Raw genomic sequence first — 118683 nt, forward strand, 5'->3', positions numbered from 1 at the left:
GCAGAACATTCAAGGTTGCCATGTCTAAAAACTGCCAAACACGCTCCAAATGATCAGAAGGACACCGACAATGCTATTTTTTGCAGCAGGTTATATACGGCATCTGGAAGAAAAAGACAAAAGACACTTAAACCTAAAAAAATTAGGTAATGGTCGTGATTAAAGCAACTACTGGTTAGGTCTGGAGAGAGGTGACAGGTGAGCAAGCGCCCAGTAAAGACAAAATCTTTTTCCCCATTTAACACCTATAATGTCATAATGGAATTAATGTTTATATTCATTTTTTATTGATTGAGTAAAATGTTACACAGTATGGCTCTAATCCCCTGTATCAGAGAAAACACACTACCAAAAGTAAAAATTAAGCATTGGCTCAAAATGACTGTATCTTGAGCTTGTTTTCACTCATTTAGAGTTTTTTCCTGATCAGACCAAGTTTACTTTGCTATTTTGAGGACATTTCCGACTAGTTCTAAAGGTGATCTAGCTTGAAATAAGAAAGTAATACTGGCAACGGGACATGAGCAATTTTCTTAACCCCGGCGTTGGCAAGGAAATTTCCTTGAAATAAAGACAAAAAGTGAAATAATCTAGGTCAAATGCTCAACTAAATCTTTACTCGTCAAAACAACTCAAATTTGGATTATTATGCTCAAACTGAGACATTCAAACTTATCTAGTTGATTACTTTTTGCAGTGCGTTTAGGAAGTCTTCCAATTGGGAAACAAATTTTGTAAATAATTATGGTTTATCAATTTCAATATTTGACTCCATACAGCCACTTGAAGTCCGCACATATTAGGAATACCACTAAACCGTTTTTAACACTAGCTTTATATTATATTTTTTGAGTACATTACCTGTGAAAGAGAACATGTTGCATTACTTTTAGGTGCGTTTGTAGTTTTCTATCTCTCTCTGTACACCGTGCCCTAACTTAACTGTTCTTACACACTGACACTTTACTTGGGACCACAGCGTGCAGTTGTTTAACTAAACCAGTGTTTTTCGAGCTGCTATTGTTTATGTTGTAACAGACACAATGAGCAAATCTGTGCATTCGTAATTATGATGCATGCTTTATTTTCGTGGGTCATTTTTAACGCTTTAGTTGTGAGATACTAATCCTGTTGTTTAACACGAGATGTAACATGGAGCTAGAGCTGTGTACATTATCTCTCAGATGTTATTAATAAATATTTCTTTACATAGCGAGAGTGGCGTCATGTTTGTGGGGAAGGTTTTGGCACCTCTGGGACCTCTCGGAGTGAAAGCCACAGGAAGAATTTTGACAACCTGAAGTCAAGCTGTCACTCATGTACTTTGACAACATAGAGACTGACAGGAAAGGGGAACATAACATACATTTATGGATGACATGTGTGCCTGCCATATTCGCCACAATCTGAGGAGAAGAAAACAAAAGCACAGTGTCAGCAATTTCAAACGGTAAAGTAATTACAAATGACCTCCGAAAATGGGGGGAAACTATTTCATGATAAGTATCGGCAAAAGGTTTTTAAGCTGCAAGTGTTGTAAGCTCTATTAATTTAGAGCTGCTAATGACAAAACATACAGTAATTAGTTTCTTTCTAAGTTCATGATTAACTTCCGATGTGAATTCTTTGTAAATACGACTTATTGTAAAGGGGTTCCAAAGGTTTTATTTAAGATAGCAGAATTGGCAATGGATCATGCCCACCAAAAAACGGGGGTCACGACAAATTTGGGGGGTCGCCAGATCATTTAGATAAAATAGCCATATTTTCATTAACATATAATCTAATATTTTATTGTAGCATGTGGTATTTTACCAGAGTGCCATTATTTGTTCGTAGTTTGATGAATTTCATTTTAGCCATTTGTTTTTTTCTTTGTTTTTTAAGAATTATGTAGGCTAATGTTTCTATTGTGACAGTGTGACCCGAGCGGGGGTCACGAACCCCTTTACCTGTTATAAAGGGGTCGCGGCTCCAAAAGGTTGAGAACCACTGAACTAGAGGTTTTGTTAGTAAAGAATTTTCATTTTCACTTATATACAACGGACTATTTCTACAAGAATTACAGAAATTTACTGGCTCACAAGAACAAATAATAATAATTTGCCGGTGCAGTTGGATGAGATGAGATGAGAAAAAAGAAAAGAAAAAAAAGGCATAAGCGAACAAAAATGTTTGAAGTGCTGTGATAGTCTGTGTGGCCCTAATGAGTCCAGTGTCCCGCCGAGCACTGAGCCTGGCCTTCTCCTCATTCTTATCAGCTCGCTGTGCAAAAGGACACAGACCTCCACAGTGTGGGAGTACTGTACATGTCAATTACTGCATATAACATGCCATCAGCCTTTTGAGGGAGAACTAAGAAAGAAACCTTGCTTTGTGGTCATATTGTCAAGAAGATGTTTGTATGTGTATAATCTATTTTAAAAACCAGTCCACAAGTTCAAAGATAAAGTTATAAACCAGTGCTTTGTGGCTGGAGAAACCATGTTTGGTCAGTTCTTGATTCTCCAAAAGGGCTGCTATTGTAAAAGACTATAGGTGGGTTTTGGGTTCCTCTACAGTCATCAATCATTTAGACGAGTATTCCTGTCTTGTGATCCCATACGGAATGTAAACAATGACACAGTCAAAGAATCTGACAATGTAAGAGAAGTTTCTGCACTGTTAGCAGAGGGCAACAGTGGGAACAGAAGTGGCAGCTGACAGTGGATTTTGTTTATTTGGATTCACGGGTCAAAGAAAAGTTCCTGCCTTTTCCTGAGGTGTGTCAGAGGTTGAAATATGTCTAAAAAAAAAGTACTGTGACTCAAAAACACTGATAGTAGCCCCATCTTTGCTACCACTTTTTTCTGTGCTGCAATACTTAAAAATAAGTTCCTCAATCTTCAATTTCCCCCCCTAAATATTTTCACATGAATTGAGAGCCAGACTGAGCTCAAGTTTGAAAATGCAAGGGCTGAGAACATTTAGGGTGTGTGGGCCAGTTTGTCCACCTAATTTATCACTGTGGGGATCTCAGAGCAATTTGCACAAGCATGGGCGAAGCACAATAATGTTCCATTATTGTGGGCAGCTAAAGGCAACAAACTTATGAAACATTAGGTTCTCGCTGGCTGGGGAGACATAACACAGCTCTGCCACAGGCAGCAGTTTCATCTTCATGTCCAAGAAACAAATATTACAAACTCCACAATAGAACAAGCTTTAACGTGGGGCTTTGTCTCTACATATGCACTTTTAAATGTTGCTTTGTATTTATACTTTAAAGTTCAGAGGTCACCTTGTTGTGAGTGCCCTGCCGGCAGCGTTCATAAAAACATTTCATCACAAGTGTTGCTGGTTAACATTGTGCTTGATACTCGTTATGCAGACATGTAGGTGTTTGGATACGACTTCATTTAAATACACGCCCACACAGAGCTGCCGTTGGCTGCCTATCCTCCGATTACGGTTATAACACATCACTATGCATCAACAGACAGGCCAAGATGTTTCAGCCCGACGTTTAACAAGGGCTTAACACTGGCGCGCTACCTCTATGAACCCAAACGTCTTCAGATGATGGGAATGGTTTCCCTTGAAGCTCAACATCCACCTCCAGATAATAACTCTATTCACCGGTTATGCAATATCCACTTTGCAAGCTCACTGAAAACCTATAGGGCCTACTTTTCTGTCATTCATTTACAAACTCTTCTTTGCTCGTGTATCCCTTTGAACAATTCTATTTGATTCAATAATAGATATTCATGTTTTCACACTGCGCTAAAGAGGTTGTGATTGTGTTTCTGCAAGATTTGGAATCCTGGATTGTGGACCTTCTTGTAATGTGTTGATTCGATGGTGAATCCGTTTTAATGTACTGTTACTGTAAACCAAGTACTGTTAAAGCACTTGTATTGAATGGTACCAAATGAAGGTATATTTATTTTCAGGTCACTTATGCATTTACCAGAATTACTGTTTTTTTTGTTGATGATTGCCATGACCTAAACGTAAGATGGTGCCAGCACCTAAACGTGCCAGCACCTAAACGTAAGATTCCAGCTCAAGCTTTGGGAGCCTATAAGGTCACACTGAAAATGGTTAACAAATGATACCCAGTCTTTGATGTTGTGGTTTGTGCGAAGAATTTAAGTGAAAGATGTTTCTCTTCGCTGTGGCCATGCCCTGGATTCTGTGCAACGCAGGACAGAAGACGATGAGTAGCGCTGGGGCGGGGTGGTGCTGAGATCATCCCACCAGTGAGAGGCACTTAGACCAAAGCAAACAAGGTCACTTAGCCCGAGCAGCCGCACTCTCACACACTCATGTTCAGTAATTGCTCGGGTTCATGCTAATGGTTGCACTGCTGATGGATGAGAGTATTCTGTTCTTCCTGCCGGGCCAAAAGTAAAGGACTTGTTTATGATCTTGCATTGAAGAACATGCGGTAATGAGGCAGTAATGAACACACCGACAGTCAACATAATTCAGGTGGGACAGTAGGATTTATGTGAAGACAGAAGTCAATCGGCTTAAGTGATGTTCAGTATTATTCAATGACTAACGTTTATCCTTCAACTTTGCTCTTCATTGACAGAATTGCTGGTGGGTAACTAAAGATTGTGTAGCATCATTAGTGCTACAAATGGTGCAAATCTCTGTTTTGTGATGACAGAAATACTTTTCCGATACTACAATCTCAACTACTACAACCCACTTTGCCTCCACACAACAATCCTTGGTTCAAGAATAAGGATAAATACATGTAAATATGACTGAATTAGGTATGTCTCCTGGTTCCATGAAATTACCTTAAACCATGTTAACCAAGTTCCATATTTCTCAAATGATATTTAATTACAAGAGCACAGTTTGAATGCACAGCAGTGGAGCCTTTGCAGGGCGAACTTCACCCACTAGCTACATGAATAAAGTATCTGTTGTATGAAATGAACTCTCACATTGGCCTCTAGGGGCCACGCTGTATTTTTAGAAATCAAACATGGACAGACTTATGTAGATGAGATCATGAATAATAAATCTCTCAGCAAATCACAGCGAGTGAATCTACATAGACTGGCCTCTTTCAAGCACCCACCACTTTTGGCAGACTGAACCAGTAAAATCTAAGCCCAGGGGGACAGGATGACAGACAGGGTGCATGCTGGGAAGTAACCTGGCCATAAAAGAGGGACATGAAGAAGTCTTCCTCAGGGAGTTCTAGCTTTACTTTCAGAATCTTCATGTATTCAGTGCCAGTGGTGAAGGCCTCTGAACCTGTTCAGGAGGGAGAAAAGAGCAAAGGATTTTGGACTACACAAAGCACTTAAGCAGAAGTTTATAATTGTGTGCGGTGGAAACAGTCTAGCCAGACATGGATTTGTTGTTAGCAATTTACCTAAACATCATCAGGAATACTATAAGCTCCACAGACAAAATTATTATAATAGAAGCTCAGATTTCAGATTTGTTGGTCAACAGTACTTTGAAGAATCCAACAGTGAATAGCAATGATCCACACACAGTATATGTGATGGCTAAGTCATCAAAGGAAATGATGAGAAACAATGAAGATTGACACTGTGCCATGCTATAGATTTTATTATCGTCACCAAAAAAAAAGTCTTTCTTGGGGTTTGCACTTAGCAATAGGCTACTAGTTTCTGTTGCATTATGCACATTTGCATGGCATCATAGCACAAAAGCACACTCTCACATAAACAAAGGAGTCAAAGTAAATGAAGTGTCATGCTCAAGGGCACAATGACAGCATGGCCAGGGGGGAGGGAGGGAGCAGTGATTGCACCAGAGGTGAATGCTCGACCACAGAGCCAGCAGCAGAGGGAGAGCATTTACCCTCCAGTAAATATTTGACATCTGAACCACTGTTGTAGTTCTTGGTGAATCAATTCAATTGAAATGTCACAAACTTGTAACAAACAGAATATGTTAAATTCATGTGTATATCCTGTGAACTTTCCTAATCATGTGATTATATCAATTACCTTTTTGTAATTCCCAACAATCGTCGAATGGACGGTGTGACACTTGTAAGTTATCGAAGACACATGTGAAAAGTGGACATTGGGTGCATACTGATGATGCCCTCGTCCACTTGGAGGGACAGCTCACTGGGTTCTGTCCTTCACACAGTCTCCTCCACTGCAATAATGTACAGCAGCTTATCGTGCAGCAAGCGCATTAACCCCGGCTCTACAGGGGTCTAAGGGAAAGGGCAGAGTGAGCACTTCACACAAGAGGGACAGTCAGATACTGTGCACTTAGCATGTTTTATACTGCTACAGGGGTCTCCAACCTTTTTTATTTGGTGAGCTCAGGACTGAAAGTAAAATAATCTTAAAATGAGCATTGAATCTTACGTAACATGAACAGTCCAAGTGCAGCTGGTATGTTTTTTTTTATGTTGTTTAAGGAATCTTGTCCCAGGCTCTCTCAAAAGAGCAGAAATAGACTCCTGGGTTACAGTAGTGAGGCACCAACAGGCTGTCCTTCATGGTTTAAAGAAGACACATCGATCTCCACCACCAGACTGCTTCTGATCATTGCTGTGCTCAAATTTCCTTCACCAGGCACATTTGAACTGCTTTATATTCCCCAGCAGGGGGTGCAGTATCTCTATAAGCGCACAGGCAGGGTGGGACACAACCTGATGGAATAATTTAGAGAGGAGTAAATGAGAAATGGCCTCATACAACTGTACCAAAAAACAACATTCAATATATGATGAGTTCAAAACAATTACATTTTCAGCTGCACTCATCATCAGTCATAAAGTCTGAATAAATCAGTAAAATGACACAGAATAGGCCTATTACTAATGAAAACAGTAGCTCTAACACATCACAGTAAATACTGCATCACTCTGTGTCCATCTAGTGGGAGGTTATTGTCGGTGCAGTAGTTTCTATCTCGCTATGGAATCGACATAATCTAAACTCTAGTCTCACGTGTACCAATTGGCCCCTCAGCATAAAAAACGACCAGGTAAAATGATTATTTCCTTATCCGGCATTCCTTTTAGATTTATCTTTTAAAGATTTTGTGTCAGATAGTGATCCTCATGACAGAGCTGAATTTTCCTGTTTTAGCTTTCCATTACTGGGATGAGCTCATCTTACCAAATCTCCTGCAGTTATGTAACACAAGTCGACTCATTCACAAGTATCACCCTGACTTTTGAAACAATGACTTCATAGTGAAGGTTCAATCAAGTAAACAGAGGCGGTACCTTTCACATTACATTTTATTGTAAAGTGGTTTCTTACAAAATTGTCACATGATACAAAGAAATCTGCTATACCAGAATGAAGTAATGAACTGATCTGCATAAAACTTTGGTGCTTGAAACATACAAATGTGCTCTAACAGTCTATGAACTGAATGTAGGTCTGGAACAACCCAGGAACATGAATCTGCTCAAGCCGGCACAACCAGATTTGAATCTCCAACAAAGTCAATGTTTCTTTCACGTTATAAATAAAGTTATCAAAACAGCATTCTTTTCAAATCCTTCGTCTATGCCAGCTACTATACTACCCAACATCCATTTTGCTTTTCCACCTTAATACACAACTGGTTGAGTTTTGCTCAGATGTTTTTTTTAGAATCACGTTTGCCACCAAAGCTAATGCCCGAACCATTATGGACACATGCTTGAAGATCAGATCAGATCAGGTGAGGGTTAATGCTACATTAGCTGAAAAGACAGGAACAACAGTACATCATAGAAAGACTAACCCCGACAGTATAAAACATCTCAACGTGCCAATGTTTAATGTACATAGCAGCGTCTTTTCTAAGAGTGGTTAGTGAGAGTACATACACAGTACAGCCTTTAGGGACCTTTTTAGAATTAACCTGGAAATCTTTGTTTAGGCTTTTCCCCCTCGTTATAATGGTTATTATAGTTTTGTTTCTATTACGAGAGCCAATTGCACACAAAGAGCTTCCTCTGTGCGTCATGTTTAAATACAGTATTGTGGTGTTGGCTAATTTGTTTGGTCTAACTCAGTCAGTTGAAGTCAAATGATCAAAATACCTTCATGATGATCTTAAAGTATAGTCAGCCCTGTTATTCAAAATAAACATCTACAATGGCTTCACTTAAACACTTAACATTTCCATTTATTTAACTACCATCGTTCCCGTCCCCTCTCACAAAACCCCCGTGTAGCTTGGGTGTTGCTCAGTAGTGCCCCCTAGCAGGGATGAACGTTACATGCACGGATCTCTTTGCGATCCTTGCAGTTTGCTGGTTGTGCCACCCTGGGCCGTTTCTTGGCTGTATTGAAGCGCTCCTGGATTCCACCGCCACATGGTTTGGAACAGTCTGACCAGCTGCTCCACCCCTGCATCCTGCAACCTGGAGGAGAAAAAAAACAAACAAAAACGTACAATTAGTATCTCAACATCTGTGCCTTTTCAAAACAAGTGCTGGTTGCAAGAGATGGGCCGGGCTTTGACGGTAATAATATAAAAATGTTTAGTTGCAGATTTGTATTTTTTTTTGGAGGCGCATAATTCAAAGGTACACCACAGAGGGAAGTAGAAAAAAAAAAAAAGATTGAAGCTTTTCCCAGAGCAGATCTAGAGGCGCTTGCTTTGATAAAACGACTTCACAAGACTTCCCTGTGATCTGAAACGTCTAAACTACTGCAGTGGAAATGTTTGGATTTAACTAGGAAATGTACTGCTGGCGTCCACTGTCAACACCCGTCCCGGCTTCTTTTGCAGCCATCATAGGGACTCTGACAAAGCTCTGGCACGGGCGTCAAAGCTGCGATTTCACTTACCTCTTTGAGATAACGTGACATTTCCGATTTTTAGATGTCAAATATAATTTCTTTCTTAGGCCTCATCTGTCACAACCAAGACATGTCTTGCTATTCTCACACGTCTATATGGATGTATATTAAAACAATAAACTGTTCGACTAACCTTGCTGATCTTCCACAGGGGCATCTTGGCCCTGTTGTTTGCCCCGTCTCCGTCTGTTGCCCCCTCCGCCCCGCTCCTCTTTGGCTTTGGAACGGCACTTGCGGATCTTGCACTTCTTTCTCTGGATGGTCTCGGGACAGGGGCTGCCCCCGAACTGAGGTTCCAGTTTGATCATGCGAGTGCGGATAGTGTGGCCTTTACCACAAGACTTGTTGCACTCGGACCACTCAGACCACTCGGACACCATACAGTCGATCGCTGCAGAGATAGAAACAGGTAGAGACGCATGACTCATTGTTTATGGCAATATTTTGTCATTTTTATTGACATGTGCATTAGAACAGATCTCTCAATTTAACTTGAAAATGGTAATTTTAAAAAGCACACATCTCCAGCAAAGGAAAGTTAATATATAACACCCAGACACAGATAACGTAAATGCATTTGACAGACAGAGCTTTTGCCGTGACCACATAAAAAAATACTTGGATTACACTGCCCTCCTCTGGCTGAATTTGTCTTTTCGAAGCAGAATGTCTCATGTTCCAATTCTTTTTATAATTTTTATTTTTTCATTTTCCTATTAGAAAATGATTTGTTTATTACTATGACTCTTTTGATGGTTTTATGTAAAAATAAGCTGCTCTACAAATTTGCATAAATAGACATCAAGCTTAGAACCGCCACAATGCTCTGTAGATCTTGCCAGACTTGAGAACGACTCTTGAATTGCAGTGATGTTTTGCCGCAAAAGAAAGATAAATGAATCCCCCCTGTGTTCAGTATTGGGATGCCCTGAGAGTCAGGAGGATGCTGTTTGTCTGTTTTTCTTCCTGTATAAGATGTTAAACACCAGACATTCAGAGAACAGTGATATTTATTTTGAAGTGCAACCATTCTGAAATGCTTCATCTGTCAGTGATCCGCTGTTCCCAATAGCTCAGGGCTAATGTCCAATCTCCAGGAGCTGTGCTGCACCCCTGCAGGTGGCTCGCAGAAATATGGGCCATACATCGCCACGCTCTGAGGGCAGGTGAGCGGGGCATACGCAATAATTACTGAGATGCATCACGCAGCCGTCGGGAGAATAAATCATGTCAGGGGTAAATGTAGCGAGGCAGAGCTGGTCCTAAGGGCACTGATACAGAGCTCCACAGGGACAAGCCTCTCTTTCTCTGTTCTGTTAAATCCCGACTAGCTATGTAGTTTGAATTTTGATAGTACTTAAACAATCATATTTTGATGTATTTTTTAATTTTATTTTTAATTTTTTAATGTTTTTATTTGCATGTACATACATACAATATGTGACATTAGACAAAGACAAACTTTATGTTGACAAGACAAGTGTGGAAGTGGGGTGTGTGTAGTGTGGTTCTGCATACATTTGAGGGTCCTAGGTAATGCAGTTCTTACAGTATGGGGAGCTAGGTGGCTTGAGGGTTAGCTAATGTGAATCAACATGGTGGGACAAGACAGCTGTAAAGGAATGTTGGGGGGAAACAGGTACAGACATACATCGGAAAATAAGTACATGAAGTAAATTGCAGTGAATACAGAAACAAAAAACATCAAATAAAAGAGATAGTGGACACACAGATTTAAGATATAAATGAATAACGATAGAACAACAGAAGAGGGGGTGGGGGGGTAATAGTAATGTGTGAATAAATGTTTCTGTATCAGAGTCGGAGGGGGAGAAGGCAAAGCAAAAGTGCTGTAGTAGTAGATTTTTCCAGTGTGATATGGCTATCAATTGCTTGGACTTCCAGTTCATGAGGACAGTTTTCTTGGCGATGGTTATGGCTGTACGGGGGATTTTATTGTTTGCCCTGGTTAGGTTGGTTGCAGATATGTCTCCAAGGACACAAAGCGTGGGAGTCAGCGGGATGAAAACATCTTTATATTAAAAAAGACAAAAGTCCTGCTTTGTCTGTTGGGAAGGACATCTTTTGTCTGTTGCAGCTTTGGTGTTTATGAGATACATCAACAGAGTTAAATTAAGATTAAATGTTATAAATTATACATTTAATGTTGTCATATAAATCCACAATCTTAAGGGGAACTAGCAAAGACTAATATCAGATTAAAAGAACAATATACAAAAGTAGAGAAAAGAACTGGGAACATCAGTCTCTTAGACATTTTACGTGTTTAAAATCTCCATTAGGTCATTATTATGGAATGTATCCCTTTCCCCCAGAATCCTTAGCGGGTTTTGATGACACAATCCCAAGCTCTTTATGGTCATTTGCGTTTTATCTTTCCAAAATGAAAAATGGCCACTACCAAGTAGCCATTAGAAGGTTTTGGTACTCACGGCACTCTGGCAGCATGCATTTCTCAGTCTGCTCCAACTCCTCGCTGCACTCTGTGGGGTCTGACTTCAGCATTCTCTGTCGTGTCCTTGTGCCCCGCCCACAGGTCACACTGCACTCGCTCCAGTCCGACCAGGGCGTCAGCATGCACGGGATGGTGTCTGCAGTGTACAAACATATGAAAAAGATCAAAATAATTGTAGTACAATATGGCTAGGGTTGAAAACCTAGTTGCTAATCAATATTACAATCAGTTGAATTGAAACTAGAAACCAATATATAATATGACAAAAGACCATTCATGAATATGTCCAGCTTTTTGAACTGTGGTATTGAAATCACTATTGAGTCTTTTTTTCCAAGTTTAAAATGTTAGTATTGTGACCACATTACTTACGGCACTCAGGCATCATGCACTTGTCGACCTCAGCCACCTCAGTCTTGCACATAGATCCGTCAATGGGAGGCATCTTGACCATGCGCTCACGTCGCCTCATGCCCAGCCCACAGGTCACACTGCAGGGGTCCCACTCCGTCCACTCTGTCACCACACAGCTGCTAGGCGCTGGGAGACAGCAAACAGCTCATTGTTACATACACTTCTACCTCAAATGTACTTTAAGCTGTTTTTTCCCTCTAAAATAACAATGCGCAATATGTTATACCTTTAAACATAATGCACAGGGGTCTGTTTTGTTGGCATTTAATGATTCTTTCTTTCTTTCATCATCTGGTACTCACAGCACTCCTCATTGACCACACACTTGTCTGTCTCCTCGGTGTGGAGCTGGCACAGAGAGCCGTCCTCTGGGTACTGTTTGACATATCTCTCTCTGGACCTCATGCCCATCCCACAGGACACGCTGCAGGGCGACCAGCTGATCCACTCTGACATCATGCACGTGGACGGCTCTGAAACACACAGAAGGTAAAAAGACACAGAAGCTGCAGTTATTTTCTTGAGAATAATCAAGACGCATCCTGTACTTGTAGGTGGAGAGGTGTTATAAAAGATCTGTGTGTGCAGGTACCTCTTGCAGGTGCGACCATCTGCGTGTGCTATAAATAGAAGCACTGCTGACCATTAAAAGTTTGCATCAACTGAACTTGGCTACACAGCTATTATGCCACAACCCAGTGCTTACTTAAAGGTGTCATCAAAAGCATGTGTCAGATGTGGTCAGAAACAACAACAACAGATACTAATTTACCACATAACATGCAGCTTTTTCTGCCTGAATCTCTCTTGGTTGGAACTGTGTGCATGTGCGTAACTTCGTCAATAGTCTTTCCTTATAGAACTTGGCTTCAACAAACTTTTGCTGGGGGTCACATTCCACAGCTGTGGCGCAGTTTCACTCTCTTAAGTCATCTAAGAGTGACATTTTCAAACAGTCCTGTGTGAGCTCCTTTAATAAGACTGCAACCTGGAGGGTCTGGTCGATCCCACCCAGTATGGGAGCTCTTTTCTGGCTGGTTGGTCTCAGCTGGAAAGACTGTTTTTTGATTAGGGTAGATGTGTTTGATTCTTGATAACCTGAGGAAAGAACCAGAGCAACCACACCGATGTATTTCATTAGTTGTAAGGGTTTTGTTCAAACATTGGTAGGAGATAATCACAATAGATAGATGTATATCACTGTATTGTCAGATCCAAAAATCTGACATGTGTTTTGCAAATTCAGCAGCTCTGTATCAACACAAATATATATTGGCACAGGACATTTCCCAAAGACATAAAAACAATTGTCTGTTCAGTGTCCACTCGCCGCACTCTCATTCGACATTCAAAACAATTGATAATTGACACCACAAGCAGTTCCAACCTTTTCCGTTTACCTAGGCTTTGGATGCACAAATGAGCCTGACCTTTTTCATTTCACGACAATTACACCTACAGTACATCCAACCTTCCAGGACAATTTTCCGCCTTTAAAAGCAAACATAGCAACAGCTAACTTACTTCTGGTATTTCAAGGAGTACTAACTGGTGTTTGCTTTGCCTCAGGTAACATGACTTAGTTAAACTCCCTCTTCCTTCTGCCCGGTCCAGCACTGCTTCCCGGCTGCGGCCTAATAAAGCAGAACTAAGTGTGTCATTAATAAAAGATCCAGGTATCTCCGGTTTAGTGAGGCCTTTTGGGAGCACGATCCCCCCCTCGTTATTAATCACCCTCATCATCATAGCCCTTCTGGAGCACACGATTATCAATCTCCACACACGGAGATACAAATGGATACAAAGAACATAGTCTCCGGAGCAAAGAGCTATCCATGTATCTGTATGATAATCAATAGACAGCGGAGGACGCGGGTGAGGGAGGGCCTTGAGCAGTCCGAGCTCGAGTGGAGAGAGACATCCCTGGAGCGAAGAAGAGGTCAGGAAATCTGTCTACATTTGTTCACCATTGACAACTTCACCAAAAAAAAAACCAAATAGGCAAAGAAAACTCGCAAGGTCGCAAGTCTCGCACTGGGACATGCACAAAGACGTACCCAAGCATGCAACCTTTCACCCTCTCTCACACATGTGAAGTAAACCCAAGATATGAATAATGGACAAAGCCAGAATACTTGGAGAGAAGAGTATATGCTAGACAGTCTTATTGCAGCCTTAGAGGTACCACGTATTCATGAAAGTTGTGACTTCACTACATTGACGACATGTGGAATAAATGAGTCTTGAGACAAAGGAAAGTTTCTGATAGTTTGGATTGGAAAACATCTGTGTGCTTTAAAACGAGGGATCAGCCTGAACCCTAAACGTCCCTTGTGCTGGAGCTTTGTCCGCTCATTTGTGCATGCTCATTAGGCTCAGAACACACACAATCACACATGAGACACAATGACAGTGTGGTGTCTGTTACTCAAAGACAAACATCATCAAATCCTGGTTTAATCTCTGTGGATGAAGGAGGCTGCTCCAGCACTAACAGCTAAGCCTATAATCTTTATGTTACACTGAAGTAATTAGACTATCCAATCAGAGGATCCCCTAGTGAGCCTGGCTTTACCGCAGTTCGTCATGTCATCCTCATGCAGAACACTTAAGTCAAAACAAATCTTGCTCAAATTACCAAAGGCTACAAAATCATACAACAGTTAAAATTGCATTAACTTTGGAAACACTATGGTCTGAATACTAGGCTATACATTTTGTATGATAGGGTAATAAGAATAGAATTTTAACCAAAAGATAATTAGATTTAGCATCCAGCTTCTTCATAATAAAAACAAAGAAATGAAGGGGCTCTGAAAAAGCGTTGAACCAACATCCTTGTTTTCTTGTAATTAGACCCTCAGTCTGAATCTCTACAGATGCTCATAACATAAATAAGAACCCGTGGCTTGTCCATTGTGCTGCCTCGCATACTAGCGTTGATCACGGAGCTCAGTGCAAGTGTTAAAGATGCATGATCAAATTGCTAATGCTTTCGATGGCTGTGAAGCACTAATATGGAAGCTGCTTTGTGTTTTAATCGGCTGCTAGCGGAATCTACCATCTCTGTTCTCGGCGCCCTTTTGTCAGGATTACATTAATACCTGCCTCTAATCTGCTTATTATTTTGCACCTTCGCTGATTGCTCCAGTGGCCGAGGAAATGAAAGCCACAAACAGTTGGGAGGATTACAAAGAAATGCAATCTCCCTCCATGTGGGTAAGGAGATGCTTCTATTGTGCTCGTATAATATCCACGGGATAGAAAAGTTGAATACAGTCGTGTCCCCCCCCCCGCCCACATGATTATAAGTGACTCAAAAGGGTAAAGCAAATGCAAATGATCATCAGGGGAGCTATTCTCCACACAGTAATTTCGAAACAGGTTTTCAACTTACGTATGTAAATAAGAGCGGGCAAAGTGATTTTTATTAGAAGTGTTGAGATTTAACGTCAAGCTGCTTTTATGCAAAGAATAAAATGAATGGCCTGAGTTTAAATATTTCTGACACACGTCATAGAAGCGCAATACGAGCATTTATCTTCTTGTGGATTTTACTGCAGCGAACAAGTTGGTTTTCTTTGAAAAGTTTAATCAATTTAAATGTCACTTTCTCCCAAAGTAAGTATTACATTTGCAAGTAGACTTTCAGCATGTACAAGGGGGAAAAAAGAAATATATTTCTGGCAGCGTGCTCGGTGCTCGACTCTAAACCAAACATTTCCAAAATGTTCAAAGTGTCCACTGTCAAGGTAAGGCAAGGCATTGAGTGCAGTCCAAGACATAGTGATGTTATTCTGCTTTTATTATAGTGTCACTGTCACACAGATCAACGAAGCGCCACCAGGAATAAGTTGCTAGACTTTTATGGATGCACCTTTATCACAACTTTGCATCTGACTGCAGAAACATTACCTTGCATGCATGTTAGTGATGCTTCCTTTCACTTACACGTCCTGAGTTTAATTTCAATTAGCAGACAGTGAAGTTTTGAATAATGATGACAATTTTGAAATGGTTTGATTTCCTCAAGCAGCACAATGCTATATTCTGGCAACACAATGCTGGCTCTTATAAGCAGCATCAAATGGGCGAGATAAAGCTTCCTATTTGGTCCTAGCTCAGACCAAATTAAAAAGCACTTAGCGCCAGTGTAGTTATAAGGACTGCTGCTGGGGTTGCACCATTTCAAGTGCTTTGTCAACCTGCCGCCGAGAATTTATTGAAGGTAAACAGCTGAGAAAGCTACTGTTAAAGTCACTGCAACTGTATTTTTCTTATAAATGAATCAAGCTAAATAAGGCACAGAAGGGGTTTTGTAATTGCACAGGAGGTTTTTGGACCAATTTTTAAAAGCTTGTTTAATTATCCCTCCACCCCAAACCCCCCAAATGAAGCCGAATAAAAGGGTAAAATATAGGCAAAATAACACTCTCTCTTATCAACTAGTGCTAATTTTAAAAAGCTAATTAAGCGACCTAATTTACATGTAATGCTTATTTACTACTGTAACTTTTATAGAGTTAGGACCACAGTGTGACCTAATAACCTACACAGGATATAAATTATGTTTGTATATATACGGTCTCTGTATATGCATTGGTCAGCAATGTCTACTAGATGGTGTGTTGTAAATTGGGGGCTGGGGTATCTTCGAACAGATTCGCATTCGCAATGTAAAGTTTTCAGTTGAGTTTCCTTTAGTTAGTGTGTCCCTACCCTCGATGCCGCAGCCTGGGGCCATGCAGGGCTGGAAGTCCTGGGTGTGGGGACAGGCCACACTCAGGTCCAGCTGAGCCTTGAGCATCCTCTGCCTCATCCTGCGACCCTTCTCACAGGTGGAGCTGCTGCAGGCTGACCAGGGTGACCAGCCCGAGTAGATGCACGTTTCTGGGGTGTCATCTGAAACAGAGAAAATGGTGATTACATATGGAGAGATTGTACTGTATGCATTTGTATGGCTTTGACCACACTGAAAACTCTATTCATTAAAGTGCTAGAGAGTGTGTGAATGTGTTCTTTTCCTACATAGTTGACTTAAAGAAGAACTATGTAACTTGTTTACCTTAATAAATCCTTTTCGTAGTCCCTCTGGGAGTAATACAAGTCTTAATGGGATTTTTGGGCAGTCTTTCATCTCCCCCTGGTGTCTCTGGCCAGAAAACCACAATTGCAACTTTCCCTTCACCGAGTCACCAATACACTCGTATAGAATCAAGAAGAAGAAGCGAACAGGCAAAGCTAACTGCGGGCTAGCGCCACTTAAACAGTATTTGCAGCAAAGTTTGAGTGAAAAAAAAAATCTCCATTGTGTAATGGGATGCACAACATCTCTCTCTCCCTTTGTCTTTTTTTTCCCAGCGTAGTATTTACTCTCACGGACAATTAAAGAGTAAAAAACAGCTACGACACCTGCAGTCACGTTTATGGCCTCTAGAGGCATGAGTTACTTAGCAGTCGGCAGTTAGCTTCTTCTTCGTGATTATTTTAGTGTCTATTGCGCCTCCAACCCGGTGCAGGGATAATTGCAAGGGTGGTTTTCTGGCCAGAGACACCAGGGGGAGATGAAAGACCCCCCCAATCAAACCATTAACACTTGTATTACCCCCAGAGGGACTATGAAAGGGATTTATTAAGGTAAACAAGTTACTTAGTTCTTCTTTAAATTGAATAAACCTTTGTTTTCTATGTATTTTATATGCTGTTTTGCCCTAAACTTTGCACAAGTGACAATCATATGCTGTTGGTTGTTTTTTGGGGGGTGAACACTCATTTGCATTTTAACAGTGGCATATGCTTGCATAATTGTCTTGAATCAGACAAGGCCTTAGCTTTAATAAGCGCCAAGAACACCCAAGTAGACTAGGAAGACTGAGCAAAAATGTTTTATTATTGTCATTCTATTTCTGAGTTGTCTAAAAAGACCTTGATATGGAAGGTTAAACAAAAACAGTAACTGTGCAGGATCCAAAGGAAATTAATAAAACATAAGACAAGCAGTAAAGCATGGAAATTGGCCTAAATTATAATCTTTATACTGTACGTTACAGGCCACATGTGTTGTCTTGATGGTAATGCATTTTCAAGTTTATACTCAATAGGCTGTGGGGCATTGAACTACTACTATCTCTTGTTCTACAAAACATGTGTTAAATATTAGATTGATCCGGTCTGCTCACCTCTTTACAACAGAAGTAGCCAGTAGAGCTAAAGCTGCATGTTTCTTACTGAGCAGTAAAGGTATGAACTAAAGTTGTGCACATTTAGCTACTTTTTTATTAACCCATAAACCACTACTTTGCCCAATCCAACTAAAATAGAAGCTGTAAAATAAAGTAAAGCCTCACCTCTTGTAATTTAAAGTTAACTCTTGCATTTATTACACTTTTAAAAGCAAAACTGCACTTCGGAGGTGAATTTATTAAGATTGTAAAACATCCGCAAACTTGAGCAAAAGGAAACTTTACTTCCGCTTTGGGCTTTTACAACAGAAGCCGCACTGACAGTGTGATAAATGCAGGAGGCAGCACCCGGGAGGCCACACACTGACTGCAAGGACAGAGATGGCGACGGAGAAGAGGATGATTTGTGAATGTCTTGCCCAATTATCGGTGGCAGCGGCACCAGAAGTATAGTCCCTTCAATTAATAGCAGTCTCCGGGGGCGACAGGAGCTGTGTGCAGAATAGACATATCCCCCACTATGTGGCTTAACATGGAACGACAAGGCAGAACCATCGACAAAAAGCAGAGAGGGGCACATTTGTGAGAGACGACAGCAGAGACCACAGGGAGCAGTCTAAAGCTTGTTGAAAAGGGTAGACAGGTAGGTGGGGAGAGGGAGAGAGGAAGGCATCTGTTTGGAGGTGTGAGATCTTGTTAGGACAATTTCTGCTGAATGGGCGAAAGCGCAGTGAGCCACAATTACCACCAGTTTCTGTGTAATATAAGCTGTCACAAACTACAGCAGGGCAGAGCAGTAAAGGCGCTCAGTACTGGGGCACAGGTTTGCTTCATGTAATTGAGTCATACCCTAACCCTAAAGTCTGGGTGGTAAAAAGTTTGAAAATGCCCCACACTGTTGTTTTCTTATTCCTGTCAGCTTGTCTTTTCTCTTCGATTGTTTTTATTGACCTGGACAGAAAAAGGGCCGTATAATAATTAAACATTCAGAAAAAAGCAACAAAAAAAAAAGCTTGGACATTTTCCTGGCAAAACCTCCCATTGAAGTGCATATGACACATTAGGCACAATTTATGTTTATAGTTTCACTTCCTTATTGGACACTGACAGGAAATGACATAGAAGAAGGTAAACAATTTTAAACTGTTGCCGTGCCGACCGCGTTAAACCCCACACTTATTTACCTTGCCTCATCCATGTTCTGCCTTCAGACTGCAGAGACGCTACCCAGCAGGGAGTACATGTGCCTGTTGGGTTCACTTCGACCCGGGCTCTGCCTATTTTCAGTATACATGGGCGGAGTTGATAATGAGCACTGTAATGCTGCTTGTCTGTGTGCTCTCTCGCCCATCAGCACTCCCGACCCCCGCTGTGATCTCTCTGACAGATGTAAGCTCTGCCTCCGACGACTCATTGCATCATGCTGCAGTGACACTCGTGAGCGATGGTGAACCTTATGTAAGAGCAATGAGGATGCATTGTGTGTGTGTGTCCGTGGGTTTGAGAAGCACGGCTACGGTGAGAGTGGTGGTGAGGGAAAGGGCGACAGTACCTTCTTCTTTCTCCTCTTGTCCGATATCAGCTACAATGTCATCAATTGTGTCTGGGACCACGTTACACTGCTCTCCCTGGTAGGTTGAGGAAATACAGAATCAACCAGCGTGAAAAGATACTGTAATTTTGGACAAACATTATTGAGAGGACAATAATAATAGACATTTACATTGCACTTAAGACTACATTGTATTACTTCAATAATACCGGAATCAATCAGAGTGTGTACCTTCCTGGCGATGCGCTCTACCAACACTTTAGCCACTGGAGTGATGGCCCCTCCCTCTGGGTCATAGAAGGGACTCTGGGGGTGGTCCAGGCTAGTCAGGGGCCGAATCTTCTCCTGGGGCATTGTCGGCTTGTTTGGAGACTGAGAGAACCAAAAAAACATGTTGAAAATTTCTTGTGAATACTACAGTATGCAATGCACCTGTTGTTGCGTGTACATGTACTTCATAGTTCTTATTCTTATATATCATTCGAAGATTATGGACAACATATATCCTAAAAAGCATTTTGTGTAATACATAATCATAGCATGGTGATCAAAATTATATATTTCAGTTGGGTGAAAAAATGGACAACCGTTGCATGAAAATACATCAGTGTTGCGATTATCACATCAGGATTTCATGAAGGTTTATCGCCTCCTCCCTCTGGTGTTCGTTTAGGATTCTTCTCATGTCACCATTAGGCCAATTATTCAATGCACTTTAATGGTTTAGTCCTAGGGGGAGCACATCTGAACCACCACTTTAAACACACCTGAGAGGACTGGGATCAGGCTCAGTAATCCAAGTAAAAAGACATGCTAGTGCCATTGGAACTGAAGGATGAAGAATACTAATAGCACACTATTGCAGCCAAGACAGGTCTGAAAGTCAAATCTTATTATCATTACAAACGTCAATTAACATGTCATTGATCATGAACTAAATCAGTATAAGCATTTTGCAAGCATTGCTTTGTTTTTGGGGAATGGTTTTCACTTATTTGTACAGCACTTTCCACAAGACGCAAGTCATGTAGGAGTTTTGTTTCTATTCTCTCTTTTGCGCGAAGTGTGAGCTCCATATAGACAGAGTTTCCCGTAGGGTAGAGTGACAGAAGGGCAGATGCACACATATGTACCAATGGGCCCTCTGACCACCACTCACACAAGTTACCTAGAGTCCTCATGGTCTCCCATCCAGCTGCTAACTGGGCCTACCCCGGGCATTCACACGGCAGTATGGCCTTACTTTATATATGGCCTGACTGTTGTGCTGTATATTGGTAAGATTATAGGCCAAATGGAACGAGCTTCAGCAAATCCCTTACAGACACATGCATTATAAGCACCGGCGGCGCCAGGGGGGGTCATGAGGGGTCACAAGACCCTCTCAAAAAATGCCTTGACCCCCCACCCACTTCCTGATTAAATACATATATCCGGGATAAATCCCTCCCCCGTGAAAATGACGGGCCTGATGATTACCGCTGCTGCGGGCAGCTGTAGTGACCCAAGTCAAAACTAGAGCTATAATGCACGATTTGTGTGTCTCTCTTTCGTGCACAATGACTGTCACATTTCTTCCCATGAACGCCATGACTGGGGCATGTCTCGCTGTTTTCAACATGCGCTGAGTGCGGGGCTGACAGAGGGAGAAAAGCAGTTGCAGCGACATTAATGAAACTGCATTTTTTTATCGATTCCCGGCCCTAATAAAAATTCAGAATTTATTTGACACATAAAAAAATATAAACATAAGTATCACTCCAACACCCCATGAACTTCGTTGCACCTGCTATTTTGTAAATATGTTTTCTGTCATGGACGTGGCTATGGCAATTAAAGTTCGAGCATAATTCAATAACTGTACAAATATTTATTCATTCATTAACTGGAACATCTCTTATTAAAATCAAAATATATTTTATGATATCCTAACTTTGTCTGTTGAATATAAAACAATAGCCCAGCACATAAGTCCAAACATATGCTGTTTAATCTCACTATGCATCTTTTATACATGTTTTTGATGCGGTTAATCTACACTGTTTACCATTGTTTGTGTCTATAAATCCTTTGACAGTGACCGATTTAAATTCTCTTTGCTCTGAATAAAGTTGGCTTTGTAGTCACAGTTTTCTGATGGTGAATATTCAAAGTGGACACGACAAAGGAAAGTAAGAACAAAGCAAAGAGAACAGCATCTGTGCCACCTCTTTGTAGATAGATACGTGTTCATTTTATGTTTAGCACTGACAGCCTCTCAAGCAGGAACAGACCAAACCAAGTATACATTTGTAGTGATTACAAAGACAGAGCTAAAACCATTTTTACTTGCAGGAGGCAGCCTTTACGGCCCCATATATCAGAAGAACATCAACATAACCTGGTCTAGGTTCCTATAATTTTCTATGGTCATCTGGTTAGCATCACGTCTGAATTAAGTTTTTAGGTTCATTCCTATTAAGCCATTATTATGCCTACATTTGGAGCCGTGAAACAAATTCATGCTCAACAATCTTTGGCATTTGATGAGTTTTTATTCCAAATTTAGGAAGAGGCTGCAGGTTTGCTCAATTATTACCTCGTATGTGATGCCACTGTCTGTGCCTGCGTCCCAGGGGATAAGGTCAGTCACCAGCCTCTGGACCCAGCCACAGTCCTTGGTGCAAAGGTCTTCTCCGGACAGACCCACGTTCCAGTCAGGACTGGGCCCCAGCATAGTCAGGAAGGACATCAGGTGACGAGTGCGGTCCACTGAGAACTCTGCGGAGGGCGCTGCTCTTCTGTAGAAAGAACCAAGAGATGAGGAAAGAATACTGGGAAAATAACTTGTTTTTATCACGCTGTGTAAATCGGAATAATTCACCGTCATTGCCATCACAAACAATTAATTCTAAGCAAAGCGTGCAATGAATAATTACATTTACTAATGGTGAGTTGCTGTAACATAATTTGTTCTCTCTATGGTTTTATCCGCATGTGGCTTGTTAGTAAGGATACAACAGCAATTGGAGACTTGTGCACTATGCTAATACATCACCTCCATTTGCTGTTTTAGCATCTCATTGGTAAAAAAAAAAAAAAAAAAAGATTTCAACAGATGTTTGCTGAGAGAGTTTTAATGAATGCAGAGCTTAAGGCTAAAGCACGATCAATTTAATTGGTCATAAAGTCATCATTGAAGGCACATAAAAGTGGAATCATTCTTTAAATGCAATTATGACCGTACAGCAGGGGTTCCTAACCTTTGGGCCACGGCCCATTACCAGGCTGTGAGTTGTCCGGTACCGGGCTGCAGAAAATGAATGTGTTTAACACTTTCATATCCATATGTTAATTCGTATAAAAGAGCAAAATAGGTGATGTGTTGTTTTCAAGTCAACCCCACATGCCAATTTTTGTACAAGAAGCCTATACTTTTGCATTCCACTTTAGAATAAAATCACTTATTTATTATTGCTAATACTTACCACGCTGCATGTTTCCCCTCTACACATTATAATGACATGGTTTAGTTAAAAGCCAGTATTGCAGAAGGCGAATGATACTCACAAGTTGAGGGGCTGCCAGGCTGGCCACTGAGCCTTGGTTTTAATGACTGTCAGGACCTCATCTCCCTGAGGGGACACACAACAAACAGAAATTACATGAGTCAAACTGCCACAAAACGGATGACTATGAGGCAGAAATAACATCGACAGAGGAAAAAAGCAAAAGTGACAAATGAAGGTGACGGTGGCTGAGTAGTCCCTTTGAGGGACTATGGAGTGTATCCTCCTATTCAGAGGCTCAGGAGCAGGACCTAATGTGTCTGTTATCAGAGGAGAATGGCTCAGTGCCGCTCTGTAATAACTGAAGGAGAGCCAAGAGTGCAGCCACACAGCACATCTCTACAGTCTCAGGGGAGCAGGGCCTTGCGCTGCAAAACTATGGGAAAAACTATAGAGGGCTGTGGATAATGGACAACACACAGCAGAGGCTTTGATCAGACCATAACAATGACCCATGAAAGAGCTGAACAAGTGTTGAGCCTCACAGTCGAGAATAGAGGATGTGAAATTAGGGGAAATTAGTTTTGTTGTTACAAGGCAGGGTTTGAACTGAATAAGCAGGTCCTCGGTTCAATTCAAAGCAGACTCCTCTGTATACTATTAGTGCTTTATCCCCCCGCTCTCGTCCCCCATGCTGGTTCAAGGTGAATTACCCTGTTTTTTTTTTTCAGTTTATGAGGGCAACAAGAGGAAAGATGGGAGAACATGCTCCATACAAAAAGGTCTGCAAGTTCTGAGAATGTAGACCTTCTTGCTATTAGAAAAAAGCGCTAACCTCTCCGCCACTCTATTACTGGTCAGTCAAGCTTAATTTGACTCGTTCTATTATAGTGTGCTGTGTAGTTTATATGAATAAATGAATCTCCATAATACAGTTAAAAAGTGTTCTATATTTGCCTCAATAACTGTATAAATGAACTATAGTTTGGGGTCATTTGGTGACATGGATAGACTAAACAGCGAAAAGTACAGAGCTGTCAGACAAGTAACCAACAATAAGTGATTGGTGGGCGAAGCCATTTTTATGCTGTCATCGATCTCAAACCTCTTCTGTTTTTTACAGTCTGCTGACAAAGAGACCTCTTGAGCCATGCTCCACAGAATGGATTGATTGTGATGGGGCAAAACGTAAGACACAGCTCAGACAGATGTAGGAGTATCCTTAACATGGCCGATTATTATTATTATTTCAAGCCATCAAACTTCAGATACACTCATGACATAGCAAGCGAACTGTCCAAAATAACAACAACAAACTACTTCACAAGTGATTTATGAATGCAATAGCACAGAATAACTGCTCAAAATGATGAGTGTATGTTAAATCTCATGTCTTTTTTTATATATATAATTACAGCCAACGGTGAGTCCTTTGACACTGCCATTATCTGAAAAGTCAAGTGAAGCTCTCGTGAAGAATTGGGTTCCCATGTAAGCACATTCATATAGTCGGCATCTTGCTGGATTCAAAGACTGGCAAATGATGCAAATCTTCCCCTAATTGCCTTGTTTGTTTGGTTTAATTAGCATAATAGCCCTAAATGACTGTGATTTACAGTGTGGAAGAGCACAGTGCATTTTCATGACAGCGCAGAAGCAGACATAGAAAAAGGAGACTTAGTGTCTTTGTGGAAAAGGACATTTGAAAGGAAAGTAAAACAAATAAGAGGGGATGAAAGCAAATATAGCTCACATAAAAGACTTTATTGTAACTTGTCAACATTTGCACATATCTCTCTGCCATTTTACTAAATTAAAAAATAAAGTAACTGTACCTCACCAGTGCAGTCATATTATGGAGCTGTGACAGATGTTAGAGCCCTCAGCTGTATAAACATATGGCTCTCCTGTAAAGACTCAATACAGTCCACTTTATGACAGTGGGATAAAGTTGTACCCGGAGGCATGTAGGACGGCAACTGGAGGACCAGGTAGCCCATATAAAGCTAACGTATTGTGTTTCCAGGCTGGTCTAATAAGAGGAAATGAGACTGGGGACTCTGGGAGATGGTGTCCAATAAAGAATCAACACAGTACTAATACTATTACAATTAGTCAAATGGGTGAGGCTGGCATTGAGCAGGCTTCAATATGGAGCACATGTGGAGACATAGTTACAAGCTGATTAAAGGTAGTGTATGGCACATGCACTCCTTGGGCCCGATCTTGTGTTTCTAAATGGAGACCATAGCGTAGCATTGTGCGCTTGAGTTGGAGCACACTTTGTGATCTTGCAGCTCCCAGACTTAGCGCATTTAAGTGGAGAAACACTTTTTCCTCCAACCAGACTCCGCGGCTGGGAATGCTTAAAGGGACTATACGGAGTTTACAAATGTTCATGTTCCAGCCATGTCCTAATGTGTAGAATGAGCCCAGACCTGTTCACCACAACTGCCTCTAAAATCTTGCACTGTCACTCAAAAAGTTGATACTTTGGGTCCGAAGTGCCGCCATGCACGAGCTTAATATAGAACCTGCAGTAGTGAGCACAAAATGACCAACTTGCATCTAGTCCCTTTAAGGAAGAACACAAGGCAGCGCGATATAAACGAGGAAATGAATGTGAGGCTGACATTAGAGAACCGCTCTCAGTGCTGCTTGTAAACCACGTCTCAGTCGACCTATAAGCGACGCCCTCTCGCAAGGGGCACGGGCACCCACAAGATATGGTGTGCTCCATTTGTCAGTTATAGTTGGGCACAAGATCTGGCCCCTTGTGTTTTATAAATGTACATTAGCAACTAATCCTGCGATGCCTGATGCTCCTGAGGTACAAGTTTAGAGACAGATCATACCACAAGCGCAGTCATTGAGCTTTAACTAAATGAGGCCAGCTCTAAGTGCTGTTAAGACTTTGGTTGTGAGAAAGAGCCCGTCTTTGTTTATTACAAACTGATTATACTGTAGATCCAAAGAGTGAAGCTCACTCTGCTTTTGGACCGGACAATCCTCTCAACCGGGTTATTGCAGAGGCAGCAGTCTGAGCAGAAGTGTGTGTGTTTGTTAAATGTTTCAAAGAAAAGGCAGTTGGGATTTGAACCGACAAAAGGAAGAATCTTATTATTATGCCTAGAGAGAAGTCATTTCAGACAGCCACTTCACCATATGTCCAGAGAGGCACTTGGAGTGAGCAATTGTAAACAAATAGTCGCACAGTTCAGATGTGACACTCACTATATTGTCTCAGTTGACATTTACAGCACGCGTCCAATTATTGTACATTCACCTGTCCCTCAAGCAGCGGATGCCATTGCACAGTTGATTTGTGCTCCTACCAGCCAGCCCTCAAGCTATTAGAATAAATAAGCAGCTAGAGCATCTGAAATCCTGGAGGAGCTATGCAATTATATTTGCTTACATTTCACACACAAGATGTTTATGGTAATTAAGTGCATTAGTGCACTTAGTGACTTCGCTCGAATCTCTTATGTGAAAGGGAGTCAAACAGACTATCATCTACATCGTTGAGCGTGGATAACATGTGTCTCAATAACACTTCATATGAACTGTAGGTATAGAGAGCTAGAAATGAGTTGGAGGAGCGGAGGAGTTTAACTGCCTGCTCATTTTACAGTTTGAAAATGGGAAAAAAAGAGGTCACCCAGCTTTAACTAAATACTGTATATACATCTATGTCTGCACCAGTATATTCTAAACACTGTAAACTAAACATGAACTCTAAAGTTGATCTCCTCAAGTTCTGTTTGAATGTGGGCGTGATGTACATTTTCACTATTTCCCTAAACAAATCCATTTTTCTTGCTACACTGTTGTTGGTAACAGGTCAAGTGTAGTCTCAGTTGTGAGGAGAAGTAAGATGGAGTAGCGTTCCTGTAAGTGTTTACGTTTGTAGTTCAGTTTTCTGGATGCAAACACATTCCTTTGGGCAACGACTTCATTAATAATTCATTCGATATCGCTGCAGTGACTGATGTTTTTGTTGACAAGCTCCATCAACAAGTCATTAAAGTCAAAATGATGAATCGTTATGAATTGAGTCGATTTGCTAAATATAGTCTGTTATGAGTGTTTGCCATTAATAGCGTTCCGACAAAGACTCTGTACCAAATATATCATGTCTGGAGCATATTCAGCAAATGTAGAGGAAATATTAAGAAAATTCACAAAACGCAAACGTTACTGAAGCTCTCTATGAGACTTTATGGCTATAATACTCCATCACGCTGTCAAAAGTGGATTATGTTTCCTAATTAAAGTCCAGGCTATGGTTTATGAGCAATATTGTACATATTTTCCAGATTATACAGCCGTAGCCATTGCAGTGTTGCTTTGAGGACATTACTGGTCTTATCAATCATTATAATGAAGGTCGATGGCATTTTATATTGTTTCATTTGTTTGTCACGCATAATAATGATAAACAAACACACAAGAAAAAACAAGAAATGCTCGTAAAGATAGCATGTCTGCATGTAACAGAATGTAGTTTAAAATTTAAAGGGGGGGTATTATGCAAAATCGACTTTTTCAAGCTTTCCATCATGTTATTATGTCATTCCCTCATTAAAAACATGCCTGAAGTGTTGCCTTGGCACATTCACGTATTTTTGAGTAATCTGTAAAAACTCTGATGGCAGCCATTTTAGGGATAGGTTTGCCTGAGTCCTCCTAGGAACGCCCCCACCTCCTGGAGACGCCTCAGAGCTTTTGTCACCAGCCGAGTAACCAACCACTGCTCCTCAGCAGAACCCCCTCCCCACTGATGCCACAGACAGTGTGTGGAGGGGGCGTGTCGGAAAGGGTCAGATGTTCTTAAAGAGACAGAGGCCTATTTCAAGACATTCGCTACAGCCATTTTGAGAGAGCAATTTTATACAAGGCAGCTATTTTAATTTACTGCATTTACAGACCGACAGCAGGTTTCGTCATCATTGTAGAGTGCTATAGACTGGTGCTATGTGATTGAAAAAAGCATAATACCCCCTCTTTAAGATTTGACTAGGAAGGGCTTTCTGTGTTCCCTGCGTGTTACTGGGCAGGACAATTATTAATATTATTTGTTTACATTTGGTAATAGTTAAAAGGAAAATTGTTATTTAGCACTATGTGAATTGTGAACACAAATACCTTGGTTGTGCCTCACATGTTAAATAATGGCAGGCTTGCAGGTTTCTCCAACAGGAACTGAAATACATAGCTGTATACATAGCTTTTTTTTTCTTCTTTCAGATCACATATTTCCAACATGGCACAGTGTCTATCAATAATACAGGTGTATAGGCCTCCCTCAGAATATTATAACCTGCAGCCTTGGTAATCCATCACCGCTCTGTCAGGTGTGATACAGTATTTGACAGTTCCACCCAAAGGGAAACACTGTCAGAGTCTATATGGCCGACACCAAACCACAAACACACAAGATTAACAATGTCCACACAGAATATACAGAATTCCTCTCTGATCATAATAATGGTCACGCTGCTACATCTCATTAAACTTTATATTGCTTCAGCAAAACAGAAGACTCCCTAAAATAACAAAGAAGTGATTTTTTTTATGTGTAATTTGAGGGACAAGTGAAATATAAAAGCATTTTATGGGATTACAAAGCTGCTCCAGCTGTGAGGTGGAATTAGTTTGTCGTTACAATGGATATAAATCAGGCAGGCGAGATAGAGGCATTTGTGCAAAAATGCAGAGGAAATTGAGAAGTGTGGAGATTGTGTTACAAGTGGTGGTTTTATTATTATTATTATTATTATTATTATTATTATTATTATTATTATTATTACTATTATTATTATTATTATTATTATTATTATTATTATTATTATTATTATTATTATTATTATTATTATTATTATTATTTAAGGTATCTAAAGTCAATGCCTGCCTGGGTGGTTTTGTGGCTCTAATTTGTTGTGGGAGTAAAACCTCAGATCGCCAGGAGCTGTACACAGTCATGTATACAATTCTAATAACAGAGTGACCCATACCCTTTACTGACTGACACCACCAGGCTTTTGGGGGTAAGGAAGGACTCCCCCAATTTTGGTGGGTTTATAAAAGGCGTGTGCACAGACAGGAGTCAGAACCTCTGCCGAGCTGTAATTCAGGGAGAAGCCAAAGGTCATGATGAGTGCACTGAGAGCCAGTCTGAGCCCCGGGCAACTCAGCTTTCCAAATGGCCCCTGGCTCTTTCATTTTGTTGTTCTTTCCAATGAGGTTCAATATATGAAAAAATATATATTTAAAATGAATGAACAAATTGTCCAAAAAAATTCTTTAAATAAACACATAAATGTTCATAAATATATTAAAAGTAATATTCCTACATGCTCCTGCTTTTGTAATTGTTTTTACTATAAAATGTCATTCCCAGCAATGGCATTTCCACTTGTGATTCAGTGTAGCTCTTTCTGCCAAAACATACTTTTAAAAAAAGGACAATCAAATTTAATATATTCTCTTTTCTTTCAGCTTTTCACTTGCAAGACTTGCCCAAATAAACAATTTACCTGCAAGCAGATAAAATGTGTATAGTTTATAAATATTAAAAATACAAAAGGAATTATACATGTAATATCTAAATATAGGGCCAGATCTATCGCCTGGCGCAAGAACAGCGCTGCTTTAAACGCAATGGTCAGCTTCCATTGGCGCAGCTGTTCTACATAACCTCACCATTGGCCATGGGTGTTTCTCCACCCCATGCACTTGGGGTGCGCCATGTCTGGAGTGGCAAGATATCAAAGGGCGCTCATAGTGCTACGTACACTATATGCTATAGTGTACGTTTAGAAACACAAGATTGGGCCCATTATGTTCTTTCTGAAATAGGATCTAGAAGAGCCAATACATACTCATTACTTTTATGACATACAGAAACTCTCTATAGGTATTATACTCAAACATAATGAGTTTATTTGAGCGACAGACGTCAAACAGGCAGCGTTAAACCAAAAGTCAGTGAAGTGTGAATAGTTTATCAGAAGACAACATGACAAACAAACACGTAGTGTGTGGTAAAGCTGAAAAAAAAAAAGCAGTGTGTGGGAAGTGGGCTTGTTCTTTGGACCAGGTCACGGTGGTACTTGAGGAACAGTAATTGCTTTGACCCGGAGCTCAGCCGACGTGTAACTCACTCAGGGCTGAGGCAGTGGAGGGCTGCCCATGGCTGGAGCGGGAAACAGTCAGCGCTCACAGGGAGGAGAGGGTTTGAAAGAAGCAGGAAAGAGGCAAGTCAAACCAAGAAAAGTTTTAGCCTTTGCCCCAGAGGCTAAGGCTACATCAAGGAAGCGGCTGATTAAGGACAAAACATCTTTCTGCACGTCGAGTCTCATACATAAAGGAACACATCAGAAAGGAAAGCAACAAGTGACGTTCTTACGCTGCAATATCATGTTATATAATTAGTTTATATACTTGCTATTACAGTACATTAAACTATCTTTTACACTGAATCTCTTATATCTTTCTAAAATAGAGGACAAAGTAAATGTAATTGGATACAAGTATAGTTTTAATCTAATATCTATACTGGATTGTTTAAGAATTGAGGGACGCTTTGCCTTCAAAATCTTTCCAATGGCCTTTTCAAAGTTATGTGAGTATTAGCTACACCCTGAGGTGGTTTCGGCTTGTTAACTGCCCTGTGTAGTGGGCTAGTTATATCTTGTTAACCTCCACGCCTATTGAATGACGAGGTCTTTTTCTTTTTCTTCTTACTTCACTGCTTTTTCAAACCGTCCTCCGTTTCTCAAAAATGTATTGCAACTATATCATGCTTTGAAAGGCTATGTCATATGAAACCTTATATAAGAAAACTTTACACGAGTACAGTGATTACCTATGCGTCTGACCAGTGCTGCATTTTCTAACAATATGCCCTCCCCCATCTTTCTATAAACAGCCACAGATCCGCAGCTGGGAGGAGCAGTGGAGAGCCTCAGGATGTTAATGGTTCAATAACAAGTCTGATCTGTCTACGGCGGACCATCCAGCAGCGACCAGGCCCGCGGAAATAGAGCTAATTATCTTGTCATGAAGCGAGGCGACTGTCGAACACAACTGATTACACTACCGCTGATTGGCAGAAAATATAAGTGCTTACAGCAGGGATAATGAAAAGGGAAGGTATAACTGAAGGCAGGGTTATTACACGGAGAGACTCACACTAAGCACCGGTGTCCTTTCTGTGGACAAAAACCTATGAGGTCGGCAAGCTGAAGAAGTTGGGGATATGTTTCTAATTCTTGCGGTTTTTATATGTACAATTCTTCCTTACAGGTTCTGACATAATAAAGGGGGTAGAAGCATATGGTTGACTGACTACATTTACAAATTCCAACATACTCTACCTACTGTATATAGCCATAGCTACCAGAAATGGGACTGCCATCTGCGATCATTTGAATAGAAAAAAAGGGAAGAACAATTATGAACTGCACTTCTACAATCTACACTGAAGATAAAGGCAACGAAAAATGGATATGAGACAAAAGTGTGAAGCCCCCCCGGATCAGGTTTTGTGGCACGGCGCGAAGCAGAAAGGTGTGACAAACAATGCTGATTTCCATACGCCACCAAGAAGCCGATTTAAGCCGGGTCCACATGAAAGCACACGCCTCATTATAAAGCCACAGACATATTGTACCTGGTAGGTGTGTGTGAAGCTAACAAGCCTCTCTGAGCCCTTAAGAAGCGACCGGGAGAAAAGGCCACGCAGAGCTGAGGAAGACAAGGATTTTCTGAGTTTCTCTGCGTCATGTGGTCTGGCTTGAAGCTGTGGATGTAAATTAACTGCTGTGTTTTATAGATTTCTTTCAATGTAAAATGGAATTAGTAATGGGCTATTCATTTGTATTATCTTAAGTAAATAGCTAATTGTAAGGCATTGTCATTAATTAACCTGGTAATGGAGATCAGTGGAGCAGGACCACACCTGACATGCCCTTTCCAGAGTCTGTCCTTTACCTCATTTCCATGTCCCTTCCCTCCCATCCCTCTGTCTCTTCTCTCTCTTCTATCCTTCAGGTAAAGGAGGATGAAGGCTCGAGAGCTCATTGTCTCATCTGAAATCTCACACCGGCGAACATCTCTAAGTTAGCCTGCAATCATCATCGTTGTTTGATAAATGAAGCTTCAGCGGAAAATTCAACCTCAGAACCTCATCCTGCTTCAGCCATTCATCACCCAGGGTCCCCTTCTTAAGCTCCCCGGTCAATCACTCGGCCGTTTCCCAGCCGTGCTGCGACCCTCCTCCGCCTGGCCTCTCCTCAGCTCTGCTCGTCCCGGGTCTCTTGCTACCACCACCAGTATCCGGACTCCAGGGGAAGATTCTGGCTGAAATCCATCATCGCCATGTATTCCACATCATCATGCAATCTTCCGTCGGGGTCTGAGAGTACGATCCATGTTCAATAAAACTTCCTAACACATTCTGTCTCTGCAAGTCTTTTCAGGTTGAAACACATTTGCACCTGGAATCAGACCTGACACGTAAAATTGACCATTGACTGGATTGTTCCATTCCACATTTATTGTTCCGGTCATGTCCCCACTGTTTCAGATCAACACTTAATCTCCACTCGCAGCCATAATGAGATGCACTGGGAGAGAATAATTAGGAGCAGACTCAATGGGGAAGTGCAATAATGGTTTCCAAAAATCCCTGTTTCCATTATTTCAAAAAGTGAGATGTTGCCTGAGGGCTGTGGCTCCGGAGATAATTGGTGATTCAGAACATGATACTGATGGTCAGCAGAGTTTTATGTTGACAATACACAAACAATGGGCGCTTCTCATATTTCAGTGTTTAATAATTACAAATAATTAGCATGAGGACGTGTAAACAGTTCCAGCAGGAGAGGCAGCAGTTGTGTGTGATAGAGATTGAGTGTGTTGTGTTGGACTAACAAATCACAGTTTTGCACACTCAACAAGATCAATATTTGCTTTAGAGAATAGAGATGACGTGTGTACACTCAGTGGGCAGGTAAAGTAAGAAGGATTTAGGAGATGAAAAAGAAAACAACACAACGTTAGAAGAAGGTTGGCTACAGAACCAGAGATATCTGTCATGTCTTCCATTTGGATTATGAAATTCAAAATAATTGCACCATGTGTGGCCTCGTGAATAACAAGTTTATTTTGAGACTAGAATCATTTTAATTGTTGAGTACAAAGAATGCAATGCAGAAAGATAAGACCTACTGCATTCTTCTTATGCAGTGTCTAATTTGGTTATGCTGTTTTATCCCCTCTCTGTGAAGCATGAGAATATTTGCCGACTGAGCCAAAGTCCATGTTCCAGCCCCTGTCGTTGCTGGGAATGACAGTTCAACCCACCTTGTCTCCAGTGTCTTGGTGGTGAATGAATGTGCATGCATGGATGATTGGTTCCTTGATGTACAGTAAAGTGCTTTGCGTGTCCACTGGAATTGGAATATGAATGTGAGCATTGTACTATTTCACAATAAAAGCTCTTGGGTTGAGCTGATACTTAGACAAGAGTGATTGAGTGAAGAAAGGTAATGCATTTTAGCTAAATCTGTAGGAAAGTACTTTGCCCTGTCAGGGCTTGTTGTCTTCAATCGTACAAGTATACAAATATAAATAAAGGAGTCCAAAACAGAGAGCTTGAAAGAACATGAAAAGTCAAAGGCAATAAAGGTGTTTTATTCAACAACCTATCATTTCTCTAATCCATCTAAGGTTTCACTGATCCAGACAGAAATCTTTTAACAAAGTTCTGACAAGCAGCCCAAAACCTTAAACGCAGCATGCTTCACGTAGATCTCCAAACAAGAGAGGTACACAAACGGCCTGTCCACTGCCTCAGCATTCTCCATTGATCGCCTGACGGCCCGTCTTTTAGCTCCCAGTAAAACCAATCCATTCTGGCCCGAGCTCGCCGTCAGCACCGCGCATTTCGAAATGCCTTGTTAAACATTTATGACCGGGCAAGAGTTATTACAAGCACAACTCTATCCGTCTAATTCATCACTTATACATAAGGGGTTTATCCATTTGGCTTGTCACATTATGGCTCTCATTGGGTCTGCGGGAAACCAAGTTACTGATAGCTTTGGTAAGACAGCATATATCCACATTACAACGTCGTGACATGTTGTATTCCACAAGACATCATTCAGAAGCACTGTGGGGCACATAAATGCTGGCCAAATGACCGGATAAAGGCTATGGGCCAGTCGTCTCCATTCTCCGTCATGTGAAAATCTATTCCCCCGCAGGAGTTCAACTTTGAGCCGGTACAATGGACTCTCGCAGAAGCCTTCAGGATAAAGGAAGAAATCGACAAGATATGCGCAAAGAGAGGTGTCGTCATCTACACTAGCTACAGTGAGAACCATATGTAAACATACAATTCATAAAAAGACACATTTGCATTTTTTTCTCACTGTCTGACATGAAACCACTATTAACTTTCATTTTTATTGGGTCAACTAAAATAAACATTTAAAACATTTTACATTTTATTTGTCATAGAAGAATAGAAGAGATAGAATTTTCTACACATTTTTTTTAAATTACTTTTTACAAAGTCAGTACACACACTAAGATTACTATACTTTGTGAAAAATGTGTGAAAGCCCAGATGATGATATCATGACCTTGCAAGCACAAGTCTGGTTCATCCTTGGGTGCAATTTCAAAACACTTAAAGGTGCCAGGTTCATTCGTTCAAACAATGATGGAAATGACCAGGCATCATACAGATCAGAAAGAAGGCGGGTTCTGTGTCCCAGAGATGAACGTGCTGTGGTCTGAAATGTGAACATCAACCTAAGAACAAATGTAAAAGACCTGGTGAAGATGCTGAACCTGGTAAGAGTTTGTCATTATCCAGAGTGAAACAGTAAGAAACACAAAAAAGTCTGGGTGTGCAAAAAAAAAAGGAGAAAGACTTTAATTTTTGGAGACATATCCTGTGGTCTGACGGAAAAAAAAATTTTTTTGGTCATAATGACCATTGTCACGTTTGGAGGAAAAAGGGGGAATCTTGCAAGCCTGAGAACAGTACACCATTCCAACTGTGAAATACTGGGGGGGCAGCATCATGCTGTGGGATTGTTTTGCAGCGGGAGGGACTGGTGCACTTCACATAATAGATGACATCATTAAAAAAAAAGAACACTATGTGGAAATATTGGAGCAACATCTCAAGACATCAGCAAGAAAGTTAAAGCTTAGGCGCAGATGGGTCTTCCAAATGGACAATTCCCAAAGCATGGTCAATACTGGTTACAAAGTGGCTTAAGGATAACAAAGTCAATGTTTTGAAGTGGCCATCACAAAGTTCTGATCTCAATCCAGCTGAAAATGTATGGGCAGAGCTGAAAGGCATGTGCACGGAAGGTGGGCTACAAATTTGGCTCAGTTACACCAGTTCTGTATGAAGGACCAAAACTCCTTCGTATATGCTGATGATCAACCTTCACTTCATCACTGTGAGCATTTGCAAAGGATAAATGCAAATTTAGTGAGATCGTTTAAGAATAAGTGATGGGGTCCTATTTGATTTTAGTTCTCAAAAATAATTGAACATTGAAAAATCCTTTCTTACATCACTACAGCTTGGAAACAAAGGTGCATAATCTTACATACACAATGTCACTTTCTTGGCTATATTTTATCAAAGCAAGAAGAATCCAACAGGCAGTAATATACGTCCTCCATAAACCCATGAGGCCATTATCTGTGCGTAAATACCTGTAGTGTATGCTCTTCTAACCAGAGCCGTCAGTCCTCTGCATCTTCCTCCCTCTCATATTTCCAACCTTTCTCTCCTCTCTTCCTTTCATTGTTTTCGCTCCATCTTGTTGAGACCTTATTTCAGACAGATTGTCAAAACAGCGCAGCGAGAGAGGACTTGGAGAACTATCCTTCACGTTCAAACCCCAGCCCCAAACACTTGACAGGAAATTGCCTCAGACATGCCACGCTCTGAGTTACATCTCCATTGCTCCTTCAGTGACGCGTGTGCGCTGGTGGTGGTAGAACAAACCCAATCTACTGATGCCTGGCAGCTTGGGCACGCAGGTGGTAATCCTCACTCATATGCTGTGTGTTTCCTCACAATGATTCTCGTGTTCGGCTTGACAAATGACAGCGGCATCTTCTAAATGTTGTCACAAGCTATCAGAGAGCCTCCAGTCGGGGAGATAAAATTACAGTCAAAGAAGGCTTAGCCAGAAGCAGCAGAGCCTCCAGCCTGTACATGTTGGCCGGCTTAGTTTTCAGTAATTTGTATTGATAGGCTCAGGAATCAGGATGCTATTCATACTATAAAAATAGCTACATTCCCCTGAAGTGTAGAATACCAAAAACTGCATTTCGAGAATCTTATGATACACAAGAAAGGGTTTCTCAAGTTTGTGCTGGTAACTTAAAGCAATGGACACTTCGGTTCACCATCCTCCAACCCTAAAGCAGACAACTTGGGTACTATCATTTACAGTATTTTCCGGACTATAAGTCACACTTTTTCATAGTTTGGCTGGGGGTGCGACTTATATTCAGGTGCGACTTATATATCAAAATATATAATTTCACATTACGTTTGTTATTTTCACACTGACAGTCGCTAGAGGGCGCTCTAGGCTGGTGTACCAGTATCTGCTACTCCTGCACCACTGAAGATTTAAAAAACGATTTTAAAAAATCGAGCAGCAGAAAGAAAGTGTGGAGTGAGTGAGAAACTTGTGACGGACTGGCGAAAAGCGGAGGTTACTCTTACTGCAATGAAGAAAACAAAAAAGCTAATTGCGAGCTAATAGCTAGATGGCTACAGCGAGAGGAACGAGTTCGCAAATGAGAGCTTGAACAACGTGATGCCGAGAGAGGCTTGTCAACGGTGCAGTTACGCCTCCAGGTCGTTGCCAAGGCCGGTATGACTTATACTCCGGAGCGACTTAAATATGTTTTTTTTTGTTCATATAGTCTGGAAAATACGGCAAATGTATTTGTTAATTTGGTCGGGACAGCACATGAATGAATGCTTGTTGAATTGTAGCCATGAGCTAATTAGCATCCGTTGTACCGCACTCACAAATACTCGCTCATTCATTGTGATTTACAGTACATGTTTTTAGCGGTAGGGGAAACCAGAGAATCAGGGGGAAACCTACACTGGCACAGGGAAAATAAGCAAGCTGAACACCGAAATCAGACCCACCATGCCGCTAATGGATCCGAGCCACTGCCATGTCAATAGGAAACAAGCTGAATCCTTTAAAACATTATACAAAGGGAGTATAGCCTACAATACAAAACAACGGAAGTGAGGGTAGAGTCAACAAGGCGGTGATAAGAGTCTTAACAAACCATACTGATGACCACTTCACTACGAAGACCTTATGCGGGCTAAAGAAATTAACAGCCCAAACCATAAAAAGTCACGGTGCATTGAATACAAAACGAAATGATTATAAGATGAGAGAGATGGTTTTCTGGTCAGGTCACGTACTCATAAACGCTCCTATTTAAAAATGCAGATAACATTAGAAACGTTTGTCAAAAAAATGCTATTATTAACTTGGCTTGTTGATTCCCTCTGCCAGACCACTTCCAACCCAGTCATTACAGAACATCAAAGTCTGCGGCTGCTTTGCCAATTGACCACATTTGCTCTTTTCTCAGTGTCTTTCTCCCTAGAGGCATCTTGACATTAGACATATCATCATTCGTAAAAACTAATGGAATATTTTAGCCTTTAACCCCGACACTCCAGCTCGATGTGTTTATGCTTGTTTATTTATGCCGGGTCCATTTTAACGAGAATGATCGTATCGGTGAATTTGACTGGGGTGCAATCTCAATGTCTATCATTTGTTCAACGCAGGAGTATCACACTCGCCTCTCGCCTGGGCGGTGGTAGGTGGGTGTGATTTGAGATTTGTGGACACATGTGGTAGTAATGGCGGACTTTAAGAGACGAGGCTGTGAAAAGATGGAAAGAAAGTTCACATTGTGGAGTGGGTCTCGGGGGATTTTTGGAAAGCTTCGAGGGGCTGATAGACAGACAATATGAGAGAACTGACTCTAATTGGCTGAAAAGAAGACAACTGGACAAGTGAAGTGGGGGAACAAGACAGATAAAGCCTGTGTGTAGCCTCTGTTGTATTGTGTTCTTGAACTTTAGGGTTACACTGACTTTTATGGACTTTTTGGTGCGAGAGAAGGACTAAGTGTGTGTGGGTGGCATATACACGTTTTAAACTTTCACTAACGAGGTTATGGTTCTGTTTTGGTGGATTTGTTGGGTAGAGAAAACTGAAATGAAAAATCTGTCTCTTTGCTTATGCATTAGTCTGCATCAGTGTTTCCCAACCAGGAGAAGGACAATACCTGGAATTAATGCGGCATCAAACATTACGTTGAAACTGAAAAGCATTTCAGTATTGTTTTCAAAGGGTTCAAGCCTAATTTATCTTCAACCTTCAACACTGCCAATAATGCAGTAGTGTGATGTCACAACCTTACTTTACAGTAAATCAGAATTTAGTCTAGTTTAGCTCAGCAGTTTACATTCGATGCATTGTTTTTGAGCAGTTTACATTTTTATTTTAGTTGATCACTTTCTAAAACATCAACAGCACCCTCTACGTAGAGGGAAGAAGGGAAGTCTACAGTACTGTTTTAAAGTGTGCTGCACAAAACCACATTTGTAATAGACTACCGTCCAACTCCAACCTATGGTCATAAATACATTCTGCATTATCCTCCAACCATAAGTAATCAAATTATACATGATCCCACAAACAAATCAAGCTACATGTGCCACTATATGCTCTCGAACATTTGCTGTCCACCAGTTCCTAGTCCTGTTTTTGCCAGCCACTGTCATATTGTGAGTGCGTGACCAGTCAATTTAGCAAAACACAGCAAAAATAGAAAAATATAGCTTTAGTCTCCCCATAGGAGGCAATATAAATTGTACACAAATCAATACAAGTGCATTCTGACAACCAAATCACAATGGAGACAAAGAGAAAATTATGAGAGATACCTTTTTTTTTTCCTTTATTGCCCAAATCTACTGACAGAGCTTTGTGGCCATGACCTCTCAGTCTCGGATCTCCAAGTGCTTTTAGCTGTAAAATAACTTGAGCGCACTAATACAAGTATGTATTTTATCTACATAATTATTCAAGCCCTATTCTCACAAAGACATAACTGAATACAGTGCAATTCCAAAAGATGAAACCAGAATTACAGCTTATAGCCATAATCAGCTATTTTTACTCTCTGTTATCATTCCTCCATGCTCTCTGCTGACATTTGAGTTGCAAAGTGAATTCCAGTGTTAAATGCAGTTTCTGATTTCTTGTGAGTAGTGCCTCATAGGAAAAATATCTGCTATACGAGACAGACGGGTGGCAGGAGGGCTCATTAGAGTAAAAATGTGTGTTATTGTTGTATTGTTCTTTTTAAAAGGCCATTGTGCAGCTTATGGAGGCGTGCTATTATGAGCACATGGCAATCACTGTAATCCCCAACTCCGCAGATTTACAGTGTTTGCACACATTTTGTGGCTGCTAGGCTATTGCATAAAGATGTGCATGTAGTCATTGTAATGGAAATGTCAAACGAGATATACCCCGATAATTAATGTAGATTGTCAGCCTTTCGGTGGCGATATGCAGCTGTGTTTGATTTGTGCATCGGTGTACATAAAAAGGTCAGAGATGTCTATGTTCCTGCGTTGGGAGAATGTGTGGCACACTGGGAGGTGGAGTTATGAGGACATTTGAATTACAGATTACGGTAGAAAAACACATCTAGATGACTGATGAAAGCACCTGTAGCTGGGAATCACATGTGTATATATATTACTGACGCCTGTGGAACATCATTACATATCGATACTATGTTTTCTATATTGAAAACACAACCAAAAGTTTCCACCTCAGATTGAATACAGAAAAAGATGCACTATGTACATATCACTCATTTAGGAATAAAAGGAGGGTTTGTCAATTAAAAATGATTACAACAACAATCACCATTGCTAAAGTGCTGGATACAAAATGATTTGACATTTTGTAAACAACTCGTCTGCCCTCACTTTTATCAGCTGTCACCTCCTGGTCAATGAGCCGAACAATAACTTTTGCACTCAGAGTCTGACATTCAGCAAACGTGGAGGACCTAATCCACAGACGAGTAGCCGCTGTGACCCTGAGAAGGTCACAGAGACTCACATCTCCCTCCAGCTTCTTCCTCTTGAGTCTTTGTAATGAAAGAAGTGTCACTTTTATAGCACATATGAGGTACAGCGTTCCCCTGAGAGGCCTGATAGGTAAGTGCCCCGGGGCAATTGTCAGCCAGAGAGTGCCGTGTCCAACTGTCTTTACCTCCTCCAGCCTTTGTCCACTGCTTTCAAAGGGCTTCAGACTGCACCCCGCGATGCTAAAAGCCGAGACGCTTTTTTAGAAACATGTGAGGTTTTTTAACAAAGACTTTAGATGTCAAATAGATTTCCACAACAGATGAAGACGTGACGGGCCCTGCCCCAGAGAGAGAGGGCTACGTGGAGTGCATGCACAACAAAGAGCAATCCAACGGACAAATGCAGTTCAGACCACCCACAGGGATCTGTACTTAAAACCTTCGCAACTAAAACAAACTCTCATGCATATAAACTTTTTTTTAAATGGCCATACAGTCAAACCTCATCTTTGGTGAAAGGGAGAAAGACACTTATGGTCATTTAGGTCCCTGAACTATTGTGCACAATTTCGCTTCATATTGACTGCTGCAAAGAGTTTCCCTGATGGAAGAGCCAAACTCAAATGTGGCTTTTAACAGCACAGTCTTTGACGGCTCCACTGATGGTTTGAAAAGGTTTGATGATTTGTAGAAAAGGCTATGATACATTTCTTAAAGATTTCAGCCAATGTCCACTCAGGCTCTTTTGAGTGTTTTTGTGGGACCAGCTGATTATGTTGAATTTGTCATTTGTGTTTTGATTGTGTAGAGCAGTGGGGGCCTCAGGGGTACTAAAGGGGGGGGTGGGGGGGGCAAGCAAAGCTTGGCTACAAAACAAGTCTGTGTATCTTTCGTTCAATCATTTTTCAAATTGAAATCAAAAACAAAATGACCTGGAGACATCTGCTAAGAGCCTTTTTCGTTTTATATTTAAAAAAGTAAAAAATCACTCGATATGGCTTAAATTTAGAGTTTTCAATCTGATGCCAAAGTAGAAAAACAATAGGAAAAGTACAAGCTCAGAGTGCGAGTATGTCATCGATTCCTATCATTTATTCATCTGGAACAGCAGAAGGGCCATATTATTGTCCGGCTGCATCAGGGCATTCACATACTGAACACTCTTCAAGGAGGAGATTTCTATAAACGCTGTAATATCGGATGTCTGGACAGATAAGTGGCATATTTATTTCTCAAAGCCTCGGATAAAAAAAACACATTTTGAATGAAAATGTACATTTATTTGCTTAGTCTTTTACCGTCTTTGTTGATGTTGTTTTTCAAGTAATTTTAGCTGTAAAATGATTACAAATCCCTTAATAAAGTAAATGAATATTGAGTGTGTACCCCGGGAGATTTTTGGATCAATCAGGGGTCCGCGATGTCTCGGACTTTGGGAATAGCTGGTGTAGAGATGAATAACTTTTGCAGAGGTTAGGTAGATGGATGATTTACCATTAAACAATTGTGGTCATACCGCCTTTGCGATGCCCAATCCCGTCAGACCTTGGAAGCTAAGCAGGGAAGGGCCTGGTCGGTACTTGGATGGGAGACCGTTTGGTAACACCAGGAAGCCTAGCGAATGTAGTGTGTGAGTGAGTGGTTGGTGGTGGTCGGAGGGGCCGATGGCGCAGACTGGTTGCCTCGCTTCCGTCAGTCTACCCCAGGGCAGCTGTGGCTACAATAGTAGCTTACCACCACTGGGTATGGAGTGAATGAATAGTGCAATGTAAAGCGTCTTTGAGTGTCCAGAAAAGTGCTATATAAAACCGATGCATTATTATTATTATTATTATTATTCATTGGGATGAAAAAATTAAATCAGATATTAGCATATTTGAAATATACAGCCAAAAACTATTCAATGTTGATCATTAAATATTGCAATCATCAGATGCTACGTATAATCCCGTCTCTTAGTGCAGGTTTTAGTGGACCATCTGCAGGGAAATATTTGATATCTCCACGTTGACAGCAGTCAAACATCGAGGTGCTGCCTCCACTGACCGCAGAATCCTGCTCATAAAATTGCTCTCTTTAGCGTTAATGAATTCTAAGGTGCACAGACTGTGGAAGATACTGAGATGGTGGAGGCAGGAACCAGCGCTTTCACTTCATTAAAAAGTCATTGGGCCCGAGGCTGCGATCACTGCGCTGCAGTTTAAGCTGTTACAAACGGCTCGTTGGCCAGCCACTCTTGACATTTCACTGTCTGATCACACCTGGCTCCGAGCTCAGAGCATTTCTCTGGGAATAATAATTAGTTCACCATAGACTCCTGCGCAGCGTGAGGCGCTAAAGGAGGCTGAGGATTTACTGTGTGGCCCATAGCACTTTAGGATCTGCTCCTTTGTGATGGTTAACCAATCTTTGCTTTGTGAGATATTCCACACAAAGATGTGTGTCAGTGTAATCATGTGTCTTCTGTAAACAACTGAATGACATCGTCTTTAGTTTGTCAAAGGGCCACTTCTGTCTTGGCTTATTGGCGACAAAACAGCCTTAATTTAAAGGCAACAGTATTGAACAAAAAAATAGAGACAAATCACTGAAGTCTTTTATTCAGTATTTTTGTGACTCATTCATAATACTTTTCATTAAAATGACAATAGAATTCAAAAAAAGATATATATTCCGGCATGTCCTGTTTTCCTCACTGCCAAGGTCTATTGGGCTGGTGAACAGTGAGGCATTGTGGGAGTACTGCAGTATGAGCCTGGAGCTGTTCAAAAATAATGTTCGCATATTTCGCACAGGCCTGAGCGTGCAGGGCCTTGTCCATCAGTCCTGAGCTGACACTATGGAGCGTAACTGGTGCCAAATGGTTAAGGATATAATCAAAAAGCAGGAATGTAACTGGCAGGTGTCACAAAAAAGTCCCGAAAGCATGTTCTGTGAATTCAAACAAACATCTTGCACATTTATGTGTTATTATTATATGTAAGAGACCAACGTTTCCTTTGTAGATGTCTGTTTTCATGGTTGTGGACTTGTGGCCACAGCTCAATGCTCTTGTGAATGGTTGGCATTCTCACAACAGACAGGGATAACTGACCCATGTTGGCCTCTCACCTTTACAGCAGCCCCTGAAGTGTTCACAAAAGCACACAGACGGTCTTGAACAGGGCCGCTGCTGGCCATTTTGGTGCCCGAAGCCATAATGTTTGATGGTGAAAACGGGCCGGGGGGAGGTTATTGAAATTAATCAAACACACTAAATTACACCAAAAATGATTGCCAAACTAAGTAATAGAGTTATGTCATTGTTTGATTGTTGAATTTCTCTGCTCTGCTCCTGCAGCTGTGCTTCAGCTCAGATGCGCCTCCTTTCTTTGCGCCTTCCTCTCTTTTTTCTTTTTCACTCGCCGCTGCAAGCACAGGCTCCACAGAACACTACGTGATGCAAAAGTTTTGTCAGAGCATCTGAACTCATGTTTGCTGATGGATACACTGCGTTTTGTCTGTTGTATAAACAGGCCGTGCGTGAAGTCTCCTCGCGCAGCACAGCCCTTATGTTGTGTCATCCTTTGCATTGGCACACATTTCTGTTGCTCTTGATCCTCATCTTTCTTATTGAAAACAAGGTTGTACTTTGTCATCTGCATGTATAAAACATTGTGCACAAACATTGTATAATGCCATTCAATCACAATGACCTAAATGTGGGGCTCCTCAGAGCTTTTGATGCCCAATGCCATTTTAATAGGCAACCTTTCACCAAAACAGAAATCTGATGCTCTTGAATGCATGGACTTCTGTAAAGACTAAATATGTTTCATGCTTTGTTAAAGGGACTATACAGAGTTTAGTATTTTCCTCCCCCTACATGTTCCAGCCATGTCCTAATGTGTAGAATGACCTAGACCTATTCACCACAACTGCCTCTAAAATCCTGCACTGTCACTCAAAAAAGTGTTAATTCGGGTCCGAAGTGCTGTCATGCACGAGCTTACTATAGAGACTGCAGACCAGACCAGAGGTGGCAGTAGTGAGCATAAAATTAACAACTTGCATCTAGCCCCTTTAAGTCTCACAAGAGAAACCAGACTCAAACTAGAGAGTCAATAAAGTCATTCAGAACAGAGAGGGATCTATTTATTCCTACTTTTCAAAAGGATTTTTATATTTTTATTCATGTGGGCATATATCTATATTTATTCAATTCAACTCAATTCAACTTTATTACGGACTCAGGGCCCAAAGAGACAGAGGGACACAATAAAACCAACAACACCAAAAATTGTTGTTTGTGTTGTGTTATTATTTCTCTAAGAAAAAAAAGGGGTTTGGTTAAAGAATGTAATCCTGAAGTTACTGTATTTCAGAAAATATGGCTATAGTTGCAGCTGCATGTGTTGAGGCTGTGTATAGCCCAGTCTTTGAATGCTTTCCACGTTCGGGCTTCCTGTTGCCTTTCATTACACCTTTCACCTAACATTTCAGTGTTTTTTGGACTATGTGGATCAATACAGTCTCGTAATAATAACTGTATGCCTTGGACACAGCATAGGGGAGAGTTATTGTATTTCCACATAGACTTAAAATAGCAAAAGGCACAAAAGGAATACAAAACCACTCTGAATGCTTTCCATTCGTACAACGGCAGACAACTCAATTGCAGAGAGTCCAGTGAATAGTGGCCATAGCTAACATTTCTGTGCCCATCTCCTGTGCCATGAAACAGGCTCAGGTTTTCATTGTGTCAGGGCAACTCCACAGCTCTGGGGCACAGACAGGAGACAGGAGACAGCTGGAGAGGAGTTAGAGCTGCCCATCAGAGGGTAATGTGTCCACACAAAGGACCAGAGCAGAACTGATGGACACCCGCCATGCAGCATTCACTTTCTATACAACCATAGGATACCATTGTATTATACATGTACGTGTACAGACAGCATCCAGGCTTGATATAACTACCTTTGGTGGTGCGATGATGGATTATTTTTCCTGCTTTATGAATTTCAGTCCAAAATATTTTGGAAATGTGCCCTGCAAATATCCTGTTTCAAATGTGTACATCATAAGATGTCAGAGAAATGACTTTGGCATTTTCTCTCAAATATGTTTTTACAAGTTAAAATGTGATTATACAGAAGGAAAGGGAGTTGTTTGAGCGTGCAAAAATTGGACATGGCTAAATTATGGGAAGCAGTAATATTCACAACTTTACAAAACACAATAATTTCTATTTTCTTTTCTTATCAAAATAATGAAAAATGTTAATTTTGCTTGATTGCATTACACCACTGTAACTCAGGGATAATTCCAGTGAAACAAACCATTTAATATTCATGTGTCAAATGAGGTTCTTATTGTGTTCCATGTCACTGCCTGTCACAATGTTATGTCCAAGTAAATCCCATGTATTGTATGCTAATTGTATACTGTGCGCCGCATATTCATGAGATGTCAGAGGAAAAGGGTTTATGTGTGACAGCTGATTAGCCTCATACTGTCATTAACCTCACAGTGGGAGATTATGGACTCTGACAATGCTCTCAGGGCACTGACTAAAGTATAACCATCAATACTTGGAGGACATATACAGACATAGGCAGTATATAGAGCAGTTCAAATGGAGATAAAAAGATACTTATTTATGTTTAAACAGTTAAGAGACACTGAAAATGAATACTGTTGTTGTTGTTGTTGACTTGTTATATTACTAATTAACACAATAAAACACATAACACAATAAGACCTAAGTGGGGTGCTATGGGCGTGAAGGAACGGTGTTTAAGCTTAGTTAAAATTCATAAAAATGGATTACATGTATTATGGATTGCATCACAACACTGATTGTGACAGACCAATAGATCATTGTTGATTTTTCTAAAACCCATTACAGAGCAAGAGGAAAAAGCTTTTCAAACGGGGCTCTGACAGAAAAAGAAAATACAAAACATAAAGATTTCTAAATGTATGACATGCTTTTCAGCATACCTTTTGGCGGATTTCCTCCTCCATCCTAATGGGTGACCCCAGCTCGGCCACCTGCCGGACCCCCTCACTGGCGTAGCCTCCGTACTCCCACAGAACATAGCTCCTGGAGTGGGATGCCCCAATCAGAGCTGACCAGTGATTGGCTCGTCCTGGAAATTCAAAAAGAAGAGGACAACTTTGCTGATTTGCCGCTATGTGGTGAGTTTCATTCAACAGATCAGGTTGACTGGCACTGTGTGGTGCTGTTATTGTCGAATCCCACCTAAATGCTTGCTTAATTGCTTTTGAAAATCATAGTATATTCACTTTATTCCGCCCCGCCCACTTTTGCCCCTTTTTGCTTTGTCTCGGCACTTCCGTTGTACAGACACTTCCGGTCGAGCGCGAAGCCCGTTCATTTAAACGGAGAACGAGGGAAAATATTCTCCGCTCAAATCTGATGTTTAGTCGATTGATTTGTGTAAAATGGCCAATGTTCATTTGCACCAACAAGTCAACACTGCACCGTTTCTCAGCGCGGCCGAAAAACGGCTTTGTTTTCGTGTAGTAACTCCTATCTGTTAACAGTCCCATGTTAACAGATAGGAGAAAAGGGGCGGGCACAATTCATGGCGGTGCCCACGCGAACGTCCGGAATAAGGTGAATATATCAAGCTACTAAAAGATCAGCGAACCATAATTCCACTATCACATTATACATTCTCAGAAATCACTATTTAAGATTTGGGATATTTAGATATCTACATGATGAGAGTTCTCTTTGTCTTATATATTCTGAAGCTTTTACGCCTGGGAGAAAAGCAGTCGACAGAACAATAGATGGCTCGAAAAGTTCATGACGTCCTGTGTTAAATTTGTGCAGTTGAGAGGGGAGCAGAAGCTATTAGCCCTGTCAGGAGTGATATGCCTCCAGACACCTCTGCCACAGTCTCCAGCCCAGTGCTTTGACTCCACACAAGTCACGAAACAGGCGCTACTGCTCCCATCGCTGGAATTTATTTTGCACTTTAGCACTTGGCTTTTCATGGAGCCATTTGGTGAGCAGATTTATTTCCCGTTTCGGCTCAATTTCCAGACACATTTCTTCTACATTATGTCCTTTTATTGTGCTGAATAGACCCATGAACTGATGCTATTTTTACTGTTGGTCATATGTTTTAATACGGCGCTTGTCTCACGGCTTTAGAGCATTTTAAAACCCCTATAAACCATCGTTAGTTGGCAGACAGGCATTTTGGGGGTTGGACTAATATAAATCCAAATTAAAGTTGTTGGGTCATTGATGAATTAAAAAAAAAAAGGTAGCCTTTTCTACATGCTCCGAAGCCTAATACATGTGCAGCCGATTGTTTGTGTCACCCCAAAAGTTTTGTGTTATGGTGTATGCACCTTAAAACAGACTGATCATTTTGTTTCAGAATGTACACCATATTGCCTTGTATTCTTGTGGTAATCTCGACTAGTACTGTATAATGTTAGGGATGCACCGATACCGATACCAGTATCGGGTATCGGGCCGATACCACATGCTTGTACTCATACTCGTACTCATTCATGAGGTCCCGATACCAGAAACCGATACCATTTGACGTGTGGCCAGCGCACCTATGAGGCGCAACTACGAGGCGCAGCTCTCAGCTGAGGAGAGAAGAAGCAACAAACTGGAGAATTCTTTAGTGCAAATACAATAATCCACATAGAGCTGACTTTATTACAGACTGCGCTCTCTAAACCAGAGTCTGAGCTGGATTTAACCAGAGCTAAATGTTGTTAGAGCTGCAGCGTCTGCAGTGTTTACAACATACAGGCTAACGATGCTAACTCGCGGCTAATGCAGTTTTGGCCATTCTGACGCCGTTTTATACCCAGAGGTTTATTCATCTGAAAAACTAACCCAGCGACTAAAAAGTCCTCAGAAAATGCAACGTAAAGACATATAGCATGTCCATATTGAGCGAAAATGAGCTGCAGCAGAACAATGAAAACGCTGTAGCTACTCGCTAAGTTACTACAAACACACGAGAAAATCCACACGGAGCTGAAGTAAAGACGAAAAGAGACCATTTAAGTAACATCTCAATACTATTGTTAAGATAGATAGATAGATGATACTTTATATATATACATAAAAATATATGAATAAAGCACAGGCATTGGGGAGCTTTTGGACATGGGCTTTTCGTCTATAATGGACAGTGCAATAAAAATTAAAAAATAAACTGAATGAAAATTAAAATAAATAAATAAATGGCATCAGCACAATTCTAATATAACTGCTCTTAAATGTGTAGCAAATGAGTAAATTTACTAATTACAAACCAATCTGCTGTGAAAAAAGTAAGAATGTTGAAGAAAATGCCTTGTACTCGTATCGGTATTCGGTATCGGCGAGTACTTAAATCCAAGTACTCGTACTCGTATCGGTTTTAGAAAAAGTGGTATCGGTGCATCCCTATATAATGTATAGATATTTTGTAGCATATAATGTAATGCACCATAGCTCATTTATACTGCATCTTTGAATGAAAAGACCCGCATCCAGGGGCGGATCTACAAAAAAAATCACGGGGTGGCAAGCAGGGGGCCTTGCGAGTTTTCGTTGCTCGCAAGAAAAAAAAATCCATTTAGATACAGACTGAGCCTCCCAAAATTATGTACAAATAGTAGCATTGTCCATAATATAAATGGGGGTTTCGAACTCAGGTAAAATTTTAAATAAGATGGAAATACATACACAAATAAAAAAGCATTATCTTTGGAGCTACAGGAGTTGCTCCTTATTTAGCTCCATCCATCCATCCATTTTCTTCCGCTTTATCCGGGGCCGGGTCGCGGGGGCAGCAGTCTCAGCAGAGATGCCCAAACTTCCCGATCCACACACACCTCCTCCAGCTGTTCTGGGGGGACCCCGAGGCGACACCAGGCCAGCTCGGAGACATAGTCCCACCACCGTGTCCTGGGTCTTCCACGAGGCCTTGTCCCACTAGGACATGCCTGGAACACCTCCCGCGGGAGGCGACCAGGAGGCATCCGAAACAGATGCCCGAGCCACCTCAGCTGGCTCCTTTCGACGTGAAGGAGCAGCGACTCTACTCCGAGCTCCTCCCGGGTAACTGAGCTCCTCACCCGATCTCGGAGGGTGCGCCCAGCCACCCTGCGAAGGAAACTCATTTCGGCCGCTTGTATTCGCGATCTTGTCCTTTCGGTCATGACCCAAATCTCATGACCATAGGTGAGGGTGGGAACGTAGATCGATCGGTAAATCGAGAGCTTTGCCCTCCGACTCAGCTCCCTCTTCACCACGACAGACCGATACAGCGACCGCATCACTGCTGACGCCGCACCGATCCGCCTGTCGATCTCACGCTCCATCCGTCCCCCACTCGTGAACAAGACCCCGAGATACTTGAACTCCTCCACTTGAGGTAAGGACTCCCCACCGACCTGAAGAGGGGAAGCCACCTTTTTCCGGTGGAGAACCATGGCCTCGGATTTGGAGGTGCTGATCCTCATCCCGGCCGCTACACACTCGGCTGCAAACCGCCCCAGTGCGTGCTGAAGGTCCTGGTTCGTTGAAGCCATCAGAACAACATCGTCCGCAAACAGCAGAGATGAGACTCTGAGGCTCCCAAACCGGACACCCTCCGGCCCCTGGCTGCGCCTAGAAATTCTGTCCATAAAAGTAATGAACAGAACCGGTGACAAAGGGCAGCCCTGGCGGAGACCAACACGCACCAGGAACAGGTCTGACTTACTGCCGGCAATGCGAACCAAGCTCCTGCTGCGGTCATACAGGGAACGGACAGCCCTTAGCAGAGGGCCCCGGACCCCATACTCCCGGAGCACCCCCCACAGGGCACCACGAGGGACGCGGTCGAACGCTTTCTCCAGATCCACAAAACACATGTGGACTGGTTGGGCGAACTCCCACGAACCTTCGAGTACCCGATGAAGGGTATAGAGTTGGTCCAGTGTGCCACGACCAGGACTAAAACCGCATTGTTCCTCCTGGATCCGAGGTTCAACTATCGGCCGGATCCTCCTCTCCAGCACCCCGGAATAGACCTTACCGGGGAGGCTAAGGAGGGTGATTCCTCTGTAATTGTTATTTAGCTGACGTTGTTAAAAGTCTTTGTCCTGTCAAAAAAGTACTGAGAGTGAGCCTCTGTAAGCTCCCAAGTAGTGGGTAGCAGTAATCTATTAAATGAATCAGGCTTTGAAGATCTGGATTGCAACTATTCCTTGAAACAGTGCCAGGTTGATGACTACACTAGAATTTAGACAGTTCCACCCAAGGACAAAACCTGGCTGACATCAATGGGGTGGCAGCTGGGGTGGCAAGGCAATGATCAGGGGTGGCCCTCTAACATCTGCCAACATCGCTGAAACATAGCTGGGACTGAAGTCTCACGCAGCCAGTTTGGAATCAATACACACTTTCTGCTACATGTAGAGAAATATCTTTAGTAGTACTCACTTGGGTAGTCCTTGGGATGCACCTTCTCGGACCAGTTTCCGTGGAAGGTGAGGCGGTACTTCGCGGTTCCACAGGCGCAGCACTCCAGGGCGGGGCTCTGAGTGGCTTCACCAAACACCGCTTCTACAGCAACAAACAAAAATGACAGAGAAAGATTCAATTCAAAACAAAGGTGTCAGCAATGAAAAGGCACAACTGAATAAATTACACACTCTACACTCTACAATTCGGGTCTAGTTAGAAAGTCACCAAATTACGCCCTTCCAATGAGGGACACATTAGCTTTGACGCACGTTCATACATATTAAAACATTGCCCTCAGTTCGTGTTTTGCAAAGATAGGTCAAGGGGAGCTAGTGAATATTTATAGGCTCTCAAATTATTCTGCAGAAAATTTCTCTCAACATTACAGTTATGACAGAGCGAGACAGGAAAACCATTGAACGCAGATAGAAACAGGATGGTGTAATTGGCCAATTAAATTTCGGGAGGAAAGTGGGTAAAATGGAAAAAATTTGTGTCCATGCAGGTAGAGGTTGGCAGTATCGTCTACAGCATAATATCCAAATTTGGAAGATACAGAATATTACCATATCGAGAAGAACGTCACTGACAAGAACCCAGCAAAAAAAGATTTGAAAACTGCAGGGGAAAAATAAAATACAACATATTTGCAGTGTCTTTCAAACCTAAAGTGCTATCCTGTACTTTTGTAGTTTGGCTCTCATGTCACATTTCTGAAGATTTGCAAAAACACTGCTACTAATGATTATGTTTTAATTAGATATTTAAGTTGATCCCTATCACCCACCTATACTTGCAGACAAAGAAAAGGCACTGAAACAAGAACAGTTCCTCTTGATAATGTTGTCATGGTGATGAACATATTCTGTGTTATTTTCCTGCCATTCATTTGGCCATAATATCCTTGTATTAAGCTTATGGTTTGAGTGGTGCTTTAATGTATTCCTTTTACCCATTATTACCCATGATGCAATCCTTACCATGCCATTACTATGCACGGTGGACAACTAGCACATAATACACAAACCATCACTCCAAGGCCTCTACATCCTCAGCAGTAGTAAAAAGAAACATTTTTCTATGGGATATTAGCATCAACATTACTGCAGAGAAACCTTCACAAGTGGACATGTTCTTTCATATCAAATACATAAACACACATATTAATACAAAAGGAACATCTTTTCTCAGTTCAAAAAGTCCATTTTGTTACAGCTCACTTCAAAGACTTGAATTTCATCCCGTAATTCAGTTTCCTGCCATTTTAGGACTTCATACTTTTAACAGAAAAGGGTCGCCTCAAACTAGAGTACAAAGGCCCTGCAGATAATGGTCCCAGGATGAGGGCGATGATAGGCAGCGGGTTACCTCTCTCACACAGCCGAACGGTCAGGGAGCCTTCATCCTGGAAATAGATGATTCTCTTCTGCACAATGCTGGCCCTGTGAAGAGAAAAGGAGAACAAAAATGAAGATATTACATGAACAAAAACACACGAAAAATGCTAGCATTATTGCAAAGCTACGATGGGATTAGATAGTTAATGTGGTTCCTTTGCCACTATCTGGTCCAGGCAATCTTCTGAGAGAGGACAGTAATGACTCCCCACGGGCATCATAATGGACAAAAAGGACACAGAGAGAGGGTAATAGATTATCTGAGGATGAAATCACGTTCCCGAAACACGCTAAGAAGCGGTTTAGATTGTGGAATGGTAGTGGAAGATTCTGTCAAGAAACAAACACAAAGAGAAGGCAGGGTTTAAAGCTGCAAGTAACTTATTTTTTCCAGCTAATTCTTAGCATTAGTACAGAAAAGTTTGAATAATACATAGTCAGTAGAAAATGACTTTTTTTTTGTTGAGAAAATGGACCCGTGAGCTTAGTATATGGAATCACTTAAAACACACAGCACAGATTATATGATATAGTAATCACTAAAATCTTACAGCTGCTCAAGATTCTTTGTCAGTACTTGCACAAATTAGTAGTTTAAACTAAAGAACTACTACACTTAAACACCAATCTGGAATATTAGACAATAAAAACAAACATTTGTTGATACTTTTTAGTTATTGGTATAGAGAAGCATACACAACTTTTTTGTAGAGGCATAGCTCTTACAGTAGAGACATAAAACAGGCCTAAATGTTCACTCTGCTGCTCAGACTGAGAGGCCAGACGACATTAACCACGAGTTATGGACTGTATTACACATATAAATCTTGCACACACCAAATGCTACAATATAACCTGCAACATGGCCAACTGCTTAGGCATGAAATTGAAAAACAGTGAACTATGTCCACTATTATCCAACACTTAGACACTACATGTAAATTCACTAATGGTTGGAGCAGCATTAATGACACTTTGATTCACACCAACAGAAGCCACATATCAGTACTTGGATGAATGAAATATTTCATCTGTTTTGTCCGATAGATAGATAGATAGATAGATAGATAGATAGATAGATAGATAGATAGATAGATAGATAGATAGATAGATAGATAGATAGATAGATAGATAGATAGATAGATAGATAGATAGATAGATAGATAGATAGATAGATAGATAGATAGATAGATAGATAGTTACTTGCACCTTTAAACCCTGCCTTCTCTTTGCGTTTGTTTCTCGACAGAATCTTCCACTACCATTCCACAATCTAAACCACTTCCTAGCGTGTTTCGGGAACGTGATTTCATCCTCAGATAATCTATTACATAGATAGATAGCCACTCCAGAACCTTTACTTTATTTCGCTGTAGCCAATCAGAGGTCGACATGGCCTTGGGTTTTGGATTGTTGTCATGTCGGAACGTCCAAGTTCGTCCGATGCGCAGCTTCCAGGCTGATGAGTGACACGTTTCCTCTTGTATTCTTTAATGACATGCATGTCTGCATTCATCCTGAAATCAGTTTTGATCAAGTTCCCTGAAGCTCACACATCCCCAAAACATCAGTGATCCACCTCCGTGTTTCACTGCACTGCATAGATTTTAGTATAGTTTAATATAGTTTATGGATGTGGCCAAAAAGTAAAATTTTGGTTTCATCAGTCTAAATGATGAAACCAAAACATTTCTGGAACAAGCCTAAACATTGTTCCAAAAATGTTTAGACTTGTCTCTGTGCTGTTGTGCATATTGTAAGCAGATAGTACTTTGTGGTATTTGCGAAGTAATAGCTTCCTTCTGGCAACTCGACCATGTAGCCCATTTTTCATCAAGTGCCGCCTTATTGTGCATCTTGAAACGACTACTCCACTTTTTGTTTGAGGGTCCTGTATTTCAGCTGAAGTTATTTGTGGGCTTTTCACACATGATTTTCCTGGCAGTTGTTACTGAAATTTTAGTTTGTCGATCTGCATGGTTTGTTTGTTATCCACTTCTTAATTTGAACATTGCTGATTAGCATCCTAAGTGCCTTGGATATCTTTTTATATCCCATTCCTGTTTCAAGCACCTTTTCTCACAGATCTTTTGACAATTCCTTTGCTTACCTCATGTCTCAGGAACCAGAAACTTCAGTGCAGCACTGGATGAAAGATGCATGGTCGGTCAGGAGCCCAAAAACTCACTGACCTTTTATACACACAATTATTACAAACACAGGTCACAGCTGAGGATCCTTGCCTTTAGTAGCCATTCAAACCCCTTTGTGTCAACTTGTGTGCATATTATCAGGCCAAGATCACCAGGGTATGTAAACTTTGGATCAGGGTCATTTTGGAAGTTAATTTTTTCCATTATGATTTACAAAATAGCAAACTCAGTTGTTTAACCATAAATGGCTTCACACAACCACTAACTATGAGTGAAAAAAAAAAGACCTATCTTTCATATTCTTTAAAAAATTGTCAAGAAGATCAAAAATTCTGCCAGGGTATGTAAACATTTGAGCACAGCTGTGGGTAGTTTCTAAGTTGAGAATGCAAGTACTCTGGAACGTGCTGTGGTTGTTAAAAGCCTCTCAATGGTTGGTTCAGATGAGGTCCATGGTGCCGTTTGAACCAGGCTGGTGTTTAGTGTCCACCCAAACCTCGGTCTCCATCTTTAAACCACTCCTGCACCACTTTCCTCATGCTTGGTTCAAGAGCTCACTCTGACAAATGGCTATAGTTCTGTCCAAAGTTCAGTCCTAAATTTGTGGAGTCAGAGAGAGAGCAGGTTTTATGGCCTGCTTCCCCCTGACATCACCCCCCACAGTCAGATGTAATCACTTGTGTTTTCCGCTGCCATTTCTCTGTTCTGTCTTCAGGAGTGGACCGGCTCGGCACTTTGGGTCCTGCTGCTCTCCCCGGGGAGATATGTCTCTCTCACTACCTCAGGAAAACAGAACTACCGGTAACTTACAAGCTGCTGCTGGCTATATCAGCTTTTAAACAATAGACTTGGCAAAAGGTGGTAAAAAGCAGGAACAGATCTGTGTAGGGCTTGGCAGCATTATGTTTTTGATCCACAAAGAAATGTTTTTTGCCATGATTTTTAGGAAATAAAACATTTTCTTGCTGTCACGGTGCAAAACTTAACTTTCTATTTGAGTATTTAAGTTCATCAAACTGAATTTGATGGCGGCTGAAATCAACCTGCCATTAATTTTTAACCAACTTTGTTTGATTTTTGGTTTGTTTTATTTTTGCTTTACCTTACAAGTACAGCACAACAACAGTTGGTATCAAAAATGAGCACTTTGTACAGCCGTCAGCATCATGACGCTGCCATCTGTCTCACTGCTGCTGTTGGCATCCTTGTCACCATATATATTTGTAAGTTTGCACAAGCAACTTTGCCTCAAGCACAACGCATGATATACAGAAATGTATCCCTATGCCACTGACAGTTCCTCTGAGCACACTGCAGGAAACAAGACAAAACAGAAACAAGACTATTTTATATTGCCCATGTCCAACATGTGCATGTGCTTAATAGAAGACAAGCACAGTCTGTAGTCAATACCTTCAGTCAATGATAAGAAGGGAAGTGCTTTTCAAAAACATGATCCAAAAGGCTTCGCAAGGGACCAGTATTTATTCCCTCAGTCACAGTCTCATCATCAAGCCCTCCAACCACCGCCATCATTCACATTTAGGCAAAGTGGGTGTCTTACACAATGACACAATAGGTATGTCCTGAGACTGACATGAGCATAATATACTCCTCAATGATTCAACTTTAAGAGTCAAGTCGGTTTTGAGGCTCATAATTGACAATATTTATCTCAAAACTATAACCATGACTTGAACTAAAACTGTTCAGGTGCTACTGTCAGAGCATTCGCTCATTCAAAACTGCAGTCAGTCAGAGCACACAAACAATTACAAGAATCCCTCACTCTCTCCTCTGTATTGTGAATGGCTGGACCAGGATGAATTAGTTTCAATTCCAGGTCTCACAAATGTCCACCAAATTGGAGTTTTCTCAAAGCAAATCCACAAATCAATAAATGACCATTTCCCTGTGCCCACATCCAAACAGAGAGTTACCATCCCGCTGCCTTTGGCCTCTGCACACTCTGCCAGCAAACTGATAGACCAACATGGCAAAAGGTCTATAGAAGAGCACTTTTATAGCAGGAGGTAAAGTTGATAACGACGTGACAAGCAGCCAACATGAGGGCAGAACAGACAGAGTGTTTGACTTTGAGGAGTGGGATGAGATGTGAGGGCAGATACGGACAGTGCTCATCAGCAGAAAGGCCTGAATGACCCAGGGTGAACCTCCAAAACACTCATCCCGCCCAATAACAAGCCCCCCCCCGAAGTGCCTAACCAGAGGAAAGTCACAAGAACATACACGCGCAGAAGACACTTTGAAGGCGCTGACTCACCGTTATTAAAGCCAATGGAGGAGATGTGACAGACCCAGATAGCACAGATGTAATCGACTTGTTTTTAAAGATACGCTCTCACAGATGTGAACAAAATTTCAGGCTGCCAGGACTGCGGCTTCTGGAAGAGTTGTCTTATGTGTTTGAAGTGGAGAATGAAAAGTGTGACAATCTTTAAGATAACTATCACAGATCTGCATTACTTGGCTTTGAACTAATGAAATGACATGCTTCTGTGAAAGTGCGGCAATCTATCGAATAAACTCGTGGCAAATTTTAGAATAATAATTTTTTGTTCAGTGTGTTGCACAATATATCTCTAGTCTACATAATCTATATCGCAATATTAGACAACGCAATACAAGCCACATAAAATCATGACTGTAACTTATAAAAACATGATTTCAACACATGGCCGTCACTTCCTTAAGGACTGGTGTGGACATGTCCCCTCCACAACTTCACAACCTTTCCTCTCCCAGCATTTACATTTGCAGACAGTAACCTGGGCGGCAGTGGCTGTGCTGTATAATTTACTTCCAAACTCAGTGTGTTTTTCGGAAGGATTAGCTTGGCTCTTCATATTGCAATTGCCATCTTGATGTTCTGAGTTTAAATACTGTATAGAGAGGGAGCTCTCTTCTGTTATCCCCAGGGCAGCTCTGGGGGCCGTATCAAACGGCCCCATTGCACACTTGCTGTTTCTGCCTCCAAAAGAAATAGCCAAAGGGAGAGTGCTTTGATGCAACTGAATGACCAGGTCTCTACATTATGACTCAGAATAAAAGATAATTGGGAAAAGAGCTTTGACAATTGTCTGAATCAATGTTAGGGATGGGTGATACCACATTCTTTGGAATCGATACGATACTGACACTTTTGGGGACATTTTTGTTGATATCCCCATCCCTATTACATGTTTTTATGCATTTAGTATTCATTTAAACAAGTGCAGCTTGATTACATTCTTACAATGGGTTGGTTTACAATGGGTTGGTTTAAGAACCTCTTCTTCTCACTCCCTGTCAGGGCTTTTGCTTCTCGCTGTTTTGCAAAGGGGAGGTGAGCCTTGCTATGGCAAGAAGTCAGAAGTCTGGGGCGATGGTATGCAGAGAGCTGTTTAGGGCCACTGGAGGAGTCTGAGAGGAAACGGAGGAGCAATATTTGATAGAAAACCAAGGCAGGTGCCACCACACCTATTTTTAATGAGGAAACAGCATGGCAGTAAGCTCTAAAGACTGAATAACACCCTTTAACAAGAGAGTTGTCACACATAGCACATGTGTTTCTATTTCTGTCTACACTGTTTTCTCAATGCGCTCAGCCGTGGCAAAAAACAACAAAAAAAAACAACAACTTGAACACATGGTGAGCATGTCTAGATACATGTACCCCAACTCCTGTGTGAGTGGTCCGGTGTGTCAGTGCTGCCCTGGGGCGACAGTTGATATTGTCAGCTCCACGGGACGAGGCAGTGTGGCAGTGAAGGAGGGGGTAGTGGGATCGGGGAGTCTGACAGCGCACTTCCTGCCTCCAGGGGGGAGCTGGTGTGAGTTCTCGACTCACAATGGGGGACAGCGGGTACGGTTTGAAAAGCTGCTGACATGTTGGACTCACAATGTCCAGACAGTGTTGGTCGGAGTCACTTTAGCTCAGTGCAAGTTGAGCATATTAGACACAATCTCTGAGAGGAATAATCCTTTAAATTAAAGCAGTACTAAGTAACTTGTTTACCTTAATAAATCCTTTTCGTAGTCCCTCTGGGGGCAATACAAGTGTTAACGGGATGATTGGGGGGTCTTTCATCTCCCCCTGGTGTCTCTGGCCAGAAAACCACAATGGCAACTTCGCTGCCTCCGGGTCGGAGTCACCAATATACACCATTGGAATCACAAAGAAGAAGCCAACAGGCAAACGGACAAAGCTAACTGAGGGCGAGTGCCACTTAAACTGTATTTACAGCCAAGTTTGAGTGAAAAAAATGATCTCCATTGTGTAATTGGATGTACAATATCCCACTCTCTCTTTGTCTTTTCTTTTCTCTTTTCTTTTCTTTTTAAATATATATACCAAGTCATACAAAGCAACATTTGAAATATACTGTATAATTGCTTTCCACCTGCATATTCAATCACAGCACAGTTACTGACGTTAAAAGTTGGTCAGGCGCATGACAGCTGCTGCATTGAGGCTGTGTGTGTTCAGCTTCAGCTTTGTACAGTGTTCTCTAATCGTATCACTGTGTTATGGGTGGACCAAAGTGGTGGGAATAAATAAATAATCCACTATCTGGCATATCTTGATAAGAATAAATGTGTGTGCGTAAGCCTTACATCTGTCACTAACAGCTTTTGCACCCTTTCCCTGCCCAAAATAATTGCACTGATTTGAGAGGAGCAGGTGTGTGGTGGAGTTTGAATGTAATTAAATGGGATCCCAGAGGCGTATACAGCACCAAAAGAACTGGAGCGCTCCCAACTGCAAAGAGTGCCGTTTGAAGCCTTCTGGACCGAGCTGACAGGCAGGTGTTTGACAAGTCTGACTGCCAACATATAGTTACGCAAAAACTACAGAGATACCAATATGCAACACCGCATATAAATTGTATGTTGTTTGTAACACGTCCAAAATATTTTGTCATCTTCTATCATCTAGGTACGATATAGACAGGACAATAATCAGGTGGCTCTATCAAAGATTAGGAAACTAGCCTTTATTGCTAGATATATATTGGTAGTTATTTTGCCCCAGTGTTTTAACTCAATCCATTCTGCAGTTGTCTTGTTTGTATTTGAATTTAATATTTTGCTTAATATAATATAAATAGTTGTCAAATTAATCAATTTTATTATGTTGAGGGTGCTAATATTTGTTTTGGTTTAAGTTTAGGTCGGGTTACAGACACGTGAATGAAAAAAAGAGCTGTGGCTCTATAAGTAAAAAAAAAAAAGAGGAAACGTAGTTACTTCCCTTTGCAGTTCCTTTCCAAAAAAAATATTGAATAGCAACAATTAGATTGTATATTTATTTTTATAATCTATATCAGTGCATTGTTCTGGATTAAATCATAATGTTTTTGCGATGTGTATGTACATAGTTGCCCGGAAGAGAAAATGTGTGCTCTGCTTTTGACCCATCCTTCAACCACAGCCTCCAGGCAATATGTGAGGAGCAGTGAGTGAGCACTGTGCAGCACCTGGGGACTCTCCAAGATCCTGAGCTAACATCGGATCAGTCGTGTGCACGCTTTAGGTTTAGGGGAAACCACAGTGGCCGGTATCCACAGGTAAAACATGCAAACTCCACACAGAAGGGCGCTACCTGGACAAAGAGCTGAGCATTAGTCGTGCAGCCACAGGTTTGCTTCAAGAAGTGCATTCAGTATATGTAGGGCTGAGCCATATGGCAAAAAAATCAATCATGATTTTTTTCCCCTCATATTGATTGATTTTATTTTTTCATGATAAAATAAATACATGTAGCCGATTCATGAACTTAGGACATTTTCACACATGTTTGAGCGCCTTATGGGTCGCCCTAGTTTCATTTACTTCAAAGTCAGCTCAGTCCGTGTTCACATGCACACAACTCCCTGATGTTACGCGGTGGTCACCCCTCCTTCTCGTGGTTAAATACAGTGCGGCTGATATACGCGAAGAGAGGGAAAATGAAATCAATCAGCTCAAGGGGAGGAAAGCCTCCTACTGTGCAGCAGGAAGGGACAGAGAGACATACCTGGATGATATAAAGTTGATAAATTTTGCCTCATCAGAGCAGTTATCGAAACGTCCTCATGCAGCGTGTATAGCCATTCCTTCTTTGCACAAAAAAGAGGCATGAAAGCAAAAGTAGTTCACACCACGCCCTCTCTAACGTAGAGTCTGGCCCAGGCCGCCTGTTTCCGCCAGATTCGGAGCGGCTGTCCCAAACTACTGCGATTGGGTTCACACTGACCCAAAAGTGCCGCTCTCAGGTCGAGAGCCCCTTTAGGTCGTCCTAACTAGAGTCTGTGTGAAAACGCCCTCAGACACACCTTTTACACAAACCTCAGCTTAAACAAAAACAAATGTTTTCCTCTGTCATCGTCTAACTCGGTCGTCTTTCTGCCAAAGACATGGCTGTAAACCTGATGATTATAACGACCCATGACAATTATTGAGATTGACCGAAATAGGGATTGCGATTTCGGTTAAATTCTATGCTCCAGGAAAGATGGCCGGTTGCCTGAAGCAACTTTAAGAAGTATAAAAACTTATTACGGACAAGCTGTGTTTTCCTTCTTGACTCCTGCGTCCCTGCTCAGTAGCTGCATTGGTACAAGAGGACGGAGGAGCACGGGTGAGCGTGCACAGCAGATGTTCCCCGACGCTCCCGTGCCTTTATTGGACCAGAGAATACGGCGCTGGCCCGGCTCCATCTGTCCGACAGGAGCGGCAGATAAATTAAAGGCAGCAGCTGGGAGGGTGCCATGACGGAGGAGCGAGTTCCAACATCGCGCTCCGGCAAAGGGCTGGTCCCATCGGAAATCCACAACAAGAGGAGGAGAATATGGTATACCAGTGTGGCACAGAGCTATTATTCAGCACTTATTGTTTTTATGGAGGTTGTCAGAAGGGTGAGGTTAGAAAGAAAACCAAACAGCAACTTTATTTTGAACTTGAGACCTTTCTTTTGGTGGAAGGAGACGATTTAGTCATTAAGATTGATGAAAGTACAAATGGGCAGTTCCAGCGTCGCATAATGAACCACAAGTTAAGTTAAATTAGCAGGTCTTTACATTATACAGTCCCTGGGTGCTGATTAAATCTTTTTATATTCACTGTAAACTGCCATTGTAATTAAAGAAAATGTGAAAGATAGAGAAGCTTTTTCTAGTTGAACTGCAGGTTCCTGACTGCAGGGATAATGCATATTTAAAGCCTGGTGTGCTAAATTCATTAAGAAAATACTTAATTAAAGGCAGATTCTTATCTATGTCCTTTGTGTCTGTGTTGACAGCACCACTGTCTGCTCTTGGCATTTTAATTAAAATTGTTCAAAGATTTCAGCAAATTAAAAGCATTACCTCATACTTTAAAGTTAGCAAGGTGCAGCATTAAAGCCATATTAAAAGGTCTGGTCTCGGGAAGTTAACACATCAAGTTTCTCAACAATGCACTTCATCTGAGAAACTATCCTCCAGTGCGAACGTGAGCTTGCCATGTATAAATCCAGATACAGTCAGTGCACTAAATCTATCTATCACGAGAAGAAAGAGCACGGAGGTTTCCCCAAAGTCATCAATAACAGACATTTCGAAGGAGGATATTCTTTAAATGTCACCACAAGCTGTATTGTTCTGTCATCAAAAAATATATCTATATGATACCTTAACTTTTCTCAAATCCAGAGGCTGTAATCATCACACGTGTGGAGCGCCGCTTGTGTCCAGCCCCACAAAGACAAGACAACTCCCCCTTGTGATTTATGAGCACTATAACACTCTATAAGAATGACTACAGCACGGTCTTGGCTGGACACAGTTCACACACAGCTCTGAAGATCTTTATGTGAATCCATATTGTAGCTGAATGGAGATTAAACATGACCATAAATTAATAAGTCGTCTAGCTCTCCGTATTATGCAGGAAAGTCTTAGAAAATGCATCATCAAACATAAGTAGAATAAAGCTTTGGGCTCAGTAACATCGGCTTTCACTTCTCTTTAGAAAATTGGATGAAATTAAACATTTTAAATACAGTATTTAAACCACCTGAATTTGGCCTTTTGAGCCATTTTGTTTCTAAAATGACTCTTACTAGTGTTACGAACTGGGCACTGCATTCATACTGTACCTCAGGGCCGACCATCTTCGGCAACAAAAAGGGTAAATGTAAAGTGTAATATTTCTCAAGGATTGGTTTAATAATCCATTAGATCGTCCTTTCATCTGTTCAACTGATTCATGTTGCTTTTGATAGACTTTGAAAACCCTGATTCATGGCCTTTGAAGAGTTTTCAGAAACGATCCAATTAGGCTGTAAGGAGGGAAATTAACTTTACAATGGACTTTTCTTAATACCAAAGAGATGTTAAATGAAGCTTTTTGCAAAAGTTTCCACCATGTCAGTGAAAAAGGGTAAAATCACCAACTTGTCCAAACAATTTCAACATCAGTAAATATTTGTAAGATTTTTTCAAAGTAAACATATTCTCCAACAATTTCTAAGTAGATATTGAACTGAAAAAATACAAGAAATTCAGGAACTGACTTGAGGATGACACAGCCGGAACCAGTGGGGGGCGCTGTCCAGAACACTTGTATCCTGGTGCGTCTGCGTGGGGTGCTCTCTGTCACTGCCGGGGGACAGTTGGTCATGAACTGAGTGTCATCTTCATCAATAATCTGGAAAACAGAAAGGATTAAGATTTTCATGGATCCAGAGAAGGTGTGGCCTGGGAAAATGCTTTGTTTGATTTCAAATTATATGTACAGTATATATTTTGGGTTTTAACAGACTAGTTTACTATCGCTTCCTAAAACAGTGTTGCACCAGCAAAACAACTGGCGTTAACTCTTAGTGCTCCACATACAGTTTTGTTTTGCACATGCGTGAATACTCTTATGTACGTATATTCATTCTGTACTAAAGTGCTCAAAACACTCTGTTCCACCAGGTGATGTCATGAGGTGGTCCTCCTTCTCCAGGAACAGGGCTGGGTACTGTTAAACAATACCAGTATATTATTGAAAAAATGGTTTTGGTACGATTGGCATAGGAAAAAAAATCATGAAAAAAGTATCGCAAGCAGGTACAGAAAAAATAATTACATCTTTAGTGATCATGTTGGGTCCTTGGACAGCACTTTGTTGTTTCAGCTCAAATAAATTAATTGATTGTGGCTGGTCCTGGGTGTGGTGGGACGGTAGCGTGGCAGCATGCCGGTGATGTAGTGAGGTTGTTGTGCAGGGGGCGCTGTATCTTTCTACCACTATATTGATATGTTGCCACTTGAAGGAAAAAATGTGAAAAACCGCACATTCAAGTATTGCACCCACAATTGGTTGAACACTACAAGCCAATGTGCATTACTGGAATAATGCTGCAAAGAAATAAAAAAATAATAATAATCAGACTTTTCAGACCAATAAATTGTATTTGTGGTCGTACTGACTGAACGTGGCTTCGTCACTGGCTCTGCGGCTTTGGTGCGTTGCTGGTGTGTCGTTGTGTTGTCGGCCTTCTGCAGCTGGGATTGGCTGGTATCACTGTGCTGACTGTTGCCATCAGGTCGTTGTACATTGCCCTACTGGCTCCAACCACGTTAACGAACTGATGATACTTACAGGGGTGGGAACTATAAGTTTACTTCCTCCCACTCCTTTTCCAGTTTATGTACCGTATTATATAGAAGCATGTGAAAATGTCATAAATGCATGTTAAAATGGCGTAAATTGGAATCAACAATCACTACCAAAAAACATTCTTGTTCTGTTCTTGTTCTAGATGACACATATTTTAGTTAGTCGTCAAAAATGTATTGTTCAGGTATCGTTATCGTAAACCAAGCAGCGTTAAAGTACCGGTATTGAAAGAAAGGTGACTGTACCCAGCCCTACCCAGGAAGTGCTTCTTCATGTCGGTCATTTCACCTTTAATCTATCTTACAATAGGAGTGATTTAGCAGCTCAGGTTAGGTTCATGGCCAAATGCACCTCGCTGGTAGTTTAACCTGTTTCAGCAGCATAACTATCTGTGTTCCCAACGGTGATGAACATACAGTACAAATGCTATTAAGGCGCACCAGGACAAGCTTGCCATCAATAAGATCGAGCCACAATCGCGTTCAATATTTTCAATCCATGAATGAAATTACCATCATCAATTTATCATCAAGTAGATACATTCTGTGTCTGATCAGCATTTAAAATGGAGTGTAAATTTAAAGCGGAGAGTATTAGGATGATGGAACAAGCTCTGAACAGCAGCATGGTCCCAAACTGTCCACAAATCGAACGTGCTGCCAGGAGACTCAGAGCCATCGACCACATACTATAAGCATAATCATTATCAGCAGTAATGAATAACAATATCCATTTAATTCAAAATAAACCCCAAAGCAATTTTAGCCATGGCTTGTTTTCCTTCATGTGCTAATGACTCGTCTAAATGTTTGTTTTCCCCTTCGTTAATTCACAAAGGTGCCATTAACTTGAGCCAAAGGCAGAGTTGTGTTAAATAGGTCTCGATCTTCTGTTGAGGTGAGGAATAATGACAACATTGTATATTCAGCGCGGTAATAGCCGACTCCCTTGACGCCGAGGCCTTGTCACACATTTTAAGCACACAGTTCTAGCCGGGCAGGCACATAGGCACGGGAACTTTGACCTTTGCAAGCCGGTCCCCTCCAGCTGCTGCCTCCTGTGAACAAAACCCACCGACCCAACACCTGACTGTCCCCGCAGACGTTTAGACAGACAAAGTCAAAGCCGAACCCTAAGTAGCGACCCACACGCAGGACATACTAATTTGGAGGCTTTTCATGTGAACACAGTTTCCCATGGTGCACCATTCACACCGGGGTTTACTCTGGGACGCCAATGCCGCGGCTCTGTCATTCACACAGTCACGGCGAAAAAAGCCAAGAGGATAAAGAAAGACAAAAGGTGGTTAAGATACAAGGGAGAAGTTTAGCCTCTGACACAGCGCCCGGGCCTTTTCTATGTGTATTTGTCCTCATTTATTCAGTGTGATTTGGAACAGATTAGGATTTAGTCACACTGTGTACTGCCAAGTGTTTTTTTTTTCTTTAAATAGCATAGAGATAAACATTATGGATTTGGCAATGCATAGGCTAGTGTAATGCTCACTCAAGTGCCAGGGAGAAACCAGAAATGGTCAACTTTATTCCTGAAGAACATCGGTGAACAAAATATTTCAGATAATATAAATGCATGAGATCAATAGACCCAAATTGCCTTGGTCTGTCAAGGCACCAGTGTCGAGACAGCAACCGAAAATTGAGTCACAATCTGTTTGGGAGCCTTAGAATCTAGGTGGAATTTGCAATGGGAAATGAATATCCAGGAGCAGACAGATGGAGGTGTGAAGGTTTTGCAAAGTGATATTTCTCTGCCTGTGTCTGAGTGTGTCCGTTCACGCTTTGTCTCCCTCTCTGTCTCTCCTCTGTTAAGATGGTAAACATAGGCACTTCAAAGTTCCCTGTTCAAACACGCAGAGGCAGTAGGAGAGCAGAGCCGGGCGGGACCGAGGAGCTGGAGGCAGCAGCCCCAGACGAGATGTACGATAACACTGAGGGCATTCGGAGATGTGCATATTAAAACTTTCTCAATCAGTTATGGTAAATGGTCTTAACTTACAGTATATACAGCGTTTATCCACCTACATTAGGCACTCAAAGCACAACGCAAGGAACCAGTCATGCAATTCACACTCTCATTCACACACCAATGTACGCAGACACTGGAGGTAAGGAGGGTGACGTGTCTTGCCCAAGGACACAACAACAGTGTGCACCTACAGGAGCCAGGACCTTCCTATCATGAGACGACCCACTCAGCCATCTGCGCCCATGTTGCCCCAGTTGTGTTCACTGCATTTTGAAATCTGATTTTAAAGTGTTTTAGAGAATTATAACCAAACTGAAAATCGACAAAGGATTAATAAATCCTTTCCGTAGTCCCTCTGGAGGTAATACAAGTGTTAATGGGATGATTGGGGGGTCTGTCATCTCCCCCCTGGTGTCTCTGGCTAGAAAACCACCCTTGCAACTTTCCCTGCACCGGGACGGAGGCGCAATGCACACTAATAAAATCAAGAAGAAGAAGCTAACAGGCTAACGGGCAAAGCTAACTGGGGGCTAGCGCCACTTAAACAGTATTTACAGCCAAGTTTGAGTGAAAAAAATGATCTTCATTGTGTATTTGGATGTGCAATATCCCTCTCTCCCTTTGTCTTTTCTGTCAGCGTAGTATTTACTCTCACGGACAAGTAATGAGTAAGAAAACGCAACATGCTAAGACACCTGCAGTGGCGCTTATGGCCTCTAGGGGCATGAGTTACTTAGTTCTGCTTTAGTTGTGGGATTGGGGGCACAAATTTAGCTTTTCATCACAAAGTTGATTCACCCTGTGCTGTCCTGTCAAATAAAGGCTACAGGCAAAAATATATAGAGTGGGAGGAAAGAGTATGTGAACCCTTTGGAATGTCTTACAGTACATTTCTGCCTTAATTGGTCATAAAATGTGGTCTGATCTTTGCTAAAATCACAAGAATGAGTAAACAGTGTCTGCTTAAACTAATACCACCCAAATATTTATTTTTATGGGCGATGACATGTAAACATGGAAGAAATTCCAAAAGGTTCATTAACTTTTTCCTCCCACTTTATACAGGTATATACAGTATATTAAAAAACACCCACTGTCACACCAGTTTTCACATTCAGTTAGTTGAACCTAAGACAATTGACTGTTTATATGAGCCCTGGTCCAACCCCTTCACTAAAAATGTTTTATTTCAGTTATTTGTTTCCATTCTAAAGCACTCTTACGAGAAAAAAAAAAAACACAGCAGGGAACTTTTATTTGTTGGGCTCGGGAAAATGTCTCAACTTTTTTCACTTTGACTTGCAACGTTATAGTATTTGTCAGGTAAGTGCCACTGCGACTACAGACTGTATATTTTACGGTAAAAAAGTTACATAGAGATACCACTGGGACTCCACGATAAAACTTTTTCAATAAAACTCCTGGCATGACGGCGAGATTGAAATGTCACGTCAACACCAAGATGAGCTTATTTCACAGCGTAACAAACTTCTCTTGTCTGGATGAAGACCTCAGAGGCGTCGACATTTCGCCTTGAGCTTTCCATCAATCAAAGGCACACTATTACCGCAGAATACCACCGAGATCTCGCGGCTATCACCAATATTGCATCATATTACATTTTTTGTGTCTGAGCACCCAACCAGGAATGCACCACCTTATAGTTATTTCGAAGCGGCTTGTATTTTAGAGGCTGTTTTGTGGCTTTTGGCGTTCAATTACAAACATAACAGTGGAGACCAGGGGTATAGTGGTGTTTACATTTACAATGTCTAAAATGCTCCTACCGCTGCTTCTAAGACGTATTATGTAGCCTTATCTGCACTTTCGAATGCTTTACTGCTGAGTGGAGACTAATGTAAAAAGATATTTCAAAGCAGCCACTCTTGCGGTGTGTGTGCACAAGCTGTCGTAGATGTGTCTGAGTGCTTTAGTCATTATGGGAGGCCGTCATGTTTGTGCTGTGGTGCTGCCAAATTGGAGATGGTATCAGGAGTGAGAAAAGCTGGGACAACACTGTCACCTTGAGCGAGACACAACAAAATAAAAAAGACTGTGCTGATACATAGCTACTATTGCTTAACAACACATGAATAAATATACTTGTCAGTGAATGGTCTCATTTGAAAGAAAGGAAAAAAAACAGTAAAAAAAAAAAAACTCCATGATATTAAATGTTTCAGAAAACTTAGTAAGAGTGGATAAACTATTCCTGTGGTTCTTACTGTGATACAGGTACAGTACCTTTTGTGGTGATTTGTTTAGATGGTTTAGAGTCTGAAGACAGGCAATTTAATTAAACCATCTAATTTAATCACACCATCTACAGTTGTAGATGGTGTGATTAAATTATTACTACGCTTCAGATTGTTTAAAATCCCACGCACCGTCTTGCACAAAGTTAATCATTGATTAAAGCTAGCAAGCTCCAGCACAACAGGGCTATCCTCTTTTTGGGTCTGAGGAGGGCCTTGTTGGCAGGGCCGGCCCTATGCACAGGCGACCCAGGTGAATTCTTCAACCCATTACTCCCGGCATTTACAACGTCACCAATTTTCAGACATAACTTTGGATCAGAAAGTGATAGAGACTTGCAGTCTGTGTTGGAAACTAGAGATTTCCAGCTTTCAAATGAGCCCTCTCTGGTCCTTCTACGCCTATGGGACACCGTGTAACATGAACATTTGGAAATTCACTTCAGAGTAAATAACCCTAAAAGTGAAATCTTGCCTCGGGCGCCCAATTGGCTAGTGCCGGCCCTGCTTGTTGGGCTGAAATATTACTTGATTGCTTGATTTCAATAATAAATGGTCTCAATACAGCGCTTTTCTACCTTGATTAGGCCCAAAGCGTTTTACAGCAAGAACCAGTCACCCATTCACACGCATAACTAACATAAAGATGAGGTTGTCCCTGATCCTACGCACGCTTTGCAACATTCATTTCAAAAGTTCCCTGCTCTTTATACCAGTTGAAAATAAAACCAGTTAAAAAAAACACTCCTCATATTCGTCCTTCAGATATTAATGTGGTGGATGCTTTCATAATGCAGTTTTTTGTCTGCTTTTTTGGAGAGGGAAAATTCTTACTGCACCAAACATTGTATACAATTAAAACTGTAAGAACATTATATTGCCATCGTAGTTAAGTAAGTAAGTTATCCTCGCTGATGCTCCTCGTGAGGCCAGTGCTTAAGGCCTATAATAAATTAGAATTCCAAAATTCACTGCCACAAGGTACACATTCCTTTACCTTAGAAAAAAAACTGCTTTTATTTGAAGCTGTTTGATTTAGAAGCAACAAATGGGGGGGAAAAAATCAATTTAAAAGTGCGGTTTGACACTTTCTCCAGGCTAAGCATCTGTAGACGAGACGGCAGCGGGTTCAAAAGGTTCACATCAACAGATTACCTGACAGCAGCTCTATTCTCCTGACAACTTATTTTAAAGTCTGTGTCAGATGTGCATTAAAGGCCCAGTCATCAAAAGACAGAAAATGAAAATAATTGGGAACATAAACGGGGAGAGTTTAGCTCAAGCCTTTGCTTATTAGAATTATGCCATCCCTGCAGACCATATACCGCAAAATGGTTTATGCAACAATTAACATAAAAACATGTTTATTCCTTCTAAAAACATCTTCATCACTGGTTTTAATTTGCTCCATTAATAAACGAATATCCCACTCCACTGAACCAAAGCGCAAAACCAAAGCAGCTAGCCACAGAGAATATATTTTACAGAAAACGCTGATGTGAGTCACCAGCCTGTCCGCCGTTACAAACAGATCTGGTATGAACTGTTAGCAGCTCAAGCGTGGATGTCCTTGTCGACTGAAGAGTGTTTGGATCCTTGGAGCGCAACAGTAATGACTTTAGGATGACATTACAGTGTTATTATGTTCCCTATCTGTGCTCCATCACCTCCACCAAACAAACACGCTTTTTACCCAGCCCTTAGCTTTATGTAATTGCCTCGATGAGAAACCTCTGACTCTAAAACTGATTGAGTTTGTTTATGCGATGAGTGCACGAGATGATAATATCTTCTGCTGTCGGCTCATCTCTGTGGCTTATCCAAACACGCTCGCACAGCCTCCCCGAGCAGATCGCCAGCGCTGGCCTAGATAAATATGACCCATGTTCCAGGATAATGCCAGAAGCGCTGGGAAAAGCATACAGAGCCTTAGACGCCACGGGGAGGAAGCACAAAGGCTCTGGACAGTTGAGATTAGACACTATGGATGGATCTAGATTCACGTTAAAGGGTTGGTTTTCTTTGACACTATTCATTGTGTCAAAGTTTGAGCACTTTGCCTTTCATATAAAAGTATTCATTTGAACTGATTCAAGCTTGTAGTCATTTATTTCACTTTTAGATGCTCTAGGGTGTTTTACCTTTCCCTTTTACCAAATAGAAATGGACACTCGAGTAACTAAGCTTAAAGGAATAGGCCACCGTTTTTACATACTGAGATATGCTCTTACCTCACTTTAGCCGAGTTAATATATCCCCGTCTGGTCTTTGTCCGTGCGCTCTGTCACGCAAACGGAGCACATACGCAGCCTCTCCCACATGTCACATAGCTCCAAAAAAGCTCACGATAGAAGCTACCAAGCTCTTCCACGTGTTCCCTATTTAAGATAAGATAAGATAAGATAAGATGGTACTTTATTGATCTCACAGATGGAGAAATTGCATTCGATGACAGAGCATCCGGCAGCAGCACCCATTCAGTGCGCACCACTCTTTTTTTGCTTTGGTGAAAGATCGTTGTGTCGCGGCTGCCATCTTCATCTATTTAAATAAAGTTACGTGAAGTGTTTTCATGCAAAGTATATTTACACAGAAATGTAACGTGTCGATTTTATAAGCAGATAAAAAGGGGGACTATATTGTGAGGCGTAATGATATGAGGAGTAAAACGTCCGCGCAGTAACTCCTAAAGGTTATTGACGGAAGTGAGCGGGGGAAGTCTTTAGGAGTTACTGCGCGGACGTTTTGCTCCTCGTATCATTACGCCTCACAATATAGTCCCCCTTTTTATTACATTTCTGTGTAAATATACTTCGCATGAAAACACTTCACGTAACTTTATTTAAATAGGGAACACGTGGAAGAGCTTGGTAGCTTCTATCGTGAGCTTTTTTGGAGCTATGTGACATGTGGGAGAGGCTGCGTATGTGCTCCGTTTGCGTGACAGAGCGCACGGACAAAGACCAGACGGGGATATATTAACTCGGCTTAAGTGAGGTAAGAGCATATCTCAGTATGTAAAAACGGTGGCCTATTCCTTTAAAGGCACAGGCCACCATCCTTCCATACTGAGATATGTTCTTATTGAGCTTAGACGAGTTGATGTGTACCTGTCTGGTTTTTGTGCATGCCCTCAGTCACGCAAAAAGACCAAAGATTTTGTGTTAGCATTTGGCGTCTCCCAGCACATTCCTATGGACCCAAACGGGGGTGAAGTTAGAAGCGATCACGCTCTTCCACAGGCACACACAAAGGCCAGGCAGGTACGCATCAACTTGTCTAAGCTCAGGTAAGAACATATCTCGGTATGGAAAAAAACAATGGCCTGTTCCTTTAAAGCACGCTCTAGTTAGAAGCTATCTATAAACTAATGTGACATTGCTAAACTTGTAATAATACTTGTGCTTGTCTGACAGACAGCGGATCACTTAACGGCTCCACTTTCAGGTCTCCCAATATCTTCCGCTCTCTCCCGCTGCCCGCTGGCACTCTGTGAGATGGACTGCGGTAAAATGATTGGACAGAAAACGACCAAACAAAGTGGATGTTATTTTTTGAAATCTTTGGAAATATCGCACAAACAAACGGGTTGAAAAAGGGAAGCAAAGTTTTCCTAATGAAGTGTGAGAGAGGCGCAGGGAGGCACATTGCTGACGAGCCGCCAGAGCCCGCCACAATGTGCTGCCTCCGCCACAGAAACAATCACAACATGGAGACGCATAATTAACTTGTGCAATATCAACTGTCAGGAATATGAATCGCCGCGTGCACTGGTGGCCGTGTGAGTGCCATTATGTAAAGCTCCTCTGTGAGAAAAGCACAGTGTGATGGATCGAGGCAGTTTAGATAAAACAGTGCACTCTTTGTCAGACAGCATCAATTCTCATCGACCCATTAATATCAGTGGACACCAGGGATCCCAGCAATAAAGGCATGAAAAATGATGCACACAATCAAACTTCTTCATCTTTCGGATTCTGAAGTCCAAGTCGGTTGAGATGTTGGGCCAATATTCGCACGACTACCAGCCTTAAACTAAAGCGTTGCAGGTTTGACAATTCAAAGATATGACCCTGTGTTTTAAGAGAGATTAGGAAACAGAATAGAGCCAAAACATTTCAGTCCTTAATTAAAACTGGGGTCCGACGGATGAGGTATTTTACAATATTGGCCGATAAAAATGCAGATATCTCCGAAAGTGATAAAAACTTTAAATTTTAAAGCTCAGTCAGAGATTTAAAATGAGACCTCCTATAACTTCCTAGGCCTCAGGGGAGCAGGGAAACATAGCGATGGAAATCAGTCACAAGTTTGTACCGCACTATTTTATGTTGTACACTTTTGTGTATAATTTCGGAACCATAAGAGATAGACTTACCGTTCTTTGTTCAGGAATCTGCTGACTTTTGTCTTTTAAACAAGCTTCCTCTAAAGTACCAACTAAACATAAATATACAGCACCCCCCTCCGGTCACAGTTCAACACTGACACATTTAGAAGCTTCATACACAGAACAATAGATCAAGACATTTTCAAAAAATATCAGCAGTGCATATCAGTATCAGCCAATCAAAATCCCCAATAATCGGCATCTTAGCCTTAGAAGAAACAGTATTGGTCGACCTCTGTTAGATATTTCTATATATTTCTATGATTGAAACCGTTACTATATCAATACATGTTTTGCTATAGGCTATGTGAGGGATTAAAAAAACATCAAATTAAACTTATAGCAGTAGTAAATAACTTGTTTACCATAATAACTTTTTTTTAAGTGTTAATGGGATGATTTCATCTCCCCCTGGTGTCTCTGTCCAGAAAACCACAATTGCAAGTTCGCTGCCTCCGGGTCAGAGTCATCAATATACACTAATGGAGTCACGAAGAAGAAGTTTACAGGCTAACGTGCAAAGCTAACTGCAGACTAGCGCCACTTAAACAGTATTTACAGCCAAGTTTGAATGAAAAAAAAATATCTCCATTGTGTAATTGGATGTCTCTCTCCCTTTCTCTTTTCTGTCTGTGTAGTATTTACTCTCACGGACAAATGAAGCCTAGGCGTTAATTCAACCTGGGAGATGATTTTCAGCATCACATACCTCCAGCCAATGATCGCTTCCGAGAGGGCCACGCCTCCACCTCAGCCATCAGCGTAAGAGCCGCACCTCCATAGCAGCCAATCATCGCCCTCGGTCCCACTTTTAAGCCCCAGCAATCATGGTTCGTTCACTTCCCAGCTGCGCTGCGACCCGCCTCCACCCCATCTCCGCCTCTTCCATCCACGGCTTCTACCTGCTGCAGCTTCACGGGTCTTTCATACCACCACCAGTGTCCAGGCTCCGGGGGAAGACATCCCTAACTACAAGCTGTTTATCCATACTGACTTTCATACATCGATGTCTACCGCCGGGGTCTGATCGCCAAAACTAATACACATGTCAATAAATCTTCCTAATCACTGCTTTTGTCTGTTTGAGTCTATCCAGGTTGAATCAATAAGTAAAAAAACGCAAAATGCTGTGACACCTGCAGTGGCGCTTATGGCCTCTAGGGGCATGAGTTACTTAGTACTGCTTTAAAATATCTAGCCTATTCACCTTATTCCGCCCCACCCACTTTTGGCTCTTTTTGCCTTGTCTCGGCACTTCCGTTGTATTGACACTTCCGGTCGAGCCCGAAGCCCGTTCATTTAAACAGAGAACGAGGGAAAATGTTCCCGCTCAAATCTGATGTTTAGTAGATTGATTTGTGTAAAACGTCCAGAGTTCATCTGCATCAACATGTGAACACTGCACCGTTTCCCTGTGTGGCCTAAAAACGGCTTTGTTTTTGTGTAGTCACTGATTTTATCTGGATTTCTCCGGTCCCATGTTAACTGATAGAAGAAAAGGGGCGAGCACAATTCATGGTGGCGCCCACGGGAACTTCCGGAATAAGGTGAGTAGGCTATATCGGCTATCGGCCATGCCAACCCCCTTCATATCGGTATCAGACCCCGAAAATCCATATCGGTCAGGCCCTAAATAAAACACACATGAGAGTGTGCATTTTCCACACACATCATGATGAGTTAATTTCCTTAATTAACTGTTAATTCATGAGTATTTCTTGATGAACTCATGTTATTAGATGATGAAATATTGAGGAATTCATGCATTAATTCATCATGAATTATGCATTCATTTATAAAGCATTATCAGAGAATAATATATTGTAATTGCATGGCACTTTTCATGGAAACAAGTCAGACAATTATTTAATCCACTCTATACTGTAAGGTTTTCTCAAGGTGGTGTGGCTTGAGTTGTTCTAATTTATATGCCAACAAACAATGCCCTACTGTATGCCCTACATACAGTATCTAGAGGAGCATGACAGCTATATCTTCATAAATTCAGCATGTATCATAAAATAAATTATGTCATCAACCTCCACAAGTTGGACTTTAAATTCTTGACTTTCTTATAATTATGATCAAAATCGGGCTACTGTTTAGCTAAACTGACATTTCAACAGTATGCATGTCACAATTACAACCCAGATGCAAAATTGGCCTGCAGTTCAGGCTGAGGTAATGGGTAATATGACCTTTAATTATTGCCACAATTAGTGTCACACAAGAAAACTTTTTGGGGACTTTGCACTCACTAAAGGTCTTTGCTCGTTGTTAGTGGAGAAGGTTAATTTGCTGAGGTGGCTAGCTCTTCTTTCTTTGATTCGTTCACTTACGACAAGCCAAGCTGGTTCTAAATAGTACAGCAGTATGTAAAGTAAGGAAGGGCATTAAAGATTTGCTGTGGCAATATCTGAAGTTGACTGTCTTTTCCAGTGGTTTGACAGGTCACAAAAATAGTATTCGATAATAATAGTGTAGATTCTACACTATTATTCTACACTGTAGAATATAATGTTCACAGTTGTAGTGTTCAATTAAGGCTGAGCGATATGATAAAAATCTAATCCCCGTGACGATCTATTTTGTTGCAATCATCGTATTTTTTTTTTTTTTTTTTTTTTTTTTTTATTAAGTGATGAATATATAAGATACAAAGTGCACAAATACACAAGTGATAAGGACACAGGACACAACAGAAGAGAAAGATGGGATACACATGGGGAGGAAGGATTACGTGATTGGATGGACAAGTAAAACAGAACTAAATGAAAGGGATATAATCCTGTGTGATCATGCGTCGTCATTACATTGACATTCCGAGACCCACATCCCCCCACACCCCCAACCCGTTCGTCCGTCCTCCTCCCCCCTCCCCCGCCCCCCCCTCACCTTGAGGGCCCGGGCCACCCCCCAACATCCACCCCAGCCCCCAGGCGCAAAACCAGGTCAGGGGCAATCCGCCACAGAGCCTTCAACCCCAGCCCTAGTTTTTGTTCCCTTTCCCATGTTTTGTACCTAGATCGGTGTAGAGTGCATTAAAATAAGCATGAGGCTTACCCTATCTTTTTGTTTTTTGTTTTGTTCCTTTGTTTTCCCATTGTTTTTGTCTTTTTGTCTGTTCTTATGTGGTGCATTAAAAAGGGTGTGAAGGCGGGTGGGTTAGTGAATGCCCCTGGCGGTATAGGCCCAAGGCAGCGGAGGAATGCCAGGAGGAGCCCAAACCCCACAGCAAAAGCGGGCCGGGCACAACAAGGGCTAACTGAGAGAGAGAGAACGGAGGAGGAGTAAAGGGGAAAAAAAAAACAAAAACAAAAAAAACAGAGGGGAAGCATGGGGGGGCAAGAGGTCAAACAATAATGGCAGCAATGACAACAATAATCACCACAGTTCACAAACAACAGTAGATAAATAGTAACAGCGAGAGATAGTAATGTTGGTAAGATAAAATTAGAGTAACTATATATATGGCTTTTGAAAAGGAAGTACACATACTCTTGCAAATACTCATATGCACACAAATATAGTCACATACATACATGTAACATAATATAAGTTAAGAAGGAGAGAAGAAGAAACGGAAACAGACAAAGGGGGACATCTACATTATTTGGTGGTGGGGTCATTCTGTTTTGTTTTGTTTTGTTTTGTTTTGTTCTCTTTGTTTTCTTTCCCTTCCCCTTTCCTCTTTGTGTGTGTATAATTAATCCGTATAAGCAGGTTCGAGGTTTATGGACACGAGTAGATGTTCAATGAACGGAGTCCATGTTTCATTGAATAACGACATGTGCTTTTGTTTGTAAGCCATGTTCTTTTCCATTGATATATAATCTGTTACTAGGTTAATCCAGTGGTTAATGTTGCAGGATTTTTTGCATTTCCAGTTTTGAAAAATTATTTTCTTAGCGATAGTTAGAGAGACGAGGAGAGGGTTGATATACTTGCTCGGTAGGGCTAGTTGTGTGGTGTCTCCTAGAAGGCACAATGATGGGTTCAAAGGGACCCTGCACTTCAAAATAGTGGAGAGCTTATCTGTTACAGAGCGCCAAAATAAGTGTACTGGAGTGCAGTCCCATGTAGCATGTAGATAATTATCGGTGCTACCTAAATTGCATTGTGTGCAAATGTCCGTGTCAGTTAGATCCATTTTGTGCAATCGGCTTTGTGTCAGATGAAATCTGTGGAGGGTTTTATATTGTATTAATTGCAAGTTAGGGTTTGTTGTCATGGAAAAAATGTTTCTGCATATGTCTGGCCAGATGCTGGAGTTTGGTAATATACCCAAGTCATTTTCCCATTTAAGAAGTGGCATTGTCAGCTGATGTTTTGATGTTATAATTTTATAAAGTTTGGATGTAATTTTTTTTGTGCTTGAAATTTTCAAAATTTTGTCTATTACAGTAGACGGTTGTTGTAATGAAATATTTTTAGATTTAATTATATGTTTGATTTGTTGATAGTGGAGAAATTCTTCTCTTCCAACCCCGTACGTCTTGATTAATGTGTGAAAGGAAATAAATGCATTGCTCTCAAACAGGTGGTGTAGATGAGATATTCCTTTTCGGTGCCATAGTGGGAAATATATGGGGGAATTATGCAACTGAAAGTCGGGGTTGTGCCATATTGGGGTGTATTTACATGAGGCTAGTGATGAATCTGTGATTTTAATGGTTCTCCACCAGGCTTTCAGCGTTGTTGATATGGTGATGGATTTGAAGTAGTCAAGTTTTTTTATTGATTGGGGTAAAAAGGGGAGATCTGCTATGGGTGTGTTCTGACATTGACTCTGTTCTAACTGTATCCATGGTTTGTTGTGGTGTTGTTTTTTTATCAATCATCGTATTTAAGCATTTCATTTTCAATAATTCCTTCTATTGGTCACTCTGGTCATGTTCTGAGAGAGTGGCAGGTAAATTTACCCAACACAGTGAAGTGTGAACGTTCAGAAGCAGCAGATAGTTACTTCTCATTAGCAATTCATGATCAAAAACAAACAAATCATAATCATGACATAAATGATATTAGCATTTTGTCCTTTCTTATGCTCAGAAGAAAAAAGAAATTAAAGAAAGACATTTTGATCCGCAAATCAGCTTCACCACTTACAGCTCAGAGCAGCTCCCTCACCTAAACTACAAGTTTATTAAATGAAAATGTTTAACTATATCAGTTTCCCATTCTTGCTATATATATATATAATATTTGTATAATACTTTTTTCAGGGAACAAATCATAAATATGAAAGTGCATATGCCATAGTAAAATGCAGAGTGAATGTTGAGAGCCGCCGTCTCTTGTTAACATAAAAATAGACTATGCTGTAAGAGATAAGGCTGAGTAAATACAAAACCAATCGCTGTGGACTTTTTCAATTGTTCCCTTCAGCAAAGCGTTGACAGAGCAACAAAAGTTCATTTTCACGCTCATTGTTTTTCATGGTCCCTCATTTCTAATTCTGTGCCCTGTGGCCATGATTTGTTCCAACATTTTGTCTGTACATGATATTGATTAGTGATTTGAAGATCTGAAAATACAAACTGGAGGCAGAACTTCTCTCAAATGCAAAGGTCAAACTGAGCTTCTCAAAACAGAAAGAAAATACAGCACTAAAAGTATGGCAGACATCTTGGTCTGAGGACTCGATCAGTTACATTGTAATAGATTAGTTGATATTTGCAATATTAATTTGTTCTCTCATTCATACTCATTGCATAAACACTTACAATACTGGCAACATGGTCCTAGGGAAAGGACATAACAGCAGTATTCATGATCTGCCAAACTCCAGCACTGAGTTAGTGTCATGCCTGCAGGAAATCTTTCTTTCCCATCACTCAGTTGTCGCATAACAACTAAAAGCAACTGTCCGGGACTGCGTAGTCAGGCTGAGGTGCACTTGATTGTTCCCAGAGGGAAACTTGTCCTCTGCATTTGACCCATCCTTCACTGACACTAAGGCAACCTGTCAGTATCAGAGGGCAGCTGCAGTACCACACCATGTCCAGACTTTGAGCTCGGCTCACGGTGCATATTCTGCTGCTGGAGACTCCCCTAATGTCCATGTTTTGGGTTGTGGGGGGAAATTGGACCAGCCTGAGGCAACCAATCCAGACACATGGTTCACATGCAAACTCTGAACCCACACCTTTTTGATTCCTCTCTTTGGTCTCATAAAACTCCAAGAGACCTGACAGTGAATTTCACCAATGCTAACCCATTTATTGATTTACTCACTCATTAATTTATGTATTTAACAGGGACATTGCACAACAAATGTGTTGCACAGACCAAAGATAGCTACAAGCTGATTTTCATCTGTAGTACCTGGGCGGAGGCAGAGTGACAGCAGGTTTACACACTGAGCTGATAAATGTCTGCATCTGTTTTTAAATGGTAATCAAGACAGATCTATTTACATACCAGAAGGATACTCTTAAGAATAGGGGTGTGACAATATATCGATTTTGTGATATATCGTAATGTTTTGCAGGACGATCCGATCCGATATAAAATAGGTTTCTTGTTTATTTAAATGTAAATGAAGTGATGTCACTTACAGATCAATAGACCCATTTAACGATAAGTTAGGGATCATTTATTCCCTTTTTATTGAGGGAAAAAGGGGGTACAATGCATGAAAACAAATGTAAATCATGAATAATATGTAATATAATATGTAGCTGCAGCATGTTAAAAAAAAAAGGTTAAAAATGTGCGATGTATCGTAGTTATTTTTGTGCAATATATCGATAATTGCAGTATCTGCGTAGGGTTATCGTTATCGTGAGCCACGTATCGCATATCGTATCGAATCGTGATGTGCCCAGAGGTTCCCACCCCTACTGTCTAATACCAGTGAATTAAGACTCTTGGCTTGTCTATGTGCATATTCCTCTGTTTATGGATTTTGTGGGATGTTTTTTTAAATTTGAAGATGACTTTGTAAGCTTCTGGATATTGAACCCTGTTTGCACTTTGCACACAGCCTCAAGTGAAAAAAGCATAACTCTAGCAAATCTGCCTTAGATGCCGGTGCTAAAATGGACAGTGATTCCAAACCACCCAGTGTACACTCTTTCGGGTAACCCTCTGAACAGACTCAGCATGTTCCTGTTTACTGAGAGCGGGTGGGAGCAGGAAGTCTGGCTGTCTCCTCACTAGAGCAGTTACTCCCCAAACAAACATCTCACACTGTTTATCTCTTTTATGAGCTGAGAGCAGAGATACTGACGCACTCATGCACTCAATGACCTCTGAGGCCTGCTAACAAGTTAAGCTATGTTTCTTTAGAGATCCAAACATTTTGAGGAGCCAGGGAAGGAATAAAAGGATTGTCATAATTTTGATGCTGATAATCTTGAAGATGTCTTAGTCAAAGATTAATTATTATTCTGAACTATAGTTGACAAACTACAGCACTCTAAAGTACCTAAAGGACTTTTGAAAACGAATAGCTTCTTTTATTTCCAAAACTTTTGTTGTTGTTCAGCCCATATCAAACTAACAACAATTTGAAGGTAAGAGAACTACACAAATTATGTCTAGTACTGAGGTAAGCACTTTTGCACTTTTTGAGCAAGAATGTTCTGAGTTTCATTCCGGGGTCAAGAGAGGGTTTCTGTTTGGAGCTTTAGAGTTTCCTTTGGGTGCTCAAGTTTGCCTCATGAAACCTATAATACACAACAGGCGGAAAACTCCGCATTGTCTCAACTCTTGACAAAAACATTTGTTCAAGGTCTGAAGAGGGGTCTTCGGGTACTGCATTTCAATCGGTCACTGCTCCCGACAGGCTTCTCCCTGCAGCTCTGGCTTCAGTTGTACAGAATTGAAACCAAAACCAACAGGAGGTCGAATCGAACTTCAGTTTAACCAATAGTTAGAGAGGCGCAATTTGGAGTAAAGTTCAAAGAGTACAAATTCGTATTTGCTTTTCAATTCAAGTCAAATCACTTCACAGTGGACAATTTTTCATTCACTTCACCTTCAGTCAACTGCGCCAAACAAACCCTCTGGCTACCACTGACCACTCACTCACACAAGCTACCTGCTCTCCCATCCAGATACACCCCAGACCCGACCTGAGTGATGTGAATGTAAAACATAACATAATGAAATCGAGTGCTTGATCAAGTTAATTTGCTCTTAGTTCCTTATGTTATTAAGACACAGTAACACATCCACACCCATGCATGGTGAATGATAACTTTAACCTTAACGCCTTCTTAATTAAAAGTCAGAGGTTGATCTTTGTGAAGTTTTACGATGATGATTCCCGTTATGCTTTAATACTGATTAAATATTATATGCGACACCATTAGCCTTCTGACACAGGCCCATTAATAAATAATCATATATAATCAACAGCTAATTACAGAAAGGGTATGGCTCTTTCAAGAGGCATAGCGATAAGAAAACAGTCTACAGTAGCAACTTGCACACCACACTACCATGTTTAACAATACGAAGGATTTTACACGTAAGATTTTCAACACTTTACTGAATAATCCTGTCACAGTTCCAGCAAATATAGCATTCATATATTCAATGTTACAAATTCTTATTGAATATTAGTCGTTGTGATCTGATGAGCATTAAAATATAAGGGATATTGATAATATTTCATGCTTGGTCCATAAAAATGTGCTTCAGCACACCAGCCAAATGAAACAGTTTTACACAATCAACTCATATTATTTCAAGTATGCTCAATTTGAGTTCTGCCAGATATGCACTATTTATTTGGTTTATGAGTCATCTTTTAATTAAATCTCTTCCAGTAATAATTTGGGTTGCTATATTTTTCACATCCAAACTTCTCTCACTGCCATCATGAAGATTTGGAGCTGACACAATTCTAATAATATTTACATAATTTAGAGAGAGATTGTTCCAAATGTACAGCTCTGGTAGAAATGGATCCAATTAGTTAAGTTAGAATTTCTGCTTAAAGAACAAATGTGAACCCAATCACGAAATCATTGGCTGAATGAAATTAAACATTATCTGCAGCGTTTTATCACAAATGTGGATTTGGTAGTCAAACAAATATAAAGGTTATACCTGGAACTGCCCAGTGTAGTCCTCTTCAGACGTGCCCTCTCTGCCCTCCTTCAGCGCGATGAGAGTGAACCCTCGAAAATAGGAAGGGCTTTGTGCCAGCAGGACCACTGTAGCAGACAATAATGAGTGAATTAAACTTTATTGTTCCTTTGGGGAAATTTGTTCTGGGCACATAGTGCTGCTGGTGCAGCTGACAATACGTAAGACAGAGACAGAGACAGACCAAAACAGCTGATGATGACATGAGCATGATAGATGCAACCTTCTGCTACATGTCAGTAAATAATACAGAAACAATGTGCCATGAGAGCAGCAGAAGCTCTATTTTGATTCAGTGTTTTATTTGACGCAAAATTTGATCTTGGATTAAATTGCAAATCACAGTAAAACAAAATAAAAAGTTCAAAATATTTTTAAATAATACTTTTTGTTTTTATCTTTTAGAGGCGATCATCTGTCTCTGCAAGTATCAGCATAGGCCAACAATGTGGCACAGTGTTTTACACTGACTGCCCTTCCTGATGCAGCTATGTAGTTTGGTCCATAGATAGACTACAATTGTCTGTGACTGAGTCTTTTGAGACAAAACAATGTCCTACAACCACATACCAGTAATCTCTATAATAATAATGACATTTGTTTTTTAAAGATCTATGAATTGGCAAAGTCTGTAGGGCCCTCATGTTAGCAGGGACACTCTGGTGAGTTTGCCCAGCTTGAAGACGTAGAGCTGTAAACAGAAGCCTGCGGTCTAACACTGAGCCTGTAAATCTCCTGGTGAGAGCGGGCATGAACACTCCAATGTAACGTGGAGATGTGGGAGGATTTTTATTCACACCAAGGCTGGCCCTGCTGCCCCAGCCCCGCTCTTTCACACCACCTTTTATCTTTAAACTTGCTCGAGGCTACAGTTACCGCCAGTGTTGGGAACGTTACTTTTAAAAAGTAATTAGTTATAGTTACTCACTACTTGTTCCAAAAAGTAACTGAGTTAGTAACTGAATTACTCTATAATAAAAGTAACTCGTTACCAGGGAAAGTAACTATTTGTGTTGCTATATGTCAAAGAATTTTGTTTTTTTGTTGTTGCTGTTTTCACAAGTCAATTGAAATGGTTAGAACAGACAGGTGTTCAAAGATGTTCAAAGATGTTCATAGTAACTGAATGAACTGAATGGGGGGTGAGTGGGGGAGGCCCATGTGACTGAGTGGTATTGTATTTGCGCCGCTGTTTTATTAATGTAGGAATATGGCCGTATTCAAAGAGAATGGGGAGGAACAAGAGTAACATGTGCCAACGATCAGGGCAGACTTTACGCACAAGCATGATGTCTCTCCGTGAAACAATCGACAGCAAATATAAGTTTACATGCCCCAGAAGGTTAGTGGCCTTGCACTGTTCTATGGAGCGGAGAGCGGGGAGAGAGGAAGAAGAAAGGCGCTGAGAGAGAGAGGGAGAAAGACGTGTCTCCACCGCGTCCACTGCGTCTTTGGGTTAAAAATAAGTTCCAACACTACTGATCAATGATCACCAACTTGATTCTCCCCTGCGGCTGCACCGCGCTGTGGGGATGACAAGCCGCGGGTCGGGGACACAAGTAGTTTATGGAGCAGAGAGCGCGATGCAGTACTCTGCACGGACAGTCAGATGTGCGTGTTCTGCTCCGTCAGACTCCGCCCACCCTCTCCACTGCTCTCCCCATGCTGACACCGCGGCGCTTCATTCAGCCCAATTGTAACGTGCCACTTTGTTTACCCAGTAACGATAACGGCGTTGTAACGACGAGGAGAGTAATGAATTAGATTACTCCGTTACTGAAAAAATAACGCCGTTACCTAACGCCGTTCTTTTAAACGGCGTTATTCCAAACACTGGTTACCGCATTCATTTCAAACTCTTAACACTATGACCTGTTTTTTTTTTTTTTTCAAAACAAATTTTGCCTTGCACTCACGCATCTGCTTCCATTCAAAGCAGAACTTATGTCTTACTTATTCATAACCGCTTTTGACCCTTAAATACTGAGGCACTTTGTTAGAAATCAATAATTGCTCTACAATTTTCAAGTAATGTGTTTCTGTTCTGTCAGCCCTTTTATCAATTATCTCTCTCTCTCTCTCTCCACCTATCCATCCATCCTGTACGCCTCAGTTATCAATACCTACTGGACAAAACAGATATTATCCAAGTGATGAAAGAAGGGCATCACCTCGTTCTACATTCTGAAACCAACCTATACTTGTGACGAGTAAAAGTCAAGCTCAATCAACTTTAATTGGCTGGTGTAAATATTGAACCCTAAAACTCCTTTCCAAAAGTCATAAACAAGATATAAACTTGTAAAATGAACTTAATATTGACGAGAGCACGTTTTTATAGGCTGCATGTGATTACAGTTTAGTGTTGTAAAGAGGTGTCAAACAGAATGTTTCCAGATCTGCCTGACAACCTTGGCACAGCCCATGATTGTAAGTTTAATTAGTGAACTGCACTGATGTCACTCTACAAGCTGGAACATGACAACATGAAGGAATTAGGTGAGAGTTTAAATGCATTTTGCACTTGGGCCAAATGTTTTCCATCTGTGGCCATATCTTGACCAGAGGGACTATGAAAGTGAGGTTGCTTTTGCCTAATTGGGGCCAGATCTGCAGAGTTTGAGTGTGAGTGGAAGAATGCTCAGGTCCATGCAGAGGACAGGAAGTGAATATAGGTCACTCATTAGAGTTAAAGTGCCTTATCAAACCAAGATTCTCTACGCTGACAGGGGAAAGTACTCACTGTGTTCCAAGAACATGAGCTGGGCAGGCGATAACAGTGAGTGTGGACAGGAATGTGTGGCATAATTGTGCTTTAATTAGAACAGTGTTTGTCAAACTCTGGTAAAGGTAGTCTACCTATGGCACTACTTAGGCTGCTGCAGGTGTTACATTTAAAAACAGTTACGTTTTTGGGTTGGTCCTGGTTCACAACTGCTTTAGTTTAATCTTATTATAGACCTTGTTTAACCATAGTTTAGATCTGGTATCGTTCAGTTATCGGTCAGTCGTTCTTTTGTCTAAGGTACTTGTGTGAAAAGTGCATTGTGCTGTTCAAAGTGAAAGACTAAAGCTCTTATTAAGTCCTTAAAAAATCTCTGAACGACAAAACAACAACAATAATAATCAGTCTGAAGAACATGTAGTGTCCAACTGCACCGTTTGGACTGCATATGGCAAACAAAGTTTCCACTTCATTCCTAATTCAAGTTCTCGCTTACACCACTTTTCACAGCGTGGTGTCTGACAGCAGACTCACCTCTGTAGGTGCTGCCGGGATGGTAGGTCTCAGGGTCGCCCTCCACTCGCAGCCTGAACTCGTGGTGTCCGTCCCGTCGCGTGCCCTGTGTCTGTGCGCGCAGAATCCGGCCGCAATACCCGTCAGCTCTGCCTCCAGCTGGCTCCTCCACAAAAGCCACGGCGTTACACAGAAAACTGGACACCAAGTAGGAGCCGAGTAGCATCGGAACCACGAACAAACCCATGGTCAAGTCCCTGAACTAAAATCTTTCAGTCAGAAAAACTACTGCGAGGTGCGCTAAACGAGCCTCAGCGGAGACGAATGCATCCTGGGGCGAGGAGAGCTGCGCTTGTAGTCCCGCTGTGGGTTCAGGCAGTGGGAATGGAGAGCGGAGAGGTAGAGACGAGTATAAACAGAGAACAAGGACGCACAAAGCTTGACTCGAGGCGAGGGAAGGTCTACACTGAAGAGACAGCCCACTGCCAGACTCTCTCTCACTCACACACACAGAGCCTATACCTTGCTCATGAAAGGAACATGTTTATACTGGAGTCGTGGGAAAATACAAATAAGACGCTTCTGAATTTGACAGAAATGAAAATGTCTTTTTTTCTTTACTTTTTACTGGGTGTTGAGCAAAGTTTGAAAATTGTGTTGATCACTATAAAATATGCAACATGTATGATGCCACGAGGTAAACTCTATTTGACCACTTAGTGTGACAATTAGTGTCCGTTTGTTTTATTTTTTCTTATTCTTTTTCATTTTTTTAACATAATTTTAAACAAGCAGTACATTTTCATGCGCAAAATCTAACAATCTGCAATGCTCATCGTTTAAGGGTCAGCGGCACTTTGGCAGATAGAGAAAGGCATGTGAACAACTAGGTGTCCCACACTGAATGTCCAGCAGAGGTCGCAAGAACAATCATGGAGAACGTCAACATGATTTGAACTATGTATAGCATGTATAACTAATGACTTTTTTATAGTGCAAACAAAGTACAAATTCTGCTTTAGCTCAGTAAAAGAATGATCAATATACAGTAAATCAATCCCTTATCTTATCTTTCACTGCTTAAAGGAACAGGCCACCGTTTTCACATACTGAGATATGTTCTTACCTTAGCTTAGACGAGTTGATGCGTACCTGCCTGGTCTTTGTGCGTGCGCTCAGTCACGCAAATGTGGTTAGCATTTAGCCTCTCCCAGCAAAGGTATAGCTCCAAACTGGGGTGACATTGGAATCTTAGCCTGACTAACCCCAGACTAAAATCGCAAGTGATATTTAGTCTGGGGACCACCAATTCATTTTCTCGAAGGAGAGGTGGGGTTTACGATCGTCCATAGTCGTTTATTGGGCGCTACGAATGTCTATCATGCGTCTGCACGTGGCCACAGCCAATCGTATCCTCATATCCGATGACGCATGACCGCTGTAAACTTTCGAGCTAAACTATTTAGAACACGGCCTAAAGCTTGATCGTAAAATAGCGTTGCGTCTGCTGCTGTCAAATAAACTTTTTATTTATTTATCCGTAAATAAACTACAAGCTTCCGTATATCGAATAGCTCGTCATCATCTTGCCGTCCCTCCTCGTTCTGTGATTGGTTCCCAAATCCATGCGAAAATTTCGGCCATGGTCCCCAGGCTGTTGTGTAGTTCGAAATGATTTGAGCGCACACAGCGGTTATTAGAATCTACGAAGCTGTTCTACATTTTCCCTATTTAAATTGGCTACAGTTACGTGAAACGTTACACGATCCAAGTCTAGTTACACAAAATTAAACATTGTGGCGTTTCATGTAACTGTATTTAAATAGGGAAAACGTGGAACAGCTTGGTAGATTCTAGCGTCACCCCAGTTTGGAGCTATACCTTTGCTGGGAGAGGCTAAATGCTAGCAACATTTGCATCTCAGTATGTAAAAACGGTGACCTGTTCCTTAAAGGCTGATCTGATGCAGGGGAGACCTGGGTTGGTTGTCTCACGGGTTCACATCCTCCACACTGGAGGACGCTATGACTCGATATTGTTACTGCACTTCAAGTTTAACAAAGCTTCTTCTGAATTATTACATTTTTATTCAAACAATAAATATTCCTTGACTGTCTTGGACAGGTCGTCTTTGTCAACAAGAATTAGTTCTTAATTGACTCCCTGGTAAAAAATAAAGAATGAATCAATTCAGCTGGGGATGGTTGTCCAATTGTTAACACTGAAAACTGCATTAATGACAATAGGGACAACCATCCCCACACACTGTGACAACCTGTCACACCTGGGACACATTGTGGCAATAATGTTTCCTGTTAATAACTATTCATTGCAGTAAGATAAAGGATAAGGAAGAGAAGCCTCAAATCAACGCTTGAAGCTTCCATTTCATATATACATAAGTCTGGTCTCGTCTGTTGCGCAACATGAACAGTGCCCAGAGTGAATTTAACAACTCCATCCTGATGCCTGACCTGATGGATCCCATCTGGAGTGCACTATAAATGGTCCAAGGCATGGCTTATGTCTGTGGAGCTCCAATGACCTACATCCAAACTCAAAACAGCACCGCCCATGACCTTTGGAAATCAAAACAGCCTGCTCACCTCAAGTTTAGCTGGTGTAAAAGCTGCCCATGTTTTGTTCACTGAGACTCAAGGACAAGTTCAACAGTAAAGGGAGCCATTAAAGAATGAGCAGGGATTAGGTAGCTAGGGTTTTCATTTCATGAGGACAAAGATAACATGTTTAATGTCTCTAACCTAAAAGCAAATGTATAAGCGGGAGTTTGTCAAAGATGAAGGCAAATGGCGCTTTTGAGTTTCAGATTAGGTGTTTACATTGTGTTAAATAACATGCTCTGTCCCGACCAAATAAATTAGAAAATGTTTTTAAATATATACATTTATTTCCTTGATAGTGGCGCAGTCTAGCCTGTTTGTTGGCAGAGACAAATGAGAACTATTTATCAAATGAAGACAAAGGGTAATTCAGCAGAGAAAAATAAAGAGAAAGTATGTCAACGTACTGGCTCGTTTGTTCAGCTCAGTAAAGTTGTTCATCACATTTGGCCTTGCGTCCAGCTGCAGGAGCTATGCACTGGTCTCCTGTGTGTGATGAGAACAGGTACATGAACACAGCAGCTGATTGGATGTGATTGGATCAGTGCACAGATAAGAAAGCCTCAAACAGGTGCAATCAGCTCTGCACATCAAATGTAATCACAGGAGAGCGAGCGGAAAATACTGAGGCTTTGTGTAGCTCCGCTCATGTTAGCATATGTACTTGTCCACTACACGGCTTTTGTGGCTAATTGCTTTGGTTTGTTGTTACATTTAGATCCTAACACTTCCTCACTGCAGCTGGCAGCTGCTGTTATAGAGGGCTGCAATTAACTCTTTGTGCCTCAAACACCACCCAGCTGCGGCCACAGATACGGAGGAGATTTGGATCTCATCTGATTTTGTATCGTAGCATAACAGGATTTTGGGATTGGCACAGATTAGGAACACAAATGGAGCAGCTTTTCTTCAAGAAGAGTTAGAAATTCCCCTGTAAACCTTTGGTATTCTACCCTAAGTTCATGGTGAAATAGGTGTGGTTGTTTGTGGTCAAAGCCTTTTGTTGATGAATTCTACCATTACTTAAAATCATGCCTTTGACAATTTGAGGGCTCTGAACAGCTCCCAGTCTGAGCTCTTATACCAAACAGACCCAGAGAAATGTGCAGATATTAATATTGCCATGAACCCAACTTGACCCACTTTATAGGCAATATGTGCAGTGCTGATTAGTTTTATGTATACCTCTATGAGCTCTACACCTTTTGGTCTGGACTAATGGCTTTCATAGATACGATTGGGAGAAGATGAGATGGAAATGATTTGCAGCTGGCCACGTGCGTGAAAGCAAACTAGATTGAAATCTTGAAATTCATGAGGAACAGTGAAAAATAATGACATACCGGGAGCGGAGCGGCCTGTTCCATCAGAGAGACACACACACACCCAGTCCCACATCAGACCGGCTTTTCTGTACAGTCGAGCAGCGTTTTGGTTCACTCGCTTCATGGACGTGCTGCAAATGATGGGGTTTGAACAGCTATTACAAAGTCCCCCTCAGCCGCACTTAAACAACATTGTTTTAAAGCATGAGGGATAATATGTACGTCCATATTATCACTTTTGAAAAATGAAACATTTCTGAGAAATAATGAGTGAAAAAGGTGCATTTGAATGTGCAGACCTTGGTATCTTGCCATGCACATTCTGCACTACTGGTCCAATACTCTCCCAAAATATCAGCTCCCGACCGTCAATCAATTTTAACAAGCTGTCAATGAGGTGGCAAGAAGAGGTGGAGAGATGATGATATGGTGACAGCAGCAACTATTAGGGCACAAGAAAGAACATATTCATGGTGTGTCAAATGTGTGGGCTTGTTAAGCACAAAAGCAATTGTCTTACTCAATTCAAAACTTTCCAAATACTTTGGTAACAACATGGTTACTCATTTTAGTTATAATGGCATCATGCTGTCAAAGATGACCAAAAAAGACATTGCTTTGGTAGCTTCGGAGTCCAAAAATATAGTTGATGGCTCAGGGTCCAAATGAAGTGTCTTTGGCTTAATCCACACTGGTGATTTCTTCTTTCATTATTTTTAATTGGAAGACGAACCTCAGTGCCTCACAGTGATGATCTGGGAAAGTGTGATGCTGTGGTGGAGTGTGTGGCCGTGGCATGTGGCCAAGGACACAAACAATAAAAACAGGGACAATAACTATGAAACATTTGAATAGTTTTTGTGTCACCTCTTACTAGTCCAGGAGTTATTCACCGTAGTAGATTTTCAAAGTCGGTACAACGTTCTTATCTCAAACAACCAGTCAGTGAAGGACTTTGAAAACGTATTCTTCTCTTAGCGAAGGTTCCATTGATGGAACTCGGTGAATATGTGGAATCCTTCGGTTTGTCACCTATTTATGAATGGTGGTGGTGACAAATGAAAGCTAATGTAATTCAAAATGATTCAGTAGATACTTGTGAAGTGTGTTTGGCAGAAGTGGGGAATGATGGACAGCCCTACGTTGGCATAAAATACAGTCTAAAGATTATATGCTTTGCCGCAAATGCTCATGCCATTCATGGAGTCAAACCAATATGAGCGATAGAGTGGGATAATACATGGAGTCCATCTTCTGTGCTCTGTGCTGTGCCTTTATCTAATCTAAAAGGGCTTTCTCAGTTCCACTCCTTGCTCACACCTCAGAGTCACACATCGGACAATCTGCCAGGAGCCACTTTGTGTCACACAAGCAAAGTGGACCTGACGGGGCTGACTTTTACATTTGATGACAGGTCGTGATGTTGGCTATATTTGGCCAAGTTCCAAAGTCCTCCAGTATATTTGTATATGTGTCAAAAACAGTAACCTATGCATTTTACAAAAATATATAATTTAGTTATAATTTTCTGGTAAGTTAATATTCCAACACATTCACCGTGCCACTGGTTGGAAAACACAGTCCTGCGTATTGTATGTAACAATTTTGGGATACAAAAAAGCCCAGTAAATAATTGACTCTATCTCGCACATGAGCATTACCAAGTGAGAATGCAGAGTGTCCACTGAGAGATAGAGCTGGAAGCCCAGTTCTCTCCCCTGTGCGTCTTACGGGCATCGACATGTTCATTACACCTGCTCCACTGTCCATTTGTCCTCAGGCATAAAGACCTATGGTTGTTGTCAGATAGCACAACATTTTTTTTTCTTTTTTCACTTATTTCTCCATCCCCTGTTCTCAAACTTTCAATACTTTGTTGTTATACTGACATCACTGCTTTTAGAAATGCAAGGAGCAGCCAGAGGTCCACAAATTAGAATACAAATCAGTGAATCCATTAGAGCCATATGTGCAGAGCATATTGGCATATTACTAAGATACAGAAGTAACTCTAAAAGTGCTTCAGATTTCCTTTGGTGAGTCTGGGAGCTGATGGATGAGCACTCCCCATCCCTAAACACGCAGCATTAGTCTGCGTATAGGCCGACTTGAGCATGCGCCTGCTCAAACTGAACAAATGTGCTTCGCTAGTCTGACCACACATCCTTAAAGGCATCATCCATGCTCGCTGGAGGCAATATCCATGGAGCCAAGCATGGGTAATGTGATGTGTAGATGAATTTTAATGCGGACTATACACTCCAAATATAAGTCAAGGCAAACAAAACTATAGTAGTCCCAGTGCTGTGCAAATTATAGCAGTTTTATTCTGTGGTGGAAATACAATGAAAGATTGTGAAGAAGTGATGAATGTATGTCATGTTTGTACGGTGCCTGTATCCAGGCTGAATCTGGTCTATAATTTCATTTCATTTCATTTTATATTTATTTATTAGGCAGGAATAATGCTAAAACAAAATCAGGCCTGGCTCAGTACAAACTGATTTTCAGAACACAGCATTCACCAACAGCTCAACCCTCTGCACAAAACATGCGGTGACACACAAAAGGAGGAACACATGGTGTGACACTACAGTGACCGTGGGTACAACGATAGCCGTCAGCCAGATGTTTCAGCACAATCTTTTTTAAAAGTCCAGTTGACTACATAGTTCTTATGGTGAGGGAGGTCATGTTCCAGGCCCTGGTGAGTTCACAGAAAAATGTATTTTGTGTGTTCCTGAGGTATGGGAAAGATTTGGTTAATGATGGATCTGGTTGAAAGCTCGGATCAAGAGCTGGGTCTTGGGACTAGAGTAGACAGTGAGGCCGATGGGGAGTTGTTGAGCAGAGGCAAGTAGAGCTTAATCCCATGACTCAGGGCATAGTTCTGGAAAGTCAAGGCCCCAGACTGTGATAGAACAGTGCAATGGTGGCTCCAACCAGGGAACCTGTGGTGCTCTGTTGTAGAGCATACAAGATCGAGGGTGGACTTTTCTATTTTGGAAAAGTCCAGAATAATTTGAGGCTTGGAGCATTACAAGTGGCACTGGCATACAGTAGGCACTGGGAATCACTGCATACTTGATGCTCATACTGATGGAAAGTATATATCATTTATCTCATTGAAGCTGCCAAATACTGCATTTATCTTTATTGCCTTAAACTCTGCTTGTCGCACCTCAATCAAGCATTCGAATTAATGCTGAACAGCATTTAAACTAAAATGGTTTAGAGGATCACTACCTTTTATTCCACATGTATTCTCCTACTTGGAACAAATTACAAAATGTTTTTTTTGTTTTGTTTTTGCAGATGTGTAAGTTCAATGGATCCATCATTTCATTTACTCAGACAACTATTGTATAACTTTTGAAAAAAAGAAGAATTGGCAGCTTACTGGATAGACCTCAAAATGACACCTGAAATACTGACATCTCAAAGTATGAATATATATATAAATTACACAGCAGTTTTTAAAACTCTACAGCCTAATTAAGGAAGTTTGAAAGTACACAAGGCTGAGGGTGAGGTGCACGTTTATGGAGTTTTACAGCAGATCTGTCTGGCACAGTGCTGCCCCGTTTCCCCAGGGAAAGTGACATGAATATTAAAATAGAAAGGTCATGCCCCCATATTCAAAGTCCAGAGAATTGGCACCACCTCATCAGCACGACTACAGCTGCTCTCCTCACTTCCCCGCACACACAATTGTTCTATGCATTAGGAGTCACTGCAGTGGTTTTCACACAGCCAACAAAAAGCTGAAAGATCACTATTTATAGCTGACGTTTTAATGCCAGGCTGCGGGTCTTTCTGTCGGGTCACGTTATAGGATAATATTGTGAATAGATGCACAGTAAGAATTTACTTCTGAAGGGGATGTTGCAGAGGAGACGAGTGTCCCATAATATACAGTGTCTTTAATGTATGATGTAGCAATATCCTTATGTTACTCTAAATGGAGAAGTGAAGTTGCAGCATCATGAGGAGTTGTTTGTGCTTTTCCCAGGCCCACATAGTTGGACCAAACAAAACATTTTTTTTAAATGAATGTGCAAATCACTGCAAGGCAATGAGGAAGTCAACAAACTATTCACAACTAATACCATGTAATTGCAGCTTGAGGATTATAAAGATGTCAAATGATTCTTTCCTCTAATATTTCCTCTAGTATTTCTCATAAAATCAGGGCCGCTTCTCTCAAGAAACTTTCTTATCGGACGAGAGTGGAACAGCATCATCCTCCCGGCAATTTTGGAGCGCGCTGCTTGAGAATCGCCTGCAAACTCCTGGGTCAGCAGTCTGCTCATAACAGCAACTCTGTTTAAGTTGCCCTTTTTCATTCCACATTTTGTAACTAAGAAACAGACTGACTGTGGCAGTAGCTGCAGGGTATGCTGCACAAAGTATTTTTAACAGCGGATCCATCATCGCCCTACGAGATATCTTAGAATTTGATGCTGGAGCACTCGAAAAGGGAGTGTCCAGACATTATTTGCCAGATATCTCTCATGGGCTTCTCATGTTCTTCAAGTACCTACTCAGCCTTTAGCTCTGTCTAACATTCAGGCTTTCCCACCTTGGGGTTTGCACTTTTTTTTAACATTGTTCTCTCCAAGTGCTCCAAGTGTGCCGAGCCAGTACTAAAATAGACTGCCAGCCGCTGATTCAAAAAGCCTGATGTTGTGGTTTTGGGCAAGACACCTCATAATCTTTCACGCATGAATGTGTTTGTTTGCTTGTGTGATTGTTGGTGGAGCAACTGGGTATATATTTATTGGAAACAACATGTTTCTCAATCTGGGTAGAAACTGAAAGTGAACTAAGAGGAGTTTCTAGAAAAGTGTACATATGATTAATGTGTTAAGCCACTATTGCAGTTCCAGGGAATACGCCAAAGGAAAATGGAAGTCTTCAAAATCTACAGGTCTTTCTATCAGACCTATAAGATCTCATAAGAGCCGGACCTTCAACCTGGGATACTTCATTTCTCTAAAGCAAACAGCACCCGGATTAAATATTCAGTGGGCAGCAGAGGGTTTTATGTACCCCCAATTTATGACTTATGAATAATTCTCGAAAATACCACCATTTGTTTATTCTCTACGATGAAATCCTCAGCGTGAACATCTGCATCCAGCACCAGCAAAGCCATGGGTTTCTCAAACTGAATTATTTAGCGTCTCTTCTGAGCAACACCGTTTTAATAAGACCCACCCAAAACCTGCACATCTGCAAATATATATTCTGTGTTTTCATTTTACACTCACTGTATGAATGTATCCTCCGCCATTCAATACTTTGGTAATCCGTTTACCATTGCAGGCATTGTAGAAAAGGTTTTCAAAGTTGTCAACTTGTATGGGTTGTTGAATTTGGGAAAGGATACGCTGACGACTCCCAAGAAAGAAATGGCAGAAGCTATCTTTGATTTATTTTTACATGCAGAAATGTATATAGGTAAGTAGAAACAACAGCAACTTGTTCTTGTTACATGATGGAATTGTGCTATCATGACTATCTTACCCAGACCCCAACCCTAACCTTAATCCTGACCGTAATCCTAACTTTAACCCTAAAACCACATCTTGACCCTCAAACAGTCCTTCAAAGAAGTGAGGACCACGCAAAAATGTCCTCACTTTCCAAAAATGTCCTCACTCTGTTGGTTAAAAACTCAAACTGGTCCTCACAATGTCGTAATTACAAGAACACACACACACACACACACACACATTTGAATGGCAAATGCTAGAAAGAGAAATAAGCATTGTCAGTTTTCATATTAAAGCCGCGTTACTGGTATGCAAAACACCCACACAAACGATTTAATTCCTTGACACAGAAACAATGACTGCAGAGGAAAAATAAACAACTGAAAGCTGAATGTAGGAAAACTACAACAGTTTGTCCATGTGTTGTTTTTTTTGGAAGTTTAGTGTTGCTGAAGGAGTAGCATGTACATTTTCCCTTTTTGTTAATCTATGTCTGTCATGTTGCAACCAACATCAATAATTATGCATGAATAATAAATAAATAATAAGATTAAGGAGTGCTAAGTATTAATAAGCATTAGTAATCAAGTATTATTTATGGCCTGTTAGTATGTTAACAAATAAAAGTATAATAAGCAGTTTGTTAATACTTTACAAGCATATTATTAATGCTTATTAATACCTTATTAATACGTAGCAACCACATATTAATATAAAGCGTTACCAATGGTTCTTTTTCCATTCCCTCATAGCCCTCTCGCCAAAGACATGGAGTGGACAGTAGATCAAATTCTGCTCAGCTCTAAATAGCCTTGTGTCATCCCAAAGCGAACTCATTCTTCTGTTGCGTGTATTAGAAGTACAACTCCACCTACACTTTCACAACTAATTGACAATTTCTGAAAAAAAAAAAAAAAAAGGGAAGCATCAAAGACAAAAGGCGCTCCTTATCGAAAGCGTTGTCCAAGGCTAAAACACTTCTCCATGCACACACCAATCTGAGCAGGCTTTGAAATTCTCCAAAAGTGCCCTTTCTCATACGTATGTTAATGAAAGACTCTCTCAGCAGAACTCCACCAGTCGAGAGGACATTTTGTTTTACGTCTTCCTACTTTTCACGCTGTTGACGGGGAATTCTTCACTTTGAATCCCAGCATTTTTAAACTGAAACAGTACAGTAGGCACTTGAAAATAGTACCGACTGATTCAAAAAACAAAAGTTTTCCACAACATTGTCATTCTCTCTGCAGGCGCAGCTGAGACGTTTCAATACAAGGTTTACAAAACAAACCCACGCCACAGTTAAAAGAGAAACTACTCTGGAAATTGCATGGGCCTGATGAAGAGATTGTTTATGAGCCGTATGCCCATTAAGTAGATTGTTATTCTTTCCAAAACCCCATTGACACATCCCTAGTCTTTGTACATTGCTTCATATCCGGCCCCACAGCTGCTGTTTATCAGTGATTAAAGTGCTGAACGACACACTCATGTTGTTGGAGCGGGGTTTTCTGTCAAACCAGCTTATCTCTCTCCCCCTTTTGTTCAAGAAAACATTCCTATACTGATCAAGCATTACATAATAATAATGCCACTTGTCTAATGTCTAACATTAAAAATTGGCTATTACAAACTGGTCTGGACAGCGGCGATAGAGACCAATTTCACAATCCAAACCTAGACCATATCCGGGTGGTGTTATTTTTTTGATTAAACTAGCATTGGTTGCGTCAGCTCAAAGGACAAATATTCACTTACAATGTTTGTTATATCTATTGACTGTTGCTACAATACAAATGAACACATTCTCTTAAGCACGTTTTTTAGACTAGGGAACACTGCGTTATTGAAGCTTTACTGGAGATTTTCAGTGTCCTTGAGGTCTCCACTTCTGTGGCAAAGTACATTCTCATAATGCAGCCCATAAAGGACATCATCTCAACTCTTTTTCAGCGCCTGTCTGGGCAGTAATGAGACAAATTACACTGTAGCCAGTTCCCTGTGTTATTTTGGCCATCCTTACAACAACGCTTTTTAGGACATTGCTGAAATCCAATACAAGCTGCAAGCAATTTGGGCCGGTTGTTAATCCAGTGTAATTATGTTTAGGAAGAGGCTGTGGTTTATTGTCTGGCATCCAGCACTAGACTCTACAGTATTTTCAATAGCCCTGCCTGGATTAGAGCAGCATCTGGGACTGTGTATATCTGCAGTTGTTATTGTCCAAAACTTCTCATCAATGTATTGTATCAAGAATTCTCTAGTAAATTACTCTGATATTATGTTCTTAAAAACCCATGCCTTCCAATGACGTTTCAATCTCAAATAATGCTCCAATGCAAAGGTGCCTGCTATATTTTTCTTTAATATTCTATATTGGAAATAATATTAATGACTCAGTGGGTTTGAATCACTATACAATCTTCTACAGCCAGATGCTTTGCACGTGGACCTCACTGTTGAGGCACCTGCCTTCAGCTGCCACCCAGTCCTCTCTGCACCCGACCTCTACGGCTCCAGCTGCATGTGGTGAGTCCACAGGAGGGCGAGCCCACATCATCCCTTCGGGCTGAGCCCAGCCTGGCCCCTTGGGAAAATGCCCGACCACTAGGCGCTCGCATAGGAGCCTCAACTCCCGGGCGACATTACAGTCCTTGAGGGAGGATGTGTGTGGATAGGTAAGTCTGGACTTACCCGGCCCTGGATAAAGCGGAAGAGAAGGGATCGATCGATACAATCTACCAAACAATTAAAATATTACATGTTGAAAGAGCAGCTACTCTTTTCTTCTGTAAAATGTATATACATACCTTTTGTTGTTCATCTCAAGAAGGCCTGACACATCTATGCAACATTGCGAGGCGGTGGTTTTGCCTCTGGATTGGCAGATTGGGTTCGTGGTCCCGGGGACTGGGTGCGTTCCAACTACAGGGGGATCAATCCGGATGGACCTGACAGGTCTTTCACACCGACCACGCCCCCACAGGCCGATGGTTGCTGTGTCCCAGGTGTGGGAAAGGAAAGCTTGTTTGTCTCTTGACACACTGTAAAGGCCCCTCTTGATTTTGATTTCGACAGTCATTTTTTTAATGAAACTCCTGGATTTGTTTGACCCGTGTTTGATGATGACTTTACTCTCCGGGCACTTGATAAAATGATTGCAGTTGCACCAGCAGATTTTTTGGGTTCCCGCACTGCCTCTCCTTTTCCAGTTTGTCTGTAGATTAGAAACATGCACGTTGTAATTTGTCAATCTTTTTCCTGCTAAAAGCTCCTGCAGAGTTGTTACACAATATTCAACACAGATACAAGTGAATCAGAAGAAAGGATTTTGGCAGTTTTAAGGCTGTACAACGGCAGATTTTCTCTCTTTGTGCTTATGCCTTTCATTTGTTCAGGCGTGATCACAGTCATTTCAAATGTGCAGTAGTAGTAGTCGTTCAGACAGGGAGAATTGCAACCACTCCCATTTGTCATATGCAACAGTGACTCACAACAGGGGCATTCTGAATAACACAATTATATAGCACTCTTCAAACAAACTGCCTATACAATACACATATAGAATAAAGTAAGTTATAACCAGCTCAAATGCAGAAACAGAAAGCGTCACAGTCATTTTGGTTCTCTGAAATCAGCGCGGTGAAAAATGCAACATCCATCATAAATGGTGCATGTGATGTGATAAACAATGAAGAGCATCAATCTTTCTTATGCAAATATCACCTCCCTCCAAACAAAGTTGCCCTCTTTATTTATCTTCATCTTTATTAATTCTTTGGCAAGCTGCTGGGATTATTTCAATTTTTCACAATTCATTGTTGATTAGTGTAATATATTCATGCTGAGGTGAACAGTAATAGAACCATGATGTTCCTTGTGGAGTTCCCTAATACTTCAACAGGCTACATAATGTATGGCAGTTGTGTCGGAGATTCGGTTTGCCAGAAACACAGCAGTATAGCAAACAAGTTTATACAGTTGGTGTGGGTACATTTTCCTCTTAATTAACACAGCCACAATCTCCCGAGGGTTAAAACGAGATATTTTTTCTTTATAAATGCAAATGATGTTTACCTCCACAATGACTGCAGAGAAAGCCTTTCTGAATGATATTGTAGAACAGATAGGCACTGGAGAGGAAGTCGATCAGAGGCCCTCAGGAGCATCTTCAGATTGTTTTTGTTCCTCTCAAAAGTAATAGCAGAAGGAGAATGTTTTAAAGAAGCTGCACCCGATGGTTGTTGAATGTAATCCATTTTGGACTCTTGTTTTACATCGTACTCACAGAAAATTGTACGGGGAACAATAGGTGAGACCTAGTCTGCAGTCTGTACCGTATTATGAACTATTTGTAGCCACTGATGTTTGGAAATTATGGGACATTAACTAATAGTTTAGATGGCTTTCTCAGTAGGTATTAAAACAATGCTCTTGGACAACAAAATCCACCCGTGGGGTTTCAAGGCATGACTTTTGTTCACGTCTAACTCGTAGTCAGGGCCGTGGGAAGATGTTTTGGCTCGGGCTGTTGAGAGACAAGATTGCCCCTAAAACACTATTTCTTCGCTTTTTTCCTATTTATTTAATATTGCCTGTAATGCATAAACAATCCACCAGGGAGTTGCTGTAGCACCCTCAGCACCCTGGGTTCCCACGGCCTCGCTCGTAGTGAAGTCGTGGACATTTCAGCTTCTTCTTAGCTCTTGTGGTAAGGCTGTCTTCTTATAAAAAAAATTAAATAAAAATTAATCACAAGTATGTAGATGTTTCGGTCAGCTATAATTGTAATACGTTTGTTTACTTTTGAGCAAAGTTAGTTTTTCAGCTTTGACAAAGAGACAAAACAGTCAGAGCAGTGGTGAGTTGCCCTTTCCAGCTGAAAATGATAAATTACTCGTATGGAAAGCACTTGTCTAAACAATGGCATCATCAATGCAACTGAGAAGACATATGCTAAAAATACACACCTTTGTGCTCACTTCCAGGCGTCCATTGCTGAAAAGAGCTATAAAGGGCCATTGTGCTGGAATTTAGCTGGGGAAATTATATTTGCATGCATTTGTTAGCTACTCCTTATGAGTTTCCCTCACGTGGTCTTTCTTCCTCAGACCTCATGCAGCGGTTGCGTCCCGCTTCATCCACAGTAATGAGCTCCTCCTGCTGTATCCTGTGATTCACACCGGCCTGGATCACTGCTGAGCCAGCACTATTCCCGCACATTTCTGCCTAATAACACAGGGATACCACTACAAATACAGTAGTCGCCCAAACCACATTTTACCCATTATGGTAACAGGCGTAGAGGACCAGGCGGTGGACGGCAGAAGAGAGATAAATGGGTGGGTTCATTATGCATTATGAATGACTGCCCCTGTGCTCTTCTCTGTTCAGAATGGTTTTATAGTGCAACAGTGCTGACGCAGTAAAAGTATTCAGTATGTGAATGATCAGAGGAGCCGAGTAAGCGCTGATGTGATCCCTGAGAGGTGCTTCCATCACAGCTGCTAACAATGCATCAGAGACACAGAGAGGTTTGAGGGAGGAGAACAGCAGGGTCTGCAGACAGAGACGTCAGAGCATGGGCAGGATGGATGACACCGACCAGCTTCTTATAAGTGGCATACTACAGGAATTCTATTGGCCATTGGCGACTACGGTGTGTCTTACAGTGACCACAAAGGAAACATATACGTATACTTGCTTTTCCTTCCAAAGCATGCAAGTGAGTGTTGAACAATGTATGTATTTATTTATGCTGTTTGGACCAATGAGAGCTGATGTGAGGTGAGAAATAGCGTGCAGACATGCGTGATCACGATAAATCCAGAAGGTGCCTCTTGTCCACTGCCCCTGATCTTCGGTGTTTGCTCGTTATCACGTTGTTTCAGCCCCGGGTTATGCTGCTAAGAGCTGGCACGTACACCTCTGCAGTCAAACTCTCGTGACAGCAGGTAAATTGTAGGCCTCCGTTATGCCTCCATTTGCAGCAGGTTGTCATCCCCACCTCGGCTGTGCAGGTGATGTGTTGACAGGCCATACTTCATTTCCACGAATCACTTGGATTTCAAAGAACACAGGAAGTGCCTCAATATTGTGCATTAGTATCAAGGCTAAATCTGAGTCATTTGGGAGACACATGTCCAAATGTGTAGTGGGTATAAGAGTATTTTTGAATCATTTTTATAGCCTGTTTGATTTTTCTTTTATTGCTTGTAAAACACCAGCTTATAATGCACCATCAAGTGCAATACATCTTTGTTTTCATCATATTGTAGCTATCATAATCGCTGGAACAAATTCAACATCCGTCAGCACAAAGGATTTCCCATCAGCATAAGGAGTTGCCAGTGTGTCTACCCACAAAGACAACTCATACATCCCTGTTATAAACAGCACTCTCATCTCCTCACATGGCCATTCTAACATAGTTGTCTCCAGCCCAGCTGAGCTTCAAAGGCCTTGTCATTGGACCCCCTGTGGTAACTAAAGCTGGGCCCTTTGGGAGGATACTGTGACCACTGTAAGCCACCGTATTTCTGTCAACCTTTAATCCTGGAAGCCCACAGAAAAGAACAAATGCTCAACCATGTTTTATTCACAGGACATTTCATTCCAGCAAATTGATCATGCTGTTTGTGTGTCTGCTACTGTATCAAATATATTATTATAGTCTATTTTACATATTTTGCCCTGTTACCATGTCAAAACCCATGATGCAATTTTAACTGAATTAATACTGTGCTATAATCCTCAACTGACTTCTGCACAGAACAAACAAATATTCAAATCCAGAGCCAGGACTCTGATTGGCAACATACCAAAAAAACTGCAACCAATCAGCAACAAGCATCAGTTGATAAGCACCACCCTTTCTGGTCCTACAAAGCAGCTTCAATCACATTTCTTGTCAGTATCTGAGTCATAGAAATATATGATCTGAGTCCACTCCGTGCCCAAGCCTTGTGCCCTCCACCACAGCCTGCGCCTTCTCAAACAACGCCCGGTCATTCGGCGACCAAACAGAGTTTCATTTGAGCAAAACAACGACCGAGCTGAGCTTTAGATTCTGTGTTTTACCTTTTGTCGCAAACTCCCACGTAAGACAGACCAGTTGATAATGTTTGCCGTCTGTTTGAGGAGTTCATGTAATTAATTCAGAACAACTCTCACAACATACATTTATTTCTTCTGCGCCCAAACAGTCACTTCAGAACCAAGGTCACATGTAAATTTAAATTATTTGTCAAATTAATTTTAATGTTTAATAGTTATGTTGCTATGAGTGTTTGTTTGAGTTGTGAACAAATAATCCATGTATGAATGCATCAGGCTTTGGGTTTCACCTTGATTTATAAGAGTCCTTTATTTGTTTATGAATTCACACTTCAGAGTTAAAGACAAACGTTTAGATGAACAAGGCCAGAAACGTCCAACCTTCTGTTTGTTTTTCGGGCTAAGTATGGTTGCACTCTATTCTTAAACGTTCCAATTTTTATGATGTAGTGGGGTCATAGGATTGTAATAAACATGATAGAAGAAAACAGGGAGAAACAGGTGGAAAATACATTTTCTGCAAAATAAAAGTATAAAAAGGAAAATGTGAAGGAAGGTATCAGCATCAACATTGTAAACGTGTTTTTTGTGGTCCTAGTGATCAGGAGATGGGAAATAAAGGTTGTAACTACAGTAGAAATGTCTTTTTTGAATTTCACTTGCCTTTGAAATGAATCTTAAGTGTAAATTCAATCTGAAAGACCTACCTGCAGTAATCCATTCATCACCTCATCTCCCACTACACCTGACCAATCATCCAATCATGACATAATGTCAAGCCGCACCTCCATGACAGCCTGTATCACAGCAGCACATTCCTGCTTCAACCAATCATTGCCTAGGATTCCCCTCTTAAGCGCTCTCATTCACTGCCTTGCCCTTTTCCAAGCCTGCGATGCCCGTCTTTCACCTGGTCTAAGCTGGACTCTGCTCATCGAGGCTGGTCGTCCACTGGCCGCCTCAGATTTGTTGTTGCACAGCTTCCGCAAGGCCTAGGAATATCAGGTTAGGCTTATTTGAAAGCTTGAAATTAGTATATTTTAAAACAAGATAAGTCTCTGTCACTCACGGTTCCAAAGCTCTTTTCGTATCACCTGTGATGCACTGGGTGTTTAGGGTACATACACGGGGTGGATCCCAAATGTATTGTTTGCTTGTTAACAATATAAAATATGTACAATGGGAGGTGTACAAACTCATGACTGTGATGTTACTCCGCCCGCCTGAGGCCATGGAAGTTGGGGGCACACACAGCGCTGTCCAATGGAAGAAAAAAAAAGGACAAGTCTCCATTTCTTTTGGTTCCGATTTTATGCTGCAATGTTACCAGCGACATGGCTGACCAATCTGAATTTATGTGGTAACTGACTTCCTTTTAGTTTCAATTATGACCAAAATCTAACAATAGTGATTTATGAAAGTTTTTCCTTGCACTGCTAAATGTCTACTGAGGCAGTTAATGAAGGGAAAACTACAAACTCCTAAACACAATTGTCTTACCTGTCACTTGCACTTTAAGCTCATCTTGATACGGCCCAGCTGCATGTTCTGCGCCAAAGCATTTTTGTATGATCATAAAATGGCAGGTGCAGTGCAAAAGAGACTGTTAAAGACGTATTTGTGAGGTCTGGCTGAGGCGCCTCAAGTGGACATGTCTCTGTGTTCACTTTGTTCTATCTGGACATTTTTAAACAAAGCACACGCTGCACCTCTTTGAATTATGAATGTTGTCTGTCAGAAAGACAGGCAGAATTTCGACAACCTTTAAACTGCGCTGACCCGTTGACAGAGAGGTCAGCCAAGATGGATGAGGACTGTCCTTTTCATTACAGTAAACCTTCAACACTCCATACATCTGGTTAGAACATGGAAATATTAGACACAAATGTTGAATAGAAAGAACTACATTAGCCAAAGCAAATATGTCCAGAGCGTTTCGTATTGAAGTTATTTTGTTTGTGAATGGCCTTTGTAAAAGAGGAGCATGCAATGAAACCAGAGAGGATAAATGTGATAGCCACTAGTAGTAATAATAGTAATTATCATCCAAGGGTGCAGATGAGGAGAGTTGGTGCCATTTGGGTGAAACAGACCCTTTCAGTGCACAGCTTGAATGCTAAATATTTTCCGCCCTTTTGTTTTTAGAAGCAATCACATCTGGCAGTCAATAGATACAGTATGTCTGTTGTCTGATGCTTACAAATAAAAGAACCCAGTGCGCACTATAGTTATTGGTATTCAGAGTGTGTTTTAACGGCACTGGACTCACCAAATGAGTGCCTACTGCATAAATATTACATTGTTTTCTTGACTTTGTTTCTACTTTACTGTATACTGTTATTGCCCGTCGCATTTTAATAACTGACCTTTTCCTGTAATGGACTTTGCTGTAGCATTGCGACACTTCTCATCTCATCAAAAGCCGTGACTGCAGCTTTGATTACAGCATAAACAACAACAAAGTGAGTTTATAAAAAAAATAAAAAAAAGTGCAGCACATTCTTTATCAAAAGCTGCTTCTTTCCCTTCGGTCCACTTTGTTTGGAAAGTGGAATAAGCGATTTTGCACAGCGCTCACATAAGCTCATTGTAGCAGATCGATACAAATTATGGTGCAGGGCTTTCGAATAGTTCAGTTTTAATGAGGTAATTAATTGGGCACAGTAGTGAGAGCAGTTTACAGGAAGCACTTGGCACATTCTCCACACTTGATTTACTCAGCATCTATCATCTACAGTCGCTTCACATCAAGCCATAAACACATGAATGTGCATGAGCAGGGACACGCCCAGCCTCCGCCCTCACACGCATGCCAACAGCCTTTCACAGGCCTGTCTGAAGCACACTGTTCGGCTTATTGGCTGTGTGTAATTTGATTTGAGGGAAATTAAAAACTGATTGTGCTGGGGCTTGAGCCCACCTAAGGCAGCTCACCAAGACAACACGGAGCGAACAACTGCAGAGTAATCACGTTGAAGAGTTGGGAGGTTTTCCATTTCACTATGATGTTAAAGAGATGTATGAGTGAGCATCACAACACCTAGGTGCTGCATTGTGCACGTATAAAACAGGGCATCATATGTTCGAGACATAATCATGGTATGTAAAGCCTTAGAGGAATACCCACATTTCACAATTTGGAAATAAAAATGGAAGGCAAAAGTTACTGGCCACACTTCAGGTTTCTTCCAGGCAGCAAAAATATTATTCCTAGGATAGTTAGTAAACGGTGGACATTCATCATCCAATCAGAGACGTATTAAGATTAAGCACCAGCCCACGATCCTTAAGGTTAAGCTGATTGGTTGGATATATGTATGACGCTTCACTTTCATGACTTGTGACTGGTTGATCTACCAACTATCCTAGGAAAAATATTGTTGCTGACTGGAAGGCCATACGTGCAACTGCAGGTGTCGTAGCAAGTTGCGATTTTTTTAACGTATTAGTTGTCCGTGAGAGTAAATACTACTCTGACAGAAAAGGCGAAGGGAGAGAGGGATATTGTACATCAAATTACATGATGGAGAGAATTTTTTTTCACCCAAACTTGGCTGTAAATACTGTTTAAAGTGGCGCTAGCCCGCAGTTAGCCTGTTAGCTTCTTCTTTGTGATTCTATTAGTGTGTTTTGGTGGCTCCGGTCCGGTGGCAGTCAAGTTGCAATTGTGGTTTTCTGGCCAGAGACACCAGGGGGAGATGAAAGACCCCCCCCCCCCCAGTCATCCCATCAACACTTGCATTATGACATGATAAGACATGTTTGGAAACATGTCTAATCCTCAGCCCTTTACCCCTAGATTGTTCTGTTAAAAAGATTGATGGTCACAAAAAGAAGATCACAAGAAAATTGAGGACATTGATATTGCTCTGCTGTGGTGCCAATGCCAAATAAACACAAATTTTAATGGGACACACACATCTAATTCAGAGAAACTACGTAGCAGATCACAGCATGTACCTGCACCACTGTTATTGCACAAAGATATGTGAAATGTTCTGAGCTCCCTTCACCGGCTATTACCTCTGGGTCTGACCTTTACAGCAGCTGTGCGTCAGGAGGAGGCGGCTAAAGGCAGGCTCGAGACGGACAACATCACAGTGATGTCTCAATGGGGATAAAACCTCAACTGCTTCTCATGCATCCAACCAAACGTTTTCACAGCTCTTAAAGGTACAGGCCACCGTTTTTCCATACAGAGATATGTTCTTACCTTAGCTTAGATGAGTTGATGCGTACCTGTCTGCTCTTTGTGCGTGTGCTCAGTCATGCAAATGTTGTTAGCATTAGCCTCGCTTAGCATAGGTACAGCTCCAAACTGGGGGGAAGTTAAAAGCTACCAAACTGTTCCGGGACACAATATTGTGAGGCGTAATAACACCTGGAGTACTTTGACGTTCACGCAGTATTATTGTCGAAGTACTGTACCCCAGTTTGGAGTTATTTCTATGCTAGGCTAGGCTAAATGCTAACAACATTTGCGTGACTGAGCGCGCGCACAAAGACCAGACAGGTACGCATCAACTCGTCTAAGTAAGAACATATCTCAGTATGTAAAAACGGTGGCCTGTTCCTTTAACAACCTGGTGGAGGCTGTATAAAAATAAACTCAGGAAAACAAAGGTGTTGCATGAGCGACGACTCCTATAAGAGAAATCTTCTTAAGTTCGACTTTGGCCAGTGGAAATTCTGCGGTCTGCACTTTTTCCCCATTCAGGCTGCGCTTCAGTTGTTTAACGGCTGAAGTTGGTGGGATGTGACACTACCTTTTCCAATCCGATGATCATTAATGGACCTATATATTGTTTCTATAATGACAATAGTTTCTTGGCGACACAAAATCCCCTTTTAAGTGCCATACTTTAAAAAAATGCTTCACCAGCTTGTTGGTTGGAACTAAATTCGTCTCAGTCGTTGTGGTCATTGTATTGAAAAAGAAAAGCTTGGCATTTCTACCCCAGCTTTAAACCGTTTATGTTGTCTTTAGCCGTGCATATGCTTCCCCAAACACTGCATGAGCCTCTTTGTTTCCCCCCCTCCTCCTCCTCTATCTTTGCTATGTCCTATGAAGCCTGGCAGGTTGTACGGCGCGCCAGCTGGGAGAATTACTGTGCACCAGAGTCCAGATGGAATTAATTGGTTTCACATCACACCGGCCTCCCCCTGCCGACACACATTTGACTTGTTGTGTCAAAAGTGTGCGCGCAAAGAGTGTGTATGGCTACTAGTCATGGCTTGTATCCATCTAGTACCACTGCCAACCGTCCAACCAAGGATCCTGGCACCAAAGTGGAGAGCTGATGCAGGTTTAGGATTAATGACTCACCTGGACTGAAAGAGACCTGAGATTGGAAGCATGTGTAAACTTGCTTTGTCTACAGCCCTTCAGTCATGCAAGATGCAGGCTGGCACAGGTGATGTTGATAGTCCAGGCAGCTGTTTTAGCATCCATTACGAGCCAAGAAATGTAGATTAAAGTCTTCACACATGTATCCAGTTGGGCACAAGCGTCATATGCAATGGCTGTATGTTCATTGTGGAATATAGAGAGACTGCTTCAGCTCCAGCTTTGGTGAGAACTGGCTATAGAGCTTAGGTGTTCACACTGTGCTGAATTTCAAAGCCCTCATGAGTTTAAATGTATCGAAAACATCAATATGAAAATCTGAAACATTGCTGCCCAGCATAATTGCCTTCTGATTGGTCGAGCAATTTTTATTTGGATAGTTATGCTTGGAGACATACACTGCAGGTAAATTGGAAAGACATTTAAGATATCCCTCTGCGACTTTTCCTGTGGATTACTGACATAAGTTTAAGAAACGCATGCATCGCAAGTTTTTCTTTTATTACATTTTTTCATATGGAAATCTGGCATTTTATGTAAAAATGATGACCATTTATTGGCTATAAATTTGTGGTGATGACATTTAATTCCTGGATAGAGTCAGACTTAAAATTCTAGATTTATTTCTGGGTTCAGAGCATAATAAATCATACTTAAAAGAGCAACAATTCATTTAAGGGGGAAAAAATCAGAATAATGTTAAGAACAAGACAAGAAAATGTGGAGCAGTGAAGTGCATTTTGAGAAAATGGCCTTTGAAGTTATAATATCTCCCACATGGAATGAGGCCGGCTTTGGTTTGGCAATTAGTTTGGTTTTCATGTGGATTTTATGCATATCTGAATGTTCAATATGCACAATATGCATACGCAATATGAACACATTTTCCATCTCATCTTGAGTGCATAACACTTCTCTAAACGTACAATTTATCAGCTAAAAGCAGCAACACTTTTAAGAGAAATTGTGGTTTTATGTGAATGAGCTGCCCATTTGAGAACACGTCAGTGAGCACTGCATAACTCAGTGGTGTGAAAACTTCAGTTACTGTCACTGGAACATAACATTTCACAGACTTTTGAGACATTGGATCAACTCCAAACAGCAGTTATGGTGCGGATATCTGAATCATGATGCATAACGTCTAAGTCGAGAACTTTAATAAAGTCAAAGAGGTGAAATTAAAAAAAGTCAGGAAAAGGAGATAAGCAAGTTTTTACAGTTGACATCTGAAGTAATGTGTGTTGGATTTATTGAGCATTAAGCACGCACCAGTTCTCTGCTAAATACGAGGACAGTCTCTGCAAACAGATGAATCACTATGGTGTCAGCCATGGAGGCGTATGATACTTTAATTTTATTTTATAAGCCATCCATCTCCAAGTTTAAGCCTTTTAGAACATGTTGTTTTTGTGAGCAACTAAAGTACACAGAGTGCTACAGAGACTAGTGATTCTTTTATATTAAAACATTGCGGTTGCCTTCATTGATTTGATCAACAAACAATGCCATCTCTGAGAGAGTAATGCAGATATATGTGTCTTTGTTTCTACATCAATGTAAAGTGTATGCTTGGAAAACATAGGCATATATACATTAGAAAGCACACTGAAACAGAGCCACTCATCTCGCACCACGTCAAATGACTGCTGTTAGTTTTATTTTTAGAGCAATTACTTTCAAAGCTAAAACAGATCAATATGAATTTACATTGTTGATGATAATTGCTCTGGATTAAACAGACCTGGTAATGAAATTTACTGCTATTATATGAAATTTGCAAGCATATGTTTTTTTCAATGGCACTTACAGTTCATCTGCTTTTGCAAATTAACTCTTATATATATTACATCTCTTCTCAGAAAGTTTCCATCGGCTATGCTACCACTGCAGGTGGTAAAAGTGAAATATTTGCTTACAACTCAACACATTTATGTATGTATATGTATTCAAAAATGAATGAATGCTTTACTTGAGATATTCATGGTCTTGATGCTATTGGTCAGAAACACAGCCCTTTGGTGCCAATACACTTTCTCCTCAGTGACTCCAGAGGCCAGAGGGTATTATCGATTACCTTTCAAGGACCTGCCCAAACAAAAGCTTTTTTTTTTTTTTTGCTCTGGTTTTGTGAACATCACTGGCTGTAAAGATGAAGATGAAAGTCATATCAGACAGTCATATTATACTTATACTACACTTTTACATTGCAATCAACACTATTTTATTTGAAGTTCTGTTTACGGCACAATTAGACTTCTAGTTCCACCGCGTCACATGAGTTGTACCACTGAACTGATATCACATTACTCTCAAATGATCTGCTCACAGTGGAGGGGAGTTTGGTTTAGGGCTGGAGTGGACCTTTGTGAATGTTGGCCGAAGCAGTGGTTTAGAAACAGAGTTTGGTTAGACAGCTTGGTGGATGAAGCATATCCTTAGCATTGGTGTATGTATTTGTATTTGTTAAAATTACATTTGTAAGTGAAAGTTCAAAACCAATAGAGTCATTTCAAAAGTAATCTGTACTAAAACTATTCAAGTACCATTTAGATACAGTAAAATCGGTTTAAAAAGGCATTCATAGCCTAAAAAATGGTTTGTTTTGAAAAGTATTATTCACTGTGTTTTCTTTACCTGCTATTCCTACTAGAGCTGTTGTTGCTTATGTTCCCTGTGTAAATCTAAACTAATGAATAACAAAGTTCAAAAAATAAAAAGACATAACCTCTGTTCTCCATCTTCTTCTGACTTTAAAACTAGTATTAGTGTTAGGTTTCCATAAGAGCACAGGCCCACAGAGCGTCAATGAGAGCCATCCGATACATCAGTCCACAGATCTCCATCTTATCTGTGATTTGTCCAGATTGATCGTGTTTCTCTCCCCGTGCAATGTAGCTATTTTCAGGGTTCGATCGGCAGTGATTTAGATAACAGAGGCATGCTGGGCGCGCGTTATCATTGGCTGACATATTGGAGGCTAAAATGCACAGCGATCACAGGCGCCTGGCATCACTATTGACAGCCAAGAATTAACTTGTGAAATAAAGCGGTGCAGCGGTGAAGCAAAAGGGACATTTGGTAACCACCTATTATGAGCAAAAGTATAAGGTTTGGGTTTCAGTGTCCGCATGGTCATAATAACAAGGAGTTTAAAGTGAAAACATCCTTTTTTGAATTGAAGTACGTAGTTGTTGCTTTGGGTTGTGTTTACTTAGTTGGTTTGGTTGGTTTCACTAGGTTTGGCAGGGAGGACTAGTTGGCCTTTTTAGCTTTGGGTAAACATCCAAATTCCAAACTCACCCCTGGAAATCATACAAACAAACAAAAGTTCTTGTTCAGTTACTAAAATCAATCGATAATCAATCTTTTTTCTCTCTCTTTTGGTAACCCTCAGTTCATCCATTCCCACCACATTATTGATAGCATTCAATCTCGGCCCTAATGTGAGCAGCTACAGTGTTTTTCTCCCTGATTTTGCATGTTTTTGGAGCAGTGTAACTAAGCATGAGGCCCTGCAGGTGTAAAGTATGAGTTGGCTCGGCTTATTGCTGACTGCATATAACGCAGCACACACTGAAGTAGTGCAGCTCCTATAGGATCTGGGTAAACACATCTGCACTGCCCCACGGCTGTCAGATCACCTCATTCACCTTTTCTATATTACTTACTCTAACTCTGTGAGAACAAAAAACAATATGCCACAATGTAATTACCACTGATGGTAGACACATTTAATTCTCTGTGTAAAGATAAGGCAGATAGAATCATTTTATTTTGGTGATTGAAAAAGACGGTCCCTTAAGTTATAAACCTTCTGATATGAAAAGAAAGGACATTCTGAACATTTAAAATCATTGCTCTTTTAGTTTCGCTCAGGGCCAGGTCAAAAAGGGACTTGCTTTCCTGAAAGAAGTTTACAATCTGCGAGTCGTGTTTGTGAATATTAGAAGAAGAGACCACTTGGGAACGGTAGCTTTTTCATGAACTTAAAAATGTATGTAGGGAAAGCATTTTAGAGAAATACATTGAAACACCTCCCAAAACCGAACCTATACTAAGTTACATCCATTTCCAGTGAACATGATTTCTGTGAGATACAAACCAGGGAATGAAATTGCATCTTGTCTTGCATCAAAAATAAATAACAGTGCTAGTGAGACAATCAAATTATTATCTGGGTTCAAAAATAAATGTCTTGTTTTGTTTCCACTGTCCACCTTTCTAATAGAGCCAAGTGTGATTAAAGGGCCTTTGCTCTGCCCCATCCCGTCAGATCAGCGCAGACTGGTTGGCCTCACTTCCGTCAGTCTACCCCAGGGCAGCTGTGGCTACAATAGTCGCTTACCACCACCAATTATGGAGTGAATGAATAATGCAATGTAAAGTCTTTGAGTGTCCAGAAAAGCGCTCTATAAAACCAATGCATTATTATTATTATTATTATTATTATTATTATTATTATTATCATTATTGTAAAGCCATTGCTAAATCTGTGTCTACTGCCAGCTGTATCCCAGCATGCAGACATCAGACTCTATATGTACGCTGCAGCGCATGGGTAATTGAGTCTTCTCATGTGGTGTGGATGGATTGCTTTTGTTAGAGTGAGGATGCAACAAAGGCACTGGACTACAATAGAGAATCTTTGTAAATACGTTGTCCATGTCCACGGCTACTCTGACCTCGGCAGCGTCGTCATTAACATATCTAACACGTGCTGTTCCTCTGATGTACACATTTGTATCACCACGGCATTTCCTGCTCAGTCTTTTGTCTTTTCCCACCGTTACCGTCTCCAATCCTCACAGCGCAAGTCTCCTCATACCTTTCTCTCACTTTTGCTGATACTTTATTTCGCTCATGGCTGTGAATTATTATCAGGCTGTATAAATTTGAGAAACGGGCGGTCAAGTGATAAATGAGGGAGAAAGATCTCATCTCAAGTGCCAGCTCCATTAAGTCACATATTGAAAAGGTCACTTAGATTAGATGTGACAATAACATGAGTTATTCATGAGGCTGTGATCTATTTTTAAACTTGTTACCTCCACTTTGTCTTTGACCATTTTGCAGTTCCAACCTCCTGTCGCCTGAGCTGTAGCTGTCAGCCAGTCACAGGGATACATTGGTCTCTCAACTCTCTGTCCAAAGATAAACTCCTCCCTTTTCCTGATCCTGTCCCTCCTCCACCACAGCAGCAGAGCCATCAGTGGCCTCAGCTTCTTCTCTTCTTCTCCTTTTCTTACACATTACAAGATATTTTCCTTGTGCATGCTACATTTTGCTTATTCAAATGGGGGCTCTGTATTTGAATTCATGTGAGGATGTGGATATTTGATTCATTTAAATGCAGATTAGGAGCATAAATATGACTTGGATTGTTTAACTGATTAAGGGGAAGGTGAGGAAACAGGGATGGATATGATTATAGTGATTATACAGGGGGGGGGGGGGGGGAGATCTCTCCATATTAAAAGAACACATGAACATATCAAATCTGGTTCAGCTAAAGCTCATGTAAGCCCTTCGCCAGAGTTAATTCTCTCAGCCAATGTGCTGTCAATGTTTAATAACCATTATTTAAAAAGAAGAAAAAAGACAAAAGCATGTGTTTTTTTGGTTAAGCCAGTTTGTAAATGTGATGAAACACATTGTCACACTAATTAAATGATTATTCTGCTCCCATCCATTTGTTTAAAAGTCTATTATTGTATAAAGGCTCTTTTGAAAGAAAGACAATAATTATGCTGCGCAATTGAAAAGCAGCGATCAGGGAAAGGCACCCATTTTCACCCCTGACACTAACAGCCTCACTTAACCAAGCTTTGGGGGTTTAGACCAATCACTGTTATTATGGCCCTTTATGTCAGATGTTGGCGCTAAGAGTGAGAGAACATACTGTGTTCTCAGCTGAATACAGAGTTATTATCACAATTAACAACTAATATATATAATCTGCCTAAGGGAACTTGGAACTTATGTAAAGATAAGAAAGAATTGATATAAAAATACAAAGTTTCTGTTACTTGCGAGAGTGTGGAAAAAGCAGGAAGAGATGTTCAGCAAGTCGTCATCATTGCGATGGCTTTTATGCCAGGATGAATGAAGTGTGTTTGAGAGCGTGAGTGTGGGACAACGGATGGAAATTAGGGCTACAATCTGGTGTGGCGTGTTTACATACATGAGGCTCATGTGTGTTCATTAACATGCCCTGTTCCGACCAAATAAACCAACTAACAATATAAAAATAGGTAAAGTTGTTGTTGTTGTATAGTCCCAACTTTGAGGTCAGTTCATCTTGTTTTATGGAGAAAGACATCTGCCTTAACAGTAGCACAGAGTAATTATTCATCAGTGCTAATCTATTACTAAGTGCAATGAATCCTGGCGAGTTTTCACAAAAGTGAAACTTTCTTTTGGATAAAGAATGCTGCTATTGATCTTGTGGAGACTATATTTAATGACCATAGATAAATCATCTTTCACATTATCAGGTACGGGGTGCAGGAGTGCTGCTCATGTCTCGAGTTCATGTTTCCTGGTTGATAGTGGCCTAGAAATCAATGCTTTGGAAGCACAACAAGAACAGAGATGTAGCGGAAAGTAGTCAGGGGGAGAAAAAGCAGAATCATGTTTGTGACAAAAATACAATAGTTTTTGTTTTATGAAGAAAACCCTCCCTTCCAGGACGTCCAGTTGATAAGGGTTTACTATGACTCAAAATAATAGCAGTGCAGATAAACGCTGAAAGAAAAGAAGTCCGGGGAAGATGGACTGGTAGCAACTACATGCTGGCTTGAGTTTACGCTCCTTTTCACAATTTTGGAGTTGGCATGAACTTTTTTTCACAAATCCTGCTCCTCCTCAGTCATGGTGGACAGGACAATATTTTCAAAGTGAGATGGGACTACAGGAGATTAATGTGAGGCTGTTTGGTCATATTGATGAAGAATTTGAAATAAGCTTTTCTCTCAAAAAGCATCAGTCATCTGAAACAAAAGGGAGCTATTAGTACTGTCATCACAGGTATTTGAAAGCCCTATTTATAATGGATCCTGTGAGTTTGGTATAGGGCTTGCACCTTCATTTATTAATATCAATGAGAAATGGCAGTGGGATAGCGTGGAAGTTTTCTTCTTCCCACTGCCTTGCAGGTCAAATTGGTGCTTTCTTTCTTTATGTTGAACTGTTGACATGACCTTTCACAAACCATGTTCTTGTCTCCCTTGTGCTCCACTGTGGAATCCATTTGTCCAAAATGAATGAAAAAAATGAAATGGAATTTCTATTAGAAGTCCATTCAAACGTTCAGGTCAGCATGGTCTTTGGTCAATGATTTCAGCTTACTGTCATGTATAAATACAGTAAACAACATGGCAAAAAGTTATCATAGATTGTGCTACTCATGGCCACAAGAGGTCAGTGAAGGAACACATTTTAGTGTTTTAATTGCATTTATCCCTTAACAGGACAATAAAGCCAATTGGTTATTGGTGAAAAATACCACAGTCAACATCAAACTGAATTGTGTGGCTCAGCTCTCCTCACAAATGACTTGGGACCTGGGAGCGGGACATCATCAGCTCGTCTCCATGGAGATATTGCCACTTTGCTTTGAATACAGGTAGCCAAACAACAAATGCAGTAAGTCCTTTTCATAGGTTTTATTTATTTATTTTGTATTTATCTGAATAGAGTAACACTGAAATAACCACGTCGAACGAATATTTGGAGCTGGTTTGGATCAACATATATCAGAGATTATAGCAACATTTGACCTGTTCTCTAGCACATGGAAGCCTATGCCAGCTATTAATAGGCCGACTTGGTGGCAAACTCCAGGAAGCTATAGCTTAACAAGTGTGCCTCGTGTGTTGAGACCTGAGATATAATGATGTTTTTTACTGTGTATAAATGAACTGTCTGGTGGAGAAATGGACTGACAAATGAAAAACATGTCTGGGAATAAAGGATGTGGGAAAGCGAAGTCAGCCTCACGGGGACAGCCATGAGAAAACTCTTCTGGTTTCTGTGGTGCTGTCAGATGAATATACACACTGTCAGTCAGTCAGGAAGTTCTAATTAGACTAAATGACGTTTTACTGAAAAATAAACTTTCTCCTGTGCTAAAATTGTCTGCTATCCTGCTTAAAATATGCTTATGTTCTCCAGATTTTCTTACCACAGCTCGTGTCTGCATGCAGATGTGGGAGAGTTTGATGTGTGTTAACTGTCAAACTGCTTATCGGACTTTGGGGAGTTTAACTCCCACTCACAATGTGTCTCTAATGTATCAGGGGAAAGCAAGAACTTGGTCAAGTTTCTGTCAAGGGAAAGGTCGCTGAGACATTGTGTTACATTGTTGTTTTCAACTCTCCAGTTTTAATCTTTCATGCAGTTGTGATCAATTTCCCAAAATGCTTTGCTCATATTTATGTTCATTTTTGTTGTGCAAGTTGTCAAGTCCATAACTGCATTAAACTAAGATCATTATGTTTCAACAGTAAGAACGAAGACAGGATTTTATATAAGAATTGCATAATGAAATTAAAGCAAATATTGAATGACTGGCTTTTCCTTTTTCACATACTGTACCTATGTATAGTTCTTGACTTTTAGTAATCAATTTTAATTTGGTAATAAAGCTAGAAAGTTGCAATGCACAGTGACCCATATCTACTTTATCCTCATTTAAAATGCACTGTTCCTCAGTAGAAAAAACTGTTTTGGGTCATTTTCATTAATATTCTAGTATTTGAAACACTGTGGTGTTTTGAGAGTTTAAAGTGGGAACTGTTTTCATGTGGAAATGCCACATTAATGTGTCATACAGTGCCATCTAGTGGTGTCCACTTTAATAACAGTTTATTATACATTTATTACACTGTAACATGTGAAACATGTTTTGTTTTTATGTTACAACAAAAATTGCGAGAAATTATTGTAAAGATATTTCTGTAAAGGTCAGAAGCGACTTAAGACACATAGATGTCATATAATACAGTCATTAATAATTACCAACAGTAGCCCGTGTCAATTTCATCCAGTCCTTTGAGGAGAATGGGCTCAAAAACTGATCAATTTAAACTTGATATAGTGTGTATGTAATTATTAGTGACAAATATACATTATTTACAAAATATCCGGCATACAGCATTCTTCTTTAAAAATACTGAGGACTTATAACCTAAAATAAGCCAGATTTGGTCTGTTAAGACATGCAGTTTTGCTTGCATTATTGCATATGTTGGAATGTCATTTAGATATGTAGGCTTAATAAAAAGCTTTGTGCAGTTGTTCAAACACGCTCCCTACATTACACTTGCACTTGATTTCCTCTTTTGTGAAGTTGCTTCAGTCTCTCCTCCTGAGTGATCTTCTTCATTTGTTCTTCTTTCATGAAAAGTTCCACCAGCAAAATCTTTTCCTTGTGTATCTGGAGACTGATGTCTTTGGGTATGTCTGGTATTAACCAGTCCACAATGTCATTCATGATCAGCACAATGTTCTGGAAAAAGAAAAGAACAATCAATATTCGAGTGAAACTGGGAAATGAGCTTAGTCGTTTTACCTGAAAAACGATGACAAAGGCCAGGCGGACTGCGAGCACTGCCCAGAATTCCTTGGTGATATCATATGGAAAATTCGGCTCTCGGTAGTCCTTATACCTGAATAAATACTTCAAAAATATCAAGTCTTCCACAGACAATGAATCCTCTAATTGCACCAACCAACCTGCAAATGTCCACAGGAAAGCCGAGACGCATTGGATCCATGGGCTCTTTTCCCTCTTGGAAGTGGCTCACGTTAAAATACGAAAGTGTGTGATTGACAAAGCCGTGCATTGAGCCATCGGGGCTGTACATGTACTGGTACACCATCCGAGGTATGAAGTCTGAGGTGAAGGAGATTACAAAGGCCTAGGAATTAAAAGACCAAAAAAAAAGACCAAAAATAATACAGAACAATATAAGAAATAGTCTGTGCATATATCAAAAAACAAAGATATACATAAAAAAGGTACTGAGGAATTGACTTACATTTATGATTACTGCCACTTTTGCAACTCCCCTTAGTATGTTGTACCATATGCCTGTAAATATAGATGAATGGTATGATTTCAGCCCAGTATACAGCAGGTAATTCTAAATGATCAGATACTGGGTCCAATCTTACCAATATCTTTGGCTCTTGCTGCCACCGGTCTCCTCAACTCTGTCACGAATTTCTTCGCGTCGAGTCGTATCTCAATGATGTTGTTGAGGAGCGCGAATAACGGCGCCAACGGAAAGGATGCCACGAACAATGTGACAAAACCAAACTGGATGACTGCGACAGACAAATCCCATGTAAGCACAAACGCATCCAGTGTACAGTATTATAAAAAAGATGGATATACTAACTCATCTCCATATATTCTGGCGTCAGTCCAGCAAAAGGCTCCAGAAAGTGGTCCGTCTCGTATCTCTGCAGCCTTTTCTGCGTGTCCTGCTCTTGGTACGATTCTTGCTTCGACTGGATGTAGCGGATCAGCTTCTTTAGTTTACTGAGAAACAGAGAATACAGTGTTTCATGAATGCTTAACAATCAACTGTGAACTTTATTAATCCTGTGTACTTACGGTATTCCGATCTCAAACAGATTATTCTGAATGAGCTGCTTTCCCAACATGGTTATACTGAGCTGGATACATAACTCCATCAGGCAGCCTCCATGGGCACACTGCGATATATTTGGATTAAAGCATCTTCTAAAGAACTGATCAAATGCTCTTTCTTCAGTTTCATTGGATTTTAAAAGACTGATTGAACAATATGGTCTACAATAGATAAATTTCCTCAAATTTAAGCAATAGAACAATAGTGTACAGGTAAATGTGAATGGATGAAAGCAAAATCTCACTGCTTAGCCATCAAAAAGCCTTACCTCTTCCATCCTGTATGACTCAAACACATACAAGTAGCTTCCTGGTCTGCCAACTAGCCTACAGCGATGTTAGAAGCATATGGTTAACTTGTGTGTGTGTAAATATACAGTATCAGACCTCTTAACCCCCACCTGAACCGAGCACATTTTCTCCACTTGGCTTTACCCAAATTTAAAAGGGTCAAAATATCGACGAACACGAGGTTAAAAGCTCAACAAAAAAAGTGACAAGTACGAGGCGAAAACACAACAAAAAACACAATGAAAAAGCCACAAAAAGTGACGAAAATGTAACAAAAAACAACCAAAAAGTGATAAAAAGTGATGCAAAAACGTGACCAAAAAAAGCATCAAAACAAAAATGCTTGAAAACTGTGACGATTACTTTTGTAGGTCTTGGCTTTCAAATGAGGCATTACGCCGCTGCTCTCCAGTCGAGAAGCTTTTGGATTTGGGTACTACCAAACAGGAGAAAATGCGCTTGGTTACAGGCAGGGGTAAGAGGTTAATGAGGCAAATAAAAGTACTCACCTTCCCCTGAAGAAAGCGATGTAGATAATAGGAGTGAAAGCGTTAAAGAATTTGAGAACGAAGGTCTTAAAGATGAGTCGTTCCTCGAAACTCTTGTCCGTTTTGGGGACCTCTACAAGAACACATGGAGCAATAACACAGAGTGAATGCTTTAGTCATCCAGGAATTTAGTATTGTAGTAGAACCTTCAAAAACATTTTCCAAGATTTTCCATGTCCAAAATACAATACACTTTATCATATGGGAGGGACAAACTAACACACACAATAAACTCATTTGTGCTTTTCAGAGAGACAGACTTGACATCTCAAAACTAAAGCTTGTCTTTAACATTTCGATAAATCTCAATCTCGTGGCATTGTAAGTCAAGTAGCTGCTTCCCCTTGCTCCAGACGCCATTTCTCTTTTTAATGTGCAGGCCTTGTAAAGCAGCTGACTCAATCCTGAACCCGATAAGATCACCCAAAAAAATAAACATTGTCAGGCATTGGCTTTATCTCACAATATAATGTGTCAGTCATGGTTTTGCATGCATTGTGCCAGCAGTTCATACATTATATTAAGAGTAAGACTTCATTCGAGGCTGCCATTCATTCACACACA

General features: G+C 41.0%; 2 protein-coding genes across 2 annotated transcripts in view; both read right to left on the bottom strand.

The window, feature by feature from the left end:
* Positions 1 to 7230: 7230 nt before the first annotated feature.
* On the bottom strand, positions 7231 to 85234 carry spon1b (spondin 1b). Its single transcript, XM_079567368.1, has 16 exons — positions 84795 to 85234; positions 81497 to 81603; positions 62709 to 62842; positions 51991 to 52064; positions 50599 to 50721; positions 46122 to 46270; positions 22984 to 23048; positions 22013 to 22214; positions 19666 to 19806; positions 19435 to 19510; positions 16420 to 16602; positions 12003 to 12173; positions 11659 to 11826; positions 11264 to 11422; positions 8944 to 9201; positions 7231 to 8368 (listed from the first exon to the last, which is right to left on the bottom strand). The coding sequence occupies exons 1-16, from the start codon at positions 85018 to 85020 to the stop codon at positions 8205 to 8207; spliced, it is 2400 nt and encodes a 799-aa protein (XP_079423494.1). The 5' UTR covers positions 85021 to 85234; the 3' UTR covers positions 7231 to 8204.
* Positions 85235 to 115559: 30325 nt separating this feature from the next.
* LOC306972035 (anoctamin-1-like) overlaps positions 115560 to 118683 on the bottom strand; it is a 7456-nt gene continuing 4332 nt past the window's right edge. The window contains exons 3-11 of the mRNA XM_079568478.1: positions 118081 to 118190; positions 117550 to 117607; positions 117245 to 117345; positions 117027 to 117169; positions 116800 to 116952; positions 116664 to 116716; positions 116359 to 116543; positions 116195 to 116291; positions 115560 to 116131 (exon numbers count right to left, since the gene is read on the bottom strand). Of these exons, the coding sequence (XP_079424604.1) occupies positions 115940 to 116131; positions 116195 to 116291; positions 116359 to 116543; positions 116664 to 116716; positions 116800 to 116952; positions 117027 to 117169; positions 117245 to 117345; positions 117550 to 117607; positions 118081 to 118190 (1092 nt within the window). The 3' untranslated portion in view covers positions 115560 to 115939. The remainder of the gene's footprint in view (positions 116132 to 116194; positions 116292 to 116358; positions 116544 to 116663; positions 116717 to 116799; positions 116953 to 117026; positions 117170 to 117244; positions 117346 to 117549; positions 117608 to 118080; positions 118191 to 118683) is intronic.

This window comes from Gobius niger, assembly GCF_951799975.1.
Source record: "Gobius niger genome assembly, chromosome: 12".
NCBI lineage: Eukaryota > Metazoa > Chordata > Actinopteri > Gobiiformes > Gobiidae > Gobius > Gobius niger.

Coding starts and splice junctions, on each gene's coding strand:
- spon1b (XM_079567368.1), bottom strand. CDS start 85,020: ATGGGTTTGTTCGTGGTTCCGATGCTACTCGGCTCCTACTTGGTGTCC. Junction 62,843..81,496: donor ACTACACTGGGCAGTTCCAG/GTATAACCTTTA, acceptor TCTGTTTTCCAG/ATTATTGATGAAGATGACAC. Junction 50,722..51,990: donor CGTTCGGCTGTGTGAGAGAG/GTAACCCGCTGC, acceptor TTGTTGCTGTAG/AAGCGGTGTTTGGTGAAGCC.